We start from the raw sequence: 124631 nt of genomic DNA on the forward strand, positions 1-124631 counted from the left end.
CACAAGGGGTCTGAGGATCTCATCTCGGTACCTAATGGCAGTCAGGCTACCTCTGGCGAGCACATGGAGGGCTGTGCGGCCCCCCAAAGAAATGCCACCCCACACCATGACTGACCCACCGCCAAACCGGTCATGCTAGAAGATGTTGCAGGCAGCAGAACGTTCTCCACGGCGTCTCCAGACTGTCACGTCTGTCACATGTGCTCAGTGTGAACCTGCTTTCATCTGTGAAGAGCACAGGGCGCCAGTGGCGAATTTGCCAATCTTGGTGTTCTCTAGCAAATGCCAAACGTCCTGCACCGTGTTGGGCTGTAAGCACAACCCCCACCTGTGGATGTCGGGCCCTCATACCACCCTCATGGAGTCTGTTTCTGACCGTTTGAGCAGACACATGCACATTTGTGGCCTGCTGGAGGTCATTTTGCAGGGCTCTGGCAGTGCTCCTCCTTGCACAAAGGCGGAGGTAGCGGTCCTGCTGCTGGGTTGTTGCCCTCCTACGGCCTCCTCCACGTCTCCTGATGTACTGGCCTGTCTCCTGGTAGCGCCTCCATGCTCTGGACACTACGCTGACAGACACAGCAAACCTTGCCACAGCTCGCATTGAGGTGCCATCCTGGATGAGCTGCACTACCTGAGCCACGTTTGTGGGTTGTAGACTCCGTCTCATGCTACCACTAGAGTGAAAGCACCGCCAGCATTCAAAAGTGACCAAAACATCAGCCAGGAAGCATAGGATCTGAGAAGTGGTCTGTAGTCACCACCTGCAGAACCACTCCTTTATTCGGGGTGTCTTGCTAATTGCCTATAATTTCCACCCGTTGTCTATTCCATTTGCACAACAGCATGTGAAATTTGTCAATCAGTGTTGCTTCCAAAGTGGACAGTTTGATTTCACAGAAATGTGATTGACTTGGAGTTACATTGTGTTGTTTAAGTGTTCCCTTTATTTTTTTGAGCAGTGTATTTCACCTCAACCCATGCCAGATATTCCTCCGGTTGTGTAATGACTATGGTGGACAAGACCTGTATCCTGGTGGATGGCAACCTGAGAAATATCTTTACAAGCAAGAAAATCTAACGAAAGGTGAGTCAGATCATTTAACACTGTTGAAGTTCCTTTAAAAGTACCATCATGTGCCAGTTATGCCAGCATTTATTGGCCAACAAATATAATCTGTAGATGTCAAATTTCAAACTGGGGAATGAGGTTACGAAGCTAAATCTGTTACATAGAGAAGCAACACATTTCTACTTGATTTCATCACCTTTCTCTGGATGGAAGAATGCAGTAATCAGCTGGGCATCCCAATGAACTGCATCCTTCCCCTAAAGGACTACAATAAGGAAGGAGATGTAAATGAGGATGTAGATGTGCTGCTGCTGAAACCTATGATCCAAATCACACATTATGCAAAGGACTACATATGGGACCTTCAACACCAGGAGAGTTGCACTCTAAATGGAGCTTGATGTGGTGTACTGTTAATAACACCAAGTTGTGTCAAACTGCTTTTGAAAACATTGTGGGCATTTCCAGTTTGCCTTGGATGTATTGCATCTTTTTTGATAAGAGAACCAGTTAAATTAGTTAGAAATGTATTGGTGAATTTTGAATTCTTCACAAAGATAATTGATACATTCTTGAATTCTTTATAAAGATAACTGATGAAATTAAGTATTATATTGTACAACATTGACTACAGTTTTGTTGAGTCGATCCTGTAGTAGATGACTGACTCTCCAATACAATGTAGAGGAGTCAATAAATTTGGATACATGCAGATATACAGTGGTAAACAGGTGTGAAAAGCTAAAGACAATTTAAAAACCCTCTTTTCCAGGACAAAATACCAGTTTAGCTTTGTATTTATTGACACAATTTTTTTTAATAAGGCAACACAATATATACAGACAATGATTTATATATGAATACCATATTTCAATTTAAAGTTATTTCCTGACAAACACATCATTCAGTACCAGCACTAGCCTGAACACAGTCATGGTTCAGCAAATCATGTAAAAGAGTACCAGATGCTAAAGCCTCTTCAAAAGTCTCCTTATTGTTGGTGTCCATTAGAAACCCCACTTGGTTCAATGTGGAATTTTGTAGAATTCTCTAAGCAGCTACAAGCTTTTGAAAGTGATGTCTCTTACATAACATCCCTTTCCAATTGTGTACTATGAACAATGGGACATCAAATATCAAGACCCATAACCCTTTTCTAAAGGAAAGACTCAGAACAGAAACACTTTTGTTGAAATAACTTCCAATACAAGACCACTAAATCCTATTAATTTACGTACAGCGCAACCAAACTCCAATAGCATATACTGAGCACATTTCTTGTTACTTTCATTAGCTGTGTAAGATGCAACAAAAACATATCCGATATTGAACATCTTGATCATTGAGGATTTATGTTAGAGACATCTCCTGACCTACTAATGCCAGAGAATATGACAGATGACTTCAGAGTGCTTGCATGGTGAAAGCTCCATTTGTTTAGTGTAAAACATCTCCACATACAGATCGCTATTTGGCAACTGGGACTATACAAAGTAGAATGATTATAGAAGAAAAACATGTGACAAGCCTACAAATGGCTTACTGCTTGATCTGAGAACTCTGTTGCAGAGAACAGACAGTTTGATACCTAGCTTATTAGTCTTTCTCAATAACCACGTCTCTGAAGTCAAATTAGTAGGTTGCTAGGAAGTTAGTGTTCCTTCTCTTCACTGCTGAGACTGAATTCAAAATCATTTACAAAAATATAATTATATTCTGCATAACAAACATCAATAATATAGATTAGTACCGAATTAGAAGATGAAAGGACATGGAGTGACTTGAAAACAACACCTTGGCCCATGAAGTATCAGTTCAAACCACAGCTGGGTTCAAATGCATGTGTATTTGATATTTATATACTTGTGTTTGAGTATTTTCAAATAATGTGGCCTGAATCAACTACTTCTATTGGAAGTCTACTATTTGAGAGTATTTTCAAGTACTTATTTCAAATACTATTTTCAAATACCTGGGTTAAATGCATGGGAGTGTATTTAAGTCAGTGCATTTGAGATTCGTCAAATACATGCCAATTCGTTCCAAGTGTATTTCCAAATAGATTTGAATATTCAATTACTTGTCTTATCAAATAAAAAATCTGACTATTTACTTCGAAATGTATGTGAAAGTAATTGAGATATTTGGAATAGTATTTGAACCCAGGTCTCGTTCAAACAGATCTGGTTCTGTTATGCATGAAGCAATAGTAGGGCTCAGCTGTAACTGTTCAAAACACACAGGGCTTCTTTTCACACATACAGTTGATAAGGCCATGAAATTATGTGTTACAAAACAAAATGTTAAGGTTTGTATCAAGCTCATATCAATAATCTCGATTTAAATACGATGGTAGATTTATTGGTAGTACCCTGCCTGGATTAGTTGTGGGAGGTTGGATTTCAGATCATTAGACAAGCGACGTTGAGCTCAAGATGTAGTGGTTAGGGGATGTGTGTGGTTTCCTTGTCTTACTATACATAAAGACGCACACTTGCAATTATGCCCACACACACTATAGTCTTTCTCTCACTCATACATATGTAAACACAAACAGGCCTTCCACACACACTTCTCAGCCATAGTTGTAGGTGAAGTTGTAAGTGCTGGGCTCCTTTGGCACGGGAGGAGGGGCTTCAGGTATGGTGATGTTCTCCAGGTCCAGGAGGCGGAGCTTCATCTCCATGGAGATGAGTGTGTCCAGGTCGCTGCGTGTGAGGTCACTGCCCATCTCTCGCCCCAACAACGCACACAGCCCATCAGTCCAGATACAATACTGCTCCATGCACAAGCAGGCAGGCAGGAACACAGGCAAAGCAGACAGCGAGCACAGGTCAGATAACATACAGTACATTTGCAACACACTCACATACAGTTGAAGTCGTAAATTAACTTCATATGGCTGCAGGGGCAGTATTGAGTAGCTTGGATGAAAATGTGCCCATTGTTAAACGGCCAGCTCCTCAGTCGCTAATATATGCATGTTGTTATTAGTATTGGATAGAAACCCTATAAAAAGTTCCTAAACTGTCAAAATATTGTCTGTGAGTATAACAGAACTGATATTGCAGGTGAAGCCCTGAGGAAAATCAAAACATGAAGTGGCTTCTATTTTGAAAACTCCATGTTCCATAGCCTCCCTTTGCTGGATTTAAAGGGATATGAACCAGATTCCTTTTCCTATCGCTTCCTCAAGGTGTCAGTCTTCAGACAGAGTTTCAGGCTTTTACTTTGAAAAATGAGCCAGAAAGATAACATCGCGTTAAGTGGTCACATGAGTTATGCTTGCGCAACCGAATTTGGACAGTCATTGTTTTACCCTCTCCTACAGTAAAAGACATTAGCGGTTGATATATTATCAATTATACATTTTAAAAACAACCTGAGGATTTATCTATTTGGAACTTTCTTCTGCGTTGTCGTGACCGCTCTTTCTTGTGGATTTCTGAACATAACGCGACAAACAAACGGAGGTATTTTGGATATAAAAAAATCATCTTTATGGAACAAGCGGGACATTTGTGTAACTGGGAGTCTCGTGAGTGAAAACATCCTAAGATCAAAGGTAAACGATTAATTTGATTGCTTTTCTGATTTGTGACCGAGCTACCTGATGCTAAGTGTACTTACTGTTTTATCGTGCGATGGATAAACTTAAACGCTTGGATTGCTTTCTCTGTAAAGCATAATTTCTAAATCTGACACGACAGGTGGATTAACAAAAGGCTAAGCTGTGTTTTCCTATACTGCACTTGTGATTTCATGAATATAAATATTTATAGTATGTAGCAATATGCTATTCAGCGGTTGTTGATGACACTTATCCCAATAGGGGGATTGCAGCCATAAGTTAAGTTCCTTGCTCAGAACATGATAACATATGAAAGCTGGTGGTTCCTTTTAACATGAGTCTTCAATATTCCCAGGTAAGAAGTTTTAGATTGTAGTTATTATAGGAATTATAGGACTATTTCTCTCTATACCATTTGTATTTCATTAACCTTTGACTATTGGATGTCCTTATAGGCACTTTAGTATTGCCAGTGTAACAGTATAGCTTCCGTCCCTCTCCTCGCTCCTCCCTGGGCTCGAACCAGGAACACAACGACAACAGCCACCCTCGAAGCAGTGTTACCCATGAAGAGCAAGGGGAACAACCACTCCAAGTCTCAGAGTGAGTGACGTTTGAAACGCTATTAGCGCGCACCATGCTAACTACCTAGCCATTTCACATGGGTTACACGAGCCTAATCTCGGGAGTTGATAGGCTTGAAGTCATAAACAGAGCAATGCTTGACACACAACGAAGAGCTGCTGGCAAAACACACAAGTGCTGTTTGAATTAATGCTTATGAGCCTGCTGCTGCCTACCACCGCTCAGTCAGACTGCTCTATCAAATCATAGACTTAATTATAACATAATAAACACACAGAAATACAAGCCTTCGGTCATTAATATGGTCGAATCCGGAAACTATCATCTCGAAAACAAAACGTTTATTCTTTCAGTGAAATACGGATCAGTTCCGTATTTGATCTAAGTGGTGGCATCCATTAGTCTAAATATTCCTGTTACATTGCACAACCTTCAATGTTATGTCTTAATTACGTAAAAATCTGGCAAATTAGGCAGTCCAAACTGTTGCATATACACTGACTGTGTGCAATGAACGCAATAGAAGTGACAATTTCACCTGGTTAATATTGCCTGCTTACCTGGATTTCTTTTAGCTAAATATGCAGGTTTAAAAATATATACTTCTGTGTATTGATTTTAAGAAAGGCATTGATGTTTATGCTTAGGTACACTTTGGAGCAACGATACGCACAGCATCGATTATATGCAACGCGGGACACACTAGATAAACTAGTAATATCATCAACCATGTGTAATTAACTAGTGATTATGATTGATTGATTGTTTTTTATAAGATAAGTTTCATGCTAGCTAGCAACTTACCTTGGCTTACTGCATTCGCGTAACAGGCAGTCTCCTCTTGGAGTGCAATGAGAGGCAGGTGGTTAGAACGTTGGACTAGTTAACTGTGAGGTTGCAAGATTGAATCCCCCGAGCTGACAAGGTGAAAATCTGTCGTTCTGCCCCTGAACGAGGCAGTTAACCCACCATTCCTAGGCCGTCATTGAAAATAAGAATGTGTTAACTGACTTGCCTAGTTACATAAATATTAAATAAAGGTGTAAAAAAAAAAAAAAATTTACATTCGCGCAAGTCGGTGTCCAAAAATACCGATTTCCGATTGTTATGAAAACCTGAAATCGGCCCTAATTAATCTGCCATTCCGATTAATCTGTCGACCTTTATGTTATTAAATTATTGTACCCACACTGCTCGAAAGCGCCATTGCGCATCTGCGTTGCCAAGGGCTAAAATAGTTATATTTCTGACGCAGATCACTCTGCAAGTTCTGCCTCCCCATCTGCTCATTGGTTTATAGAAGCAGGTACCCACGTGCCATCTCCTCATTGGTTATACCCACGTGGGTGACTGAAAGACGAATGAGGTCAGTTGAGGTAATACACCTAATTTATGAAAGTTGCCAATCGTAACATAAAGTCAAGAGAAGAAAAACCTGGAAGGAAGAGAGATGACTAGATACGATTCGGTAGACCGTTTTATGTGTGGATTAATTGGCGGAGTAGAGGACCTTGTGCATTTCAGGTAAAATAACAATTCAATGTTTATATCCCAGGACAAATTAGCTAGCAAGTGCAAGCTAACTAGCTAAATTGCCATAAATGTTTAATGCTTTTCGACCTGCCCCCAAATATAATTGGTTCAGAGTTTGTTTTGATACTTTAACCTGCGTGTCCTGATTGCATTTGGTGTGGGGGAACCAAATACATTTATGCACGATGGCTCACACGCGCAGCCGGTTTGGGTTCTGCGTAAGTTGACTGTGCCTTTCAACAGCTTGGAAAATTCCAGAAAATGTAAATGGCTTCAGAAGCTTCTGATAGGCTATTTGACATCATTTGAGTCAATTGGAGGTGTACCTGTGGATGTATTTCAAGGCCTATCTTCAAACACAGTGCCTCTTTGCTTGACATCATGGGAAAATCTAAATAAAATCAGCCAAGACCTCAGAAAAAACATTGTAGACCTCCACAAGTCTGGTTCTTCCTTGGGAGCAATTTCCAAACACCTGAAGGTACAACGTTCATCTGTACAAACAATTATACGCAAGTATAAACACCATGGGACAACGTAGCCGTAATACCGCTCAGGAAGGAGACACGTTCTGTCTCCTAGAGATGAACGTACTTTGGTGCAAAAAGTGCAAATCAATCCCAGAACAGCAGCAAAGGATCTTGTGAAGATGCTGGAGGAAACAGGTACAAAACTATCTATATCCACAGTACAACGAGTCCTATATTGACATAACCTGAAAAGCCGCTCGGCAAGGAAGAAGAGCCACTGCTCCAAAACTGGCATTGAAAAAGCCAGACAACGCACATGGGGACAAAGACTTTTTGGAGAAATGTCCTCTGGTCTGATGAAACAAAAATAGATCTGTTTGACCATAATGGCCATCGTTATGTTTGGACAAAACACACATTTATTGTGGAACTGGGATTCCTGGGAGTGCATTCCGATGAAGATCAAAGGCAAGTGACTATTTATAATGCTATTTCTGACTCCACAACATGGCGGGTATCTGTTTGGTAGCTGAGCGCTGTACTCAGATTATCGCATGGTGTGCTTTTTTTCGCAAAGCTTTTTTGAAATCTGACACAGCGGTTGCATTAAGGAGAAGTATATCTTTAATTCTATGCATAACACTTGTATCTTTTATCAACGTTTATGATGAGTATTTCTGTACATTTGTGTGGCTCTCTGCAAAATCACCGGATGTTTTGGAGGCAAAACATTACTGAACATAACGTGCCAATGTAAACTGAGATTTTTGGATATAAATATGAACTTTATCGAACAAAACATACATGTATTGTGTAACATGAAGTCCTAAGAGTGCCATCTGATGAAGATCGTCAAAGGTTAGTGATTAATTTTCTCTCTATTTCTGCTTCTTGTGACTCCTCTCTTCGGCTGGAAAATGGCTGTGTTTTTGTGACTAGGCGCTGACCTAACATAATTGCATGGTTTGCTTTCGTCGTAAAGCCTTTTTGAAATCGGACACTGTGGTGGGATTAACAACAAGTTCTTTATTTTTAAAATGGTGTATAATACTTGTATGTTTGAGGAATTTTAATTATGAGATTTCTGTTGTTTGAATTTGGTGCACTGCACTTTCACTGGCTGTTGTCAAATCGATCTCAGCCATAAGAAGTTTAAAGGCAATGCTACCAAATACCAATTGAGTGTATCTAAACTTCTGACCCACTGGGAATATGATGAAAGAAATAAAAGCTGAAATAAATAATCCTCTACTATTATTCTGACATTTCACATTCTGAAAATAAAAGTGGTGATCCTAACTGACCTAAAACAGGGAATTTTTACTAGGATTAAATGTCAGGAATTGAAAAACTGAGTTTAAATGTATTTGGCTAAGGTGTATGCAAACTTCCGACTTCAACTGTACATGTCTTCAGAGTTGTATTTATTCTGGGGATAAAACGGGTTGCTTACCTCGTATTTGTTGGGAGCCACAAAGTTGAGATTTTCATCAGGATCGTACAGGATGGAGAAAGCCTGCTCCAACACCTCCTACACACAGAACAGAGAGCACATTTCATGTCCACAACTCGAATATGAACCGCATGCACAAGAATGACTAGATATTCCATGGATGGACCCTGATCAAAAATAGTGCACTGTAAAGGGAACAGGTTGCCATTTGGGACGCAACCCATAACCATTGACATGAATAACAGAAAGGGCTAGTAGTTAAATACAGTGGGGCAAAAAAGTATTTAGTTAGCCACCAATTGTGCAAGTTCTCCCACTTAAAAAGATAAAGCCTATAATTTTCATCATAGGTACACTTCAACTATGACAGACAAAATGAGGGGGGAAGAAAGTCCAGGAAATCACATTGTAGGACTTATGAATTTATTTACAAATTATGGTGGAAAATAGGTATTTGGTCACCTACAAACAAGCAAGATTTCTGGCTCACAGACCTGTAACTTCTTCTTTAAGAGGCTCCTCTGTCCTCCACTCGTTACCTGTATTAATGGCACCTGTTTGAAATTGTTATCAGTATAAAAGACACGTGTCCACAACCTCAAACAGTCACACTCCAAACTCCACTATGACCAAAGAGCTGTCAAAGGACACCAGAAACAAAATTGTAGACCTGCACCAGGCTGGGAAGACTGAATCTGCAATAGGTAAGCAACTTGGTTTGAAGAAATCAACTGTGGGAGCAATTATTAGGAAATGGAAGACATACAAGACCACTGATAATCTCCCTCGATCTGGGGCTCCACGCAAGATCTCACCTCGTGGGGTCAAAATGATCACAAGAACAGTGAGCAAAAATCCCAGAACCACACGGGGGGACCTAATGAATGACCTGCAGAGAGCTGGAACCAAAGTAACAAAGCCTACCATCAGTAACACACTACGCCGCCAGGGACTCTAATCCTGCAGTGCCAGACGTGTACCCCTGCTTAAGCCAGTACATGTCCAGGCCCGACTGAAGTTTGCTAGAGAGCATTTGGATGATCCAGAAGAAGATTGGGAGAATGTCATATGGTCAAATGAAACCAAAATATAACTTTTTGGTAAAAACTCAACTCGTCGTGTTTGGAGGACGAAGAATGCTGAGTTGCATCCAAAAGAACACCATACCTACTGTGAAGCATGGGGGTGGAAACATCATGCTTTGGGGCTGTTTTTCTGCAAAGGGACCAGGATGACTGATCCGTGTAAAGGAAAGAATGAATGGGGCCATGTATCGTGAGATTTTGAGTGAAAAACTCCATCAGCAAGGGCATTGAAGATGAAACGTGGCTGGGTCTTTCAGCATGACAATGATCCCAAACACACCGCCCAGGCAACGAAGGAGTGGCTTCATAAGAAGCATTTCAAGGTCCTGGAGTGGCCTAGCCAGTCTCCAGATCTCAACCCCAAAATCTTTGGAGGGAGTTGAAAGTCCGTGTTACCCAGCAACAGCCCCAAAACATCACTGCTCTAGAGGAGATCTGCATGGAGGAATGGGCCAAAATACCAGCAACAGTGTGTGAAAACCTTGTGAAGACTTACAGAAAACATTTGACCTCTGTCATCGCCAACAAAGGGTATATAACAAAGTATTGAGAAACTTTTGTTATTGACCAAATACTTATTTTCCACCATAATTCGCAAATACATTCATTAGAAATCCTACAATGTGATTTTCTGGATTTTTTCTCTCTCATTTTGTCTGTCATAGTTGAAGTGTACCTATGATGAAAATGAGAGGCCTGTAATTTTCATCTACAGGCCTCTCATCTTTTTAAGTGGGAGAACTTGCACAATTGGTGGCTAACTAAATACTTTTTCGCCCCACTGTATCAGTCATACTAACAGGTGCTGCTGGTAGGCTACAGTACCTTATTTTGTTTCAGTGCACTCTTTTCTTTCATGTGGGGACAGTCCTTCCCCGTCACCACTGACTTGATATCAGACACAGGGACTGCAGGGGAAGATTAGAAAGAGCAGGAAATTAAAAAGAGATGAAACAGGCATGTATTTAGGTCAGTTCCACAGTTCCTCGGATCTAGGCGTGATGTGGATCAGTCCGTTTTAAGACTTGGTTATTTGCCATCCATATCTGTGCAACATCAGCTCAGAGATAGACTGAGAACAACATGAGGTGTGGCTTTTGCCTAAAAAAACTAAAGCCTACAACAGACCTCAGAGCTGATGCCTTTCCATGTGATTGAGACTTCACCTGATGAGCTTTAAGATATACAACTTCACTCAAATCTCACTGTAGAGAGTCAGTGGGAGACAGAGGGTTGTAGCCAGAAGACTCACTCTTGTCGGTGAGCAGCTCAAAAGGCACTTCCCCCTGGGGAGACTCGTCCAGATCTCCATAGTGCAGCACCTTGTGGTTCAGAGACAGGCGGCAGAACCAGAACTTCTCTGAGGACAAAACAAAGGACAACGTTAGCAATAAAGACAAAGGCAGTGATCAGTCCTATGAAGTAAATCAACAGTAAGAAAATATTTGTATTAAAACTCCAGGCAAATGCTGACATTTGTTATTGTGCATGTGTGTAAGGTTCTCACCTTGTCTGCGGCGGTTGCCAAGCTTGCGGAAGCAGCTTCCCTCACACAGGCGGTTCAGTCGCTGTTGCTTAATCAGCTCCAGTATCTCTGGCTGGATCCTCTCACGCAGTTCACTGCAACACACACACACACAGTAGGTCTCACAGTATTGAACAGAAACCAAGACTGAGGCATGGCTAAAAAAATAACATGAGGGGTTAAGAAGCCAAACACAGAGGCAGACTAATCTGATTGCCAAAGTCAAAGAGTTAACGTGGATGTGGGACTGACATGATGGGTGGTGACTGAAAGTCGTCCTGGCTCATCCTCTCTGACTGGCGCAGACGCAGGATCTCAGAGTAGCTGAGGCCTCGTAGTTTCCCTTTTAGCTGGTCCAGGGACGAGGGCTTCATAGCCAGAGTCCGGGTGATCTGCTCCCGAACCACCTGCATCACCTGGCCAACCAAGGGTTAGCAACACAATGGATTACCAACCAGTCAACCACGCATCAGAGCCAATGGCTCCATCCACATTTCCACAAATTTTTAGTAGTGTGCACTTTAAAAGCAAAGCATTGGCTGGAGGGAGTTTCCACATTGTAAAATCCATACGAGAAAGTGTGCAAGTGCACACTTCCGGACAAGGGTGGAGAATTGTGACTCAGCATATGAGGTTCAGAGATTCTGTGATGGTCAAAGGCCTCTAGGTGGTTGAACTCTGACCTTGTTGAAGTCCTCAGCCGTGGCCCTCATCTCCTTCCAGGTCTTGTTGAGCAGTTGGATGCAGACGCAGAAGAACTCCTCCCACGCCCGGTCGTGAGTAAAGAACATGGGGTGGTAGTCGTTGCAGCCCTCATTGGCTGGAGAGAGGGAACACACACACAATGAACGCTTATTATAACACGTGGTTATCATGAACAGAATGAATCAGTTATCCCTCTGACGATACATGTACAATAGAACTAATGAGGTTGGCCATTCTGATTAGCTTGGAAAGCTCCAAACAGATTGAGGCTTGCTTGAATGCCATGTCAGCCGTAAAGCCATCTGTGATGTGTTGAGTCCATGTATGAGAAGTGGGAGCATTGTACTCACGCAATTCTCCCACTTGAAGTATCTCACACAGCATTCGGGTGAGCTCGATGGCACAGCGTCCGAAGGGACACTCGTGTTTGTCCTCACGGCTGCTGTTCTCTAGAACAATCTGATGTGAGAAACACACACTATGGTCATACTTGGGAAAACTGAATTTCGACCATTTGATATCTTTAATGACTTTTTCAGTTTTTTCTCTCCAGAAAACCTTGTGGTACAGGCTGCGTCTCAAATGGCAAGCTATTCCCTACATGGTCCTGGTCAAAAGTAGTGCACTATAGGTAAAAAGTAGTGCCCTATATTGGGAATAGGGTGCCAATTGTGAAGCACACAGACTCACCCTGATGTAGGTGTCCTGGTGCAGCTTGGCCAGGTAGAGCATGTTGTCCAGGGCCAGCATGCCTGGAGGGGTCTGAGTGAAGTCCATGGCAGGGTTCACATGGTTCTGGAGCGACAACCGACATGAGTCAATGAAAGACAGACCGTAATCTCTAACAACTCCTCTAGAGAGCAGCAGCTGTACCAACCCAAACAACACCTCTACAGAAGCAAACAATCCCTATATGACCCCCAAACAACCACTTTAATACACCCACACACACTCCAACTCAACACCTCTAGAGAGCTATACAGAAGAAAACAGCCCACTAGCTGGACTCACAGTGAAGCCCAGCATCTTGTAGTCCTTGGTGTACATGGCCTTTCTCTTCTCCGTGCCACTGGGGTCATTTTCCCCATCAAACGCAATCCTGCGCAGCTCAAAAATGATGTCCCTCTGGGCCTGGAGATGGATGAGGGCAGAACATAAAAAATATCAAATTGGTATGAATAAGGCTAAAAGGGTTCAGCTTAAAGATTCAGGGAATCCAAAGAAAGAAAATACAGCTTCTGTTAGTTTCTGGTCATTTTACCTGGTCACTGGGATCCATCTTGGTCATCATCCGTTCTTCCAAAAGGTTAAAGGTAAGCACCTGCAGCACGTACAGCTGGTGTGCCATCTCAGCTTTGATAGGTCGGTTGCCTCGGATAACATGCTGTGAAAGATGACATATATTAGGAGTTCTGGATCTGTACTGTTTAGAAAGCATCACGTTACTATGAAGGGCTGTTTAGAAAGCAACACGTTACTATGAAGGGCTGTTTAGAAAGCAACACGTTATTATGAAGGGCTGTTTAGAAAGCAACCCGTTATTATGAAGGGCTGTTTAGAAAGCAACCCGTTATTATGAAGGGCTGTTTAGAAAGCAACCCGTTATTATGAAGGGCTGTTTAGAAAGCAACCCGTTACTATGAAGGGCTGTTTAGAAAGCAACACGTTATTATGAAGGGCTGTTTAGAAAGCAACACGTTACTATGAAGGGCTGTTTAGAAAGCAACACGTTATTATGAAGGGCTGTTTAGAAAGCATCACGTTACTATGAAGGGCTGTTTAGAAAGCATCACGTTACTATGAAGGGCTGTTTAGGAGGCATCACGTTACTATGAAGGGCTGTTTAGGAGGCATCACGTTACTATGAAGGGCTGTTTAGGAGGCATCACGTTACTATGAAGGGCTGTTTAGGAGGCATCACGTTACTATGAAGGGCTGTTTAGAAAGCATCACGTTATTATGAAGGGCTGTTTAGAAAACATCACGTTATTATGAAGGGCTGTTTAGAAAGCATCACGTTATTATGAAGGGCTGTCTAGAAAGCATCACGTTACTATGAAGGGCTGTTTAGGAGGCATCACGTTACTATGAAGGGCTGTTTAGGAGGCATCACGTTACTATGAAGGGCTGTTTAGAAAGCATCATGTTATTATGAAGGGCTGTTTGGTTGTGGCTCTGGTTTGTGCCATCCAAGACAAGTACACTCAGGCTTTCCCTGAAACTCACATTGAGGATGATGGATCGTAGGTGTTTCTGTGCCAGGGTGCTCGCCATCTCCTAAGAGGAAGATAGATGAACAAATACAGTGAGACTCAAAAGCGAGGCCTGGTATGGAAATAGTTGTCCAATAAGCTTACTACCAGACAGCAATATCAAAAAGATAATTTGAGAAAAGGCTTACAGCCATTTCACACAACCTTGAAAGGGGTCCATAACTGTTACAATTCTGTTTTTTGGGGTGGGGTCACATCATCAAAAACACTTACAGCAGTGAGACATGTCTAAGTGCAGAATGCAGCTGCTACAACTAGGGGGACCCTTTGGATAAGAAAGAGGGGGGGTTGAGGGGATGGAGTGAAGGATTGTGGAATGATGTGTACTCACTGTGAGCCGCTGGTCCAGGGGGTTAGTATGCTCCTCCTTAGGGGGGTGGGTTGGGAGGAGGGGTGCATTCGTGACAGCAATGGAAACAAAGAGTGCACACTTATAGGCACACATCACAAGACACAGCATGGTACAGTACACCTTGGTAGTGAGGAACAGCACATCACAGCACAATATGGCATGGCAATGCACAATAGTATGTGACAACTAGAGGTCAACCGATTAAAACGGAATGGCCAATTAATTAGGGCCGATTTCAAGTTTTTATAACAATCAGTAATCGGCATTTTTGATCACCGATCATGGCCGATTACATTGCACTCCACGAGGAGACTGCGTGGCAGGCTGACTACCTGTTATGTGAGTGCAGCAAGGAGCCAAAGTAAGGTGCTAGTTAGCATTAAACATATCTTATAAAAAACAAACATAAATAACTAGTTAACTAAACATGGTTGATGATATTACTAGTTTATCTAGCTTGTCCTGCGTTGTATATAATCGATGCGGTGCCTGTTAATTTATCATTGAATCATAGCCTACTTCGCCAAACGGGTAATTTAACAAGCACATTTGCGAAAAAAAGCACTGTCGTTGCACAAATGTGTACCTAACCATAAACATCAATGCCTTTCTTAAAATCAATACACAAGTATATATTTTTAAACATGCATATTTAGTTAATATTGCCTGCTAACATTAATTAAGGGAAATTGTGTCACTTCTCTTGAATTCTGGGAAACAGAGTCAGGCTATATGCAGCAGTTTGGGCCGCCTGGCTCGTTGAACTGTATGAAGACTATTTGTTCCTAACAAAGACAGCCAACTTCGCTGAAATGATGATGATTTAACAAAAGCACATTTGCGAAAAAAGCACAAAACAGATGTACCTAACCATAAACATCAATGCCTTTCTTAAAATCAATACACAGAAGTATATATTTTTTTAAACCTGCATATTTAGTTAACTTCTTTGGGGTACCCCCCCCCCCTTTCTTCTCAATTTCCGCCCAAAGACATACCCTAATCTAACTGCCTGTAGCTCAGGCCCAGAGGCAAGATATGCATATTCTTGATATCATTTGAAAGGAAACACTCAATTTTGTGGAAATGTGAATTGAATGTAGGAGAATATAACACAATAGATCTGGTAGAATAAACTACAAGGAAATAAATATATGTTTTTTATTTTTATTTTTGCTGCATCATCTTTCAAATGGCCAAGAACAGCCAAACATACAGATAGGATGCTGGGGATGGTTTGAATGAAGAACATAAGATGGAAACAATAGCTGAGCAAAGTTTTAGACTGATAACTTCAAAAATGAGCGAGCTACATGGCATTGAGCATGAAGTCACCCAGGTGTCCCACACAAATGTACCCAAATGTACCCAAGTGGCCGAATTGGTACAGTGATACATTTTGAAGGAAATAACTATATACAAAATACATAAATGCTATTCTAACACACCCCAAAAATTCATATATATGAAAAAAAAGAAATAAACAAACAAATAACAAGGATAACTATTTACACATTTTCTATTTACAATATTGGGAAAGACCCTCAGTCCTCTACACAATATTGTGCTGCTGGTGCCATGGCCCATACCAGTCTCTTTCGGCTGTAAAGCAGAGGCTTACTGAACAGGTGGTGCAGGTGATGGGGCATTTCCTGTGACAAAGGGCACAACGACGTCTCCCTACTGTGCCCTTTTTGCCCTGTGGCACATCAATGCTTGCAGAGATGAATCTGGGCAGGTGAACACCACTGTTTGGAGCAGAAGGTGCTGCAGTGGACTTGCTGTAGCTTGCAAGCTCCTGGGATGAGCAGCTCCCTGGAGGCTAGCTGTGAGATAGGGGGCTGTCCCGACTTGTATACCTAGACTTTGAATGAGCTTTTACTGATTTATTCGCCATAATTTAAATATATAAACTTGTTGAAAATGCTGTTGAATATGTACTGCTATGCGTAACACTCGTGGCTCCGTCAAGTAGGATTTGCAATGGCGAATGAACCTCGTTTACGCCAGAGTTTACGACAAAGGCTGGTCTTCGAACGTATAACCATTACATATTGCCATTTACCTCAGCTCATTGGCTATCTTCCAAGCTAGATTTCAAGATGATCAGTGGTCATTGGACTAAAATACAGTCAATCAACGATAGCCCGGTCCTACCATTGGTACGCAATAAGGTCATTGATTGGTGTCTTCAAATCGGTTTGTTTCGGTCAATACGTCCCGGGAAAAGAACCATCATGTATGGTTGTGTTAGTAACAACCAGAGGATTGCAATGAAACCAACCATGACTGAATAAACGTTTGTTTATTGTGTGTAATTACCACGAATGCTTCATCCAACGTTGAATGAGACTGAAATCACGACGCAACCGGTTTACAAATGTTTTGTGTTAGGCTATAAAAATGGATTTTATCAAACAAAACGAACATTCACTGTGTCGTTAGGACACTTGGCATTTCCACCAGAAGAAGATCTCCAATGGTAAGTGATTTATTTTATTGTTATTTCTGACTTTCGTGACGCTAATGCTTGGTTGGAAAATGCTAGTAATACTTGTGTGTGTGTGTGTAGGGCGCCGTCCTCAGAAAATCGCATTTGCTTTTGCAGTAAACCTTTTTGAAATCTGAAACAGCGGCTGGATTAATAAGACGTTCATCTTTTAAATGATGTAAGAATACATGTAATTACAAGAATGTTTAATACAACGAATGGAGTATTTAAAATGTTAGCTCTCTGCAGTTTCACTGGATGTTGGCCTGGTGGGACGTTCATTCAAACAGCACTTTCGTGCGTTTGCCAGCAGCTCTTCCCTGTGCTTCAAGCATTGAGCTGTTTATGACTTCAAGCCTATCAACTCCCGAGATTAGACTGGTGTAACCGATGTGAAATGGCTAGCTAGTTAGAGGGGTGCGCGCTAATAGCATTTCAATCGGTGACGTAACTCGCTCTGAGACCTTGAAGAAGTTGTTCCCCTTGCCCTGCGGCTTTTGTGGAGCGATGGGTAATGGATGCTTCGAGGGTGGCTGTTGTCGATGTGTCCTGGTTCAAGCCCAGGTAGGGGGAGGAGAGGGACGGAAGATATACTGCTACACTGGCAATACTAAAGTGCCTATAAGAACATCCAATAGTCAAAGGTATATGAAATACAAATGGTATAGAGAGAAATAGACCTATAATTTCTATATAATAACTACAACCTAAAACCTCTTACCTGGGAATATTGAAGACTCATGTTGACCATGTTAACCAAGCTGGAACCACCAGCTTTCATATGTTCTCATGTTCTGAGCAAGGAACTTAAACAATAGCTTTTTTTACATGGCACATATGGCACTTTTACTTTGTTTTTGCATTATTTAAACCAAATTGAACAGGTTTCATTATTTATTTGAGGCTAAATTTATTTTATTGATGTATTATATTAAGTTCAAATAAAAGTGTTCATTCAGTATTGTTATAATTGTCATTATTACAAATAGATTAAAAAAAATAAAAAAAAAAAAACATTTTAAAAAAAAATACAAAATCTGCCTTTTTTGGTCCTCCAATAATCGGTATCGGCGTTGGAAAATCATAGTCGGTCGACCTCTAGACACAACAGCGTAGTATGGCACAGCACTGAATGAGATGTACAACAATGCAGTGTTGTGTGGCAATGCATGCACAGCAGAGCACAGTACAGCATAGCATGGAGTCGAGAGCCGAAAGACAGCTCAGACTGACCTGCTCCTCTGGTTGTATGAATAGTATGCATGTAGGTGGGATGTCAAATTTAATCTTTGCACTTCAAAATATGATATCTGCACTTCATTTCTTTTGTAAAATAAATATATTACACTGAACAAAAATAAAAACGTAACAATTTCAAAGATTGTACTGACTTACAGTTCATGTAAGGAAATCAGTCAGTTGAAATAAATGTATTAGGCCCTAATCTATGGATTTCATGACTGGGAATACAGATATGCATCGGTTGGTCACAAATACACTACATGGCCAAAAGTATGTGGACATCTGATCGTCAAACATCTCTTCCCAAAATAATGGCTATTGATATGGAGTGAGTTCCTTCCTTGCTGTTATAACAGCCTACACTCTTCTGGGAAGGCTTTCAACTAGATGTTGGAACATTGCTGTGGGGACTTGCTTCCATTCAGCCACAAGAGCATTAGTGAGGTCGGGCTGTGATGTTGGCCGATTAGTTCTGGCTCGCAGTCGGTGTTCCAATTCATCCCAAAGGTCTTTGATAGGGTTGAGGTCAGGGCTCTGTGCAGGCCAGTCAAATTATTCCACACAGATCTCAACAAACCATTTCTGTATGGACCTCGCTTTGTGCATGAGGGCATAGTCATGCTGAAACAGGAAAGTGCCTTCCCCAATCTGTTGCCACAATGTTGGAAGAACAGAATCGTGTGGAATGTGATTGAACGCTGTAGCGTTAAGATTTTCCTTGACTGGAACTAAGGGGCCTAGCCCGAATCATGAAAAAAAGCCCCAGACCATTAATCCTCGACCAAACTTTACAGTTGGCACTATGCATTGGGGCAGGTAGCGTTTTCCTGGCATCCGCCAAACCCAGATGTGTCAGATGGTGAAGCCCGATTCAATACTCCACAAAATGCACCTCCACTGCTCCAGAGTCCAATAGCGGTGAGATTTACACCACCACTGGCGAAGCTTGGCTTTACGCATGGTGATCTTAGGTTTGTGTGTGGCTGCTTGGCCATGAAAACCCATTTCATGAAGTTTCCGACGAACAGTTCTTGTGCTGATGTTGCTTCCAGAGGCAGTTTGGAACTCACGCTTCAGCACTCGTTGATCCCGTTCTGTGAGCTTGTCTGGCCTACCACTTCGTGGCTGAACCATTGTTGCTCCTAGATGTTCAGCATAATCATGCTGAAACATGAGGTGATGGCGGTGGATGAATGGCATGAGAATGGGTCTCAGGATCTCGACACGGTATCTCTGTGCATTCAAATTGCCATTAATAAAAAGTAAGTGTTCGTTGTCCATAGTTTATGCCTGCCTATGCCATAACCCAAAGCCACCATGGGGCATTGACATCAGCAAACCACTCGCCCACACCATATATGTTGTCTGCCATCTGCCCGGTACAGTTGAAACCGGGATTCACATGTGAAGGGCACACTTCTCTAGCGTGCCAGTGGCCATCGAAGGTTAGCATTTGCCCACCTAAGTCGGTGAAGACGCCGAACTGCAGTCAGGTCAAGACCCTGGTGAGGACGACGAGTAAGCAGATGAGCTTTCCTGAGACGGTGTCTGACTGTTTATGAAGAAATTCTTTGGTCGTGCAAACCCACAGTTTCATCAGCTGTCCAAGTGGCTAGTCTCAGACCATTCTGCAGGTGAGGAAGCCAGATGTGGAGGTCCTAGGCTGGCGTAGTTACACATGGTCTACGGTTGTGAGGCTGGTTGGACGTTCTGCCAAATACTCCAAAAAGATGTTGGAAGCAGCTTATGATAGAGAAATTAAAATTACATTCTCTGGCAACTGCTCTGGTGAACATTCCTGCAGTCAGCATGCCAATTGTACGCTCCTCAAAACTTGAGACATCTGTGACATTGTGTTGTGTGACTAAACTGCACATTTTAGAGTAGCCTTTTATTGTCCCCAGCACAAGGTGCATCTGTGTAATGATTATGCTGTTTAATCATCTTCTTGATATGTCATAACTGTCAGGTGGATCGATTATTTTGGCAAAGGAGAAATGCTCACTAACAGGGACCAACATTTTACATATTGTATTTATATTTTTGTTCAGTGTATTTCGATAAAGTTGAGTCTGACAATAATTATTTTTTTTACACTGTGATTTCCAAATTTGACATCAAATTTAAAATAGCTTGCCTCTTAAATTGCATGATGTCAAATTTGGAAATCAAAATGTTTTATCTTTTTCCCATGCATCTACCAGACAGGATGTAGGAGAAGAAAGTATTGCGTGGGTGACTTCCTACATGATGTCATAGTACACAAACTCTTGTATCCACATCTGTCTCACACAAACTGCCTGTCGGTCTGCCAAGGCAGTTTTACTCTGTTTCTCAGAGTAGAGTGGTTGCTTGACAGTTTACTTTATGATGTATAACATTTTGTATAACATTTTACATTTGAGTGATTTAGCAGACACTCTTATCTAGAGCGACTTACAGTTAAGATCTTAAAATAGCTAGGTGGGGGGTGCTGTAGGATTATTTAAGATACTCTTCAAAGAGGTAGGGGTTTCAGATGTTTTTGGAAGATGGCAGGGACTTGGTTGTCCTAGCTTCAGGGGGAAGCTGGTTCCACCATTGGGGTGCCACGACAGAGAAGAGCTTGGACTGGGCTGAGTGGGAGCTGCCCTCCCATAGAAGTGGGAGGGCCAAGAGACCAGAGGTGGCAGATCACCACCTTTCGTATTATGTGTGCACATTTCAAGGTAAAGACTTTCTTCAATAAGGAAAATAGATGGACTGACTAAGGTGAAAATAGGTGAACTAACTAAGCATAAGAGAGTAGAGCACGGTGACAAGGGGGTTGGCCTATAAGACATGGGTTATTTATTACTGACCATGATATGTGTGAGTGACCATGAAGTGTGATGTAACAGTGAGATATGTATTACATTACCCTGATGTGTGTGCTAATGGCTGTACCATATATGAGACCTATGTTATGACTTTCTAACCCTTATAGGTGCTATGCATGTACGAGTGACGATGGTTGAGTGTAAATATGTTGCAGAGGACCAGTTCAGTGGGGGTTATGTACTAGTGACTAAAATATATGAAAACTAGGTTACGACATTGTCTATCCTTTATAGGTGGTATTCATGTATGAGTGATCGTAGTTAAGTATAAATATTTTGCAAGAGGACCCTTCCGGTGTGCTGGTGAGCAGGCACTGTACTGACCTGCCGCCTGTCCTCCGGTGCCTTGAGGAAAAGGGCGTTGATGAGTGCGATGGCGTATGTCTGGATCTCCTGATTGGACCTAAAAGTCACATCAGACACAGCAACACCAGTTAGAAGCATCTGGTTCTAGGAATTCTCACATGGGCACAAAAACATTAAGTTGCCACTGGTTAAGTGTATAAGTACAGCACTCAGATAGTTTTAGTCTGGGGTTCTACACTTCTAAGCTTAGTCATAATTACAAGGAGGCAGAGCAAGGCAAGGCTTGTCATCTACGCTCTATTGCACTGACGTTAGTTAGTTACGCCACTACATTTCTACACACTAACTCAGGCTACATCCCCCACACAGCTGTATGTGGGAGGCCCCAGTGCGTGTGTGTGGGCTCACACTTGCAGGTGCCCGATGAGCTGTCCAACAGTGATCTCCTGCGCCACCCGGTGGTAGAGGCTGTGGCTGTTGAGGACCATGCTTTCCAGGATGGCCAGTGAGCGCTGCAGGATGGATACGTCTACCATCGGCTGGTTCACGTAGCTCGCAATCTGACCAGACAGGAGGGGGAAATACTCCATTAAAATGGACACCTAAATCTAGAGGCTTGTTGATTACAGCTAGGTTTATGAGGTAGTTTTGAAAGCTGATTTACTAAGGTTTGAGATTAAGACTACATACCCCAACCAGAAACCATGGATTACAGACAGCATCCGCACTGAGCTAAAGGCTAGAGCTGACGCGTTCAAGGAATGGGACTAACCCGGAAGCTTATAAGAAATCCCGCTATGCCCTCCGACGAACCATCAAACAGGCAAAGCGTCAATACAGGACTAAGATCGAGTCGTACTACACCGGCTCTGATGCTCGTCGGATGTGGCAGGGCCTGCAAACCATTACAGACTACAAAGGGAAGCACAGGCGAGAGCTGCCCAGTGACACGAGCCTACCGGACAAACTCAACTACTTCTATGCTCGCTTCGAAGCAAATAACACTGAAACATGCATGAGAGCACCAGATGTACCTAAAGTCTGATCAATCTCTCCGCAGCTGATGTGAGTAAGACCTTTAGACAGATCAACATTCACAAGGCTGCAGGGCCAGACGGATTACCAGGACGTGTACTGCGAGCATGCGCTGACCAACTAGCAAGTGTCTTCATGCTGGTCATTTATGAACATTTGAACATCTTGGCCATGTTCTGTTTTAATCTCCACCCGGCACAGCCAGAAGAGGACTGGCCACCCCACATAGCCTGGTTCCTCTCTAGGTTTCTTCCGAGGTTTTGGCCTTTCTAGGGAGTTTTTCCTAGCCACCATGCTTCTACACCTGCATTGCTTGCTGTTTGGGGTTTTAGGCTGGGTTTCTGTACAGCACTTTGAGATATCAGCTGATGTACGAAGGGCTATATAAATAAATTTGATTTGATTTCTTCACTGACACTTTCAACCTCTCCCTGTCTGAGTCTGTAATACCAACATGTTTTAAGATTGATCTCAAGGACACTAAGGTAACCTGCCTAAATGACTACTGACCCGTAGCACTCACGTCTGTAGCCATGAAGTGCTTTGAAAGGATGGTCATGGCTCACATCAACACCATCATCCCAGAAACCCTAGACCCACTCCAATAAGCATACCTCCGCCAACAGATCCACAGATGACGCAGTATCTATTGCACTCCACACTGACCTTTCCCACCTGGACAAAAGGAACACCTATGTGAGAATGCTGTTCATTGACTCCAGCTCAGCGTTTAACCCCATAGTGTCCTCAAAGCTCATCAATAAGCGAAGGACCCTGGGACTAAACACCTACCTCTGCAACTGGATCCTGGAATTCCTGACTGGCCGCCCCCTGGTTGTAAGCGTAGGTAACAACACATCCGCCACGCTGATCCACAACACAGTGCTCCTCAGGGGTGCGTGTTCAGCCCCTTCCTGTACTCCCTGTTCGCTCATGACTGCACTGCCAGGCACGACTCCAACACCATCATTAAAATTGCCGATAATACAACAATGGTAGGCCTGATTACCGACAATGACGAGAAAGCCTATAGGAAGGAGGTCAGAGACCTGGCCGGGTGGCGCCAGGACAGCAACCTCTCCCTCAACGTGATCAAGATAAAGGAGTTCATTGTGGACTACAGGAAAAAGAGGACCGAGCACTCCCCCATTCTCATTGACGGGGCTGCAGTGGAGCAGGTTGAGAGCTTCAAGTTCCTTGGTGTCCACATCACCAACAAACTAACATGGTCCAAGCACACCATGACAGTCGTGAAGCGGGCACGTCAAAACCTATTCCCCCTCAGGAGCCTGAAAAGGTTTGGCATGGGTCCTTAGATCCTCAAAAGGTTCTAAAGCTGCACCATCGAGAGCATCCTGACTAGTTGCATCCCTGCCTGGTATGGCAACTGCTCGGCCTCCGACCGCAAGGCACTACAGAGGGTTGTGCGTATGGCCCAGTACATCACTGGGGCCAAGCTTCCTGCCATCTAAGACCTCTATACCAGGCGGTGTCAAAGGAAGGCCCTACAAAATGTCATAGACTCCAGCCACCCTAGTCATAGACTGTTCTCGCTGCTACCACGCGGCAAGCGGTACCGGAGCACCAAGTCTTGGTCCAAGAGGCTACTAAACAGATTCTACCCCCAAGCCATAGGACTCCTGAACATCTAGTCAAATGGCTACCCAGACTATTCACATTGCCTGCCTGCCTGCCACTTTCTGTTGTAATCTATGCATAGTAACTAATTAACTCTACCTACATGTACATACTACATCAACTAACCGGTGCCCCTGCACATTGACTCTGTACCGGCACCCCCCTGAATATACAGTGGGGCTAAAAAGTATTTAGTCAGCCACCAATTGTGCAAGTTCTCCCACTTAAAAAGATGAGGCCTGTAATTGTCATCATAGGTACACTTCAACTATGACAGACAAAATAAGGGGGAAAAAAATCCAGAAAATCACATTGTAGGATTTTTAATGAATTTATTTGCAAAATATGGTGGAAAATAAGTATTTGGTCAATAACAAAAGTTTCTCAATACTTTGTTATATACCCTTTGTTGGCAATGACAGAGGTCAAACGTTTTCTGTAAGTCTTCACAAGGTTTTCACACACTGTTGCTGGTATTTTGGCCCATTCCTCCATGCAGATCTCCTCTAGAGCAGTGATGTTTTGGGGCTGTTTCAACTCCGTCCAAAGATTTTCTATGGGATTGAGAACTGGAGACTGGCTAGGCCACTCCAGGACCTTGAAATGCTTCTTACGAAGCCACTCCTTCGTTGCCTGGGCGGTGTGTTTGGGATCATTGTCATGCTGAAAGACCCAGCCATGTTTCATCTTCAATGCCCTTGCTGATGGAAGGAGGTTTTCACTCAAAATCTCACGATACATGGCCCCATTCATTCTTTCCTTTACACGGATCAGTCATTCTGGTCCCTTTGCAGAAAAACAGCCCCAAAGCATGATGTTTCCACCCCCATGCTTCACAGTAAGTATGGTGTTCTTTGGATGCAACTCAGCATTCTTTGTCCTCCAAACACGACGAGTTGAGTTTATACCAAAAAGTTATATTTTGGCTTCATCTGACCATATGACATTCTCCCAATCTTCTTCTGGATCATCCAAATGCTCTCTAGCAAACTTCAGACGGGCCTGGACATGTACTGGCTTAAGCAGGGGGACACGTCTGGCACTGCAGTATTAGAGTCCCTGGCGGCGTAGCGTGTTACTGATGGTAGGCTTTGTTACTTTGGTCCCAGCTCTCTGCAGGTCATTCACTAGGTCCCCCCCGTGTGAATCTGGGATTTTTGCTCACCGTTCTTTTGATCATTTTGACCCCACGAGGTGAGATCTTGCGTGGAGCCCCAGATCGAGGGAGATTATCAGTGGTCTTGTATGTCTTCCATTTCCTAATAATTGCTCCCACAGTTGATTTCTTCAAACCAAGCTGCTTACCTATTGCAGATTCAGCCTTCCCAGCCTGGTGCAGGTCTACAATTTTGTTTCTGGTGTCCTTTGACAGCTCTTTGGTCATAGTGGAGTTTGGAGTGTGACTGTTTGATGTTGTGGACAGGTGTCTTTTATACTGATAACAAGTTCAAATAGGTGCCATTAATACAGGTAACGAGTGGACAGAGGAGCCTCTTAAAGAAGAAGTCACAGGTCTGTGAGAGCCAGAAATCTTGCTTGTTTGTAGGTGACCAAATACTTATTTTCCACCATAATTTGCAAATAAATTAATTAAAAATCATTTTTTCCCCCATTTTGTCTGTCGTAGTTGAAGTATACCTATGATGAAAATTATAGGCCTCATCTTTTTAAGTGGGAGAATTTGCACAATTGGTGGCTGACTAAATACTTTTTTGCCCCACTGTGTGTATATATATATTTTTACTGCTCCCCTTTAATTACTTGTTACTTTCATCTCTTATTCTTATCCATATTTTTTGAAACTGCACTGTCGGTTAGGGGCGCGTAAGTAAGCATTTCACTGTAAGGTCTACACCTGTTGTATTCGGCACATGTGACTAATACATTTTGATTTGAAACATGTCTGTCAAATGACATACAGTTGGCAAAAAAACGATCCATACATACTAACCCTAACCCTTGTACAGTGCTTGTTGTTGTGCAACACATCATAGGACTTCATCAGGGAGAAAACCATTCACAGAAGATACAGCTGAAAGAGCTCCAAATAACATGGGGGGGTTGCTAGGTAACAGCAACCAACTCAGTTCTGGCAGCCAATGAGGGGTTGAATGTCAAGTAATTAAAGAAAAGAGAGAAAAAAAAATAAGGGGAGGACTTTGAAATAGGCCTCAAACTGCTGAAACTACCAAAACTAATCTACAGAAGCAAGTTCCACATAAGTTTCATCAAACTAATCAAGAAATACATTGCAGACAGTGTAGGAATCTAACAACTGGGCTTCCTTATATGCCAAGTTTTACGAAGAGTGTTGTGTTTTGTGGAAGTAAGGAGGCGAGTTCTAACCTGTTTGATGAAGGACAGAGAGATAAGGTCCCAGGACACAATGCCATGGTCCATCAGCTCCAGGAAGGCTGTGAGAGTGAAGGCCAGCATCTCCCCAAAGCTGAGGAGAGAGCAGACTAGAGTCAGAGGACAACACTCTATATACACACTGAGTAAAAAATAGTTTTTTACATTTTTAAAAATAGGGCCATATTCAAAGTCCTACGACAACTCTTCCTATGCGCCACCACCAACTACAGCCACAAACAGCATGCTATCAGTTTTGGACAATAAGTGTTAACCCACAGTAACCATCTCCAGAGAGGCTCCGAAGACGTGGATGTCGATTATGGCAGCACACCACACCTCTCTGATTCTCAGGGGTTGGGTTAAATGCGGAAGACACATTTCAGTTGAATGCATTCAGTTGTACAACTGACTAGGTATATTTCTAGTAGCCAGTAGAAGTACCTTTAGACCAGGGGTCTCAATCTAAATCTGCCCTGGAGGCACATTAAAAAAAATGGGCTTGTGGGCTGACTCTGGCCTGAGCGACGCCAGTTTGAAACCCCCGCTTTAGACAACAGACCCATGGATTGTCTGTCTGTATGAGACTCACTGGGTGCCACTCTCCACCAGGCGCGCCAGGGTTCCAATGCCCTCCATGCTGATGAACTCAGTGGCAAAGGTGGGGTCAGCTGACAGCTTGGCCAGCTCCTTCAGGGCCTCCAGGCGGGCGTCTATGCCGTGGGACTGGATCCTGTCCAGGAGCTGCCGCGCTGCACGGGCCTATTGGGGGGGTCAGGTATGCCGTTATATTTAATGTTTTTACCCGGTTTACCTCTGACTACATTAGCTTGATATATGCAGGCAGCAACCGTTGCTGAGAAATCTATAACGTAGCAATAGGGTTTATCTAATGCAGCAACCATTGTGAACTGTAAAGCCGTCATTATCTAGAATTAATCAAATATAATTTATTTGGGGGGGAGGATTAAACAACTGCATGTACAAGAAGAGTGTCTCACAGGAGATATGGCTAATCGAAGGATGGTTCCATTCTTGATTTCACTACGGCTCTGGAAAGAAAGAAAATGGTGAACATTGCTACTACCACAGCACTTCTCTAGAGTCATTGGTAATATCACATAGAAATAGTGACATACTAAGGAACCATGTAGTGTATTGTGAAGAATTGTAAACAGCACTTTATTCTGCCATGGAGCTGAGGCTCACCTGCTCAGTAATGTAGAGCTGAGGACCGTCAGCATAACGCAGGGCAAACTGTTCCGAGCCAGACAGAGACCAGCTGTGGACACACACACGCACAACATCTTTTGAAAAGTAGGTGACCGAATTCACCAATTTTCCACTTAATACCAGAACGCACTGATCTCTAAACTAAACATGAGGCAGACAGAAGCTAAACCCATACATTTCTCAATAAGACCTATTACTATAATGACGTGCGTTTGTTTTTCCACCCTACAGAAAATACATACCATGTGCATAAGGTTAACAAAAGTGATTATCGGAGCCTCCAGCATTTCTATTTGCCAGAAGATCAGATGGAGAACATTGTACAAGGAGATATTCAGTGGGCGTTAAGTGTTAGAAAAAAATCTAATGCATTCAGATGTGAGAGGGAGGAAGCAGAGAAGAGAGAGCGAGAAAGGAGAAGTAGGGAGTTAGCAAAAGTCTCAGTATTCATGATGGACAGACAAGGTAGATTAGGAGACAAAGGAAATGGAAAGACAATGAGAGGAGGCACTCGGGGGAGAACGAGTCAGAAAGAGAAAGCGATAAATGAATATTCAGACAAATAGGGAGAAAGAGGGAAAGAAACACCACACCTCTCTGATTCTCAGGGGTTGGGTTAAATGCGGAAGACACATTTCAGTTGAATGCATTCAGTTGTACAACTGACTAGGTATATTTCTAGTAGAAGTACCTTTAGACCAGGGGTCTCAATCTAAATCTGCCCTGGAGGCACATTAAAAAAATGGGCTTGTGGGCTGACGGGGAGGCACTCGGGGAGAACGAGTCAGAAAGAGAAAGCGATAAATGAATATGCAGACAAATAGGGAGAAAGAGGGAAAGAAATCAAAATGTTTATGAAATGGATGAATATAACCCTAACTCCATTAGCCAGATATCAACATAGCGAAACAAATGTAACCCCTAAGCACACGGTTCCACTTACTTAGACTGGGTCTGGCCTAGAAGCAGATTAAGGTCACCTTGGATGCATCCCAAATGGCACCCAATTCCATAGATATTTAGGGAATAGGGTGCCATTTGGGACATTCTTTTGTGGCATACCTTGGACTTAGTGAGTGAAGCCTGAGTATTGGCTAAAGTTTGTGTCTGTTTATTGGCAGTGGTATATGAGTAAGCTCTGAAAGGGTGGAGTACCAGAGCATGTGTGTGTATCTGGGGATTTCGCTGAACTGTCTGGTATTTATTGAATAATTATCTGCATCTAATGCAAAATCATTCTGAACTTGTACGATAACGTAGCATAGTGAATCAGTATAGCATCACTAGAATCAATTGGTATGATGAAGCAAGACTGTTGAAGGCATTCAAAATGGGATTTGTTATTGTGTGCAGAACCTTCAGCAGTATGCCAATAGGTAGATAGTTACTACAAACTGTTACATTTCTACACAAGATAATATACAGTACCAGTCAAAGTTGACACACCTACTAATTCAAGGGTTTTACTTTAGACTATTTTCTACTTTGTAGAATAATAGTGAAGACATCTAAACTATGTAATAACACATATGGAATCATGTAGTAACTAAAAAAGGGTTCCAAAAATATTCTTCAAAGTAGCCACACGCTGCCTTGATGACAGCTTTTCACACTCTTAGCATTCTCTCAACCAGCTTCATGAGGTAGTCACCTGGAATGCATTTCAATTAACAGGTGTGCCTTCTTAAAAGTTCATTTGTGGAATTTCTTTCCTTCTTAATGCATTTCAGCCAATCAGTTGTGTTGTGACAAGGTAGGGGTGGTTTACAGAAGATAGCCCTATTTGGTAAAAGACCAAGTCCATATTATGGCAAGAACAGTGCAAATAAGCAGAGAGAAACGACAGTCCATCATTACCTTAAGACATGAAGGTCAGTCAATGCAGAACATGTCAAGAACTTTGAAAGTTTCTTCAAGAGCAGTCGCAAAAATCATCAAGCGCCATGATGAAACTGGCTCTCATGAGGACCGCCACAGGAAAGGAAGACCCAGAGTTAACTCTGCTGCAGGAGATAAGTTCATTAGAGTTACTAGTCTCAGAAATTGCAGCCCAGATAAATGCTTCACAGAGTTCAAGTAACAGACACCTCAACATCAACTGTTCAGAGGAGACTGAGTGAATCTGGCCTTCATGATTGAATCGCTGCAATGAAACCACTACTGGAGGACAACCATAAGAAGAAGAGACCTGTGTGGAACAATGTCAGTGATTAATTTAGAATTCAAGGCACACTTAACCAGCATGGCTACCACAGCATTCTGAAGCGATACGCCATCCCGTCTGGTTTGTGCTTAGTGGGACTATCATTTGATTTTCAACAAGACAATGACCCAACACACATACAGGCTGTGTAAGGGCTTTTTGACCAAGGAGGAGAGTGATGGAGTGCTGCATCAGATGACCTGGCCTCCACAATCATCCAACCTTAACTCAATTGAGATGGATTGGGATGAGTTGGACCGCAGAGTGAAGGAAAAGCAGCCAACAAGTGCTCAGCATATGTGGGAACTCCTTCAAGACTGTTGGAAAAGCATTCCAGGTGAAGCTGGTTAAGAGAATGCCAAGAGTGTGCAAAGCTGTTATCAAGGCAAAGAGTGGCTACTTTGAAGAATTTAAAACATAAAAAAATGGTTTTATTTGTTTAACACTTTGTTACGACATGATTCCATAGGCTGTCTTCACTATTAATCTACAATGTAGAAATATTACAAATAAAAGGAAAATCCTGGAATGAGTAGGTGTCCAAACTTTTGACTAGTACTGTATATCCAGTGCCATGTGAAAGTATTCACACCCGTTGACATTTTGTTGTGCTACAGCCTGAATTTAAAATAGAGATTATGTGTTAATGGCTTACACACAATACCCCATAAAGCCAAAGTGGAATTATGTTTTTAGACAATTTTACAAATTAATTAAAAATGAAAAGTATTCAGCCCCTTTGTTGTGGCAAGCCTAAATAAGTCCAGGAGTATACATTTGTTTAAAAAGTCACAATAAGTGCCACGGACTCACTGTGTGCAATAGTGTTTAACAAGATTTCTGAATGACTGCCTCATCTCTGTACCCCACACATACAGATAATTGTAAGGTCCCTCAGTCGAGCAGTGAATTTCAAACCGATTCAACCAAAGACCAGGGAGGTTTTCCAATGCCTCGCAAAGAAGGGCACCTATTGGTAGATAGGTTTTTTAAACAGCAGACATTGACTATCCCTTTGAGCATGGTGAAGTTATTAATTACACTTTGGATGGTGTATCAATATATAGTCACTACAAACATCCTTCCTAACTCAGTTGCCAGAGAGGAAGGAGACCGCTCAGGGAATTCACCATGAGGCCAATGGTGACTTTAAAACATTACAGAGTTGAATGGCTGTGATAGGAGAAAACTGAGGATGGATCAACAACATTGTAGTTATTCCACAATACCAACCTAAATGACAGAGTGAAAAGGAGGAAGCCTGTACAGAATAAAAAATATTCCAAAATTTGCATCATGTTTGCAATAAGGCACTAAAATAAAACTGCCAGAAAATAATAATAATAATAGGCAAAGACATGAAATTTATGTCCTGAATACAATGCATTATGTTCAGGGCAAATCCAACACAACACATCACTGAGTACCACTCTTCATATTTTCAAGCATGGTGGTGGCTGCATCATGTTATGGGTATGCTTGTCATCGGCATGGACTAGGGAGTTTATATGATAAAAAGAAATGCAACAGAGCTAAGCTATGCACAGGCAAAATCCTAGAGGGAAACCTGGTTCAGTCTGCTTTTCAACAGACTCTGGGAGACAAATTCACCTTCAAGCAAGACAATAACCTAAAACAAATGGCCAAATATACACTGGAGTTGTTTACCAAGACAACATTACATGTTCATGAGTAGCCTAGTTACAGTTTTGACTTAAATTAGCTTTAAATTCTATGGCAAGACTTGAAAATGGCTGTCTAGCGATGATCAACAACCAACTTCACAGAGCTTGAATAATTATTTTAAGTGTGCAAATATTGTACAATCCAGATATGCAAAGCTTATAGAGACTTATCCACAAAGACTCAAAGCTGTAATCACTGCCAAAGGTGATTCTAACATGTATTGACTCAGGGGTGTGAATACTTAGACATTTCTGTATTTCTTTTTCAATAACTTTGAAAACATTTTCTTTAAACATGTTTTCACTTTGTCATTATAGGGTATTGTGTGCAGATGGATTCAGGCTGTAACAACTACATGTGGAATAATTCAAGGGGCATGAATACTTTCTGAAGGAATTGTTTTTCGTTGCCTATGGCTAGAAATGCTGCAGATGTCATTTGGTTAGCTAGCAAGACATGTGAATTGCTTTTCTAGCTAGCTGTGGATAGCATACTGTATCTCTTAGTTGTCGATCAAATGGGCGGACAGGCAAGTTCCCATTCAGTTGTCAAAACATGGGTTGGAACAAGCATGCATTGGCAGGCAAACTGCAGAAAGATGAGCAGGATACTATTCCCCATCGTTTATCGGCCAACTAGCTGAAAACGTTTGAGAGGGTTTATCTAATGTTCCCTCGTTAGATTTTAGTTTAGCATTAGTTGCTGATGTGCATAGGCAACTGAGGGAGAGATAGCCTACCTTTTCTTGGTTGTTTGATCAACAGGTTTGTCAAGTTCCCAAATGTAAGAGGACTCCCGTGGTATTTACATATTTGCAGAAATCCATTCAGGTGTATTTTGTGGCTTTTGGCGAATGCTTTCTAATGATCTAAAGTCGCGCTGTTGCTACTGCCTGTAAACACACAATCCAGTTCAATGTGAATGATGGCAGACCATCTGGAAAATGGTTTATTTGCATATAGGCCTACTGTAGCTCTGATTGACTATGTCACACGGTCTGTGTAGACTCTGGTCCTCTGGACAGGACAGATGTTTTTATTAGGTTTTATGACTACAGTGTATTAATTGTCCAAACACACCGCCACTTTCCCACTCTATGTAGCTATAACATTTTCACAAATGCCTTACTATGTCATTCCCAAACATTTTATGAATTTACGACATGAAAATGACCATATCTAAGTGCTCGCTATCTAAGTGTGACAAAAGTGTCATATTCTTCCTGGGGATATGAATGATATGAACAGATTTTAAATAAGATGTAATTTTGCTAAAATGCTGTCAGTTCCACTTTAATGATATAATAAGAAATCTGGCATTGTAATGAAGAACATGTGTGATCCAGTCCATGTGTAATGGCTCATACTAACATTTCTCTGCGTGTTCTTATTATGGACCTGCTATACATGCGGCTCCCGCTGAGTACATCTAGCTACCACTAGTCTTACGCAAGTGAGCGCAGGGTGTGTGTTCATACACACACACACACACAGTAAACATTGTTACGCCATTAGCTCCAGCGAGAGCAGAAACAGCTGGGTGTGGAGCTGGTGCTTACCCATCACACACCTCCCGTATGATAGACGACAGGGGCTTCTTCTGCAAAACAGACGACAGACAAAAAGAAAAACTGTCAACCTCTGCACTGCCACTGGAATCACAGGAAAGTTGCTGATTGGTCAGAAAATACCCTTTTATAAGTTTAACAATGGTTCTCACTCCTTGCTTTGCTTGGCTTTCATCAGAGGAAAATAAACGTTGATGGATTTGTTGGTGGGTAGGCACTGTTGAAATTGTGTTGGACAAAATCAACTCCACTGTATTGTGTTGCCAGCAAAATACAGAGAAATAAGATATGTGCTTGAGCTAGACTCACCAACAAAATCTCAGTGATGTAGTTTATGCTTGTTTGAGCAGAAGAAAAAAAACATACTGTAGCTTTCTTTTCCCTTCAATTATTTAATGTGGAGTCTCTTGTATTTAAAGTATCTGGCACAGGGAAAACAGACTTCTATAAAAATGTTGGTTGAGAAGACAGAGTGGAGGACTGATGCTGTTAAAGACAAAACAGACCAACAGAAACATCAGCACTACACAGTGCCTGGCTACCCTATGGCCTCTGACCACAGAGACTGTCATTTTCTGTTAATTTCTCTAGGATTCTACATGTTGAATCGCCAACGTTCGTCAATACCCAGCAGGCGATCTATTGTGCACGGCTGATGTTCATGTTGGTATGTCTTGTCGTTGAGTGGTGTTTTTAGACTGGACACTGACCTGGTCAATCTCCATGAGCTGGGCGTTGGCACCGGGCCACTCGATGGCCACCTTGACGATGTCAGAGGGGGGTGGCATGGCTGCTGTCTTCTCACACACCACTAGAGGACAGACATCACAGAGAAGAAGAAACAGTACGTTATTACTGTTACATCATGAGATGTGATCCCACTTCCGCCACCATGTTACATCATGAGATGTGATCCCACTTCCGCCACCATGTTACATCATTAGATGTGATCCCACTTCCTCCACCATGTTACATTATTAGATGTGGTCCCACTTCCGCCACCATGTTACATTATTAGATGTGGTCCCACTTCCGCCACCATGTTACATCATTAGATGTGGTCTCACTTCCGCCACCATGTTACATCATTAGATGTGGTCCCACTTCCGCCACCATGTTACATCATTAGATGTGGTCTCATGTTTACATCATTAGATGTGGTCTCACTTCCGCCACCATGTTACATTATTAGATGTGGTCCCACTTCCGCCACCATGTTACATTATTAGTTGTGGTCCCACTTCCGCCACCATGTTACATTATTAGATATTTCAACATGACCACATATTGGCATTAACGTTTCACAGCCATTTTTAAACTTCATAGTTAAATCACTCATTCTGTTGGCGCAAATGTGGCTTAAAACACCAGTTCATGGTATCAAAATGGTTCCTTACTAGTGGCACAAGGTCAGACGAATACCCTTCTCTTCATTGCCAAACAGCATCCATTCAATTTGGTTTCATTACAGTCCAGTTTGTCCTTCCCCACATGACAATACAAAACTTTAATGAGAGTGAGCTAGGGTAGAAAGATGGGACCAGGACCGCTTTTATGGCTGTAGTGGCTTGTCGTAGCATCTATCAGTATAATCAAATCCCAGATGTAATACCTGAAGTAGCTACACACTTTGTTTGCCTTTAACTAAGAGCCATTTTAACAGCCTGATGTATGGTGGTCTGGGCCATCAACGAGGAGACAAGGGCTTTTATGTGGACATCCTCTAAATATCAGTGGCCAGGGGTTTAACATCAAAGCCCTGGACCACCAAGTGGAAAACAGGCTGATATTATGCATATGTAACCTGAACTTAACTTCAGCTGTGTCCCTGACAAAAATAGTCTAGCACTAAAACGAGATGACCATTTGACAAAGAAAAACAATGTCTTGCTGTTTAAATACACAATGTTTTGTCGGTCTGTGTTTACTCCACTATACGGTCAAATTCTCTGTTGCTGACACAAATGTTTTCATTCATCAACATTGTATTCAGACGACTACAGAACCTTTCAAGATTCTTTCTGCACATTTCTGTACAGAAGATTTGCACGCAGGCAAAAACATACACGCACGGTATCTGGGGTAGTTATAAACAGCAGGTTTCACATATCCACATATCTGGCAGGCTCAGTCCTCCCACTCAGGAGTCCTAGCACCTGTAAGTGGGCTGGGTTGGTTTACCACAGCTCCCCGATCTACTGCAGATGCAACAGCACCCTGATCTACTGCAGATACAACAGCCCCGAAATATACTGCAGATGCAACAGCACCACAGCTCTCCAATCTACTGCAGATGCAACAGCACCCTGATCTACTGCAGATACAACAGCCCCGAAATATACTGCAGATGCAACAGCACCACAGCTCTCCAATCTACTGCAGATACAACAGCACCCTGATCTACTGCAGATACATCCCCAAAATATACTGCAGATACAAAAGCACCACAGAGCTCAGGTTTATCCCTGCTAGCCTCCCTATTCTAAATCCACAGGGAATCTTTGCTCTGCGCTTGGCTGTCGTCAGGCAGTGCGATGACAGATGAGTGCGCATCAAAGGAGTAGAAATCAGTTCCATTTTACTGGGGAACCACACAACGCATAATCAAGCAGGGCTTTTCACTGCACGGTACAGATGTCTGCACTCTCCGAACCAACACTTTTTGTTGAGTGTTGGGCGGTGGGAGGAGAGAAGGAGGTTCTAAAAACTGGTTTGTTTGGGGAAATGTCTGTACACTGTCTTTTGCCAAATGCACAATGACTGGAAGGCATCCAAAGACATCAGTGAACAATCCTTCTCCCAGAATTCCCTCTGTCTCCGGGGGCCCCACTGGCTGGGAAGCCTGTTGGTGGGTTGTCATGGCCGTGGTTAAAAGTGTCCCTGTTTGTTTGGCTTGGTTCTCTTGCTGTTTTCTAGACAGTTTTCAAGAGGGACATTTTCAAAGCAGATACAATCTCAAGGTAATTACAGGTTCTGTGAACTAATAAATTCAAGCACCAGTTTTATTATCGATTGATCCTTCTGAAAAAATCCTGAACTGCAAATGCAGTTCAATTCCGAAATCATAATCTGTGATTATTATTCTGCAGTAGATGCCTAATGATCAACTGAAGTGGTCTGTGCAACACTTGTTAACTTTGAGGAAAATGGAATCCCATTCGTAACACCTCTAATAACAAGCTGGGTCCAATTCTATATTGCCTTTGAATAAAGTATTACTTCTGCTCTCATATCTGGCAATAATATCCATACATGAGTCTCTCCAAGTTAAGCAACTCAAGGGGATAGGAGAATTTTGCAAAATGAGAACAAGTCAAACCACAATCAGGAATGAGACATGCCTTTGAGTGAATAATGGGGCATTGTGCAACAAAGCCACTCCTAAACAGGCTGTGAAAATTCTTAGTATTTCTCTGCAGCTTTGAGTCCAAGACTGGCCGGGGCAGGATAGCTCATCAACAGTGTACATTCAGAGACTGACTCTACTACACAAAAAGCATATGCTAGTAGTCTATGCTCCACTGCTGCATAGAATTACACAAACAGTTTTATATGAACACATCAACAGTGTTGGGGATTGTTTGAGGGTTTAATTCCTCAAATTTAATATTTTTTTATTTCAACTAACATCTTTTTCTTTCCATGCCGTCACTGCATTTGAGGCAAACATCAACATGAAAATAGTCACATGGCACACGTAATTAGGGCCAGGATGATACCAGTATCACAATATTTTTTCAATGGCAAAAATGAAAACACCATGTAGACCAAACTCTTTGGTTCTTTAAAAATCAGCTGCAGGCCTATGTCAAATATTGTGTGCTATAGCTTGGATAATACATGTGACTCTGGATGACAACATGATGTTAGTTTCCAACACTAGGGTTGTTTTCCTAGAGAAGTTAAATCCGCCTTGTGTTTTGTTTCCTTGACACGATACTAACGAGTATGGTGATACTGGTATCGTCCCGGCTCTACATGTAATGGATAAATTAAAGGTAGACTCAGCGAAATGACGTTGCCACAAGCAGCAGCGCAGATAGAGATGAGCGAGATGCAAGATTTGTCTGTAACAGTCACATATAGTACCTGCATATGTGCATTTGCACCAAAACAGAGGAAAAGTTGAGCCTCGCACTAGAACGGTTTTAGTTTCTGCGGAAATCAACCCACTATGCTATTTACTTTCTGCATCTATGTAATATCGCAGTCTACCTTTAACCTTGCTACACAGGAACTCCTGCCATGATATATCAACTGGGCCACAATGCTGCCATTGTCTGGGGGTATAAATGAGAGAAGTTCATTCACAGTCTGAAATCACACCCTATTCCCTATGTAGTGCACTACTTTTAACCAGGGCCTATAGGGCTCAGGTCAATAGGGGCGGCAGGGTAGCCTAGTGGTTAGAGCGTTGGACTAGTAACCGGAAGGTTGCAAGTTCAAATCTCCGAGCTGAAATGGTACTGTTGTTCTGACCCTGAACAGGCAGTTAACCCACTGTTCCTAGGCAGTCATTGAAAATAAGAATTTGTTCTTAACTGACTTGCCTAGTTAAATAAAGGTAAAATAAAAATAGTAGTCCACTATATAGGGAATAAGGTGTCATTTGGGACACAGTTGTCAATTCCCAGTCCCAAAGCCACTGACTGCAGCCTCCACAATAACAGTTTGAAGAGCAGTACAAGTGCTACAGTTGCTGTCAGCTCCACTTTGTGAACTGATTTTTGATACCAAACTTGCAAGAACGGTGTTCATTTTGTCAGGTCACGGAATAGCGCTACAAAAATCGTTAAATGAGGGTCTTTCAAATTCTTGAATCAAGTGTAGCAAAAGTCAGACCACTAGATCATAATTGAATTTGAAATGAGGGAAAGAATTAGAAGCCGAGTCAATATTCTACTGGTGAACAATAATGGCATGAAACACAAGTCCAGCATATTAAGGACACTGACAGAATATCAACTGTGAATTCCATTAGTTGACAGAGGGCCAAGTGCTACCGACCACAATTGTGTGAAAACCCACTAAGCGCCACTAAGAAACCAGAGTCCATGAAGGAAAGGGCTAAGATGTTGAAAGAGACAGTGTGTGTCTAGGTTGGGGGGGAGAGAAATCAGACAGTCAGTACAAGTCAGGACCTATATGCCCGGGCAATTACAGAGAGAATTGAAAACAGATGCCCAGTAAGCCTGAGCGAGCCATTCTTAATTGAGCAGGATTTCCCCTCTCCCTATAACAAAGACTATGCAGTCGCAGGCTCAGCAGCCATCTTGTTCAACATGAATTCACAACAACAACAAAATACTGCTGTTCCTGCCTAGAACAACTTTCCCCCACACATTTGAAGAGCAGTCTCAGCCATGGCTCTTTTTTTAATGCAAAAAGGCAAATCTCAACTCTGTGTTGCTAATCACTTAAAACCATTAAATTGGTACATTGTTTCTGTTCCCTGATCCTGGGTCTTAACGAGATATGGCGACCGGACCTCACCTGTTGGAGCGTTGAGTGGGCACCTCACTCGCTCTCGCAGTCTCACAGTTCAGAACATGGCATCAGCTCCCCTGCAAAGTCAGATGGGCAAATAACAGAGGAACTGTAGTACAGTCAAATATTCACCCTCTGAGGTTTATGTTGAGCACTCCTGTAAATTTCTTCTTTGAGAAGTTCCCTTCAGTCTTTTCTTGATGTTAATAACAAATCAAATACTGACAACCTGCTTTCATACAGAGGTTTAATCTAAAGCTGCTTCAGTTACATAGATTGTTTTCAATCTCAGAGAACGCTTTCAACTGATATTGTTTGAGTTTTTTAATGTATTATTTTATAGCCAGGGAGGGATTGTCTTGCATTTCATATTGATGTTGGAATGGAAAAACTGCAAGCTAAAATAAGAATTTCCAACAGCATACTGGCTGAAAATAAGGGACAGTACTACTGCTTCGAAGCTCAGCTACTCTAGCAACCACTAACCTACCTAATCTAGGAAAGATATGTGAGACTCCAAATAACTGATCTTAAAGACCCCATAGCCCACCTACCTACCAGTGCAATGCCCAAGTGACAATAGTACAGTAGTCTTTCATCCTTTGTTTTCAGGACGCAATCACATGCATGATCCTGGCACCTTGACATTATATTATGACAGGTAGGTAGGTACCTGATCTAATAGGCTACTGTGTCACAAAATGTCTCCAGCTCGCAAGGACAGATACTGAACCTTCTGTAGAATGACGGGGACAGAGTCTCCGTCTCTCATAGATGTCACAAGGCAGCTGGATACATTTGAACAATTTTATTGACTGCTCTCCACCACCGTTACTCAAGACAGACTGAGCTGCAACCAGAATGCATAGTGACTGGCTGTAACTTGATTAATTGGATTGAGCTGGCTTTAAAAAGGCATTCCTGCTGTCAACGCTATATTTTTAGAAACCATGACAAGCATGGACAATTGTAAAATATATATTAGTACACATTTTATAAAGCATGATATCACATAGTGACCATTCGTAATTAGCTAGCCACGAAGGCAGTGGGCTGCAAATGAGCCGCATCGCGCAAACCATGTAATTTGTTACCAATTTTGGGGCGAAACACCGAGCCTAAATTAAATTGTTACAAGTAGTCAATTGAAAACGTTGAATTTAAGGACATTCATATTTACAAACTGGAATCCCCAGCAATTGAATTACTTGGAACATGTGTATTACATTTACAGAACGTATTCGTCTCAAGAGGGAATCATTACACTGAAAAAAAGCCTTCACGCGATATTCCTTCAGCGAGAGATTTGTTCCTTCGCAAACATCTTTCAGCAGGCTATTGCCGATGGGCTTATTGGTTTGCAGGCGCGCGAAAGTTACAATTTAACCACCAAATGATAATTTATCCTAATTGTTAATTTACTCATAGTAAATCGTTCGTTGTAACGGTATTTACTTACCCCATGGCTTGGACCTGATCGCCGCCGTTTAATACTTCCACCAATGGAGCATCTGTGGTAAGATGATACATCACCACGCCTCATAGGCGGGACACAAGGTTTGTGTCCACGGCGCTGCACAAGACTCCCGTCTTTTATACACTTACATTTTTAAATCAGTGCATGTGCAGCGAAATACATGTAAACATTTAATATAACTCGTAATGTGATTCAAATGACATCATGACACCATCTTCTAAAAAGATATCCACCATGAGAAAAAAAAAAGTAAAAATACATACATGTAATACGTTTTATTTAGCATACAGACAACAGGTGGTGCACAGAAATACACCCACAACCGGCACTGTTATATATTTATAGAGTATTTATAGAGCACAGTACTATAAGGGTCAAGCCTACCGTAATCTTATGGTTAACATTAGGGTTAAGGGCACTGGAGGAAATGATCTTCAATCAAATCACCATTATAGAACGCGTGTATAGACAGATAAATTAGTGGAACTCAAAGCAAACTCGCCAACGCCCAATGCACTTAGAAATACCAATTGTGTTTTAAAAAATAATCCTCAACTATTTGTTTCTTCAAACCGTAGTTACATTAGGATGCAATAACCATTTAATTTACAATATCGAAAAATAGCAATTTGACTGAACAATGATATCTACAAAATATTGTGGGTTGCAATCTCCAATGTGACAATCAAAACATGAAGACAAAGAGCACATAGTACTTTTGTGATTAGTTCTTTTAGGCCTATATTTCACATATACCACATGATATGTGAGATTTTGTAGATCTATAAATAGGATATAACATTAAACATCATTTAAAGCACTGGAATTCATTGATAAAAAAACAAAAACATTTTGGGACTGTATAAGAAGATGATCACTACGTTCACCTTCAGGCTGGTTCCACGAGACTGATTAGTTTTAACTGAAAATGTTAAGTCGTCATAAAACTTACAGTACAAGGAAGAAAAAAAAAGCATAAGAAATATGGAGGCAAACTAAACAGCAGCACCTCGTTTTACTTTAATATTGTATCATACATGCTGTCCAGCTAATAAGGGAGAAAACACTCTTCAAACCAAACTGACAATGGTTTATCAATAAACTGAGGTCAGCTCTTTAAGGCTGGTAACATTAAAATAGAGGGCAGGGGAGATGGAGCACTATTACAGAAGATGCACTACTACACAAACATTGCACAGTTATCCTAGTTTACATCTCCAGTCATTATGATTTTTTTGTTCAGAAAACATGCAACTCTTAACAGATGGTCTTTGTTGCTCTTTTAGCAGAAGCACTTCTCTTTCACACAAGACAATGCATGCCATGCCGCATCAGCCCATAAACTGTGGTTCCACAAAAAAAAACTGCCAGGGGAAGGAAATGCCAACAATCTGGTGCAACTAAGAAATAGTAGCCTCGTCATCTTTCTCAGGAGTAGAATAATTATTTAAGCAACGCCTTACTCTCACACACATACAGGGGTGAAATTGAGGGTTCCACCTCCTGACAATGGGAGACTGCAAATTTTAATTAATCTGTTAAGTGACCTTAAAGTCACTCAAAACATGCATAACTCGAACAAGGCCATGATTAGGCCTAGCCAAGCCTACATGGCTGATTTTGGAGTGAATCTCTGGAACCACCTTATTCTGCACTTCCATGTAAAACATGTGGCTCATTTTAGAAGTCCAGCAAATAGCTTGCTTTCAAATCAGCAGTATTCAACATCACTCCTTGAGAAGTGAATGTGTGTCAGAAATTCACTGCACAAATCTGAATTTTATAATCAAACTTTCCTTTAAAGATTATTACATGAATGGCTTGAGATGTGTTCTTTGACCGTCGTTTGATTCAACATTTGAGTTCATAAACGTGCATACTTAGAGATCAACAAATTCAGATGCAACACTTACCACTGAGACTGAAAAGCTCAGCACACTAAGAAAGTGTTGACTGTGTTAAGAGGACAGACACAACAGACTAGATCCCACTACGGGTCAATGAAGTTCAGAGGTCACAGAAGGTTGCTGTGGTGGTCCCACAGGTTTGGCAGTATTACATACATGCAATTAAGCATAAGTCACCCCAAAAACAAATGTGCCCAGTTCACCACACAATCATGTTACAGATTAACATACTGTTAATTAAATGAACACATGATCATTCATATTACAGTTAGCAGATGAGATTGTATTAGTCAACAACCACTGATTGGGTGGTGGAATAGTACTTTTAAACTATCAACCTCTTTAGACAGGGTTGTATATATTTTTCTTTATTTAACCTTTACTTAACTAGGCAAGTCAGTTAAACACATTTTTATTTACAATGGCCTATATACCAAAATGTACTTCATCACCTGTTCATCATCAAAATAACCAAGTAGTACTGACTCAGTCTTCTCTTAGGGTTTCAATGAAAAGAGGGCTGAGAATGTATAAGATAAAAATTGTTCAAATAATGCACTTGCATCATATGAATCCAGCAACTACATTTACCAGCAACTACATCCTACCCAGGTTAGTTGCCGTCATAAATTGACAACGTTTTGTCTTAAGTTTTAGTCAACACCGACAGCACTGTTGGGGTGCAATCCAGGGATGCTGGCTTTACATGACAAACACACTAGAGTCAAGTTCCTTGTCAACTTCATTATGCATCATGTGACAAAGCGGAAATCCCTATTTCTCATGGGCCAACCAGTGAGCTCCTCTCACTCTAGACACACTGGTTCAGTAGGTGACTGCCATCTTTAGTTAGAATGACTTGAACGCCTGAATATAGAGCAGGGCTATTCAAACTGGTGGCCCGGTGGCCAGATCCGGCCCATTTATTAAATTACTGGCCCTTTGATCAATTCTGAACATTTATAAAATATCTGCAAAAAAATCCCTGCCAAAATGACAAGCAGCATTGTGGTTGTCTAAAGTGTAGCTCTGGGCATTTTTAGCACCTAGGTGGCATGTTGATAATTTTTTGTTCATATGAATGTCTCTAGTGTTTGAACGGTTTAAGCTACAAAATATTATGACCCCATTCCTAAAAGCTACGAACTCGTACATGACTTCTGTTTCCCCTCGCTGACGCTCACAGGGACTCGTTAGAAAAGATTGACAAAAACATGCACCTAATGACTGAGGGAAATTAATTCAAAGAATACTTGGCATTAACTTAATTTTTTAATGGTTTTTATTGAAATGCTTAGTTTGATGATTTTCTAATGGCCTAATTACTTTTAAGATGTTTTTAAGTGGTTTAAATAAAGTGAGCAAGCATTGTACTTTTCTTTATCAATTATATAAAGAAAAAGTGGTTGCACCTCGACTCACTTTGGTTGGGCACCCTCCACTTCTTTTCTAATTACTTTTGGCCACATTTAAATTGGACAAGTGTCTTTATTGGTGTCTCCTTAGAATAATCGCGTGGAAAATATCCAGCCCCCCTGCAATTAACCTTTATTTCTTTACATCTGGCCCTTGTAAGAATATAGTTGAATAGCCCTGCTATAGAGTCATAAAACCAAGATTGCACCTTGCCTTCTAATATGGAAACAACTTTAAATATTACATATGATTATTCCCCTGCTCTCACTTTGATTTTTGAACTCCTGCAATTAAAGGTCACTTTATTTACACACATCCAAAAATAAAACACTAGACTGCTTTAAAGTTTGTGAATATTCAGGTATACTCCATAAGCATGGAGCTCAATTTACTTTCAATTGATTCTTATTGAGGAATAACACCACAAAACTGGCATTGAGCGCAGCCCAGGTTAGAGACAGGACTGTGCAACTGTAAAAGTGCCAGAAAAAGGAAGGAAAGGCGGCGGTGAAGGGAAAAAGGCAAGGAGGGATAGAGAAAAAGGGAGAAATAGTGCAGGTGAGGAGAGGGAGTGAGAAGCCTCTACCAGTCTGCATTGTCCCAGGTTTCCTCAGCAGGTTTGTCAGGGGCAGCAGCGGGGCTCTTCTTGCCTTTGGTCTCTCTGCCACTGTTGTCCCAGTTGTTGTCCCAGGCCTCCCAGCTGTCTCCAGTGCTGTGTTTGTTGTTGGTTGCTACCTCCGAGCCCCAGTTGTCCCAGCTGTCAGAGCTCTTCTTCTCTGTGGCAGAGTTGTCGACATTGGTCCAACTGTCGCTGCTTGGAGACTTCTTGGGCTTGGAGGAGCTGGTGCTCCCAAAGGTCTCCCAGAAGTCCTGCGCAGGGGCCTGGCCTGGTTCTGGGCCTGAGGAGTTGCCCTGGTAACCCTCAGTGGCATCCATGTTCTGGTAGCTCTCTCCTTCTGACCTGTGGGAGAGGGTTAATCAAAAAGCCACCCACCTAACTAAGAACATATGGTATGTCACATCTCCAAGCCAAAGTCCATTTTAATATTTGACGTTACCCGTCCTCTGGCTTTCCAGCAAAGAAGTCGCTCATGTCTTTCCAGCCTTTTGCACCAGCGCCCTGGACCTGAGAAGAGGGCACATGTCAAACTCCCAAAAACATCACTAGATATGAAATTACTTTAATAAAAAGTTAACTAATGAAATCAAATCATTGACCTCTGTATTCACCACATTGTCCTTTACTTAATATATAATACGGGTACAGTTCAAATCTACATACTCACCACCAGAATAACAATGGCAGCAAGAGAAATGGGAGATCAAATTGAATTATCTTCAAAATATACATCAACACACCCAAACCAGTCTCCTTTTCAGGATACGTAATGGGGGTGACAGCACCTGAATATTTAGTCATTCTAAACTTGGCATTCATTAGAAATTTTCCCTAGCTTCCCATGACCCTTGCTCAGGAGACTGGTTGGCGGTTTGCAGTGTGGTAGAGGTCTGCCTTCTCCTACCTTGGATGCCAGCCCAGCAATGCTGACGGACATTTCATCTAGCAACTTGCCATCTTTTACCTGGACAAGCCAAATCACCGTTAATTGAAATGGAGACAACTCACAGCATCAAGAGGTGGGCGTGTAAATAAAGACGTCACCCACTTAAGCTAGCTCAGGCAATACTTATTATTGAGAGCAGTACATATTATACTGTGAGCAGTGGTTAGGCTTCAATATTTTACTGAGAGAACATTAATAAATGTGGTGATTAGCCTACTTATAAGCAGAGAGCAGGTGATTTCAGTCTCAGTCAACACCCATTTTAAGCAGCTATGTGGAATGTTTCCACATCAAGCAATTAGCTATTACACATGCACCCTATCTAGTCAGTCACCACAGCAGACATTCCGAAGGACACAAAGCACATTCAAATTTAAAGCTGGTTCAATTAAGCATATTAGCCTATTGGGACCCACCACCACATCAACATTAACTTCAAACACAATGTTACCTTTTCGTGGGTAGGTTTGATAACATTTTCATTTAATGTCTGTCCTAACTCTGTGGCCTAGTTGGGAGTGAGGGAGAAAATGTGTGAATCAAACAATCGACATTCACGCCAACACAAGACACTGAGTTTGAGTAGTAGGCAGCTGAGGCAGGCGGGGGAACTGTCATGCCATTGACTAGGATGTTAAACGAGCAGTCAGCACAGCAGACGGACAGCTGACCATCAAAGGGTACTGAGCAATGGAACTGTCATGCATGGATGGATAACCCTATGGTTGGTGAGTACGAAAGTAATGGTCACTTTACCCTGCCTTCATGTACATATCTACAGTGGGGCAAAAACGTATTTCGTCAGCCACCAATTGTGCAAGTTCTTCCACTTAAAAAGATGAGGCCTGTAATTTTCATCATAGGTACACTTCAACTATGACAGACAAAATGAGGGGGGAAAAAAATCCAGAAAATCACATTGCAGGATTTGTAATGAATTTAATGGCAAATTACGGTGGAAAATAAGTATTTGGTCACCTACAAACAAGCAAGATTTCTGGCTCTCACAGACCTGTTACTTCTTTAAGAGGCTCCTCTGTCTTCCACTCGTTACCTGTATTAATGGCACCTGTTTGAACTTGTTATCAGTATAAAAGACACCTGTACACAACATCAAACAGTCACACTCCAAACTCCACTATGACCAAAGAGCTGTCAAAGGACACCAGAAACAAAATTGTAGACCTGCACCAGGCTGGGAAGGCTGAATCTGCAATAGGTAAGCAGCTTGGTTTGAAGAAATCAACTGTGGGAGCAATTATTAGGGAATGGAAGACATACAAGACCACTGATAATCTCCCTCGATCTGGGGCTCCACGCAAAATCCCAGAACCACACGGGGGGGACCTAGTGAATGACCTGCAGAGAGCTGGGACCAAAGTAACAAAGCCTACCATCAGTAACACACTACGCCGCCAGGGACTCAAATCCTGCAGTGCCAGACGTGTCCCCCTGCTTAAGCCAGTACATGTCCAGGCCCGTCTGAAGTTTGCTAGAGAGCATTTGGATGATCCAGAAGAAGATTGGGAGAATGTCATATGGTCAGATGAAACCAAAATATAACTTTTTGGTAAAAACTCAGCTTGTTGTGTTGAGGACAAAATGCTGAGGTGCATCCAAAGAACCCCATACCTACTGTGAAGCATGGGGTGGAAACATCATGCTTTGGGGCTGTTTTTCTGCAAAGGGACCAGGACGACTGAGCCGTGTAAAGGAAAGAATGGGGCCATGTATCGTGAGATTGAGTGAAAACCTCCTTCCATCAGCAAGGGCATTGAAGATGAAACGTGGCTGGGTCTTTCAGCATGACAATGATCCCAAACACACCGTCCGGGCAACGAAGGAGTGGCTTCGTAAGAAGCATTTCAATGTCCTGGAGTGGCCTAGCCAGTCTCCAGATCAACCCCCATAGAAAATCTTTGGAGGGAGTTGAAAGTCCGTGTTGCCCAGCAACAGCCCCAAAACATCACTGCTCTAGAGGAGATCTGCATGGAGGAATGGGCCAAAATACCAGCAGCAGTGTGAAAACCTTGTGAATACTTACAGAAAAAGTTTGACCTCTGTCATTGCCAACAATGGGTATATAACAAAGTATTGAGATAAGTATTTGGTCAATAACAAAAGTTATTTTTCCACCATAATCTGCAAATAAATTCATTAAAAATCATAATGTGATTTCCTGGATTTGTTGTTTTCTTCTCATTTTGTCTGTCATAGTTGAAGTGTACCTATGATGAAAATTACAGGCCTCGTCTTTTTAAGTGGGAGAACTTGCACAATTGGTGGCTGACTAAATACTTTTTTGCCCCACTGCACCTCGTACCCCTGCACATTAATCTGGTACTCCTTGTGTATAGCTTAGTTCTTGTGTACTTTATTCTGCTTATGGAAGCATTTTACGGTAGTCTACACCCCTTGTATTCGGCACGTGACAAATAAAATGCTTTTTGTTTATAACGATATCATGTCTTTCTTTGTAAATGACAGGAATGTTGACACTCCTAAAACAGGTTCTAAACCATTTGGTTTTATGATCCACCAAAGTTAGTGACCAAGAACTTCATATAAATACATTTAACACTACAACCTTTGACAGTAAGATTATCCATCATCTTTAAAAATTAAAAATAAACATTTTAAAAGGGGACCAGACAATGTTAGTCTGCAGCCAAGCAAAAGCTTACAGTAACAGTACAGGTTGGGCTACCTGTATGCATCCACCATTTCACAGGAGTGGGTTTAGAAATGTTTACATAGAATACCAGACAGGACACTGATGACCAGCCAACAAGCTCTGGGTGGTTGGGAATGAATACATTCATAAAAACAGTAAGTAAATGAGATATGCAGGTATCATACGGACAAAGAGCATGCATTTGTTATTGGTTTTACCGGCTCTGGGGGCGGCTTATAGCCCCTTAACTATGTTCCGAGAAAGCGAGGTTAAAAAAAGCGTCAACAGTTCCAACATGGTAAATTCACAGATTAAGGTCAGTTATTTCTGTCCAGTTAATTTATGAGCAAAAATACAAGAGAAACGTGTGGGGGGGTAAAAAAAATCGGTGTTCCATGAGCTCTGAAGGCTAAACATTTACAATGCAGTTTCTGCTGCAGAGGGAATAACATGCATTAAGGGCATCCATAGAAACAATTAAGTTCTAGAATATATTTTTCAGTGGGTACATCACATGGAATTAGGAGACAGCCTCAACCAATATATCGCTTTGGTTGAATTATGATAAATGAAAATGTCTTATCACTAAAATCAATTATCATAGCTTGGTATTTCCTTAGAGGGGGGCTAGAACTGTCTCTTTAGCAGAGCATCATGTTAGTTATTACTTGAGCCATGAGAGAGAAGGAGCATATGAATGGTTTCCTTATCCAACAAAAGGGGATTCATACAATCACGTCTTTATCAACATTGTTAAATGGCATCTTAGACTTGTAAGGTTAAAATAGTTTGAGCTCCCGAGTGGAGTAGTGGTCTCATGGAATGCATCGCAGTGCTAGCTGTGCCACTAGAGATCCTGGTTTTAGTCCAGGCTCTGTGGCAGCCGACCACAACCGGGAGATCCAAGGGGCGGTGCACAATTGGCCCAGTGACATCCGGGTTAGAGGGTTTGGCTGGCAACGATCTTCTTGTCCAATCGCACACTAGCGACTCCTGTGGCAGGCCGGGCGCAGTGAACGCGGTGTTTCCTCCGACACATTGGTGCGGCTGGCTTCCGGTTTAAGTGGGCATTGTGTCAAGAAGCAATAAAGCTTGGCTGGGTTGTTTCGGAGGATGCACGGCTCTCGGCAACAGGATAATTGGATACCAAAAAATTGGGGTGAAAAAAAGTTTGTATCTACACTTCCATGTAAATAGTCTCATCTAAATACACAAGTTTTTAGAGCTCATGTACAAAATTATGCCAGTAAAAACATTATTCATAACGTTATCTTCGCAGTCAGGTTTTTTTTTTCGGGATAAAAATGGCTTAGGTGGTAGGCGTGGCAGGGGAAATGGGCAGAGTTGCCAACTGAAAACTTTAGGTCTTTGTGGCCAGGGAGAACGTTTTGCTGGTTTAAAGATTATTTCCTGCAATTTTCCAATGAGGCTAAATAAAAATTGAGGAAAAAAAATCAAATACGGGGCCCAAAAACAAACACTATGCAGAAAAAACCCTGGTAGTAACTAAAGACAAAACTCATTAGTTACTAATAACAGTTTAACAAAAGAAATTCATACCTTTAGGGTTGCTGAAGTTGCAAGTTTTGCGGTCTGTTTCAGTCAAAAGATAACGCAATTAATAAACAATAAAATGAAGTTCTGTGACAGGATAACTTTCCTTAAAGATACTTACATTATCCTTGGCAACTGCAGCAATTTTGCTAGCTCCGATGGTGAAATTGCTCCAGCCCTATACAACAAAACATGTCATACGAGTCATCATACCTCCCAAATGGTACTATTACAGCTTCAAACCTGGGAACTCTGAAATCTAAGACTTCAGTGCGTTCAAGACAACTGGGGGGAGCTCCAACTGGATAAAAAAAACTTTTGGAACACTCATCCAACTCGGAAACTCAGGGCATCTTACCTAAAGCTCTGACTTTCTGAACTGAAGATCAGACACACCATGATTTGACATTTGGGGGGCCAGAGTTCCCAGTTGTCTTAAAAGCGCCACACACATACACATACAGTTGAAGTCGGAAGTTTACATACACCTTAGCCAAATACATTTAAACTCAGTTTCACAATTCCTGACATTTAATCCTAGTAAAAATTCCCGGTCTTAGGTCAGTTAGGATCACCACTTTATTTTAAGAATCCAAAATGTCAGAATAGAGATTTATTTATTTCAGCTTTTATTTCTTTCATCACATTCTCAGTGGGTCAGAAGTTTACATTGGTATTTAAATTGCCTTTAAATTATTTAACTTGGGTCAAACGTGTCGGGTAGCCTTCCACGAGCTTCCCACAATAAGATGGGTGAATTTGGGCCCATGTCTCCTGACAGAGCTGGTGTAACTGAGTTAGGTTTGTAGGCCTCTTATGCGCACACACGCTTTTTCAGTTCTGCCCACAAATGTTCTATAGGATTGAGGTCAGGGCTTTGTGATGGCCACTCCAATACCTTGACTGTCATCCTTAAGCCATTTTGACACAACTTTGGAAGTATGCTTGGGGTCATTGTCCATTTGGAAGACCCATTTGCAACCAAGCTTTAACTTCCTGACAGATGTCTTGAGAAGTTGATTTAATATATCCACAATATTTTCCTACCTCATGATGTCATCTATTTAGTGAAGTGCACCAGTCACTCCTGCAGTAAAGCACCCCCACAACATGATGCATTACCCGTGCTTCATGGTTAAGATGGTGTTCATCATGCAAGCATCCCCCTTTTTCCTCCAAACATAAAGATGGTCATTATAGCCAAACAGTTCTGTTTTTGTTTCATCAGACCAGAGGACATTTCTCCAAAAAGTACCATCTTTGACCCCATGTGCAGCTGCAAATAGGCTTTTTTATGGCAATTATGGAGCCGTGGCTTCTTCCTTGCTGAGCGAACATTCAGGTTATGTTGATGTAGGACTCGTTTTACTGTGGATATAGATACTTTTATACCCGTTTTCTACAGCATCTTCACAAGGTCCTTTGCTGTTGCTCTGGGATTGATTTGCACTTTTCGCACCAAAGTATGCTCATCTCTAGGAGACAGAAAGCGTCTCCTTCCTGAGCGGTATGACGGCTGCGTGGTCCTGTGGTGTTTATACTTGCGTACTATTGTTTGTACAGATTAACGTGGTGCCTTCAGGCATTTGGAAATTGCTCCCAAGGATGAACCAGACTTGTGGAGGTCTGCATTATTTCTGAGGTCTTGGCTAATTTCTTTTGATTTTCCCATGATGTCAAGCAAGGAGGCACTGAGTTTGAAGGTAGGCCTTGAAATACATCAACAGGTACACCTCCAATTGACTCAAATTAGGCTAATTTACATATCAGAAGCCAGAGGCCATGACATCATTTTCAGGAATTTTCCAAGCTGTTTAAAGGCACAGTCAACTTGGTGTATGCAAACTTCTGACCCACTGGAATTGTGATACAATGATTTATGAGTGAAGTATCTGTCTGTAAACAATTGTTGGAAAAATGACTTGTGTTATGCACAAAGTGGACGTCCTAACCGACGTGCCAAAACTAGTTAGTTAACAAGAAATTTTTTGAAAAACAAGTTAATGACTCCAAACTAAATGTATGTAAACTTTGACTTCAACTGTACACACAGAGATACCCGTCTACTGCAGAGCTATGCAGATTCCTAAATGCTGTGCCGTATTACTGCCGTACCGAATAAATGGAAGAGAGCGCGTTGTTCAGGACATCATCCTCCTTCTCTGGAGTCGGCGTATTCCCAAAGCCAACATAGCGGTTTTCCTGATTCCCACTATAACTGCCACCACTACAGAGGAAATTGTAAATTTGCATAAATGACAAGTCCTCATAGGGTGACCAAAAACATAATATGCCATTTAGCCAATGGTTTTATGGAAAGCAACTTACAATCATGCATACATATATGGGTGGCCCCAGCAGGAAAGAAAACAATATGGATGAAATTGAGCTTTTAGCAAAATGTTAAAAATGTTTTATTCTTTGGCATCTTTTGTTTTAAGACCCTGTGCTACATTTTGGGTGAGCATTCACAGATTAAGTCCTTAAAGTTTTATAATTAGGGTTAAGAATACATTACATAAGAGAAAAGCAGATTAAAGTGATCTTTAAACAAAACTGTTCTGTGGCATCTTTCGAATTTTGACAATGTGCTTTATGTGTACTATAAGTGAAAAGCTGTGCAGCTGCCTCAGAGAGGAGTGTCATTGATACAATGGTCTCACCTCTGATAAGAGTTCACATCGTCACTCAACCAGTCCTCAAAGGCCTTGTCTGAAGTTTTGCCCGAGTTCTGCCCCAGGCCCCCTGAGCTACATTGGAAAACAGATGACAGAATATTATGAGAGGAGATAACATTGGACATCAGAACTTTGGAAATATTCAAGTAGTCGAATACTTGCGCTAAATTACACTATTTTCACAGATTTTTAGGTCATATTGCCCAGCCTTAACTTATGGGCAATTCACAATATATAGTGATCACATTTTTTTTTTTTATCTAAATAAGCTTTGTTGTACAATTAAAAAAGGTCAAATACACTGCATTTCAAACAACCAGCAATAATCTCATGAATTCAGGTCACATGAAATTAGGCTAATTAAGCCCCACTAATAATTGTACAATTTTATAAAAAAAATAGTTTAACCTGCTTCTCTTGCAATAATCAAGGATCTGGCTTTCAAGTCTAAGAAAATGTCAGAAAAAAAATGCACTAATGTAACCAGACCCATACATAATGCACATTCACTAATAATGACCCTTCTTGTAGCACTAACTAGAGAAAATTAACGCAGGTCTCAAACAATCTCTCAAGGGCAAACTGGCATGCTCGTGAGTAGCAGCTATTCTTTACGTTTCAAGTGTAGTCAACTTGGATCTATTTGCTTGCTAACGCAGAACAGTTATGAACACACTTCTGTTCACCTCCAATGGTTTGAACAACATGCTAGCCTGTCCACTTTGTTCAGATGTTGAAATCAAGTGGCCTACTTTAGAGTTTCCGATTCCTTATATAAAACGTATGCTTATTCCACATTTATACCGCGCTTGACAAACTGCGCATACATTTTTCAGAATGAATGTTCATTAATAATCCTGTTTAAGTAGAATCTTATTTGCATGCAATTTGAGTAGTTGAGACCTTTAAAAAAAAAAGGGTATTGTTAGAAAAGATAACTGCTCTATTACATCAAAATAATGTCTCAATGTGTATTGGTGTCCATATGACCCATTCTGTTGGACCAAACCTTTTAGCAACATGAAATCTTATTCAAATCTGTTCATATACATTACCAGGAAGAATCACTTATTTAAACATTGACAAAAACCACTTAGATTTAATTTTCACATATTCATATTCGTAATTTTCACATATTCATAAATTCGGGAATTACGTATATTAAGGCACTTGTGAAATTTAAGTAATATAGTGAGGAAGCAGCTGTGCGTTTGGACAATTAAGACACTGGAGTAAATAAAACCGAATAAAAACATTGTCTTGTCCAGGACCAGAGTCTACACAGACAGGTGTGCTATAGCCAATCAGAGCTACAGTAGAACCTATATACAAACAAGCCATTTGCCACAGGGTCCTGCCATCATTCACTTTGAACTGGACCGTGTGTTTACAGGCAGTTGCAACACTGACTTTAGATCATTACAACACCGTCGCCAAAAGCCACCAGAATGGATTTCTGCAAATAAGTAAACACCATGGGAGTCCTCTTACATTTGGAAACTTTACAGTCCTGTTGATCAAACCACTATGAAAAATGGTAGGCTCTCTAGCCATCAGTTATGTACATCAACAAGATCAACAACTAATGCTAGCCAGAGCAAGATGAGCTAAAATCTAAACGACAGAAAACTAGATACACCCTCAAACATTTTCAGCTAGTTGCCTGTCAATTTGACTGATAAATGGGGAATTGTCACCTTGTCCTTCTGTAGCTAGCCTGGCAATGCCACAGACAAGACATGACACGCAGAGCTCTGACAAAGTGGGAAGCATGAACAAAGGAAAGCATTAGCAGAATCTCTAACTCTTGGACTCAGTTGCTGTGAAAGCTACCATCCCGGGATGTTGCCAGATTCCATGTGTAGAGACACGGAAACCCAGCTAGTTGCTGTGAAAGCTACCATCCCGGGATCTTGCCAGATTCCATGTGTAGAGACACGGAAACCCAGCTAGCTCGGCAGTCTCAAACAGAAGCCCCTATTGAATGTTTAACGCTGCAGGAGCTGTGTTTACTTTGCTTTATTCCGGGACAATGTGGACCACCTGGACTTTCAATGTAGCTTGCAGAGGCCAAAAGGGGTGAAGTGGCTACTCTTAGCAAACCTACACTAGCTACTGGGGAAAATCAACACCCGCCTACTTTTTTTTACCCCAGTGGCCAGATGCCTTTCTGGTGGAAGTGTCGCCACCGTGTCGGCTGTCCACAGCCGACTGGCCGGCACTCTGTAGGGATACCTTCCCGGTCTCCCCCTTCCTTGGAGACATGAGCTAGTGGGATGCTCCGAGATGACTTCGGGGATGTTCCTGTTCTCGACCCCCCCCCCCCCCCCAAAAAAAATCTTGGCTTCCAGACTCTGTCCACGCATTTTAAGGCTGCGTTGAGAAAATGACATAAAAAGACCCAAGACTAGCTCAGTTTATCCCTACCATCGTGACAATGAGTTGTCATAATGTTGCATCAAATGTACAGTATCCCAGGGTCGTTGGAAGATAATGTAATTACCTTTATATCCCCCGAACACCGCTATTGATCCTACAGTTTTTGTATGCAGTAATCATGTGCCTATGAACCAGAGTTACACTGTCAGCACTGAGGCAGTGTGCCCTAGTAGGAAGTCCACTGTGTGCAGCTTACCATCAGCTCCAATATAAATAACATGAGCAAGTCTACTTCTGATAAGCTACTTCCCAGTAAAGCATTAAAAACAATCATGCAACCCAGGAAAGGCCTAAAAATAGCCCATATACACAAGGTTCATGAAGTCATTAACTTTAACAGATGACATTCATATTCTGACTCTTTGAAACGCATGTAAGTCCCTTAATGTGTTTGAACCTCAGGAAGAGTAGCTGCTGCCTTGGGGATCCCCAATAAATACAAATGCATGCTTGTTGAAACCAAGCACCCAAAGCTAAGTTGGCTGGCTAGCTACATCCAGACAAATGAGAACACCTCACTCTGACCAGTGGTGAAAAAAGTACAACTGTCATACTTGAGTAAAAGTAAAAGATACTTTAATAGAAAATGACTCAAGTAAAATACTTGAGAAAAGTATATTTTAAAACAAAATAATTTAAGTATCAAAAGTATAAATCATTTAAACCTCCATATAAGAAAAAAACAGATGGCACAATTATTTTTTTACGGATCGCCAGGGGCACACTCAGACATTTACAAATGAAGCATGTGTGTTTAGTGAGTCCGCCAGAGCAGAGGCAGTAGGATGACTAGGGATGTTCTCTTGACAAGTGTGAATTGGACCATTTTCCTGTCAAAATGTAATGAGTACTTTTGGGTGTCAGGGAAAATGTATGCAGTAGAAAGAACATTATTTTCTTTATGAATGTAGTGACGTAAGAGTAGCCAAAAATATAAATAGTAAAGACATCCCCAAAAGCTACTTAAGTAGTACTTTAAAGTATTTTTACACCACTGACTGACCATTTTATTCACCTTAGCAGAGTTGGTTAGGCTGTTTACATTTTATCTAGAGCAATGTTTCCAAACCTTGGTCCTCGAGTACCCCCAACAGTTCACATTTTTATTGTAACTCCGGGCAAGCACACTTGATTCAACTTGTCAACTAATCATCAAGCCCTTAATGAGTTGAGCGAGGTGTGTATGTCCAGGGCTACAATGAAAATGTGCACTGTTGGGTGTACTGGAGGACCAGGGTTAGGAAACACCGATCTAGAGCATTCTTGACTAACTACTTTTTTGGAATATGTTTACTGACACCGGTCAAATTCAGCAGGTGTTGCTTGTTTAGAAATTCATAAGTTCTGTGATCTGGCACAGTCAGAAGAGTTTTGAAATTGGAGTAGATCGCCAGAGTGAATTTGCAAACGCAAGCTATATACTAACTGGATAAGTAGTTCAAGTTCTTGCTAGCTAACCAAATGATACCTGCATCTCTAGCTGTGTATGACCACCGAATAACAATGAGGGAAAAAAATAATTCAGTCACTCACCCACCCCAATGGCATGACATCCTCCTAGCAGCGAGCTAACATTAGGCTCTGTGTTTTGAGCTTACTTCATAAATAGATATGCTAGCCTAGTAGTCACGTTATGTCTGACTTGTGATCATTTCCCTTGCTAGTTTGATTGTATTGACATTCCCAGCCTTAGTTACATTTGTCCAGAATAGTCATTGAAACAGTGCATCCTGAATAGAGGCAGCAAACAATGTACCAGTCAAATTTGACGGACAACTCCACAATAATACTTACACAACATGACTGTCAGGGCCTGGCTCCTTAATGGGTGGGCTTCCATCTACCCAGACCCATCCATGTCCACGACCCTGATGCAAACACTGCACATCACAAATAACCTACTAAATCAACACTTCGGTCTAAACTTTCAGTACCTGGTTTGCATACCCATTGCCTTAGCATTTACTGGTAGATCAAATTGAAATGTCTTTTCTATCCTACCGACTACCGAAGTCATTCTTCTGTGAACTGCTCCATGCCAAAACCAGTTGAGAGCTGTGCGCTCTTGCTGCCTGCAGATGATATTCTGCTGCAACTAGGCTGTGTGCGGTGCACATCTGAATATATTTCACGTGCTCAACTTCATAGTTGGCACTATACATTGGGGCAGGTAGCGTTCTCCTCCTTAATAGCAGGAGTTAGTCTGTTCATCATATTTTATAGGCCTACCTACTGCTGCACTGGAATGTCTCTCTCCTTGGCCCTTAGCCGAACTCTGCTAGGCGAACCGAATGAGTGCACTCACATACTCCCTTAAAAAAAGACTACCGTTTGTCCATTTGAGACACTGTAGCCAGTATACACTTCAAAAGTCACAATTAATCCAAAACGCAAGAAATGTAATTACATTGATGTTTTTACCAAGGAGATCTTAGCCGCTCAACGTTACAACTAACTAACATGTTTGGTGCAGTATTTCACAATGACATTTTTTCATGAAAACGAGTTCTCAATGAATGACAAATAATCATTACGGTTGACCAATCTACGAAGGGTCGTAGACGTCGGCGACCGACAGACTTGCCTCAAAACATTGTCTGAACAACCGAAAAAACTCTTACCGAAGTCCAAAACGTCATAAAATACTGAGAAAAATATACATGCAACATGTGTTGGTCCCATGTTTCATGAGCTGAAATAAGATCCTAGAAATATTCCATATGCACAAAGTGTATTTCTCTCAAATTGTGCACAAATTTGTTTACATGCCTGTTAGTGAGCATTTCTCCTTTGCCAAGATAATCAATCCACTTGGCATGTGTGGCATATCAAGAAGCTGATTGAACAGCATGATCATTACACAGGTGACCCTTGTGCTGGGGACAATAGCCAACAAAAAAAGGTGCAGTTGTCACAACACAATGCCACAGATGTCTCAAGTTGAGGGAGTACACAATTGGCATGCTGACTGCAGGAAAGTCCACCAGAGCTGTTGCCAGATAATGTAATGTTAATTTCTTTACCATAAGCCGCCTCTGTCATTTTAGAGAATTTGGGAGTAATTCCAACCAGCCTCACAACTGCAGACCACGTACAAACACGCCACCCCATGAACTCCACGTCCGGCTTCTTCCCCTGCGGGATGGTCTAAGACGAGCCACCCGGAAACCTGATGAAACTGGGTTTGCACAACCAAAGAATTTTTGCACAAACTGTAAGAAACGGTCTAAGGGAAGCTCATCTATGTGCTCGTCGTCCTCACTAGGGTCTTGACCCAGATCGGCGTCATACCAGACATCAGTGGGCAAATGCTCACCTTCCATGGCCACTGGCACACTGGAGAAGTGCGCTCTTCACGGTTGAATCACAGTTTCAATTGTACCGGGTAGATAGTGTGTATGGCGTCATGTGGGAGAGCGGTTTGCTGAGGTCATTGTTGTGAACACAGTGCCCCATGTTTGCGGTGGGGTTATGGTATGGGCAGGTATAAGCTACAGACAATGAACACAAATGCATTTTATTGATGACAATTTGAATGCAGAGATAACGTGACGAGATCCTGAGGGCCATTGCCGTGCCCTTCATCCACCGCATGTTTGTTAATTTTTATTAGGATCCACATTAGCTAACGCCATAACCTCAGCTAATCTTCCTGGGGTCCAACAGATATGTTTCAGCATGATAATGCACAGCCCCATGTTGCAAGGATCTATACACAATTCCTGAAAGTTGAAAATGTCCCAGTTCTGCCATGGCCTGCATACTCGTCAGACATGTCACCCATTGAGTATGTTTGGGATCCTCTGGATCGACGTGTACGACTGCGTGTTTCAGTTCCTGCCAAAATCCAGCAACTTCACACAGCTATTGAACAGGAGTGAGACAACATTCCACGATCAACAGCATGATCAACTATGTGAAGGTGTCGTGCTGCACAAGGCAAGTGGGGGTCACACTAGATTAGAAGTTGACCGATTAATCGGAATGGCCGATTAATTAGGGCCCATTTCAAGTTGATAACAATTGGAAATCGGTATTTTTAGACACCGATTTTTGGAGAAAAAAAATGTACACCTTTATTTAATCTTAAGTTAACTAGGCAAGTCAGTGAAGAACACATCCTTATTTTCAATGACGGCCTAGGAACGGTGGGTTAACTGCCTATTTCAGGGGCAGAACGACAGATTTTCACCGTGTCAGCTCGGAAGATCCAATCTTGCAGCCTTACAGTTAACTAGTCCAACGCTATAACGACCTGCCTCTCTCTCGTTGCACTCCACAAGGAGACTGCCTGTTACGCGAATGCAGTAAGCCAAGGTAAGTTGCTAGCTAGCATTAAACTTATCTTATCAAATACAATCATAATCACTAGTTAACTAGTGTTAACATGGTTGATGATATTACTAGATATTATCTTTAATTTAATATAATTTTACTAGGCAAGTCAGTTAAGAACAAATTCTTATTTTCAATGACGGCCTAGGAACAGTGGGTTAACTGCCTGTTCAGGGGCAGAACGACAGATTAGTACCTTGTCAGCTCGGGGATTTGAACTTGCAACCTTTCGGTTACTAGTCCAACACTCTAACCACTAGGCTACCCTGCCGACATCTAGCGTGTCCTACGTTGCATATAACCTGAATGAGCATACAAGTATCTAAGTATCTGACTGAGTAGTGGTAGGCAGAAGCAGGCGGGTAAACATTCATTCAAACAGCACTTTCATGCGTTTTGTCAGCAGCTCTTCGTTGTGCCTCAAGCATTGCGCTGTTTATGACTTCAAGTCTATCAACTCCCGAGATTAGGCTGGTGTAACCGAAGAGAAATGACTAGCGAGTTAGCGCGCGCTAATAGCGTTTCAAACGTCACTCGCTGAGCCTGTGGTTGTTCCCCTTGCTCTGCTGCTTCGAGGGTGGCTGTTGTCGTGTTGCTGGTTTGAGCCCAGGGAGGAGCGATGAGAGGGACGGAAGCTATACTGTTACACTGGCAATACTAAAGTGCCTATAAGAACATTCAATAGTCAAAGGTTAATGAAATACAAATGGTATAGAGAGAAATAGTCCTATAATTCCTATAATAACTACAACCTAAAACTTCTTACCTGGGAATATTGAAGACTCATGTTAAAAGGAACCACCAGCTTTCATATGTTCTCATGTTCTGAGCAAGGAACTGAAACGTTAGCTTTCTTACATGGCACATATTTTACATGGAACATATTGCACTTTTACTTTCTTCAACACTGTTCTTGCATTATTTAAACCAAATTGAACATGTTCCATTATTCATTTGAGGCTAAATTGATCTTATTGATGTATTATATTAAGTTAAAATAAGTGTTCATTCAGTATTGTTGTAATTGTCATTACAAATAAAATATTTTGTTTTTGTTTTCAATCGGCCGATTAATCGGTAGCGTCTTTTTTGGTCCTCCAATAATCGGTATCTGCGTTGAAAAATCATAATCGGTTGACCTCTACACTAGATACTGACTTCTGATCCATGCCACAATTTTTTTTTTTTTTAGGTATCTGTGACCAACAGATGCATATCTGTATTCCCAGTCATGTGAAATTCATAGAATAGGGCCTAATAAATGTATTTCAATTGTCCGATTTCCTTATATGAACTGTAACTCAGTAGAATCTATGAAATTGTAGTGTTTATGTTCATTGTATATGCACAAACCCTTCCAAATTGTTTTGGCTGGGAAGCATGCGGACGCCTTTAAGCAACAGCCCACTCGTCTTGCACACATGCAGGTTATACACACAAACATTCTGATCCTGGAAGTTGTGTTGATTTTTATTTGATTGATCAAATATTTCAAAATAGTGCTTAAATAATTTACATTAACAAAAATTAAATTTCCAGGACTTTTCCAAAACATTACAAATGTGATCATTTTTCTGAACTTTTCCAGGCCTGGAAAACAACATTTTAAAATTCTATTTATCTTTATTTTACTAGGCAAGTCAGTTAAGAACAAATTCTTATTTTCAATGACGGCCTAGGAACAGTGGGTTAACGGCCTGTTCAAGGGCAGAACGACAGATTTTGTACCTTGTCAGCTCGGGGATTTGAACTTGCACCCTTTCGGTTACTAGTCCAATGCTCCACTAGGCTACCCTGCTACCCTGCCGCCCCTATGACTTTACTAGGATTGTCATGACCATATCCTGGAGGTTTCACTCAACAAAAATATGTCCAACACCTGTCTATGGGCTTATTTTGGACTTAGGCTTGTTGCCTACCTTCCCGCCTTTGGGACAACGACTCCCATTGTTAGGGCGGAGACATGAACAGCTTGTTATTATATTCAGATCTCTGGCGTAAATGAGAAAGTGCACACAGCACAGAAGGAGCGAAGTAGACAAAACCAAAAAGACAACATGAAAACAAGCAGACGTAAAAATGAATTACAAAAAAACCTTGATTCTTCCAATACAGGCATCTGGAATATCGCACAAAAACTTGAATTTGAATAAATAAAAAATATCGCCCAGCCCTACTTACCGATGAGACGACGAATGTCCTGACTTGGGCTGAGGTGGAGTCCAGTCCTTAGCAGAGGAAGTTTCAATAGACCACTCCTTCCCTTCTGCAATGGTTGCAACCTGTCAATGGAATACAGAGGAATGGAATTCAGTGAGTGAGACCATTCAATATGTCCTGTCTGATATTAGCATTGGAAATCCATAAATTGACATTTTGAGTGTCCCCAGCAACTGTGCTGAGCATGATCATTAAATTATGACTCATGAGAGTGAGACTTCCTCACCTTGTCTCTGAAAAGTGCAGCAGCTCTGCTGTTATATTTGTCCTGCATGGTCCAAGTGGCATCATAATCATCTTGGAGTTCCAGAAACATACGGAACTTTCCGTTCCCTCCCGCCTTCATCTTCTCCAGCTCAATGTCCTTCCACTTGTCCATGGTAACAGAGCGCACAAAGCTACAGTATAGAGATCACATCAGGGGTTCAATACTTCCAAACACACTGACTAACAGTCAGGAAAGAAGAAATGTGGATGGCTTCTGGCTGTGGTGGGTTAACAAAGCACATAACTCCTAATCATTTTCTTAGAAGAGCATGGCTAAAAGCAATAAACAATTTATCTAGGATAAGAGAGGATTTTGACATTCATGCACATGCCTCTGCTGGCAAGCATAAATCCCAACACAATCATCAAATGTCATTTTGGAACTTTAAAGTTACTCACCTAAGGTGCACTCCCAAGCCTCTGTGTTTGCCAGAACACTCCAGACAAATCCAGATCCCATAGGTAACACTAACCCACTGAGGGTTGAAGCCCCCACACTCAAAGCAAAGCTGAGAAAAGGAGGGGGAAATGTTGTCTAACCATTTGATGTCACTGTTGACATTGAAAACGTGAATATGGACACTGGACAGTTATCACATTGAATATATCAGCAGAGGTTGTTCAGCCCTCGCTACTGTTTTAACTCCAGTGTCCATATAAAACCTTAGGTAGTTTACCCTAGGCCCTGAGCAATCAAGTGGTGGCTAAAGTGTGAGTCGTGAAGCATGCTTCCCAGTCAAAACAGTTGACTGGGGGTTCTTAATGTTTAATATACTCACGGTAAATGCAAAATAATTTCATTTCAAATTATGTCAGTCAATCAGTAATGTCCTACCTTCATCCACAGCGCATCTGCTAAGTATTTAGACCCCTTGACTTTTTCCACATTTTGTTACGTTATAGCCTTATTCTAAGATGGATTACATTTTTGTTTTTTTTTCTCCAATCTACACACAACACCCCATAATAACAAAGCAAAAACTTTTTTTTTATAAATCTTTGCAATTTTATTTTAAAAAGTATCACATTTACATAATTATTCAGACCCTTTTAATCAGTACTTTTTTTAAGCACCTTCCAGCGATTACAGCCTTGATTCTTCTTGGGTATGACGCTACAAGCTTGGCACACCTGTATTTGGAGAGTTTCTCCCATTCCTCTCTGCAGATCCTCTCAAGCTGGATGGGGAGTATCGCTGCAGAGCTATTTTAAGCTATAGTCTCCCAGTCCCTGCCGCTGAAAAACATCCCCACAGCACAATACTGCCACAAACATGCTTCACCGTAGGGATGGTGGCAGGTTTCCTCCGGATGTGATGCTTGGCATTCAGACCAAATAGTTCAATCTTGTTTCCCATGGTTAGAGTCCTTTAGATGCCTTTAGGCAAATTCCAAGCAGGCTGTCATTTGGTTTTTATTGAGGTGAGGCTTCTGTCTGGCCACTACAATAAAGACCTGATTGGTGGCGTGCTGCAGAAATGGTTGTCCTTCTGGAAGGTTCTCCCATCGCTAAAGATGAACTCTGGAGCTTCTTCAAAGTGACCATTGGGTCTTGGTCACCTCCCTGACCAAGGCCCTTCTCCCCCAATTGCTCAGTTTGGCCGGGAAGCCAGCTCTAGGAAGACTCTTGGTGATTTCAAACTTCTTCCATTTAGGAATGATGGAGACCACTGTGTTCTTGGGGATTTTCAATGCTGCTGGTACTATTCCCCAGATCTGCGCCTCGACAACAATCCTGTCTCAACACTCCACGGTCAATTCCTTCGACCTCATGTCTTGGTTTTGCTCTGACAGGCACTGTCAACTGTGAGGACTTATATAGACAGGCGTGTGCATTTCTAATCAATTGAATTTACCACAGGTGGACTCCAATCAAGTTGTAGTAACATCAAGGATGATCAATGGAAACAGGATGCACCTGAGCTCAATTTCCAGTCTCATAGCAAAGGGTCTGGATACTAATGTAAATACATTTTTTTTATTACAAATTAGCAGAACATTCTAAAAACCTCTGCTTTGTCACCATGTGGTATTGTGTAGATTGCTGAGGATTTTTAATTTATTCAATCAATATTAGCATAAGGCTTTTAACATATCAAAATGTGGAAAAAGTCAAGGGGTCTGAATACTTTAAGGCACCATCTTTGGCTATACTGCTCAAACAGCAAGCGAATGTCGTTAGCTATCCAACAGTAGTTACTCACGTTGTTTTCCTCCTGAGTTCTCACTTCCTTCAAAACTCTTCTAGTCCTTGGGCTTGCCATTTTGACTGACACTGAAAGAGAGTAATCATTAACAATCTTACGACGAAATCACGTCCCATTTACCTCTTATCAACGAGCCATCAATGCACCACTAGCTAGCGGCTAATTTAGGCAGCCTTGGACAGACATAACGAGCTATCTAGCTAAATAATCAACACTATTCGAAAACAATGAAAATATGAACTGACAGCAACTACCAAGCTGAATGGCATCCAATAGTCTATGTATGATATTGTGTATCTGGAGCTAGCTAGCCGTCTAGACAACGCCGGTAGCCAACTGCCTGATGTTAGCTACTGCTTGTCTCTTACCAGGCCGGATAATGTAGAAAGCGTCTGGCTTGCTTAGTTCGATATGACTTTTTGCTAAATATGTGGAGTTAAAATGTATGGAAAATATGTGTCAGCTCAAATTAAATCCATTGAGAAGAGCTACGAATGCTAGCTGATGTCAAACACCGGTGGCCATGTTGAAAACTAGCTTGGCAATGGCAGATGTGCCTACGTTGGCATTGAAATGCATTATGGGAAAGCGTAATTCTTCTTCTTCTTCTTCTTCTTCTTCTTCTTCTTCTTCAACCGTATATTGGCGATCGCAGATTTTAATGAGCATCCCGCCACCTAACGTGTGGGATGGAAATAGGATTCCCCAAAATGGAACAAAATACACCAAAAAATAACTACCAAACTATCAAAAAGTAAATAAAACTTTTCTTTAAAAAAAAAAAAATAGATCTGATCCCTACACAGGTTCAAGAGGAACCTGTGAGGTCGGGTCTTCAGGCGCCAGTACCCCAGATATAAAATCCCCAAACCTTTTCTGTCACAGCCACAATAATGTCCAGTTTTTTAGATTTCTTTGAGACTTATGCTGTACAGTTTATAACTGTGGCAATGAATGCAACAAAATCCACCTTTTTAACACACAGGGTATATTTTGATTGGCAGCAAACATTTACAACAGGTGCGGTGCGTCCACTACCATATCTTCACAAGCATCACTTGTTTCCTCAATTCTTTTTTAATCATCTTCACATAGGAGATTCAATTGACCGCTCTGACTTTTGCCACCTCAATCTCCTTCACCCTTGCAGGGCACTCCAGGTACTCGGGGTCATGATCCCCACCACAATTGCAACACCGTTGTCCTACCTACACATGTTTCTTCATTATACTCTGTCCATGTGGACACACTTGAAACATGGTCAAATCCTTTACAATTCTTACAATGCAGTGGTTTGGGGACAAAAGCTCTTACAGTGTATCTTATTTTTTTATTTTACCTTTATTTAACCAGGCAAGTCAGTTAAGAACAAATTCTTATTTTCAATGACGGCCTGGGAACAGTGGGTTAAGTTCAGGGGCAGAAGGACAGATTTGTACCTTGTCAGCTCGGGGGTTTGAACTCGCAACCTTCCGGTTACTAGTCCAACGCTCTAACCACTAGGCTACCCTGCCGCTTCACATGTGTAGGTATTTGCTCTTTATCAAAAAAACAACAGGACCGACAGACTTTCTTCTTTTTCTCCATTCACCTAGTGGGTCAGACACAGGGCACCAACCACACCAGGAATTGTCTTCAGGTATTCAACATGAACATCCATCATCACCCATGAGATGACTCCTTTGACGGGTGCTCTACTCCGAAGTTCAAATCACAAACTTATGTTGTTCTGATTATTTTGAGGCCCACTGCAATCTCCTGCTGCTCTTCAGAAATACAATTAATCAAAATAAGACCACTCCTGGTCACTCTGACAGGCTCCACTTTTCCCAGCACATACTTCCCCATTTTCAACACCTCAAACGGGTTTCCAAAATATGCATCCTGACTCAACAAACACATCCCAACAAGAAGCGATTCGTTATCATTTATACATGTATCCAAATTTAGACATTTTGTTCCAGTTTTCACTACTACTGTTGTCCATTCAGAACATTTGTTTTCACCAACTTTGCTCGATGCGCTGCTTGATTCGAACTCAGCATCCACTTCATCTTTTTCCTGAACCGGAACCGTGGTCCTCAAACATCACAATTTGTTGATGATCAGTGCTATCAAGCATCCTTTGGAAGTATTTCCCTACACCCATAGCCTAACCATTAAAAAAAAAAATTAAACTTTGTTTTATCAGGGAGTCATACTGAGACAAAGGTCTGTTTTCAGATGAGCCCTGAATGACATAAATTACAGAAAATACACACACCAAAATAAAATACAAAATGCAAGCAGAAAGAAGAAAAAGGTAATAAAAAGCAAACACATTCATCAGAAATAAGGTCCTCAATCATCTTTTTGAATTGCCCTAGAGGCACCAAAACACCAAATTAAAGAACATTGAAGATTGTTCCACAAATAAGGTGCAACAAAACTAAAAGTTGATATACATACAGCGAGGGAAAAAAGTATTTGATCCCCTGCAGATTTTGTATATTTGTCCACTGACAAAGAAATTATCTGTCTATAATTTTAATGGTAGGTTTATTTGAACAGTGAGAGACAGAATAACAACAACAAAAATCCAGAAAAACGCATGTTTAAAAATGTTATAAATTGATTTGCATTTTAATGAGGGAAATAAGTATTTGACCCCTCTGCAAAACATGACTTAGTACTTGGTGGCAAAACCCTTGTTGGCAATCAGAGGTCAGACGTTTCTTGTAGTTGGCCATCAGGTTTGCACACATCTCAGGAGGGATTTTGTCCCACTCCAGTCATTAAGGTTTCGAGGCTGACGTTTGGCAACTCAAACCTTCAGCTCCCTCCACAGATTTTCTATGGGATTCAGGTCTGGAGACTGGCTAGGCCACTCCAGTATCTATTAATATTAATTTCATTACAGAAGTCTATATTTAATCCCAGTGTTAAGGTTTTCTTCCGTCGAAGGGGAGGAGGACCAAAATGCAGCGTGGTTATCTCGATACATCTTTAATAAAGATAATAACGAACAATACAAAACATAACGTGACTAACCGAAACAGCCATATATTTTTTTTTGTATAAAAAATTATTTATCATCTTCAATACCATTCATTCTTTACAACTCATAATTTTCATACATACTCAAATAATGGTATTTTAATTAAACTAATTTAACTAAACATAAACCCCAAACAAAACCTCAGGGGAGCATCTTCCCTCCCAGTCACCCTACAAAATACCTTTCCCTATCTCCCCGTCCCTAATCTATCCCCTTACAAATCTAAATGACACCCAGCCCTAAACCCCCTTCCACCTCTCCCGAGCAGCATGCTGCCCCCACTTCCTGTCCTCCCTCTTCATCCTCCCCCTCAAATCTCCTTCCACCCTCCTCACTATCCCTTCCACCCCCCAATCTTTCCCTGTCTTCACCATGTTCTGCCTGGCTTCCCACAGCCCCCGTTTAAAGAGACTCATGAGAAGCCAGAGCAGAAACCTGTCCCTATCCGTCCCTCTCGCTCTCCCTACACCTCTCTCTAACCTAGCCTACGTCTATACAAAATCCCCCTTTACCAAACCTAACAACACCTGTGCCCTAGCCCATATTACTCCGGCAAAGGCACAGTCCCAAAAGACATGGCGCACAGTCTCCTCCCTGCCACAAGAGGATCTTGGACAGGTGGGGGATTGCACCAAACTATACCGGTACATGATGGAACGTACCGGCAAGCACTTATGGAGGCTCAACCAATTCAGGTCCTTGAGCCTGTTGTCCAGACCCCGCGCATGCACTCCCTCCCAGACCACTTCCGAGATGCCTACTACAGGCGCCGGACTCCCTGCCTTTCTGACCTCCTCGTACAGGTGCCTGTGATCTAAACCTACTCTGGCAACTTCAACCTCAGGGTGCACATGCAGCCACTTGGCGCATGACCAAAGTGCCACAGCAGCTGTTCCGCCCGAGGACCCGTGTTAGACCACACCATTACGCTTCTCGCCTGATACGAGAAGAACACCCGCAGGAGGTAACCGGACGGGTGTATCACTGGATGAGCAAGCTCCGTTAACAAGAAAGAAACAAAAATTGTGTCCAGCTTTAGGGGGAAATGTGGTACCCCCCTACCTCCCTCCCCGATGGGACAGATCATGCGTGCCCTGGCGACCCACTCGCACCTGCCACTCCACATGAACTGAAACACAAGCCTCACTAGAGGCCTCCTCAGACAAGCCGGCAATGGGTAGATGTACGCCAAATACAAAAGAGACGGCAACACATCCACCTTTAGGACCAGAACTTTGCCCACAAAAGACAAATACCTAGCCTTCCACATTGCTAGCTTCCTCTGTACCACTGCGATACGCATGTTCCAGTTTAGCGTTGCTGAGCCGGAGGTCTCAAAATGGACCCCGAGAATCCTCAGGGCCCCCTCACAGAGAGACAACCCCCCAGGCACATCCGTTCTACCGCGCCATCTTCCGAAAAACTTGACGGAAGACTTTGCATGGTTCAGAACTGCTCCCGACGCTCGGGTGAAATCCCCAAAGATGGCAAGGGACCTTGTCAGGCACGAGTCCTTGCACAGCAGCAAGGAAGTGTCATCGGCGTACTGCGTCATCTTAACACGCAGCCCACCACTTCCAGGGATCAACAAGCCTTCCACCCCTGTGTCTGCCCTAATGGCAGCCCCCAGAGGCTCCATGTACAGAACGAAGAGGAGAGCCGAGAGTGGGCACCCCTGCCTGACCCCAGACGAGAGGTCAAAAACGTCACCCAAGTGACTATTTACACTAACTCGGCACCCCGCTCCGACATATAATGTACGAATCCATCCTATGAACTTCTCCCCAAATCCTAATCGACCTAACACTCTGAATAAAAAGGATCTATTCACGCAATCAAAGGCTTTCGCCTGATCTAGCGCTGCTACCATTAAAGGCAGTCCTCTATCTTCAACCCAAGCGATGGAGTCCCTGATTAACTGTAACTCTACCCCCACAATCCTCCCCCTCCCCAGTGCTGCAGCTGGATTGGAAAAAAATCGGGGAGGCTGAGTCCCCAAACAAAAAACTCCCCACCTCCTCCTGTACCCAGTCCTGAGTCTCGTTAGGTGTGTCCCCACCCAACAGAAGTTGAGGGCCTGGGGAAACCAGCAGCAACCCAGAAGTTTCTCCCACCCCCATCACTCTCTTGGCCATCCCCTCCCTCTCACTGTCGGCCAATCGCACCCTCCTCTTCATTCTCTTCTTTGGTGATGGCGGCAGTGGAGAGATACCCCCCCCCCTGCCGCCAGCTCCTCCACCATACCCCTCATCTCTTCCACCAGGGCACTTTCCCCCCTGTCCACTTGCTCTTCCACCGTCTCCTTCTCCAACACTCCTCCCTCGCTTTCTTCTCTCTCATGCTCCTCCACTCGGTTGCCTTCTTCCGCCACTTTGCCTGTTTCTCCTACTCCCGTGCCTTCCGTTTCCTTTTCTCTTCCATCCGCCGCTTCTTGCTCCTCCTCCTTCCTTGCGGCCTTCCCCTCTGGACCTGTACTCTGGTCATGAGGCGTGCTTCCTTCCCCTCCTCTTCTTCCCCCATCCCCCGCTCCTGCTCCCCCCCAGCCGCAGACGCATATGACCTCTGACGAGCCGGGCACCCCCGCCACAGGTGTGCTGACGAGCCACACCCGTGGCACGCCTTAGGCTTGTCACAATCCTTCGCCTCGTGTTCCTCAGATCCACAAAAATCGGCATTTTCTTGTGCTGCACGAGGCAAAAATGTGGCTGTAGGCCATACAGCGCCTGCAAAATGGGGGCTGACGTGCATAAAACAACGTCCCCCTGTCAGCCCCTAGGGAGAACATAGCAGGAGGATGGAGGTAGCCACCATGTCCCTTTGGGTCCTCCCTGAGGAGGGCCTGGAAGCCTCTCCTCCCATTCCAAAACCCAAGGGAGTCTTTGAGGTGCCTTGCTAAGGAGACGTTATCCATGTATCTCCCCAGAAAGGCCCTCACCTCTTCGTCCTTAACGTATGGGTTGTAAATGTTGACAGTTACAACCCTAAAGTTGTTCTTCGCCAGGCTTGTTATTTCAATGTGGCTCATCGGCCTCTCACCTCCCACTGCTCTTGCCCTTCTCAGGATATCATCGTGTTTCTCCTCTGTATTTAGTGCCACGTCGTATGCTCCCTCCAACGAGTTGCCTTGGAAACAAAACACGTCCTTCACCGCCAGCTTTAGAATCCCCATCAATATTATCCTTCCAAAAGTTTCCCGTCCTAAAGGCTCCAACTCCTTTTCCTTCCAAGCAAACCGAATCGTGTTGGCCAGCCCAATCCCAGGGACCGACCGTGTTGATGTATTTTGCACCATCTCCGCAAGGAGAATGGCGCTCGTTCTCTTCTCTTCCAAAACAAGGGAAAAAAAGAAAAGGTAGGCCGTAGGCCAAAATTTACAATGACGGCCTACCATGACTCAAGTAAAAGTTAAAGTCACCCAGTAAAATTCTACTTGAGGAAAAGTCTAAAAGTATTTGGTTTAAAATATACTTAAGTATCAAAAGTAAAAGTATAAATCATTTCAAATTCCTAACATTAACCAAACCAGATGGCACCATTTTCTTGTTTTATTAATTTACGGAAAGCCAGGGGCACACTCCAACACTCAGACATCATTTACATACAAAGCATGTGTGTATAGTGAGTCTGCCAGATCAGAGGCAGTTGGGATGACCAGGGATATTCGGTTGATAAGTGCGTGAATTTGACTATTTTCCTGTCCTACTAAGCATTCAAAATGTAACATGTACTTTTGGGTGTCAAGGAAAATGTATGGAGTAAAAAGTACAATATTTACTTAAGGAATGTAATGAAGTAAATGTAGTCAAAAATATGAATAGTAAAGTACAGATACCCCAAAAACTATTAAAGTAGTGCTTGAAAATATTTTTACTTAGGTACTTTAAACCACTGGGTTAGGGGTTAGGATTAAAGTTAAGGTTAAGTTTAGGAGTTAGGTTAAAGGCTTAAGGTTAGGTTAAGGGGAAGGATTAGCTACAAAGGTTAAAGTTAGGGGAAGGGTTAGCTAAAAGGGTTAAAGTTAGGGGAAGGATTAGCTAAAAGGGTTAAGGTTAGGGGAAGGGTTAGCTAAAAGGGTTAAAGTTATGGGAAGGTTTAGCTAAAAGGGTTAAGGTTAGCTAAAAGGGTTAAGGTTAGAGGAAGGGTTAGCTGAAAGGGTTAAGGTTGGGGGAAGGGTTAGCTGAAAGGGTTAAGGTTGGGGAAGGGTTAGCTAAAAGGGTTAAAGTTAGGGGAAGGTTTAGCTAAAAGGGTTAAGGTTAGGGGAAGGGTTAGCTAAAAGGGTTAAGGTTAGGGGAAGGGTTAGCTAAAAGGGTAAAGGTTAGGGGAAGGGTTAGCTAAAAGGGTTAAGGTTAGGGGAAGGGTTAGCTAAAAGGGTTAAGGTTAGGGGAAGGGTTAGTTAAAAGGGTTTAAGTTGGGGGAAGGGTTAGCTAAAAGGGTTAAGGTTAGGGGAAGGGTTAGCTAAAAGGGTTAAAGTTAGGGGAAGGGTTAGCTAAAAGGGTTAAAGTTAGGGGAAGGGTTAGCTAAAATGGTTAAGGTTAGGGTAAGGGTTAGCTAAAAGGGTTAGTTAGGGGAAGGGTTAGCTAAAAGGGTTAAGGTTAGGGGAAGGGTTAGCTAAAAGGGTTAAGGTTAGGGGAAGGGTTAGCTAAAAGGGTTAAGGTTAGGGGAAGGGTTAGCTAAAAGGGTTAATTAGGGGAAGGGTTAGCTAAAAGGGTTAAGGTTAGGGGAAGGGTTAGCTAAAAGGGTTAAGGTTAGGGGAATGGTTAGCTAAAAGAGTTAAGGTTAGGGGAAGGGTTAGCTAACATGATAAGTAGTTCCAAAGTAGCTAAAAAGTAGTAAGTAGTTGAAAAGTTGATAATTAGCTAAAATTGTCCATGATGGGATTCAAACTCACAACCTTTGTGTTGCTAGACGTTCACATTGAATGCTCACCCATCCACACCGACCAGACACCATAATTTGTTTTTTGCTTTATGGAACAATCTGTCTTTAGTAACCATTCCAAACGTAACATATCATACTAATTTGAGTATTACAGATTTACATTCACTATATTACGTCTAGTCTAGTCTAGTCTACCAGTGTGATTCTCCCCCTCTCCTCCCAGCCAGCATAGATAGATTGAGGGAGTGAGGGACACATATACCTATATGCCTGATATATGTGAAACTAAAACGTAGGCTAGGGTAGGCTAGTCTAGAAAGCGGTTGGTGATAAATTGAGATAGGCTAGATAATGGCTACATTTTAAATATCCTATAGAAAGCATTACACATGCAAAAATATGCAGAATCTACAAATCTTATTGTATGACATGCACAATTCAAGAAAACAGTTTTGGGGTTTTCTAAAACCCCACTCAGAGATGTCATATATGAGAATGAGTAGGCCTACTCATAAACTGAGTGGGAAAATGGCACAGAAATATAGTGCATGTCATCCCTGAAAATAAATCATAGCTTACAAATTGTGAGAATACAAAAAATAATTACTATCAGGTGGGGTCGATGTTGGAGGACCACTGTTGTAGAGAGTTCCTGTAATGTCGATGTATTCCCACTAGATGTCAACATATTCCCACAATGAAACACAATTTGAAACAGAGCTTGCCTGCAGTGCGTCAACGTTTACAAAATCACTTACCAACCCAACACCTGTTCACTGATAGAGGCTAAAGCAAAGGTATTTACTCCAATGCAGAGGTGTAGTCAGAAATTCGTTGGTGGGTGGGACTGCAGAAATATGTTGTGGAATATATTGTGCTGTATTCTAATGAAGTAGAATTACTAGTGATTGCAATGAATACATAAAATCCAAGTAAATTGTTTGGGCATTTTTTTGTTTAGTAAAAGTGTTGAATACTATAATACATTGAAGGCACTAGCTCAGTGCTTTTTACAGAATTTAGACTGTATCACAACCGGCTGTGATTGGGAGTCCCATAGGGCGGCACACAATTGGCCCAGCGTCGTCTGGTTTGGTAGGCCGTCATTGTAAATAAGAATTTGTTCTTAACTGACTTGCCTAGTAAAATAAAGGTTAAATAAAAAAATAGAAACTAAAAAATGCATCCCTCTCACAATAGAAATTCTAATTTGAGGCTTACAGTAACAAATAGTTGGGAAGTAAAAAAAACAAAACACCAAGCCAACACCAGAGACTCTGAGTTAGCGCCCAGGCTCTGTCGTAACCGGCCGGGGTTAGGGAGGGCTTGGCTGGTAGGGATGTCCTTGTCTCATCGCGCACCAGCGACTCCTGTGGCGGGTCGGGCACAGTGCACGCTAACCAAGGTTGCCAGGTGCACAGTTTCCTCCAACACATTGGTGCGGCTGGCTTCCCCTGGCACCCAGCCGCCGTCCCATTGTACTCCCTCTGGAGTGCGAGTTGAATCCCACTGTACCCAGGCAATGAAGGAGAGGGTGGAGGTACTGGTTGGGGTGTGGCTGATGGAGGTGTGGGAAGGCCCCCTCTCTCCCATCTTTCCATCTTCGCCATCACCTGATCCATTGTGGTCCCCAGCCGGTGTAACACTGCCATGTGGTGTTGAACGCGCTCCTCCATAGACATGGGAAGCGTGTCCGCTCCTGCTGACTCCATTGATGCTGGTGTGGGATTCTGTGATAAGGTGCGGTTAGGTGGGAGGTGTAGGAGTCAGGCGCAGGAGAGCAGGGATGTCTGAGAAGCGTGTTTTAATAAGACAGTCCACCAACACAGGAATGGCACAGTCGAAAAGAACTACGCCCTCGTAACAGAGAACCAGTGCAAATGCACAGAGGAACAAACAAGGGTAAATACAACCGAGCATATCACATAAAAAGACTAATCCCGCACAAACTTAGGCAGGCAACAGGTTACCCTAATACACACAGAAATTAACGCAAATGAAACCAGGTGTGAAATAGGAACCAAAGACAAAACAAACAGAAAAGGAAAAAGGGATTGGTGGTGGCTAGTAGACCCCCGAGTGCTGCCCGAACAGGGAGAGGAGTTACCTTCCGGTAGAAGATGTGACAATAAGTGGGTGAATTAGACACCTTTCTTGTCCTGCTAAGCAATCGAAATTCATTATTTTGGGTGTCAGGGAAAATGTATGGAGTAAAATATACATTATCTTCTTTAGGAATGTAGTGGATGAAAAGTAAATAGCAAATTAAAGAACAGATATCCCCCCCCCAAAATGACTTAAGTAGTACTTCGAAGTATTTTTACTTAGTTAATTTTCACCTCTGGTTACAGAGTTTAATGGCTGTGATAAGACACAACTGAGGATGGATCAACAACATTGTAGTTACTCCACAATACTAACCTAAATGAGTGAAAAGAAGGAAGGTCATACAAAATATGCATCCTGTTTGTAATAAGGCACTAGGCGGTTTATTAGGATAAAAATAAATGGAATAGAGCTAAGCACAGGCAAAATACTAGAGGAAAACCTTGTTCAGTCTGCATTCCAACAGACACTGGGAGACAAATTCACTTTTCAGCAGAACAATAAACTAAAACACAAGGCCAAATATTTTCTGGAATTGCTAACATAGATGACATTAACTGTTCCTGAGTGGCTTAGTTACAGAAGACCTATCTATCAAGTTCAGGTCATGCCGAATTATTAAAAGTGAAGCTCAAAAGAAACATATATTGTCAGATCCATAAATATTTGGACATTAACCAAGTTATTTTAGCTGTCTACCACAGCATATTGCAGTTTAAATTAAATAATGAATATGAGTTGAAAGTGCTTTAATTTGAGAGTATTTACATCCAAATCGGGTGAACGGTGAAGGAATTACAGCACTTTTTACATGTGGTCCCCCTCTTTTTAAGGGACCAAATGTAATTGGACAATTGGCTGCTCTACTGTTCCATGGCCTGGTGTGTGTTATTCCCCCATTAGTTAATTTACAAGTAAGCAGTGTTGTCAAAATTCTTACACAGGGATACTCGAAGTCAATCTTAATATGAATCATTGTTTATTGTCAGCGCGCTGGAGAGATTCCAACCAACTCAATGCACCATAATACACGTGTCAATCAGGAGCTCTGCTTGGGCAGTCCCAGCAGTTATGGTTATACACAGACAAGTTATATTTGCATGATTTAGCATAATTAATTCATCATTACCGTTTTGTTTCATTCATGTGGCTGACCAATACTGGTTCATAACATGTGATAGCCCAATACCTCACAAGGCTTCTTCTCTCTAAGATGAGACCTTGAAACTGAGATATCTTTCGTTCTCAAAACAAGGTCTGGGCGTACTGCCAAATTGCAGCTACTGATAGTGATGATTCGTTCAGTCAGCCACTTGCATGAACTCAAAAATTGATTTATAGAACAGCATATGAATAGAACACAGAAATTAGTTATAAGAAAAGCACATGTATAACATTTCTATCACAGCAGATAAAAGGTCTAGAGTTGATTTCAAGTGTGGCATTTGCATTTTGAATCTGTTGCTGTTAACCAGCAATATGAAGCCCAAAGAGCGGTCACTGCCAGTGAAGCAAGCCATGATTAAGCTGATCAATCTAAACAAACTCATCAGAGAGATAGCAACAACATTAGGTGTGGCCAAATCAACTATTTGGTACATTCTTAAAAAGAACGAACTCGCTGGTGAGATCAGGAACACCAAAAGGCTTGGAAGATCACGGAATGAGAATAATTTCCCTGGTGAAGAAAGACCCCTTCACAACAGTTGGCCAGATCAAGAACACCCTCCAGGAGGCAGGCATATCTGTGTCAAAGTCAACAATCAAGAGAAGACTTCACCAGAGAAAAAAGCAGGGTTTACCACAAGATGTAAACCATTGGTAAGCCTCAAAAATAGTAAGACCAGATTAGAGTTAGCCAAAAAACATCTAAAAAAAGCCTGTACAGTTTTGGAACAACATCCTATGAACCGATGAGACAAAGATCAACTTGTACCAGAATGACAGGAAGAGAAGAGTATGGAGAAGGGAAGGAACTGCTCGTGATCTGAAGCATATCACCTCATCTGTGAAGCATGGTGGAGGTAGTGTTATGGGTACTGTATGTATGGCTGCCAATGGAACTTGTTCCCTTGTATTTATTGTTGATGTGACTGCTGAGAAAAGCAGCAGGATGAAATCTGAAGTGTTTAGGGCTATATTATCTGTTCATATTCAGCCAAATGCTTCAAAACTCATTGGATGGTGCTTCACGGTGCAGATGGACAATGACCAGAAGCATACTGCGAAAGCAATCCAATAATTTTCAAGGCAAAGAAGTGGAATGTTCTGCAATGGCCAAGTGAATCACCTGACCTGAATCCATTTGAGCATGCGTTTCACTTGCTGAAGACAAAACTGAAGGCAAAACGACCCAAGAACAAGCAGGAACTGTTTACGTCCCCTTCAGGTATTTCGGGGTGTTGCATGCTATCAGATAATAGCTTCTCATGCTTTCGCCGAAAAGCATTTTAAAAATCTGACTTGTTTGCTCGATTCACAACGAGTGTAGCTTCAATTGAGTACCATGCATGTGTGTTTTAATGAACGTTTGAGTTTTAACGAGTGCTATTAGCATTTGGCGTAGCGCATTTGCATTTATTGTTGGCAAGGTGGGACGCTAGCGTGTCGGGTGGCACCAAGAGAAGGATGGGCTTATTGTAATGGTTGGAATGGAACCGTATCAAACACATGGTTTCATGGTACTTGTTGCCTATTCCAATAGAACACTTTGAGCCGGTCAACAATACAGATGTAGGATCTTAATTTGATCACCCTGTTACAGGATAAATGTAAAACTTGTACTGTATTTGAGGTGTAAACAGGCTTTTGAAGTTTGTAATTTCCACTTTTAAATTTCAGACTTGATATTCACTTACGAAAAATGTATCAACCCCTACAAAAATGTCCATAATCCACATAATAACGCAGATAGAACAATGAGACAGATATTTCACCTGATATATAGTTGTGAAGCATCGGCTAGTGTTTCCACTCACTACCAAATATGGTAGTGTGAGGAAGCACAGTGGAAGAAGATGGAACAAGATGGAATTTGGCCAACATTCTGAAAATGTTCTCATCGATGAAACATTTGATCTCAATACAGTTCTGTCCCCAAAACTAGAATCTATTACGTACAGAGTGGACTAGGTTTTGCAGACTTTACCCTTTGCCAAAGTTTTTTTTAAATTGTGTTGTTTAGAAGGAACTCGACAGAAAATTGAACTATTGCACACACACACACTTACACAAGGATCTCACCATTAAGGCAAAGAAATTAAAAACTTGAGAGTGGTATATGTAGTACAGTAATGAATGCTAGATTTCAAATGAATTTCAGACAAACTGCTCAAGTTTTAATATAGTGATTATAACTTGCAAAGCCTCATGCTTGTATCTCAATGTGGCAGCTAGCCTAGTAGTTAGAGTGTTGGACTACTAACTGAAAGGTTGCAAGATCAAATCCTTGAGCTGACAAGGTAAAAATCTGTCATTTTGCCCCTGAACAAGGCAGTTAACCCACTGTTCCTAGGCTGTCATTAAAAATAAGAATTTGTTCTTAACTGATTTGCCTAGTTAAATAAAGGTAAAATTAAGTTTTAAAGGGGCCTAGTCACTCACAATCACTAATGGAGCATTCTATGGGTTTAAACATTAACATATCAAAAGGTCTATGATGCATTATTACCCTTACAGTAGAATCTGACTGTCAAATGAACTGACAAAATAAATATACACCGAACTTAAATAAATTATCATTTTTTTGTTTATTTCGAAAGGAGATATTAGCAATTTAGACATAAACCATATGGGTGAACATCTCAACAATATAGAAATGGATTGCTTTTCACAATTTTCTCTTCATACATTTCATGTTCAGTTCAACCTTACTGTTAGGCAGGATCTGGAGATTATAAAAGGGTAAATAACATTCCCTGGAAGGTAGACACTCTACCCTAACAGGCATCTGAAAATGTGTCATTGAAAACATTTTAGGAAATAATCAACCCCCAAATATTTTGCATCACATAAGGTTGCTGAGGGGAGAACGGCTCATAAAAATGTCCGGAATGGAACAAATGGAATGGCATCAAATACCTGGAAACTATGTGTTTGATGTATTTGATACCATTCCACAAATGCCGTTCCAGTCATTCCCACGGGCCCGTTTTCTCCAATTAAGGTGCCACCATCCTCCTGTGCTTTGCATGTAGCCTCTTACCTGCTCTGGATAAGAGCGTCTGCCAAATGACTTAAATGTAAATGTAAATGTACCTCCTACTGGCTTCTTGTTTGAGCCAAAAGTTCAGACAAAGGTTCAGGGGAATTAGATAAGTAAGAACGGGCCTCAACAAGTTGTAATAAAGTCTGGCTGCATGTACTGATTACTGAAGTTAAACCACACAGTTGTCACACACACACCGCTCTGCAGACTTTGATATTAAGAAGAGCAAGGGGATATATTTTTCAATAACTCACAAATAGCGACACTCAGTGGTTATGAAGTGAAACTGCGGCTAGACAACCAACATCGTCTCCAATTCTTGCCAAATAAAAACAAAAATTCAATAACAGATTGGAAAGCATATCACCAACGTTTTGTCTCTCAGACATGGTTGGCATAGCCATCATTGCCATCCTCTGTGTCCAGAGTTTTGGTGCGGTCCGTTTGCACTGAGGCATAGAGGTCAGAAAGCACAGAGACCGTGTCAGCGTTGTTGTTGGTCACAGTCACCTTCTCCACTTCCTGTGGCCCCTGTAGTGTCACCACGTCAGAGTACTCAATCTGGGGCTGTGGGGAGCTGCGGCCAGACACCATCTTTGGGGCCTTCAGAGTCAGGTTGGCATAACAGTCCTGCCTTTTAGAGGGCACCTGACACAAGGAAGAAACATGATAAATGTATGTTTAATAAAGGTCCAATGCAGCCCTTTTTATCTGAATATCAAATTATTTCTGAGTAACAGCTAAGTACCTTACTGTGATTGTTTAAATTAAAATAGTCAAAAAGAAACAAAAATAGCTTCTTAGCAAAGAGTAATTTCTCAAGAAAGAATTTAGCTAGGACTGTCTGGGCGTGGTCTGAATGGGTAGGAGAAAACGGAAAATAAGCTGTTATTGGCAGAGAGGTTTGGAACTCTTTTTTCTATTGGTCTGCTAACTAATTTACCACTTGGTGATTTCACCAGGCAGGCCAAAACTTCATCCTTCCAATACAGGCTGAAATTTCAGGTAGTCTTTTCAAACAGTTCTTACACAAAAAGGGTATTATCAGAATTTTCTCAATTTCGCAGTATAATTCCAACCACAAAGGGAAATCACATTTTTGACTGCACTGGACCGTTTATATATAATCTTGTCGACCAGCCAGCACTCTCTAGCAATTGAGCCTGGGGACAAGGTTAGGTTTAATATACTGTAGGACCTTTTGGTATGGGCCTATACATGACACAAAGAGAAAGGTAACACAAATAATGAACAATAACAGGAGACATCTGTGCTTCACAATGAGAAGGTGTAGAAAAAGTAGCACCTGAGAACCACTTTTGATCGGACGATCTCTGATGGATGAGGAACTGAGTGGAAGTTCTACTCCTGTCAACAAAGAGAAACCAGTTGTGAAAAATAGAATAATTCAACCCTGTGTCACTCATCACATCGCAGTGCACATATCGTCCGATGCAGTAAGATGGAATTGTATTTTCTTGGTGTTATTACATGTAAGTACATAGTAACTATACTACAAAACAAATTTAAAAACTAAATGACCTGTTTCATTACATTATGATTCACAATGCTTTGCTTTCGGGTGCTTGCATTGTGAATCGTAATGTAATGAAACAGGTAATTTAGTGTTTCAAATTTGTTTTGTAGTATAGTTACTATGTACTTACATGTAATAACACCAAGAAAATACATTTCCATCTTACTGCATCGGACGATATGTGCACTACTCTGACAACAGTGAAACATTGACATTCAAAATGAAATCTTCTGGGAACTTCTTCTCACTTGTCTGGGTGTAGCTGATGTTCCCATAGATAGGGTTGTCCTCCATGTCCCTCAGTCTCAGACTAAGACTGGTTGATTCACATCAAGGATGAGGAGAGAGCAAACAGTGAGGTCGTTAGCAAAACGGATGTTAGCATGTAATAATAGTCCAAAGCCATCATGATCAAACCAGATAAACAAATCTAAAGGTGAATAAAGACAAACATCTGTGATCCAGAGCCATGTAGATACTGTATCTATATCTGTCTATATACTGTATATATGGCTCTGCATCATTCATTGCAGCCCCATCAGACAGACAATTAATCTGTCAATAAACCTTTTTGTCCCTTTGCCCCTCTTGTCTAATCATTACAGTTTTTCTCAATTGCCTACAAGCATTTTCTTGGAACAAAACAGTAAATACATTTTCCAGATGTAGTTGCCTTCTCAAAACATAAATACATTCATCAAAACTATTTTATACAGTCATAATTGCAAATTCATGAATTAAAAGAACACGAATGCCGGCAAAAAGAATAACACAACCATATTTACCTTGAGTCCATGCAGACAAAACAAAGTTAGTCTGTCTTTGAAATATCCCAGTAGGTAAATACATTGTTTTTGCAGTCACTAAATCATGAAGATCAAATTTGGAAGAGCAACTATCCAAAGGTGCAGAACTATGGGCAATTACTCTCCGTTTTTGCATATTTCAGCAAACAATTTCATACACAATTTCATACACCAAATTATTCAAATAAAAATAATGTAAAAAATGCATTGTTTGCAGGATTCAGATTCAGAGTGTTTAATAGTCAGATGTATAGGGTTGCAGGTGTTATTGCAGGGTACAGGGGAAATCAAAATGATAGATAATATAGAGTGGGGGGGGGGAAAGTATGGGGGAAAAAAGTATTTAGTCAGCCACCAATTGTGCAAGTTCTCCCACTTAAGAAGATGAGAGAGGCCTGTAATTTTCATCATATGTACACTTCAACTATGACAGACAAAATAAAAAATAAAATAATCCAGAAAATCACATTGTAGGATTTTTTATTAATTTATTTGCAAATTATGGTGGAAAAATAAGTATTTGGTCAATAACAAAAGTTTATCTCAATACTTTGTTAAATACCCTTTGTTGGCAATGACATAGGTCAAACGTTTTCTGTAAGTCTTCACAAGGTTTTCACACACTGTTGCTGGTATTTTGGCCCATTCCTCCATGCAGATCTCCTCTAGAGCAGTGATGTTTTGGGGCTGTTGCTGGGCAACACGCACTTTCAACTCCCTCCAAAGATTTTCTATGGGGTTGAGATCTGGAGACTGGCTAGGCCACTCCAGGACCTTGAAATGCTTCTTACAAAGCCACTCCTTCGTTGCACGGGCGGTGTGTTTGGGATCATTGTCATGCTGAAAGACCCAGCCACGTTTCATCTTCAATGCCCTTGCTGATGGAAGGAGGTTTTCACTCAAAATCTCACGATACATGGCCCCATTCATTCTTTCCTTTACACGGATCAGTCATCCTGTTCCCTTTGCAGAAAAACAGCCCCAACGCATTATGTTTCCACCCCCATGCTTCACAGTAGGTATGGTGTTCTTTGGATGCAACTCAGCATTCTTTGTCCTCCAAACACGATGAGTTGAGTTTTTACCAAAAATGTATATTTTGGTTTCATCTGACCATATGACATTCTCCCAATCTTCTTCTGGATCATCCAAATGTTCTCTAGCAAACTTCAGACGGGCCTGGACATGTACTGGCTTAAGCAGGGGGACACGTCTTGCACTGCAGGATTTGAGTCCCTGGCGGCGTAGTGTGTTACTGATGGTAGGCTTTGTTACTTTGGTCCCAGCTCTCTGCAGGTCATTCACTAGGTCCCCCCTGTGTGGTTCTGGGATTTTTGCTCACCGTTCTTGTGATCATTTTGACCCAACGGGATGAGATCTTGCGTGGAGCCCCAGATCGAGGGAGATTATCAGTGGTCTTGTATGTCTTCCATTTCCTAATATTTGCTCCCACAGTTGATTTCTTCAAACCAAGCTGCTTACCTATTGCAGATTCAGTCTTCCCAGCCTGGTGCAGGTCTACAATTTTGTTTCTGGTGTCCTTTGACAGCTCTTTGGTCTTGGCCATAGTGGGGTTTGGAGTGTGACTGTTTGAGGTTGAGGACAGGTGTCTTTTATATTGATAACCAGTTAATACAGGTAACGAGTGGAGGACAGAGGAGCCTCTTAAATAAGAAGTTACAGGTCTGTGAGAGCCAGAAATCTTGCTTGTTTGTAGGTGACCGAATACTTATTTTGCACCATAATTTGCAAATAAATTCATTAAAAATCCTACAATGTGATTTTCTGGATTTTTTTTCTCATTTTGTCTGTCATAGTTGAAGTGTACCTAAGTAGGATTGGTGGCTGACTAAATACTTTTTTGCCCCACTGTATATATTAATAACTGCAAAAGTGATGAATGTCGTCGGTGTGGGGGCAAGGTAAAAGTCCCTTGCGGGGTGTCCATAGTGGGAGTAGCAGGGGAGAGGGGTGAGCAGGTAGCTGACTAGTGGTGGCTATTCAGCAGCCTGATGGTCTGAAGGTAGAAACAATTGGCCAGTCTTCCAGTTTTTACCATGATGCTCCTGTACTCTCCACGTCTGAGTGATAGAAGCGGGGAGAACAGGCCATGGCTTGGGTGGCTGGCGTCCCTGAGAATCGGCCATCCTGCAACACCTAGCGTTGTAGGTGTCCTGTAGGGCAGGCAGTGTGTACCCAATGGTGCGTTCGGCTGCACGTATCACCATCTGAAGAGTCTTGCGGTCCGCAGAGGTGGAGTTACTGTACCAGGCTATGATGTAGCCCGACATTATGCTCTCAATGTTTCTCCTGTAGAACACTGTGAGGGTTCTCGAGGACAGGCAAAATTTCTTCAGCATCCTGAGGGTGAAGAGTCGCTGTCATGCCTTCTTCACCATGTGTCCATGTGGTTAGACCATTTAAGCTTCTCTGAGATGTGTACGCCGAGGAAATAGAAGTTATTGATCATCTCCATGGCGGCCCTGTTGATGAGGATGGAGTGTGCCCCAGCCTGGTTCCTCCTGAAGTCCACAACTAGTTTATTTTTTTCGCTAACGCTGAGGGAGAGGTTGCTTACCTGGCACCACATCGTCAGAGTGCCTACCTCCTCCCTGTAGGCTGTCTCGGTGTTGTTGGTAATCAGGCCTACTACTGTTGTCGTCATGGAACTTGATGATAGAGTTGGAACTGTGTGATGCCACACACTCGTGGGTATACAGGGGAATACAGGAGGGAACTGAGAACGCACCCTTGTGGGGCACCCGTGTTGAGAATCACTGTTGAGGAGGTAATGTTGCTTACCTTCACCTTCACTGGGGGCGCCCGGTCAGGAAGTCAAGGACCAGTTCAATAGGGAGGAGTTCAAACTGATTGCTGTGAGCTTTCTAATGAGCTTATAGGGCACTATGGTATTGAAGGCTGAGATGTAGTCGATGAACAGCATCTTACGCATTTATTTTGTCCAGGTAGGTGAGGGCAGTGTGCAGTGCATTGACGATTGCATCTTCCATGAAGCTGTCAGGGAGGTAGGCGAATTGGAGAGGGTCAAGTGTGTTGGGGAGGGAGGAGGTGAGTGCTACTGGGCGGTAGTCGTTCAGTTACTTTCCCTTTTTTTCTTTTTTTGTAGCAGAGTTTCGACTGTTAGATGCACATCAGCTGTAGTGATGCATAAAACAGTGGAAAGAGGCATGCTGATAGCCAACATTGTACCAGAGAACAAGCGCCCACACGTGGATTATTTGGCCTCCCCATCTTTCCAGACCAGATTTATACCCCCCCAGAAAGGCTGGATGTTTTGCCTCTGCCTGCTATGAGAGTGAGCTAGTGAGTGAGTAAGTGAGCCAGCCAGCCAACACTTTAGCCAGATTCATTCATCGGTATCATCAAAATCTAATTCCATGTAGTCAATACATAGGCTGATTTGTTCATAGTTTTGGAGACTTTCCTTTGGCGCACAGAAACAAAATACACAGTAGAAATAAGGAAAGGTGAATACAATGGAGGAACACAATTTATATGAATGTATAGCCCTCAATTTATACCAAAGTAATTATCTACATTGGAATGTAAAATTGTTGAAGATTATGATTTAAGATTAACCAAAAGTTACTGAAAGTAACCCTCTACATCTCTGCATGTCTGCAATTTTGTAAAAAGTAGAAAAATGATATTGTCCCTATTGCCTAGATCTTTCCCTTTATTGTACATGGCTATGACACTGATGGGGTGATTAATAGTTTACTGATTGCCGGAAACAGAACACAATTGCACACATTTCTCTTCTGACAAAAACATTGTGTTAATATTCGGTGAACAAAGCACATTACAGTGAATTTCGTATTCACTGATGACATATGTATTTAAAGTTTTGCAAAATGTGGTCTAAGATATGCAAGTCAGGTACAAAACCAAGAATATGATCAGAAGATCTGTAAATGGATTTGAGCACAGATCAAAAAATTGCTTGTAGGCAATTGAGAAAAACTGCAATTAGATACACACCTCCTTCTGAAGCGGGGCAGAATTCCTTTATCTTTATCTGTAACAACAAAAGAGTGTTCTCTGTCAGTATTGTCTTTTCAATCAGAGGTTGTGTTAACCACTGACTTCAGTCTTACCTGTACAATGTGTTTCGATACAGCAAAGAATATTCCAGCACACTGAAAAGACCAACATTGTGCTGACAACTGACAGTAGGATCCACAGCTCAAAAGACCCGCAGAAAATACCAGAAACTATGGGGAGAACAACAACAAGAAACAGAACCGTTAGTATACGTTGTTTTCTTTGCATTCGACTGACAAGACTTTATGGCATGTCTAGATTTTGCACAGTAAAACGGCAGGTGCATAGAATAGTGTGTGGGTATTCATTTTTCTTTCAAGATTTGATGGCTTGTTATGTGTAATATGTCTATAGCTCCAGAAGACACTGAATTGAATAAATAGTTCAAAGTAAACTAAATTAACCAACACACTGTTGTATATCCTCCCACATGTCTTTTGGGAGCCTACAACAGTGTGTGGGTTCATTTGGATTACACTGTGTAATACTTGTTTTTTTTTATTACACTGACACCAATCTTTGAACCTGAAGAGTTTTGAGCTGCATTTTTTTTATGGCATGTAAATTTGACCTTTTTGACCTCTTGATGAGAATAAAATATTGTCTAACTTCAAACAAGCTTTTAAAAAGGACACCACAATATCCACTGTTTCTAGACCGTCATTGAAAATAAGAATTTGTTCTTAACTGTCTTGCCTAGTTAAATAAAAGTTTAAAAAATCTAAATAATATTGTGAGTTAAAATAGATCAGACTTACCTGTTGTTTGAGTGCTGCTGTTACAGCTATCTGCCATGATTGCGAGTTTATAAACCTGATAAATTCAGACTCGCTTGAGAAAAATTAAAAAATAAATATTTTAATCCCTCCCTGTGACTCTCTAAAAGATTGATCCTAGATGTAATTATATTGAAGCGTAATTCTGTACTAAACTATTAAATTTGTATTTTAAGGTGTTGGTTTTAGTGATGCAGATTCATCTAGGGTTCTTTCTGGGAGTTTGCTGCAGGATGTTAGCTTGTCATTTCTTTTGTGCATCAGCAGGGCAATCTGCAGAAAACCACAATCCTTCCTATGAAAACAACTCATGCTGAGCCACATTTTGGTAATGCGCAAAAGAGAGAGAATATTTTGTGTGAGTTTTATACCAAGGGATGCAGCACCGCTTTATTTTTGACTGAAAGATTAGGACTCATTTTTGGTTTGTACGTTTTGGGAAATGTACTAATGTGTTTGCTACTGTGCTAAAAAAAGAGAAAATTATAGTGTCTGCAAAGATACAAAAAAAACATTATAAAAATGTAGACAGCGTAGACCTAAAATGATCTACAATGGTTAACTATACTGAGACCCCCCCCCCCCTCCAACATAAATTAATTTAATTATCGATGATGGATGGAAGAATGACATGTGTTTTTGTTGTTGTTGAGTCAATCAATTTCTCCTAAACAGTTTGACAATACCTATGCGTGCATAGTATGGGCGTGTCTTAAAACTCTTATCCCACGTCTTCTCTAACTTTTCTTCCTTTTCCTGAGTGCTGGTGTGTATGTAGCAAGCTACGAACTTGACCGCAGCAAAATGTTCAATTTCGGATCAAAAATACTTGTACTTTTTCTCATGGCTTTCCCATGTGGCCTGATATCCTTCGGTAAGTCATTTTATCCTTTTGAATTTGTATTCGTCACTCCAACGGTCCAGAGTTCATTGCAATAATGAAACGTTAACAAAGTTAACATTGACGTGGCATAACGCAGTTTTTCATTCAGTGATATTTAACGTTTGAAGACTGCATTGTCTTAAAGCTTCGTGCTCAATATCCATATTTGATTAATTAAACAAATGCATTTAACATAAAATTATAGCAGGAACATAACACTTTGGGAAGCTTTCTCAATATAGGCTTGTTGAGACATCGCATGCTTATGCAAATGCAACATTTCCATAGATGTAGTTTTGTGGTGAAAGACAATAAGAACCTTAAATGGAGAAACAAAAAGGACACCTTTTTCAAGACAAAATGTGTCTGGTAGGCAATATTTGTTTCTATACACAACTAGTATTCTGCACTAGAGCGCTAAAAAAAATGATATTCACAAAGTTTAGCATATCTTTGCAGGGGGGCTCTTATTTTGAAAAATACAAGTAAAAGATATGCGGTCATGCTGCCAGCATAATATACTGCTGCTTGGAGAACGGTAATCTCTACACTGAGTTCCCCTTTTCTCTATGGTGACGTGTCCCAGGATCATCGTTGCGTTAGTACTGTGTTGATGCATTGTAACACCCGTGTGAGGCGCTTACTTTTACGTTGTATCTTGCCTGTTACATAGTGTTGAAATTGATACAATAGGGCAGGCCTACTACTAAATGATTGACTTTGCAATTTGTTATACAAAGTTTATACAGCATTTTCGATTAATTAGGCCTACCAATCATGAAGCATAACAGGACCTAGTTTGTGAACGAGCACAATTAACTAATTAATCTCTTTTCATTATCACTTGTATCTATTTAGTAGTGTCACTAGTTTACATTTATTTGATCCACTGTATCCTATGTGTATTTTTTGTGAAGATGGACAAACTAGGGGTAACGTTAGGTTAAAAGACCTGGCCTTTTTAACAGGTGGCGAGTTGAAATCACATTTGTCAGTTATTATAGCAATTTCTGCAATGTGTATGTGTTAAAATGCACACATTGCTAATGGCTTCTTCTCTGTTTGGACAGGCCGAGTATCTGCAGACTCTGAGTCTGCGGAGGATATTTTCCCGGATTCAACAGTCGATGAGGAGGAGGAGGAGGAAGAGGATGAGGTGCTGGTGGAAGAAGATCAGGTCCCAGGCTCAGTATGTGTCGTTGGTCGAACTGGGATGAAAGCGGCTTCTATTGTCCCTGCCAAATGAACCAGACAGTCATTTGACATATTGCTATTTGATTTGATATTTTTAAATCTCTCAGGAAACAGAAGATGACATAGATGAAGATGCTGCAGTTGGAGATGTAACCTCTCACCCTGATGCTGACACCACCATTGTCTTTGTGACTGGGGAAGGTTGGCCTTCTCTTCCTTGATGAAGACTTTCATATCATTTTACACTCAGTCATTCATTGTAAATTTAAAGGCTAATATGCAAGACAGCGTTGAATTTAATTATTCATTCACATCAATGGTTTAATTTGTATATCTTTGTGCCCTCTATCCAGAGTTCCCAGCCAATGAGATTGTGAAGTTCCTGGTGGGCTTCACCAACAAGGGAAGCCAGGATTTCACTGTCCATTCCCTGGAGGCCTCCTTCCGTTACCCTCAGGACTTCCAGTTCTACATCCAGAACGTGAGTCTGGTGTCTCAGATGCATGACGCCTGCATGCCTCATCTGAGGAATAGAAAGTCCCCATGAAAACACACATGATTCTGTAACACTTCATACATTATAATGGGGTTTGTAATCTGTTTACTTCCAATTTATTAACTAACAATTACTATAATATTAACTTATTATAAAGCCTTTACAAACCTGATAACATATGTATTACCTATGATAGATGACAGTTAGTTCAAAAACAGTGTGTTGTATTTACCAAATATACATGGAATGCCCTGTAAAATGTAGTATTGTCTACTTTTCTGATCAACAATGGCAGAAAGTTCCCAAGATTTTTTTGGTATCTAGTTCACAGCCTTGCCCCTGAGCGCTGTGGTCCAGCCCCAGAAGCAGGCCTCCTTTGAGTACTCCTTCATCCCTGCTCAGCCTATGGCTGGTCGTCCCTTCGGCCTGGTTATCCTACTCAACTACCAGGACAGTGAGGTGAGACTAGATTTATTGATTGTTTTTATTATTGTAATGTTTTGCATCTTCAGTATGCCCAGCTCATATGGGTGGTTGACCAGGTGTTCAGACATCACCCCGGCCAGGTTCAGAAGTTCATTGGAATGTATGTCCTGAGGCGCTGATCTTGTGTTTTGACTGTCCTGCAGGGCAACGGTTTCCAGACGGCCATTTACAACCAGACCGTCACTATCGTTGAGCTGGAGGAGGGATTGGATGGAGAGACGTAAGCATTTTTTGCATACATCAATTCTATTTTTATGCCAGTATTTGGTTATTTTAATATATGTTTTAGGTACATTTGTTTAAATATTTTAACTCATTTTTATAGTATGACATGTTTTCCTTTGTTTCTCCTCCAGAATATTCATGTATATCTTCCTGACTGGATTGGTTGTCTTGGCGGTCTTTGGCATGTACCAGGTGCTGGAGTCTAGGACGGTATGAGTTTCACGAATCTAAATTGTCATATTTTAAAATATCTCCACATCTTTACATAAGGTGTTGAATGTTATATTAAAAATGAGCACCAGGGTGAATGAAGTGATGACCTTTCATCTCTGTTGTGCAGAGGAAGAGGTTCCCTGTGAAGGTGGAGACGGGCACTGGTGGGATGAACGGTGTGGACATAAGCTGGATTCCCCAAGAGACCCTCAACATCATGAGTAAGTTGAGCTTTGTCATGATCTTTAATACTCTGTCATAGCGTTTCTTCCTGAGTGCAGGAAGACAAAATTCAAACTCTGCTTATAACAACCACTTTTTTGGAAGTGTACTTGAAAAGGCCTCCTCTGTTTTTATCTTGTCTGTACAAAGATGAATATCAACTCAAATGGCTGTATTGATCATCCCTCTTTCTCTCTTACACTCGCTCTCTCTTACAGGCAAGGCATCGGCATCCCCTAAAGCCTCCCCAAGAAAACGTACCAAGAGAGCGGTGGGAGTAGATCAGTAAACCATTCCATGATGTGGCCGTCTTCATATCAATATCCACCAGGCCCATGTTCAAGGCCCATGACATCACAACCGTCAACACCATCAACCTCTGCTAAACCTCTGGGTGGACCTAGTTAGTTATCCAAGAGCTTTTCGCCGCTGATACATAGGCATACACCAAATGTCTCAATGTCAAGGGTTCTTGGACTGAAGACACTGGTGTCACGAGTGTGTCCCATTTAGACACCACTCTAGTTGGACATGGTCATAATTGTGCATATTTGGCCCACATTTAGTTTAATAAAGGAACTTGTTTTTTATCACTGTGTGGTTGAAACACTAACGGACTGATATGAGACTAAAGACTGAGTAATTGAATCACCATGCCAGCTCCATGAAAGACATGGGGAAGACTTGGCATTTTAGACCTGCCAAAGAAAGCTATAATGCTACACCAAGTATTTCAATCAATCTTTTTCCCTTTTTTTTACTTTTACAAATGTATTTAAATACTTAAATTCCTGAAGTATTATGATATTGGGCTTTTAGTTCAATTTTATTCTATGCCTTAGTGGCTGACTCCCTGTCTGCACGGTCAGGAATTGAGATAGTGACCAAAAGGGTCTCCCAAGTTCCTCCAAGGGAAGGTTTTCCTTAATGTGGACCAGGTTTTTCAGTGTCATACTTTGGAATATCATAAAGATGCTTTGTAAGGCTCAGCGAAGAGAATTTCAAAAGAAAAGGCCATCAGCTACCAGGTTACATTGTTAAATGTGAATGATACAAATGCATTTGAAAAGGTACTTGCTTTCAGAGTCCGGTTTAATTTTGTCCCAAACCATACTACAATAAATGTAACTGGTTGAATTATGAATTATATATTTTTTCACACATACTGCGCTGACACTCCAACACACACAAACTACATATGCACACACACACACATATTCATGCCACACACTCTTTCACACACTGCAGCTACTCTGTTTATTATCTATCCTGATTGCCTAGCACATTGACTCAGTACCGGTGCTCCTTGTACTGTATATATCCTTGTTATTTTATTGTGTTTCTATTTCCTTTTTATTTTGTATAATTGTCATTTTCAATCTGCATTGTTGGGAAAGGGCTCTTAAGTAAGCATTTCATGGTAAAGTCTACACCTGTTGTATTTGGAGCATGTGACAGACATTTGTTTTGATTCCATGCCTCAATTTATGACGCTCTGAAATAAGCACTTTATTTGGTCTTTTGATTTTGCTCAATATTATTCTCAGAAGAAATCAAAGATGACTGATGTCAGATTGACAAGGGATCCGACTGAGAGCAAACTGTCCATATGTACCAATGGGCTATTTGTTTGTCAGCAAATGAGAGACATGGGATGGCACCAAACGTATCTCTGGCGAAGAGCGTTGATGAGGTGAGAGAAGCGCTCTGAGACGAAGCACGCACGCGAGGGGCAGGTTAAGTAACGTCACCGTTGTTATCATGTTTTGGATCGAGAATAAACTGCAACTGATACTGCAAATGTCAATCGCCTCCTGGTAACCAGATATGACGTCATAAGTAATTTATCTTGATCGATTCATCTTACTTCGCTTTGATTTTTTTCTCAATTTATGAGCGACTTTGTTGGATCCCACAGATGGCGAGAGGCACCCTCCGCTGGGTTTGATATGGGAATGGGATTTACGTCAGCGAAGATTCTAATATTTTGTGCATGTATTACATTAGGTAAGACGGGTTCAATAATCGTTCTAGATACATATTTATTTGTAGAATAATAATTTGTCATATTCAATTTATTTATTTTTCGACACCACTGTATTGGCTCTGTTTTTATAATATATTGGATGAAACGTAATATTTATTAATTAAGGGTGTAGACTAAATGTAGATGTTGCATGCAGAGTGAGAATAGAGTTGTAGCCTACTATTTGATAGTGCCAAGCCTTTTTCATATTTAAAGTGCTTATCAATAATACATTGTCACTCAGGTGTGTGCAGTTAGATTTTGGAGTGCTTGAATGATATTTGACAAGAAATAGACTTGCAATGTTGTGCTGGTTTGGGGTCACAAAGTACTGAGTATGGCTGGAGGGGGACTAGGCCCCATCCTGAAGTTGGAGAATTATGCATTTTTCAAATACCTGAAACATGTTTTAATCATTATGCTTAATTCTATGTACAAAGAATATATATGTAAATGTCTCTGCATATTTAAGTTTACCTCTTGAGCTGTATCCTCCTGACTGGTGGTTATTTTTTTAAAGAAACTAAATATGCTTATCTGGTAAAAACTGGGTAAATGATTGAAAGGAATGTGAGTTGTATTCAGTAATTGCTTGCTTTTCTGAAGTCTACCAACCTTGCCAGCAGGTATGGCAGCTATTTAATTTTGTCCTTATTTTACCAGGTAAGTTTTATCATCTACAGGAACAACCCTCAGAATAGTTACAGGGAAGCAGAATGATCCAATTGGAAGCTGGGGATGATTAGTTGGCCATGATGGTATGAGGGCCGGATATTTTAGTTACCACAGAGAGTCAGGACACCTGTTTAATGTCCCATCCAGAAGACAGCACCCTACACAGGGCAATGTCCCCAATCACTGCCCTGGGGCAATGTCCCCAATCACTGCCCTGGGGCATTGGGATCTTTTATATATATCAGAGGAAATAGTGCCCTCTACTGGCCCTCTAACACCACTTCCAGCAGCATCTGGTCTCCCATCCAAGACCAACCCTGCTTAGCTTCAGTGTCAAGCCAGCAGTGGGTTGCAGGGTGGTGGTATGCTGTTTATGAGATTGGGAGATTGGGACCCTATCTAGGCTAGCTAAAGCCAACGTCATAAAATTGCTAGGTGGCCAGTAGTATTACAGCTAATATATATTTTTAAATATCATTATTATTATATAGTGCCTTGCAAAAGTATTCATCCCCCTTGGCATTATTCCTATTTTGTTGGATTACAACCTGTAATTTAAATAGATTTTTATATTGATTTCATTTAATGGACATACATAAAATTACAAGTGAAATGTAAAAATTACTTCTTAAAATAAAAAATAGAAAAACGAAAAAGTGGTGGTGCATATGTATTCACCCCCTTTGCTATGAAGCCCCTAAATAAGGTCTGGTGCAACCAATTACATTCAGAAGTCACATAATTAGTTAAATAAAGTTCACCTGTATGCAATCTAAATGTTACATGATCTGTCACATGATCTCATTATATATACACCTGTTCTGATAGGCTCCAGAGTCTGCAACACCACTAAGCAAGTTGCACCACCAAGCAAGCATCACCATGAAGACCAAGGAGCTCTCCAAAGTTGTGGAGAAGTACAGATCAAGGTTGGATTATAAAAAACATCTGAAACTTTGAACATCCCACAGAGCACTGTTAAATCCATTATTAAAAAAATGGAAAGAAAATGGCACCACAAAAAACCTGCCAAGAAAGGACAGCCCACCAAAACTCACGGACCAAGCAATGAGGGCATTAATAGAGAGAGGCAGAGAGGACAACAAAGAGACCAAAGATAAAGCAACACTTGAGTGGTTTAAGGGTAAACGTTTAAATGTCTTGGAATGGCCTAGTCAAAGCCCAGACCTCAATCCAATTGAGAATCTGTGGTATGACTTAAAGATTGATGTACACCAGCGGAACCCATCCAACTTGGAGCTGGAGCAGTTTTGCCTTGAAGAATGGGCAAAAATCTCAGTGGCTAGACGTGCCATGCGTATAAAGACATACCCCAAGAGACTTGCAGCTGTAATTGCTGCAAAAGGTGGCTCTACAAAGTATTGACTTTTTTGGGGGGGGGGGGGGTGAATAATTATGCATGCTCAAGTTCAGTTATTTGTCTTATTTCTTGTTTGATTCACAATAAAAAAAATATTTTGCATGTTGTGTAAATCACATGATTACAAACCCCCCAAAAATCTATTTTATTTCCAGTTTGTAAAGCAATAAAATAGGAAAAATGCCAAGGAGGGTGAATACTTTTGCAAGCCACTGTATTTGGGGAGGGGGCATTGGATTGAATGTGCAGTGGGACACTGCAAATAATCCAGGTAAGCAACCAAATCTGGGGGCAGTTGCTCTATTCTCAGAATCACAATATAACCCATGCCCTGATATACTTCAATGTTTTCTATGCTTTAAAATCAATCATTCAAGCTTATATAACAGACAGTGGCTATTACAGTGGCCTTGGACAACTTATCCCTGATACCTGACCCCTGAGCCTAAATGATCAATAAGGGGAAGGGAGGGAGGAGGTAGATGGGAGAGAATTGTGACATGAACCATTCTCACAGGTAGCCTATGCTGATTATATCTATTGGCAACGGACATATCTGCTGATGGCATCATCCACCCTTTGAAGCATCTCTAAATCACAGGAGGACAAATATCTCTAATGCAATCTCGTCATTAAAACTACATTGAAAGGCCATTTTGAAAGACTGGAAGAAAAACATTAGCCAGACTTCCTGGGAGGGATGCTGAAAGCTGTTATGTCTCTGTTTCCTCCATTTTAACTCCAAGAACAACAAAGAAGGAGGGTGACCTACTTCTGGCATCCTCCCATTTGTTTCAGAAGACACTCTTCCCTTCAAACAGGGAGGTGGATAAAGGTCTGGATCAGTGGAGGCTGGTGGGAGGAGCTATAAGAGAACGGGCTCAATGTAATGGCTGGAATGGAATTAATGGAACGGTATCAAACACATCAAACATATGGAAACCACGTTTGACTCCATTCCATTCACTGCATTCCTGCCATTACAATGAGCTCGTCATCCTACAGCTCCTCTCACCAGCGTCCACTGATCTAGATAAAGATGAGAGCCTATTGCTATTCTATCATGACATAAAACAATTATATTTGGACCCTGTAGGAGCAATGCCTGAATTGTACAATAAAACATATGGTAAAAATGAATAAGCAGGATATGTACCATATGGATACAGATTTTTTTTTTCACAACAGGCAATATAATGGCCTTTCCTTCCTTAATGCATTTGGATGTATTTTTCTCTCTGTGTGTGTTTTGCAGTGTCCTTGGCTGTGACAAGAGTCTCAGCGGCAGATGTGAAGTGTAAGAATATTTACAGGGACTTCTCTGACTGTGTTCTGGAGCTGGGGGAGAGCATGGATAACTACCAGGAGAATGTGACCAACGAGATGGGAGTGGAAGCTGTGTGTAGGTGAGAGGGGTGTCTGTGTCCGTGTGTGTGTGTGTGTGTGTGTGTGTGTGTGTGTGTGTGTGTGTGTGTGTGTGTGTGTGTGTGTGTGTGTGTGTGTGTGTGTGTGTGTGTGTGTGTGTGTGTGTGTGTGTGTGTGTGTGTGTGTGTGTGTGTGTGTGTGTGTGTGTGTGTGTGCAACGTACAGCATCCTCTACGTAGCTGCATCTGTGTTTGCAGTGCACCGGGATCTCATGGGACCTGATTACTCTTACAACTGTAGTCAGAACGTATAAAACAGTGTCTGTGTTTTTTTAAGCAGTCTCCTTCTGCTTGTGCAAATAAGACCTAATATCGAAATCCAGTAAGGTGTGTAGAGAGAGATGCTGTAAGGTAAGGTGTGAAGAGAGAGATGCTGCAACCTCTGAGGAAGATAGCATAAGTGAATGGTGCTGAAACACTGAGCCACTGTACTGAATAATGTACAACTCTGCTGCAGCAGTAATGAAACTCAGAGGCCATCTTCTATATATTTTTTTATTGTTACTGAGTGCATTCCTATACATAGTAAAAAATAATATTGTCTAAAGCTTACGCAGGCCTTGCCTTCCCCGGGTGAAAGAAGTTCCCTGTGCAGCATCAGCTCTTTTTTCAATCTAATTTCTGTGACTACAAAATAAAGGTGGGTTGATCTTGCAAAACACTAGAATAAAAACTGTTACAGTTTCACTGGACAGTAGTATAAAAAACAATAATAAACCAAAAATACTCCTGTAAAACACACCTTTGGCCATATGTGTTACAGGTGAGCTTTGAAGCCTGGCATGTGAGGCGATTAAAGTGCCAGATAAATCAAATCAATGACATTCTTCAATCCAATAGATTGAAAACCAATGGCATGTTTTCATGTCAAATATGAAACAGGTAGTGGATTTGTGGAAGACCCTCTTGTAAAGCACTGAAACAACTGCTGATGTAAAAAGGGCTTTATAAAATATATTTGACTGATTCATTGATTGATCTTTCATCCCTAGCCACTGGGAGGCGTTCCACACGTGTGCCCTGACGGCACTGTCCGGATGTCAGGAGGAGGTGGGCTCCATCTGGGAGACGCTAAGAGAAGAGTCCAGGAAGATCCGCTTCCAGGGCAGCCTCTTCGACCTGTGCAGCCCGAGCTCGGCCCCAAGCCTGCGCTCGCCTCTACCCCTGCTGTTCCTGGGCTTGCTGATCCTGGGAGGGCCCATCTGGCCCCCCACATAGGTGAGGGATGCCTCTCTCCTCCTCCTCGCTTCCACCACCATGCGCTCTCACATTCCCCGAGGTGGGGTGAGTAGCGAGACGATCAGTGAGTAGAGAGGGGATATGGATTGAAGATTAGGTTAGCACACAGAGCCATGTCTCTATGGAGACACCATTGATATCTATAGTACTGGGTAATCAGAAGGCTATGATGTCACAGAGCCATTTATGTCTATGGAGAGATTAATGGATACTTATGGCTCTGGGTTACCATAGATGTCACCATAGATATCTTTGGCACTAAGTAATTATAGGGTTATGTTATCAGGGCCTAAGATGTTAATGTCATCAATATCTAGGAGTCTGGATAAACATACATACCCAAGACCCAAGCAATTGTAATGAAATTACCTACTACAGTATACGCCTATGAAAAAAAGCCATTTTAAAGCAATTGGTCGGTTTTGTTGACAATCAGGTGAATTCTTTATAAACAATGACCTTTTGACCCCTACACACCAGCCCCAAATGGTTGGAGTTGCATGGCTGCTATAATGACACCAAAAGGGTATTTTCTATATTTTTGCTCTGTTAAACCGTTTCTTTGGTCATCCTGTTAGACAGTAGGTGCTGTTAAATTCAGGTAATGCTCTTAACTGAAAATATTGTAAAAAATTATTGTTAGTAATTGTGGATGAAGGACAACAGTCTAGTTAGTTTCTCTCTTGCCAACTAGTTATTGTACCTGAAAATTATCCCTGGTTATGTGAGAATGTTCAGCGTTGTTTTATGAACCTGTGTCTTGTATGGAAGTCCAAGTTTTTGGCTGTTAATTCAATTTATATCATTGACTCCACAACTATATACAATTGTACACAGTTTCTCTTCCAAGCACATTCACCCTTACAGAAAACGCACAGCATACTGAGTAGAAATAAAGATGAGGTAATGCCACAAATATGAACTTTATTATGGAAGCTAAAATATATAGGACTTAAGTCATAGAATTATCCTATGGCACCACCCTGCATTGTTAGGGCTAATGTCTCAATGCATTACAATATTTGATTTTGTCAACAGTTGTAATATTATATCAAACTGAAAACTGAGTAAATATAAATATAAAATCTAAGTAATTTGTAGTTTTATAGCAACATGTGGTGTTATTGTATAGCTTCTCCGTTGCTACTCTGACTGAATAGGCAATGAGGGGTGAATCCTGATTTAGGAATTTATTCCTATCCTACACACTTCTCAGTATATCCAGACTTACCTTATTGAGTCGCGTAATGCGCTCTGCAGGTGTGGCTACCTTGCGCACTCTGAATAAATGTAAAACCCTCCCACTTGCTGGCCACCATATTTTCTAGAGTTTTCATTCGATGGTATTTTCAGTTCATTTATCTTAAGCCATCCCATTAAATACAGTGTAACTTAATTTTTTAAATGTCACCTTTATTTTAACCATAGGCCAGTTGAGAACAAGTTCTCATTTACAACTGCAACCTGGCCAAGATAAAGCAAAGCAGTGTGACAAAAACAACACATGGAATAAACAAACGTACATTCAATAACACAATAGAAATATCAGTATACAGTGTGTGCAAATTAAGTAAGGAGGCAAGGAAATAAATAGGCCAATAGTGGCGAAGTACTAACAATTTAGCATTTTACACTGGAGTGATATGTGCAGATGAGGATGTGCAAGTAGAAATACTGGTGTGCAAAAGAGCAGAAAAACAAAAACAAATATGGGGATGAGGTAGGTAGTTGGTTGGATGGGCTATTTAAGATGGGCTATGTACAGCTGCAGCAATTGGTAAGCTGCTCTGACAACTGAAGCTTAAAGTTAGTGAGGGTGATATAAGTCTCCAATTTCAGTGATTTTTTTCAATTCGTTCCAGTCATTGGCAGCAGAGAACTGTAAGGAAAGGCAGCCATTTGAGGTGTTGGCTTTGGGGATGACCAGTGGAATATACGTGCTGGAGCGTGTGCTACAGGTGGGTGTTGCTATGGTGACCAGTGAGCTGAGATAAGGCAGAGCTTTACCTAGCAAAGACTTGTAGATGACCTAGAGCCAGTGGGTTTGGCGACAAATATGTAGCGAGGACCAGCCAACGAGAGCATACAGGCCGCTGTGGTGGGTAGTATATGGGGCTTTGGTGACAAAAAGGATGGCACTGTGATAGACTGCATCCAATTTGCTGAGTAGAGTGTTGGAGGCTATTTTGTAAATGACATCGCCGAAGTCAAGGATTGGTAGGATAGTCAGTTTTACAAGGGTATGTTTGGCAGCTTGAGTGAAGGAGGCAGTCTTGCCAGACACCTAGGTATGTATAGTTGTCCACATATTCTAAGTCAGAACCGTACAGAGTAGTGATGCTAGTCGGGCAGGCCGGTACGGGCAGCGATCGGTTGAAGAGCATGCATTTCGTTTTACTAGTATTTAAGAGCAGTTGGAGGCCACGGAAGGAGTGTTGTAAGGCATTGAAGCTCGTTTGGAGGTTTTTAACACAGTGTCCAAAGACAAATATAGTTAGAAGATAGTCGACAGACTTAATAGAATACATAGAGAGAACGGGGTCAGAATATAGGGATTAATGAAAGAAAGCCATCTATGCATATTCGTCTTTGTTTCAGCAACAAATGTTAGATTTAAAAATACTCTGATCTTGTAGATTATTTAGGCACATTTCTGGGGTAGGAAAGTATATATGAATTAAAACGAATTACGGTTTGGAGAAGCTTTACGCACAAAATATACTGATGAATAAAAAATACAATGGTTCGAGTCAAACTGAAAGCTGTCATATTCAAGTTCAATCCATAAAATATTGGAAGGTGGAAAAAAAAAAGAGTACAAGAGGTTGAACAATAATCCTATAAATCTACTCTAATTCCCACTAATCATGGAACTGTATGACAACAGTCCAGTCGTGTGTTCTTAGTTCCATAATGATTCAAATAGGCTACATGTCCCAACTTATTGCACAACGTTAGCCGAATATGATCCACTAATGCTAGCAACCCTCAGGAACAATTTACAAGGACATGACAGAGGAAAGAAAGGTAAACGGAATAGAATGAAATGATGCAAAAATGAATGTATGTGGGTATTACTGACGGTGGCTCGAGATAGTAGCTAATATTCAATGTTTAATTGTAAAATAAGACAGAGAAAAGCCTGTGCATATAATCAAAACATTCTAAAGAGCATACATCAACTTGGCAGGTTCAGCCCTACAGAAGCCTACAAATTTCATCAATGCAAATTATGAGGGCACACAATTACAATTCTGAATAATGACACAGCAATTTTTGTTTTCTATTTCACTGTGTTAAAGGGGCAAAAAAATACATGTCATGTTGATATGATTTTCAGTTTGCTTCTATATGCCTGGTGTCACATTTGTCTCCAGGGATCATAAGAAAATATTATCTAAAACAACTGCCATGTTTATTTACAATTCTCCAAACGGAATACTCATTTACCTAGCTCTTATTAATAGCTCTTATCAATATATAAATTACAGTGCATGGAGAATGCTGTTATTTAAATTAGAAAAAAAAAAGCACATGCTTTTTCCACTTGGAACTGTCAGGCTAGCTTGACCTTATTCATGGTTTCCCTGCAAGTTAAAATGGCGGAATTATGAGGGGAATTAAATCAAGGTCAAAATACGATGTGTCCGTAGACACAACTCCACCACACCTTCATTTATTCCACCTCAAACGAATAGCAGGTGAATATCATGCTATTCTCAAGCTTAAATTCAAGGTCATAATATGTATAGAGAGAAAAGCGCATAAAAAGGTAATTACCTTCCATTTACACACGCTTAACTTGGGTTGGAATCGGGGCCTTAGTACTAAGATTTTTGTGCAAATCTCTCATTGATAAGAATGCATGATTTACACCTAAACTAAAGCTACATCCACATCCATGTATCTCAAATTAGGATTTGACCCAGAGAGAGCATGTCAAATATTCACACTGCTTCAGCCAACATAGGACAGTCTTCTTGTTTTCTTTTGTACCCTCCCAACAGTACCTATAGTATGAATGGATCTCTCTCTGCATGGTTGTGTCTAGATATTAGGTTATATATTCAGTTGAAAATACATTCCCAAGAGACATCCTATATCCTCTATCAGCATGTTTGTACTGGTTGTCCTCCACACCTAGTCTGTGCTTCTGATTGTGGTAGCATTCTGTCACCCAATCTGTGTGCCTGGTGGCAAGAGTCCACATTTGTTTATTTTTTTAACAGAATTGTGCTATTCACAAAGCATGAGCAATATGTATGGGAAACACTTGAGGTACCAACTACTTTCCTTTTCTGTGAGATTGGCAGTTCACGAAAGCATGAACAATATCACATTTTTAAAGGGAGATATCATAAACACTAAGCATATTATGTATGACTGATTATTGAAATAATTACTGCATGGAAAAATAGGCCTACATCAGGAAACACTAAGAATTCAAAATGTATGTGGTTTTTCAGTGATACAAACTACAGAGTACATTAAGTATTTTATTAAGTATTGTGTTGCAAAGTAATGTGTTTGAAATAATAAAGTATCAAGTTTGAAAATATGACATATTATTCTGTTTATACCTGCATGACCACAGAGTGATCTGCTAGATCAAGATGATACTTGCTCCTACTCAGTATATGCTCTATCACAGTTAAAGAGGATAGATTCTAGGCACGAGACACTTATTGTTGATATGACATCCCCCCCTGCACCATGGTTTCTTTTTTAGTCGTCCTCGTGGCAAGGTGCTAATAATCAGGACTGGATCCAGTATGGAACAGCCCAGCTGGCAGTCAGCCGCTTGTTAGTGGGCTACCATCTGTTCTCCCCAACCTGGCCACAGAGAATGCAGAGAGGGAGTGGGGGGAGTGGCAGAGGGTGCAGCAGGGCTCAGGGCCCCCAGGACTCCCCATGGAAGGCTAACATCTATGTGTGGTGGTGGTGTAAGCCTCTCATTATGTTGCCTCCTCCGTCGCTGACATTTCTACAGTCCAGTTTATCACCCACAATATCCCACATTACAATGCACACGATCACTTTGTCTGTGCCAATGGTAATGCACTTAATAAGAAAGTAGGTCTGTATTGCATGTTGCAGTAAGTAACTTCTTCCTGCACTGTCTAGTAATGCTCTGGTGGATAGAAATCTGATGACAAGTAATGAATGACTGAATATTCAGATCTATCTTATTGATGGAAGACAAATAATCTTAACATGGATCCAGTGATGCAATAAGTGGAAACAACAGCATTGCACTTCCTTACAGAGAAACCTTACAAAGTCCAAGAAAATTAGCTGATCCATGACTTTCCTGAGTGCTTATCATCTAGTCTAGTCGAATAGATTATTCCCACACCGAGAGCTAATTTTCAACAAATGAATCTTCTATACTGCAGGCAATTATGATTTAATTCAACCGCAAGTCCTGAAAAAACAGGACTTGTGGTTTAAAATCAGAGAAAAACCATCCCAGATAATTTCAGAGTATATGTTAAGGTCACATACAGTGGGGCAAAAAAGTATTTAGTCAGACACCAATTGTGCAAGTTCTCCCACTTAAAAAGATGAGGCCTTTAATTTTCATCATAGGTACACTTCAACTATGACAGACAAAATGAGAAAATCATCCAGAAAATCACATTGTAGGATTTTTAATGAATTCATTTGCAAATTATGGTGGAAAATAAGTATTTGGTCAATAACAAAAGTTTATCTCAATACTTTGTTATATACCCTTTGTTGGCAATGACAGAGGTCAAATGTTTTGTGTAAGTCTTCACACACCGTTGCTGGTATTTTGGCCCATTAATCCATGCAGATCTCCTCTAGAGCAGTGATGTTTTGGGGCTGTTGCTGGGCAACACGGACTTTCAACTCCCTCCAAAGATTTTCTATGGGGTTGAGATCTGGAGACTGGCTAGGCCACTCCAGGACCTTGAAATGCTTCTTACGAAGCCACTCCTTTGTTGCCCGGGCGGTGTGTTTGGGATAATTGTCATGCTGAAAGACCCAGCCATGTTTCATCTTCAATGCCCTTGCTGATGGAAGGAGGTTTTCACTCAAAATCTCACGATACATGGCCCCATTCATTATTTCCTTTACACAAATTAATCGTCCTGGTCCCTTTGCAGAAAAACAGCCCCAAAGCATATGATGTTTCCACCCCCATGCTTCACAGTAGGTATGGTGTTCTTTGGATGCAACTCAGCATTCTTTGTCCTCCAAACACGACAAGTTGAGTTTTTACCGAAAAGTTATATTTTGGTTTCATCTGACCTTATGACATTCTCCCAATCTTCTTCTGGATCATCCAAATGCTCTTGAGCAAACTTCAGACGGGCCTGGACATGTACTGGTTTAAGCAGGGGGACACGTCTGGCACTGCAGGATTTGAGTCCCTGGCGGTGTAGTGTGTTACTGATGGTAGGCTTTGTTACTTTGGTCCCAGCTCTCTGCAGGTCATTCACTAGGTCCCCCCGTGTGGTTCTGGGATTTTTGCTCACCGTTCTTGTGATCATTTTGACCCCACGCGGTGAGATCTTGCGTGGAGCCCCAGATCGAGGGAGAGTATCAGTGGTCTTGTATGTCTTCCATTTCCTAATAATTACTCCCACAGTTGATTTCTTCAAACCAAGTTGCTTACCTATTGCAGATTCAGTCTTCCCAGCCTGGTGCAATTGGTGGCTGACTAAATACTTTTTTTGCCCCATTGTATGAGTCAAATATGTGATGTGAAGAAAAGCACTCTTTGTGGTGACTATAAACCAAAATAAAAAGATTTGGTCTTAAGACACCAAATGGTTCCACTTATTATCAAGAGTTCAATACCTTAGTTATATAAAAACCACAGCAGTAATGCCAGCGGAAAAAACATTAACAGGTGAGGTGTAAAAGATCTCACTGCATAGTCCAGATTTCTACTGCAATTCAAGTAAAACCTCTAATGTCACACAAAGTTCAGAATGATATAAAAATGTGTAAATTTCAGACATAGTCTGAAAATCATTTTGACAAATAATACGATATGAGAAGGAAAGAGAAAGTGCATTAAAAATCAGCAGAGAACCAGGAGTACTAAGCATGCTTACTAAAATAGGTTTACGTATAATTTGACAATAGATGGCAGTCACTGCACCATCGAGCACACAGTCAGGCACACACACAGTGACAGCATCTTGTCAGAACACAGCTGGTGGCTGACAGACCATCCCCAGAAGAGCCATCTGCTCTCCACAGCATCGCATCTTGTACACACACAACACTATGATCATGCTAAGGGATGATTATCAGATACTTGCTGCTCCTATAGCGTCGTCATGTTAACTTCATAATGTTGACGTATGGATGAGCATTGCTGATTCCTTTCACCCCTCAAGCTCACAAACTACAATGAGAAATAAAATATAATTCCATACGTGGTGATCTGTTGTTTACATGTATGACTAGTTTTTTATCATTTTTATTTTTCTCAACTGGAAAGGACATAACCGAAAACATGCACATGACAATAATTTTGCCACAATCATGTGATGTCATCATTATTTAATCAAATCATGAAACCATTAAGCTCTTTGTAGGACAAACTAAACTCTGCTTCGAACTGTCTCAAAGCAAGTGATATCTTAGTGGGTCGAGGAAAAAGTTAGCATTCACTGTGAGACAGGTAGTACATGTTTACAAATAAATACAGCAACCAGCACCATTTCAGTTAATTTCCAAGTCCTTGAATCTATTGAGAGGTGTGCAATGTTCCAACTTGGAGCATCTCTGTCTCTAGATCCAACTACTGCGTTATAGCAGCTGACATCCCAGTCCAACCAAGTCTTTGGGCACAAATGTCATACCCTACATCATACTGGGCAGAATACTGTCAGTGAACAATTCACAGGGAATGAGCCAGAGTCACAGAGTGGGGTCAGGTCAGGTGGTCAGCAGTCAAAGGTTAGACTTAGGTCCACTGTTGACTGGGATGGCCCTGAGCTCAGTCCGCATGCATAGGTACTCTCCAATCACGGCCATCAGAGCCATGCAGGCCACGTTGACCAGCCACCAGGACAGGGCCGCCGGGAGGTGGGCATTGTAGAGCCAACAGCCTATCATGTGGAAGAAGTGCACGGTGATAGTGAAGTCCAGACACTGCTTCCCTCGGCGGATAAAGAACAACAGGCCCAGGGCACTGACGAAACAGCGAGACAGATGTACGATGAAAGACAACATGCCACAAAACAGGTTGGTGTGTAAATGTTATGATAGTTTTTGATTCACAGCTCGTAGTTAGGCTAAGTTTACAAAATGTTAAGATTGTCATCTACTATAAAGCATCAAAGATTATTGACCTCATAACAAACCAGCCTTTCATCAATGGTATATGACTAGACTTCTTCATACCAAAATGTTGAGGGAACATGCAGCACTCGAAGTCAGCCCATTAACTTACCAGGTAAGTGAGTTCAAGATGAACGCCATCATTGAGAGTCTGCCCTGCATTGTTGCAAATCCAAGAACCTGCATGCATAGAGCCATGTTGTGAATCAGTCTACTGTCAACTCAACAGACAAAAATTAGGAAAATGTAGAAAACATTTCAAAGACTCACCTCATAACTGAAGATCTGGTCCAGTGATCTGTTGGTTTGTACAAGACTGTCCACAACAGCCAGCCACAAACCCAGGAAGCTGTAGTAGATGCATTGCATCAACACAATCTGAGACAAAATGAGGACCGGGTCCCAGATGTAACTGCGGAAATGACTGCCCATTCCAAAGCTTTAGGAGGGAACACAGGGACCGCCGAACAGCTGAAAAGTAGGGAGTGTCAGTGAATCAAAACCTGAAATGAAATTGTAGACATTTCAATGTCCATTATAGTTGAGTTAGTACATTATAACCTAACGTTAGCTATAAGCTGTTCTGTTACACGCATTATTCAAGATAGTTAGCTGGCTAGATATCTAACAACTTTGCTAGGCCTACTTGTTACAGTAGTTGTCTAGCTATGTGACATAGCTAATTTAATTTAGCCAATTAGCTAACGTTACAACCAAACTCGTGTTTTACATGTCCTCTTTTGAAAAAAATCTAGCTACCTTAAATGTTTGATAGCTGGCCGACATTAGCTGTTTGGCTAATTGGATTAGCTTGGTAGCTAGCGAGCTATGTCAACAACTGCTTGGTGACATAGCTACCTAGCTGGTAACTTTAGCTAGCTATTAACTTGTTAGCAGCAGTGATTGTTATTGAGTTTACAAACTGTAGCCTACTTTTGCTGATAATCAATATCGAATCGGAGTGTTTGGTAGTGAGATATCCAAAAGTACAACACATGAAATGCCACGATAAATCTACCAGATAACGTGGAGCTGATGACGAATAACAGAAATGTGAAAACAACGCCACTAAATTTGACCCGGAAGTGATTAACCTCTTACACGTTCAATTCAAAATAAAATAATGTATCTGGAATGGGAAGGAATATCCGGTTTTTTGAAAATGAATGAACATCTATAATAAAAATGTTATTTCACTGATTTTGGGTGCCGAAATTAATACGTCTGGTGTTACGATTTTGTTTTAAGGCCTTTACAAGTTGCAGTATTGTAGTTCATTCTTCTGAAACTTTTTTTTTTTGCAGGGCCCATTCTTCATTGAATGGGCCCTGCAAGTTTGCCTGGCCAGGTGGACAACCAAGAAAAATTTGCAAGCAGTCAAGACTTTGCCAACAGCCGTGCAAAAATAGGAGGTAGGTATAAAATACAATGCCATATAAATGTTCTTAAATAATTACCAGTCCCTTAATGCTTTGCTCACTTCTCTCTCAGGCAAGTGGGCAATCCCATGGTAAAGACTTTACGCCGAGATTCAGATGTTTAATTTTAAAATGTATACCATACAAAAACCATTGATGTCAAAGTTTAACAAACCATACAACTCTGTGCATAAGGACCACTTTTAACAATTTCCACTGAAAATTGTACAAAAACACATTTCCAGGAGGAACTGTGCAGATAAAATGTTTATCAAACTTTGCATCTGCAGTTTTTCCAGTAAATGTTTTTGTTTATTTACTGTGTAAATTGTTCAAAGTAGTCACTGTGCATAGAGTTGTATGGTTTGTTAAACTTTGAAATCAATGTTTTTTGTACATACATTTTAAAGTGACAATCAGTCTCAGCATAATCCCATTACAAGATTAGGTGGTAAGAATTACAGCTGTTACTAATCCTATTCATCACTGCACATATGCATTACAGGCTATTCCAGGGGTCTACAACCTTTTCTACATGAAAATGAAAGTAGCTCACTCGCTACTCATTTTTTTCTACCTTTCAAATAGGCACGTTCTTCTCTTCCCTGTAACCCTTCTCTGGATCCTTAGTGTACAAGAAACTAGAGCACTATGTCAATATACCTGGTAAAATAATGGTTAATAAACTCTAAAGGGGGGCCTATAAAGTGTTTGTTTTTTCTCCCAAATTCTTCTGTTTGATATTATCCCAAACTATGTTTTCTCAGTAAAATAAATCCTGGTTTTAGATTTAGTTTGTTTTTCACTGTCAATATTACATTTGTTCATAGATAAACAATGACATTGGATGTTCTGGGTCATTGTCAATGCTTAAATCACATCAGGAGACCATTTTTTAGGCCTGGAAGAAAACTAACACATTCTGGGGGGGGAATCTTGTCAGGAATAGACTGTGACCTCACATTATTTTAATACTAGGCTGCTACGGTAAGGTGACAAGATCCATTTGGATATTAAAATAGGGGGTTTATTTTTCAGGGTGGGTGGTGTAGCTTCGCAATCAGTAGCGTGCCGTGGTTCTGGGGCCTGGGCCTTCAGTGAAGTCCTACACAGTCCCACCCGAATTAATCCACCTCTTATTACCATCATTATGATGCCATGGCTCTATACACTATACATTTAGACAGAAACGCAGTATAACCAGGCGTTGCGTCACCTTGAAATTGACATTTTTATTCAGAGAATTGCAGGGGAAGAGTACAATACCTTTTCATTGTGCAGCTTCGTTGCCCTGCGTGCTTGTTCGTTGAGCTGTAGATCCACTCGGGTGTCCCCAAAAGTTTTCAAAAACACCATTGTTTGTAAGTGCCCAGCTGTACTTTGGTGTCTCGTTGCTGCCTTGGTTAGACAACTCAGGTTTGCAAAGCCAGTGTGGCTCCAAACACCAAATCAATCACTTGCAAATAATAGGCATTCCCAGCAGTACAGTTTGCAGTGCTTCTCGGAGCCTGTCTTTGTAGCGTCGGCTTTGTAGCGTCGGCGTCTACCTCTCCTGACAATGTCTAACTTTTCTTGAAAAGTTTGTCTTGAGAATGGCGTTATATTTATATCCTCTCCTTCCGCCATTGTGGGTTGAAAAAACAGCTTAGTAGTACGCAAATTAATTTGTTTATCAATTTCAGTTTCCTAGTTCTGAGACCTGCCCATATAGGACCTGCCTCTCAATATTGGTAATCCAATCAAAAGACGTGCAGGCACTACGCCTGCTTGCTGGCTCCTGTGTTACACTGGAGCCAGCCAGCAGGCGTACAATAGCCAACTCTAAAGCTGATTGGTTGACACTAAATTTTACTTAACATTCACTTTAAGCTACAAGCGCCCGCACTGTTGATTCTGAAGTCCTGAGGGCAGATTTTAGACCCCTGGCAACACATGATAGCTGAATATGATTGGATAAAATATCTAACATAAAGACCAGCCCTCCAAATCTCAACCTGGGGCTGGAAGCAGTGCAACCAAGAGGAACGCTATGAAATAAAGAGTGTAACTCTTACTCTGGGGAATAATTTAATACATATTTGTGGGAAAATATATTTAAAAAAAAAATTATATTCTGATGATGTTTAGGCCAGCAGAGAAGGCCTTGCTGACCCTGATGGCCCACCACTGTTCGCAATTAAGAAAAATACATCGACTATATTTAACTTATCAATTTTCGCTTTTCAAACAGGGTACTCTTATGGGTGTAAGATGGCACATCTGTTGGTAAATGTTAATTACTGCAATTCCAGTGTTTTACCGGTGTGCTTGTGAGATACCCAGATTGATTGCAATGTACTGAACAAGACTGGTTACTATGCCTCTGTTTCATCATTTAACATTCAAACATGGTGTCAGAGTCTGATAACTAACCATACTTTCCGCAAGTTAGAGCCACTGTTAGAGTTGCGTAAATTCGAATCTGGTATCAGGATAAATATAACATTGAGTCACTGATTTTATACAATGTATTTTTTATTAGCTAAGTCGTAAATTGCAAATGCACACTTTCTTATATACGGGCTCACTGTAATACCACGCAGGGCAGAACAGAGAACTGACAAGATGTATGTAAAACAGTATTCTTCATACTGTGATAGGCCAACAGACGGGTTGGAAATTTCTATCACAGAGACTGGGTGTGGTTTAAACTTGCTCAGCCTATTGCAGGCGCTCAGGCGGGTCCCCGCCTCTTGGCGCTTCTGTTGATAGATGTAACTGTTGCTTGTGAAGAACATCCAGGTTCTCATGCTCCATTTTTTTATTTTTTTACAGAAAAGAAAAATCAACCAAGAAAAAATAAAAATAAAGTGATATATGCTTTTGTCTCCCCCTTTTGACAAAACCAGGATAAGACTTTGCTGTTTATTGACATGTGAGATGTAGGATAAAACTGTGGTCATGGAAAACAGAGTAAAGCAGAGCAAAGCATTATTATAAACCATCTGGTCCTCTCAGCTACTCCTATCCTGCACCAGGTGGGCACCATGCCACCCAGGGACTCCAAACCTTCACAACAGGGAGAACAAACATACTGGAAAGAAAACTTATCATAAAACAAAAATGTAAAACAAGGAACTGTGGTGGTGTAATATTTATTCTACTACCTCACCCACAGCATACCATGGGTCATCCTCAGTCAGTCTCATCCTCCCCTGAAAGCATGCTTCAGTATCAGCATCTCCAACTGGAGCATCAAGCAAAGGCATCATGCCTGAAGCCTTCACCACATCTGTAACAGACTTCTTAAAACACGGTATGATGCAAGCAGCACAACACATCAATAACAAAAATACAAGAATTAGGGTCAGAAATCCAGTAACCACCATACCAGTGTACTTATCAAACCAGGCTCCCAACCAAGAGAACAGTCCAGACTCCTCCACCCCCGCCATGGTCCTCATCTCAGCAGATAGTGCATCAAGCCCACTAAGGGCCTTAGATACACTACCATCTGGACTGGTGTTATTAGGAATATACGTGCAACATTGTTCACCGAACATCTTGCAGACACCCCCCTGACTGGCAAGAAGCATATCCAAAGCAAGTCTACTCAGTCTGGCAACCCTAGATGTGGCCTCAAGCTGTTCAGACAGACCAGTGAGTGCATCACGGGAGTAATTCACAAAATGCTGTTGATTATAGTAGATATAATTAATCCATGCAGTCTGTCTTGCATCCACTATGGCTGGACCTATAATAGGTAGCAAGTGCCAGAGTCCATCATTCCTACCCAAGGCCTGAAACTCATGAGGAACCCCCACTGGCACTCCCAACAGGTTAGTGTGTATGTCAACTACATCCTCTGTCCATGGAGCACTACGTCTGTCTCCCATGGGATGGAATGTTTTCAGGTCCCCTGGATACAGAACCCAACAGCTACTCAGCAGTAACATCAACAATGGTCAGTGGAATTATCAAACTGGTCAGAGCACACGTACCTTGCCAGTATCCTCTAAGAATGGGTCTCAGCGCTCTTTTGGGTCCACAGATCCACCACACATCAGCCAGACCACTAGTTTGGTTTAGGCCTGTAACTGGCCAAGTGGCATTAATGGTTATGTTATTACTGCAATCAGCTTCAGACAATCTCCCATAATCAATGCCATTACCTGTACCCGTGATGCAACTGTAATTGCCCCCATATGCCTTAACACCCCAAGGGGCCCGATGAGGAGGTACTATAGGAAACACAAGGCTCAAAGAGGAACAGAGAGTTGAATTGGGCTGAATCTGGTAAAAACCTCTCAGAATACACAACCACCCCTCTCCTTCTCCTATAGCAAATGGGTGTGTAGCCAGAACAGGTCTAGCACAACCAATGTTTCATGTAACTCATGCAGTCCTTTCTTTTCAGGGTCTTAGCTGTATACCTCATTTAAGACAGCCACAAATTGTCACTACCATCAAAACCAGTCTCAGTGCCTAATTGATCAATAGCTGAATAGTCTCTAACATTAATTACCTGAATGGGATTTAACACAGTGGTGGCAGGTTCGGTCCAGGGGTGGTAGAGGAGTGTGTCTGGCGCTGGTTCGTCTGGGACCTCTGGTTTTGGCAGCACCTTAATAGAAAACACACCCATCGTGTCTGTCCCGGTCCTTTGTAGTCCGAGGGTGTAAGTGCCTGCATCAGAGAGCTTAATAGTTTTGATGGTTAGTAGGATTTCATCACCTTTACAAAGTTCAACAGTGCTCCCAGATTTTCCCCATATCATGGAAAACCTATCCACCTTTGTGGGATCCCCTATGCTATAAGGATACCCTCTTCTCCAATCCCAGAACTGTCCCAAGTTGATTATCATGTAATCCCCATACGGACACCCTCCCAATTTAATATAATTTAATTTATAATTTTCATCCACTTGTTCTGTAGACATGCATTCAGCACTCCATGGGTCAGAACCTGGAATCCGCTGGTACCTCACCATCGATTTCTCCAGAGTCCTGGAAATAAAGCCTCATACACAGGGAATTAGACAACAGCCCCATAAAACTAAACAGTCACACAGGTGAATGTAGCCCATAATACAGTGATCATAATATTTTTTCCCATTTTCTGAACATACCATCAAACCCAATTAGTCAGAGAAGTATCCACCCCAGAGTTTTCTGCCAAACCGTGAGCCAGGGTGGTCAAACCAGCTGAGGCTTCGGGCACTGATTCGTCCGGAGCTGTGTTATTTGGGATGTAAGCACAAACATGGTCCCGATAATCACGCATACTTCTCCCTTTTCAGCCAATGCAGTTCTATTCTGCCAAGCCATCAGGCTGGTTGCTTCAGTCTGTTCTGCAAAACCTTTAATAGCATCTCTGGTATAATTGTTAAAGCGCTGTTGATTATAATAAATATAATTAATCCAGTCCACGTCCGTGGAACCCCAATGTTATCAATGTATACTTTGTCCTTCCATACTGGGTGAGTGGATTCATATAGCCCTCTCTCTCCAAATGAGCTATGACCTGTGTCCACGATCAATATGGGAACCTGCACCGATATATCCCATAATGGCTCAGTGTCCTAGACTGCCATGTAGTTAGAGACTCCATTTTGGTCTACATAAAACTCCATTGAGAGATCCTTCCTAACCTCTACTCTAACTTCCTGTCTACCCAGATCTAGGGATCTCTTATGCTTATTTTGGAACAAAATCCTCATCGTCTAAACCATGGGTCAAATTACCACTCTCCGCATACTCAAGTAGGACGTGCTGTATCAGGAATATGTCACCCACGATAAGACAGCTCAGACGAACAGCTTCCATGTGAAGCCCCACCCTTTCCCCGAGAACACATCACTTAGCAAGAGCCAGACACATCTTCACTTCTATGAACAAAACAGGGGTGACAGGACAGGGAGGGTTACTTCATTCGAGAGATGGCCCCCGGAATTCTGTTAATTCCAGTTCTCCTCTCGAACACTGTTTATTGTTCGACAGTGTCAGTGTGTCTTACCCTCCCGCTGTGCGATATGAATCCGGGTAGCTCTTTCAGCGAGCTGTCACCAGGAGTCCTTGGTATGGGCCCCCCAACAAGTCTCTGGGACTGGATTGAGTGACTTCACCTGTAGTTCACCTGTAATGCATAAAATCCTGGACATACAGGCTTGGTTAACAAACAGTTTATCATATGTTTTATCTGATTATATCTTTAGTTTCTTATCCAATAGGCCCCATCCTATCCTAGATCACAATTTACCCATCCCCCTTTTGATACCTGGCTCTGCCCAGGTAACAACCTTACCTACTCTAAATAATGACTTAGGTAAGATTAGTATATTATCCTTCTGGTCTGACATTATCCTGTAGGAGCGCCCCTTCTAAATCTTCTCCTCTCTGCTCTCCAACCTTCAAGGTCTCTGCAGTGCGGGGGAGGGCTCTTCTGTCTGCCTTTTCCCCCTATCTGTCTGTAGCTCTTTTTCTCATGTTTCCAAATTTGATCTAAATGTCTCACTGTTTGGCTTTATCTAAACTCATGGATTTTTTTCAAAAAACATGTCTATGGTGGCACTTTCTAAAGTCCTTATATGGGTTAGTTAAACTCCACTATAATTAATTTACCTTAAAAAAAAACTAATTATATATTAATTTACCTTAAAAAAAAAAAATTTTTTTAAAACAGTATTACCCATGACCACAAATTAATTATTCAAATGGCACCCCCTTGTGGCTGATCAGACCACCCGGGAGAGTCATGAAAGCAGGTCAAAGGTTACACCATCCCCTTACATTCGTGTTCCATACCACATTAGACATATTAAAGAACCCTTTATCCTTAAAATAAAATAAAAATCACTTGTGTAATAATTAAAACTCATAAAATAAAAAACTCATAAAGTTCCATATGTGAGCGTGCCTCTTTAAAATACCTTTGCACTAAAACAAATAGTTCTAACAATTGTTTTATGTGTATATATTTGCAAACCTTAATGGATAATCAAAACTTCCAGACCTTTTTCAATTTGGTCGTTTATGGCCGCTCTCTTCCCCCATTCTCCCCAAGATTATAATCCCAGGAAACTTCTGAAAGTGAGACACAACACGCCTACCTAACATTCACTATGCTACTTCGATTCAGAAACTCAAAAGTGAACCATAACTAAACCTAATGATAATTCCCCTTTGACTCAAATCATTAATCATAAGTTTTAAACATCATCTACGTATGTTTCCTTAAATGAACATTCTACCATTAGATACAATTAACCCAATAACATTATTATCCAATGTATTACTTTTTCCCTCTGCCACAAATGTCGTACATTTCTCAGTGTAAGAAATCGGTAATTTAATCCCAGATATTTAATAAAAATGCAGTCGCATTCTCCCATGGCTCCTTTAATTTACTTATTTTAGATAACTTCCATCCATCCCGGAATGAAGAATCCTACTTAAACACGCCAGAATACAATGTTTACCTAAATTAAATCAGACCCCAAAATTGACCATCACGTTTACATCTGCTAGTTCCTCAAGAAAAAAAAAGAAAAAAAATTGCCCTTGTTACAGATGTCTACGTATCAGGGGAAAAGCTCATAGAACATTTCGATGGGCATAAATCGTAATTGTCTCTTCGTTATTTTTTAGAATTAATTTTGATCTAGTAACTGTCTCGTCTTTGACTTAGTATTTTAATTACGACTCTATTCCCAGTATGTTATTCACTTGTTTAATTAAAACTCCTAAATAATCCATATATGAGTGTACCCCTTTAAGATATCTTGTCTCTGGGAACATGGAAATCCCCTTAACCCAAACGTTTACTACAAAAACAAAACCTAATAATTATGATAATCCCCTCAAACTCAAATAATTTGTCTCGATGTTTCATGTTTTATCCGTGTTTCTCCAAATTGTCTCCCCAAAATACTTCTTAAATACCCAGCCATTAGACACACACACAACTGTGATAAACGTATACTGTCTCTGCGGGCCTTTCATTGTTCCCCATAATGAAAACAGATTCTAATGTTAGTATACCTTAACCTCCTGTTTAATTTCAATGGTGTTATCTGAACAATCAAACCCAAATCAATAACCGGGAAGTACTTGTGTAAATTAATTAAAAGAACAAAATAAATCTACCTTATTTCTCAGCACTTGGTTAGAACACCACTCCCGTCTTACATCGACCACACCCGTCGCCCCGTATCTAGTGTATATCTTATCTATTACTCAGTGGCTCAATTAATGTTTAACGTAAGTATGTTCAGATGTTGATTATGTAATTCTACCATATTAGTATAGTTCAAACCTCATAATATAAATCTACACACAGAATTTTACGTTCTGTTTAACACTTTTTCCAACAGTCATGCACACCCCCTCAATATTCTATGATATAACTCTGTGCAAACATCTCGTCAGCAAGCCTGCGACTTTTTCAACATTCTCACCGATACCAGCTCCAACTGAAATACCTAATGTACCACACTCGCTTGGTCCCCGACCTCATTCACACCGATATTAGTCCCTGACTGAATATCAAGCGTATTTCATGCACACGATTTGAGTCTCACAAATCTTAATTTACGCCAGTAAGCTTCAACTTACACCATACACACACAAATCTTCATTCACGCCAGTAAGCTTCAACTTACACCACACACACACAAATCTTCATTCACGCCAGTAAGCTTCAACTTACACCACACACACACAAATCTTCATTCACGCCAGTAAGCTTCAATTTACACCATACACACACAAATCTTCATTCACGCCAGTAAGCTTCAATTTACACCATACACACACAAATCTTCATTCACGCCAGTAAGCTTCAATTTACACCATACACACACAAATCTTCATTCACGCCAGTAAGCTTCAATTTACACCATACACACACAAATCTTCATTCACCCCAGCAAGCAGACCAGTGGGAGACGCAATGGCCCTGCCTTCTGTCCATTCTCTGTACAGCTTTTCCCCCCGTCTCTTCCACTCCTTACCCTCTCTGCCTTCAATTCTAGAGTGGACTTCAGGGTTTTCAACACCTTTTCTATTTCCAATGACATTTTATGTACACTACAATACTGTCAACAACCTATGCCTTTACTAAAACCCAAGTGGTACCCTTTCCATACGGCTAAAATCGGCCCCCAATTAGGTCTAAAGTAAGAACTCAATTATGCACTGTGGATCCCCTAGGGTATTAAGTAGTCTAGTGTCCCCCGGATTATCACCTTTACTTCAATACCAAATGTACAAAATAAAAAATACAATCACTTCATATGACTAACGTGTCAACCGGATCACGTTTCTAGTACAACTTAATGCCTCACTCAAACTTTGTAGTCAGTGCGCCGACTTTACTCCCCGATGTACTTCACACACACCTATGCTTTGTTAGGACCTTAGAGAGACCCTCTCCATAGGGCTAACTCGGTCTCAAGTCCAATTAGTCAATTTAATTATCCGTCATTCACACTTGGCCCTGCCTAGTACATCACATTCACATCATATGGCTTTCCATTCGCACTTTGGTGGTCACTCGTTACCCACCACTCATACATGTAGTCCCAGACTATCCAGTCACACTTTTATAATCAGCTAGAATGAATCATACATGTAGTCAAAGACTATCCATTCAAGCTTTGGTGGTCACCCGTTACCCACCATTCATACATGTTGTAAGTGTTCTCTGTTACCACCTACCAGCCAGGCATACTAGTACATCCCATACAGAATGCACCATTAAGTATTGTTGATCAATAATAAAATTGCAGTTGCCAATGGAGATATTACTTTCTCAACTATTTTCCAATCTCACACATCATAATAGTTTAAATTTAGTAACTTACATCAAACAGGTGTCTCACAAAACTACATTTGGATAACTCCAATGTGCAGAACATTAGTTTTTCACAACAAGTGTCTGCTTACCTCTTTTAGTTGACTGGTCAGGATTTGTGAGACACACCGTCTGAAGACAGTACTGGCCAAGCCGGACAATTTCCAGTGTTGTCTTTCTACCAGATCACGTCGGTGGTCACCATGTTAGAGTTGCGTAAATTCGAATCTGGTATCAGGATAAATATAACATTGAGTCACCGATTTTATACAATGTATTTTTTATTAGCTCAGTAATAAATGGCAAATGCAACTTTCGTATATACGGGCTCACTGTAATACCACGCAGGGCAGAACAGAGAACTGACAAGACGTATGTAAAACAATATTCTTTATACTGTGATAGACAGTTCCAACCTGTCTGATGGCCTATCACAGTAGAGACTGGGCATGGTTTAAACTTGCTCAGCCTATTGCAGGCGCTCAGGCGGGTCCCCGCCTCTTGGCGCTTCTGTTGATAGATGTAACTGTTTCTTGTGAAGAACATCCAGGTTCTCATGCTCCATACCATTATCTCGCACCTGGCTCCTGTTATCTAACAAAAGACTGCTTGTTCTCGCAACACCCTGCTCTGAATGTGCCCCCCCCCAACTCATTGCATCTTCTGTATTTTTCCATCTCAGTTAAACCTCGGGATGACCACCCCTCCCTATCACAACTTAGTAAGATACAGCAAGTCACACCATGTGCTCAATATTGTTACATACAAACACAAGGACAAAGCATCTGCTGGGCTGTTATCTACAGTTTTGCAACATGCAGGTCACACCATGTTACTCAGTTCTTGTCACACACGAACAGGCAAGTAGCAAGCAGTTGTTTAATCTCATAATGATGCTCCAGTGCACAAATGCAGACACCTCGCACAACCAACATCAGATGATATTTAATCATATATATCTAATGGCTATAATGTAAAATAGAGGATCCAACACCACCTGTTCTGGTTTACAAAAACAAAAACAGAAAATGCTTATTTGAGTAAAACTTCGCCGGAATTGGCCTTAGCTAGAGTGAGTTTGGTAGTTAGCTTCAGTGTTGTTAGCACCGGTTAGACGTGGCAGCGAACATTCCCCCTCCCGCAGTTATGAAGCTCAGCGGTGATTGAAGCACGAACTGGGATACATTTATAGGTGAATGGGAGGACTATGCGCTAGCAACGGGACGTCTGGAAAAGGACGATGAGGTAGTGGCTGCACTTTGAGCACTATAATGGGAACTGAATGCCGACACGTATACAAACACAACCTGAACCTAGCAGCAGCACAGCAAGGTAACGCTGCAGCTATTCTTGATGCTCTTGGACATTACTTTAAGCCTGCAAATAACGTCATCTACGAGCGTTATGTTTTCGGTCGTTGCAAACAGGAGGACGGGAGTCCATTGACAGCTTTGTCACTAGGCTAAGGGAAAAGGCAGCTACATGTGACTATGATGCTTTAAAGAGATGAACTTATCAGAGATAAGATTGTGCTTGGCATAACTGATGAGGGCACCCGCAAACGTTTGCTGAGAGAACATGACCTGACGCTGGCCTTGGCAGTGGAGACATGCCGTGCAGCAGATCTTACTGATATACTGATAAGGTCCATGGAGCTAGAAAGGCAACATATGGACAATGTCAATGCTATATTCAGGCAGCCAGTAAAGAAATTCCCCTTTGCCACAGCTAATGCTAATACTACAGCCAACTCTGCTGTAGACAACCCCAATACATGCCGATATTGTGGCATTTCTCATGGACGAGGAAAAGAACACTGCCCAGCCTATGGAAAAATATGCAAATCCTGTGGTACAGCTAATCACTTTGCAAGGGTCTGCATGAAAAGCAAGAGAAAGGAGGGTAAAGTGCACTCCATGGAAACAAACACAGATGAAGGGAACGACAGCACAGAGGATGTATATGCTAGCGAGGGCAAAAGGACAAAAGTGGTTTGTCACTCTGCTACTTAATAATAAACCACAGCAATGCCAGCTAGATTCAGGGGCCACATGTAACGTTATGAGCCTCAAAGATATAAGGAGGCTCGCGCCCAGAGACAAACTCACACAGAGTAGCACCAAGCTGAAACTATATTCAGGCCAGTTCATGACCTCTTTAGGCCTGTTTGTGACAGTGTGTTTTACGTGGCCAGAAACACACCCTTTAGTTAGAAATAGTTGAGGCTAGTCAACAGCCATTACTGTCAGGTTCTACATGCAAGCGCCTTGGGCTTATTAACTTCACCATTCCAGCTGATATTAACATTATAGACAAAGTCCAGGCTGGCCCCCTGAGCAAGGAGACACTCCTAAGCAATTACCATGATGTCTTCAATGCACCGGTCGAGTCAGTTCCCAACGAAGTCCACTTTGAGTTGGACGCAGCAATCCAGCCTGTCCAGTGTGCACCCCGCAATGTACCAGTGGCCATGAAAGCAGCTACAAAGGCTCAGCTTGACAAACACGAAGCAGATGGCCACATATCCGTCACCGAGCCTACAGACTGGATAAGTAATATGGTTATTGTCAAGAAACAAGACAAGCTACGGATATGCATTGACCCTAAACACCTCAACCGGGCTCTCCGACGTTCACATTACATTATGCCCACGTTGGAGGATGTTCTTTACAAGCTCCCAAAGGCCAGAGTCTTCGCGCTCGTGGACGCCAGAGATGCCTTCCTACAGTGCTCAACGAGCCCAGCAGCTACATGACAACCCTTTGGACACCCTGGGGCAGGAAGAGGTGGTTGAAGCTTCCGTTTGGTGTCTCCGTGGCTCCAGAGGTGTATCAGCGGAAACAGCATGAGCTGTTGATGGGACTCAGCGGAGTGGAACCCATAGCAGATGACATCCTCGTAGTGGGCTGTGGGGACAGTGATGAAGAGGCAGAATGTGACCATGACGCCAAGCTGCTGGCCCTGATGGTCAGATGCAGACAGGTCAAACTAAGGCTAAGCATAAAAAAGCTTCAGTTTAAATTGCCAGAGGTCCGCTTTCATGGGCACATCTTTTTCTCCACCGGATTGAAGGTGGATCCGGAAAAAGTGAATGCTGTCTTGGAAATGTCCCACCCATCTGACGTGAAGGGAGTGCAGCGCTTTGTCAGATTCGTCACCTACCTGGCCAAGTTCCTACCGCAGGTCTCTGAAGTGTGTGAGCCACTAAGGAGGCTCATGGACAAGGACACCATCTGGCATTGGCTCCCAAATCATGACGCAGCGGTGAGGGAAATAAAACAACTGGTCACCCAGACACCAATACTGCGATACTACGATGTGTCAAAACCTGTCACGATTCAGAGGGACTCAAGCCAGTATGGACTTGGCTGTTGCCTCATGCAGGAGGGCCAGCCTGTGGCATTCGCCTCTAGGGCACTCACCCCAACAGAGCAGAACTATACCCAGATAGAGAAGGAGTGTTGGCGCGCGTGCATTCATGTCACATAGGAGGTGAGGCCTGTTAAGCGCGTGACGCACTGTATTGGCCAGTAATGCAGAGTGAAATCAAAGACTATGTCGGTAAAAGCACAATCAGCAATGAATATGCCATTGAGCAACAGAGAGAGACGATGATGTCCCACGAGCTACCAATGCGCCCCTGGCAGATAGTAAGTCTAGATCTCTTCCAGCACAGTGGCAAAGACTTTCTGCTGGTAGTCGATAATTTCTCAGACTTCTGGGAGATTGACCTCCTCCCCGACCTCTCAGCAGAGACAACGATCAAACGCTGCAAGGCTCAGTTTGCCCGCTATGGCCAGCCAGATAGGGTCATTTCAGACAATGGACCCCAATTCTCCGGAGTTGAGTTCCGAAAATGTGCTGCAGAATGGAATTTGAGCACGTCACTTCATCACCACGACACCCAAAAGCTAATGGGAAGGCGGAGTCCGCAGTCAAAATCGCAAAGAACCTCTGCAAAAAAGCTCTGAGAGAGGGCAAAGATGCCTGGAAAGCAATCCTGCAGTGGCGCAATACCCCGACAGAAGGCATGGATAGCAGCCCGGCCAGTAACCAGCACTCTTCTGGAGCCATGTGTAGTGACAGACGTGCTGGTGAAGCTACGTCACAGAAGACAGGTCTCCAAGTTCATCTACGACAAATCAGCAAAAGACTTACCTGAGCTCAGGGTGGGTGAAACGGTGTGAATGAAGCCACCTTCAGTGGACAGAACGGGCCTCTGGAGACTCTGATCCTGTGTACAGAAAGTGAAACCACGCTCCTACTTGGTTGACGTGAATGGATCACTGTACCGTTGTAACAGGGTTAACCTTCGTATTGCTGAGCCAGCACCTACTCAGAACCCTGATGGTCAATGGGGTCGCATGACAAACGATGGAACCCCAGCAAGTCACATGGGGCCTGAGGCACTGGGCGAAGAGCCAGGGGATCACAGGTCGGCCGCTCCCTCACCCATAAATACTCCCCTTAGACAGTCAGATGACACGCCTGTGCGGGAACCTGCAGTCCTCGCAAACAAGCCCCCTGTATTTTCACGCTGCGGGCGTCTGTCCCAGCCACCAAAAATACTTAATCTGTAGGTTTCCCATTAGGGATTGTTGACAGACAGAGATAAAAGTGAAGAGAGTATCAAAATGTGTTACAGTTTCCTGGAAAATAAATAAATAATAATAAATAAATAAAATAACTAAACTGTTAATGTTGGAAATTATTACTAGGTTTGTTTTGTTAGTGAATTGACAGCTCCTGTCCTATTTTATATTAGTAGTAGAATATATATTAGTAGCAATAATATTTATATGATGACAGATTGTTTTGTCTGAACAGCTATTATTATTTAGTCTAAGACTATCTCACTCTCTCCCATCTCTCTATTTATGCTCTCTCTCTCCCTCCCCTAACCCTCTTCTCACAGTGACCACAGATGTGTCTGAATGGAGTTCCTATGTGGGCTGTGAGCCCATGGGATTGTTTTGGAGCCTGCACCTGGAGAGAGAGGGTCTGAAGTTGGAACAGGAAATAAAACTAACAAAGCATGTGAAGCTATGGTCACATTGAAAAATTATTCAGAGACAAACGCTATTGTTCAACGAAGTCAATATAAAGATTTTTAAAAGGGATTGTATAACAACATGATAAAACTATGTATATATTGGGTGATTCCTCACAAAGCTAGAATTTAAAAAAATACCATGATTTGGGGAATTTCATTGAAATATAATCCATAAAATGGTCATTTTGAAGATGGAATGTTGACATATACAGTTGAAGTCGGAAGTTTACATTACACTTAAGTTGGAGTCATTAAAACTCGTTTTTCAACCACTCCACAAATTTCTTGTTAACAAACTATAGTTTTGCCAAGTCAATTAGGACATCTACTTTGTGCATGACAAAAGTAATTTTTCCAACAATTGTTTACAGACAGATTATTTCCCTTACAATTCACTGTATCACAATTCCAGTGGGTCAGAAGTTTACATAAACTAATTTGACTGTGCCTTTCAACAGTTTAAACATTTCCTGAATATTATGTCATGGGTTTAGAAACTTCTGATAGGCTAATTGACATTTGAGTCAATTGGAGGTGTATCTGTGGATATATTTCAAGGTCTACCTTCAAACCCAGTGCCTCTTTGCTTGACATCATGGGGAAATCCAAGGAATTTCCAAATGCCTGAATGTACCACGTTTGTCTGTACAAACAATAGTACGTAAGTATAAACACCATGGGACCAAGCAGCCGTCATACTGCTCAGGAAGGAGACGCGTTCTGTCTCCTAGAGATGAACGTACTTTGGTGCAAAAAGTGTAACTCAATCCCAGAACAACAGCAAAGGACCTTGTGAAGATGCTGGAGTAAACAGGTATAAAAGTATCTGTATCCACAGAAAAACGAGTCCTATATAGACATAACCTGAAAGGCAGCTCAGCAAGGAAGAGGCCACTGCTCCAAAACCTACAATTTGCAACTGCACATGGGGACAAAGATCGTACTTTTTGGAGAAATGGCCTCTGGTCTAATGAAACAAAAATAGAGAACTATTTAGCTGTAGAATAGAAGTGTTTGGCCATAATGATCATCGTTATGTTTGGAGGAAAAAGGTTGATGCTTGCAAGCCGAAGAACACCATCCCAACCGTGAAGCATGGGGATGGCAGCATCATGTTGTGGGGGTGCTTTGCTGCAGGAGGGACTGGTGCACTTCACAAAATAGATGGCATCATGAGGAAATGAAAATTACGTGGCTATATTGACGCAACATCTCAAGACAGTCAGGAAATTAAAGCTTGGTCGCAAATGGGTCTTCCAATGGACAATGACCCCAAGCATACATCCAAAGTTGTGGCAAAATGGCTTAAGGATGACAAAGTCAAGGTATTGGAGTGGCCATCACAAAGCCCTGACCTCAATCCTATAGAAAATGTGTGGGCATAACTGAAAAAGTGTGTGTGAGCAAGGAGGCCCACAAACATGACTCAGTTACACCTGCTCTGTCAGGAGGAATGGGCCAAAATTCACCCAACTTATTGTGGGAAGCATCTGGAAGGTGACCCAAAACGTTTGACCCAAGTTAAACAATTTAAAGGCAGTGCTACCAACTACTAATTGAGTGTATGTAAACTTCTGACCCACTGGGAATGTGATGAAAGAAAATAAAGCTGAAAAAAAGAATTCTCTCTACTATTATTCTGACATTTCACATTCTTAAAATACAGTGGTGATCCTAACTGACCTAAAACAGGGAATTTTTACTAGGATTAAATGTCAGGAATTGTGAAAACTGTCTTTAAATATATTTAGGTAGGGTGCATGTAAACTTCTGACTTCAACTGTAATTAACATTTGTATCTTAGAGGATAATTGAGAAATAATTAGTTGAAGTCAGAATATTTGTTTATTTTTTTTGGCCTTTCTGTAGGCGCTACAAAGCAAAAGTTGGTGTCACATGAAGTTTTACCGCTTGCTCTGTAATATGAGTAGTATTTTAATATCAATAAGACATATTATATATTATTTATGAATATAGAAAAAGATAAACATGAATATTGAAAATATAACATTTTAGATTTGGCAAATTATTCTTTGCTAGTTTTAAAGTTATGGCCCATTTTTACATTCACTCTGTTGGTAATGTTTACAAATTGGATCATACAGTAACTCTAATAGTAGCAGAGATCCCAATCTGAAACTTTGATATGCCCGCAGAGTATATTATGTTCAACAATATATTGAAAAAATTGCCAAAAAATATATATTTCTATATTAATTAACGTATATCAATGAGAGGATGACAATGTAATTCATTTTTCCAGGTTATTTCCCATGTTGTCATGTTATGTATTTTTTTTCTCCTAGCGATCACTCTCTGGGGAGGGCACCTGGCACCCCACGCTGCCGCCCAAGAAGATACCTGGATGATGTACCATTCTAACACAAAGTGGTCATTTCATGTCTCTCCACAATGCAAGACCAAAACTCAAAATCGTTAATGTACTGTAATTTCACAACACATATTGTTAGGTAGGCATCTATGTATTGTCATTGATTTGTAAAATGTTTATATATACAACTATTATACCATAAGAAATTCAATGGCATGTAAACAAAGTAGCTTCATCATTTCATCTTGTGAGAGGGTTACACTGTATGTGTGTTTTGCTGAAACACAGTCACGCCTTTACATTGTGCCACTAATGGTTGTGATCTGGGCTTAAGAGTTCGTGGCATGCTGATGTCACCATGGCGATCAACGTGATGAACTCTTGGAAGTCAATCTCCAGGTCTCTGTTCTGGTCCAGGTCTGCAAATATCTCATTCAGTCTGATTTTCCTGTATTTTCATAAATGAGACAATAAGAGTCAACAGTAAAACTTAATCTGTCAGATTATTTTAGTTAAAAATGTCCTGTATAGGCCTGTACAAGTTTATAACAAGTAATAACACATAGACCTGCAGGCTTTTAGTAAAGTGTAATAATCTAATAATCATAGAATAGTCATCTAAATCATTACAGCTGTTCAATGTAATTCTTTATTGTATTTTTTTATTTATTATTCATACAGAAGGCTAAAAAACGATTCCTCTTTATCGAATTGGATGAGCCCGTAGGGCCCGGATCAAAAGTAGTGCACTGTATAGGTAATAGGGTGCCATTTGGGATACAGTTGAGAGTGACTCACGATGATGAAGTGACTCATCTCATTATTGATAAGATCTTTGAGCTCTGCCTTCTTCAGCTTGCACTTGTGGCCAGAGTATTTATGGAACACATGGATGATGGCGATCATGGAACTCTAGTTCTGACATGCTCCGCTCAGTTCTCTTTCAGGAACACAGTACCATATAATTACATATAGTACACACTCTATGCACAAAACACAGATACAGCAAGCACACATCACCTATCAAAACTATATTTAAATATTTTTCAAGTAAATTGTCATTAAATACAAAAGTTTTATTAGGCATATTTAGAATTGTATAGCATCTTACCTGGTTAAATAAAATAAAAACATTTGCCTATGATTTCATTGTATGTTGGTCTCATATTGCTCCTTAGCTAAACTCAATGTTCAAATAAATGTACAGTGTGTCCGCCTTATCGTCTTATAAATGGACACAAATGAAAGCTCATTCACATCATCTGACCATAGAGTGAAATACGAAAGGACATGAATGACTACATAATGACACTAGGCGTGGGACAATACAACACCAAAATGACATGGACAACTATAGCATGACACTGGGCGTGGGACAATACACCAGAATTATTTTCCTCAATTATTTAAAACAATTCCATGCAAATGCAATCATTACTGCTAACTATTTGCTTTATTATATTACCTTCATTTGAAGACAGAAACCCACCCTTCCTTTGCTGTATTGTGAGACTTGGCAAACTGATGCTCAAAGACTGAGACACTCCTTGTCAGTGTCCCAAAAGGCACCCTATACCCTTTATAGAGCACTTCGTTTGACCAGGACCCGCTGTATAGGGCTCTGATCAAAGGTAGTGCACTTCATAGGGAACAGGGTGTCATTTGGGACAGACCCTTGTCCAGTGGTTGTGTGTTTTGCTGCCTCTTGCCTCAGTGCTGTGAATAGCTAAACTGTAATGATCAACCACATGAAAGCTCCTGGCAGTCAGCGGCTCTGTCACAAACAGCACCCTATTCTCTTTATAGTGCACTACTTTTTATGGGCTCTGGTCGTATGGGTCCTGGTCAAAAGTAGTGCACTATAAAGGGAATAGGGTGCCATTTGGGACTTAAATCTCCATGCAGGCCTACTACAGTAATGCTTGATGTATGCAGCATGATAATGGATGCTTCTGGTGGTAAGAGGGGCAATTTAGGGCGCACTAAAAACCATTTCCTCTTAAATTTGCTTATTTATTAGGATTATTTTACTGTTGTGTTCATATCAAATGACAATGCATATACAGTTGAAGTCGGAAGTTTACATACACTTAGGTTGGAGTCATTAAAACTCATTTTCAACCACTCCACATTTCTTGTTAACAAACTATAGTTTTGGCAAGTCGGTTAGGACATCTACTTTGTGCATGACAAGTAATTTTGCCAACAATTGTTTATCACAATTCCAGTGGGTCAGAAGTTTACATACACTAAGTTGACTATGCCTTTAAATAGCATGGAAAATACCAGAAAATTATGTCATGGCTTTAGAAGCTTCCGATAGGCTAATTGACATCATT

General features: G+C 41.5%; 6 protein-coding genes and 1 long non-coding RNA gene across 17 annotated transcripts; 3 read left to right on the forward strand and 4 right to left on the reverse strand.

The window, feature by feature from the left end:
• Positions 1–1855: 1855 nt before the first annotated feature.
• Positions 1856–40258, reverse strand: LOC135541791 (engulfment and cell motility protein 2). Of its 2 annotated transcripts, none has more exons than XM_064968171.1 (23): positions 40179–40258; positions 38726–38796; positions 33943–34043; positions 33224–33264; positions 27753–27825; positions 27545–27595; positions 27136–27305; positions 26538–26637; positions 21933–22078; positions 21537–21615; positions 14601–14636; positions 14223–14273; positions 13258–13380; positions 13008–13127; positions 12687–12791; positions 12347–12455; positions 11975–12111; positions 11544–11707; positions 11274–11386; positions 11019–11126; positions 10592–10674; positions 8682–8759; positions 1856–3845 (listed from the first exon to the last, which is right to left on the reverse strand). In XM_064968171.1, exons 3-23 carry the CDS (start codon positions 34018–34020, stop codon positions 3645–3647), a joined length of 2166 nt encoding a protein of 721 aa, XP_064824243.1. In that variant the 5' UTR covers positions 34021–34043; positions 38726–38796; positions 40179–40258; the 3' UTR covers positions 1856–3644. The 2 variants fall into 2 exon arrangements, with proteins under 2 accessions (XP_064824243.1, XP_064824242.1); XM_064968170.1 differs by having other exon boundaries at positions 21927–22078.
• Positions 40259–40456: 198 nt separating this feature from the next.
• LOC135541792 (ADP-ribosylation factor GTPase-activating protein 1-like) lies at positions 40457–64034 on the reverse strand. Of its 8 annotated transcripts, XM_064968172.1 has the most exons (14): positions 63826–64034; positions 63455–63525; positions 61651–61760; positions 61211–61382; positions 60946–61046; positions 51976–52062; positions 51428–51539; positions 49434–49490; positions 49319–49351; positions 47977–48006; positions 45536–45592; positions 45043–45102; positions 44578–44645; positions 40457–44480 (listed from the first exon to the last, which is right to left on the reverse strand). In XM_064968172.1, the coding sequence occupies exons 2-14, from the start codon at positions 63512–63514 to the stop codon at positions 44102–44104; spliced, it is 1326 nt and encodes a 441-aa protein (XP_064824244.1). In that variant the 5' UTR covers positions 63515–63525; positions 63826–64034; the 3' UTR covers positions 40457–44101. The 8 variants fall into 8 exon arrangements, with proteins under 8 accessions (XP_064824244.1, XP_064824247.1, XP_064824245.1 ...); XM_064968175.1 differs by lacking the exon at positions 45043–45102 and having other exon boundaries at positions 44578–44639; XM_064968173.1 differs by lacking the exon at positions 47977–48006 and having other exon boundaries at positions 63826–64033.
• Positions 64035–85594: 21560 nt separating this feature from the next.
• On the forward strand, positions 85595–89725 carry LOC135541793 (translocon-associated protein subunit alpha). The gene is made up of 9 exons (XM_064968181.1): positions 85595–85743; positions 86823–86941; positions 87054–87147; positions 87300–87427; positions 87767–87901; positions 88072–88148; positions 88285–88363; positions 88494–88587; positions 88807–89725. Exons 1-9 carry the CDS (start codon positions 85674–85676, stop codon positions 88875–88877), a joined length of 867 nt encoding a protein of 288 aa, XP_064824253.1. The 5' UTR covers positions 85595–85673; the 3' UTR covers positions 88878–89725.
• Positions 89726–89824: 99 nt separating this feature from the next.
• On the forward strand, positions 89825–99889 carry LOC135541794 (neuritin-like). Of its 3 annotated transcripts, XM_064968183.1 has the most exons (4): positions 89825–90405; positions 90507–90595; positions 93926–94076; positions 95087–99889. In XM_064968183.1, the coding sequence occupies exons 2-4, from the start codon at positions 90538–90540 to the stop codon at positions 95310–95312; spliced, it is 435 nt and encodes a 144-aa protein (XP_064824255.1). In that variant the 5' UTR covers positions 89825–90405; positions 90507–90537; the 3' UTR covers positions 95313–99889. The 3 variants fall into 3 exon arrangements, with proteins under 3 accessions (XP_064824255.1, XP_064824254.1, XP_064824256.1); XM_064968182.1 differs by having other exon boundaries at positions 89825–90595; XM_064968184.1 differs by lacking the exons at positions 89825–90405; positions 90507–90595 and adding an exon at positions 93722–93799.
• Positions 99890–102860: 2971 nt separating this feature from the next.
• On the reverse strand, positions 102861–104090 carry LOC135541795 (protein SYS1 homolog). The gene is made up of 3 exons (XM_064968186.1): positions 103929–104090; positions 103771–103838; positions 102861–103509 (listed from the first exon to the last, which is right to left on the reverse strand). The coding sequence occupies exons 1-3, from the start codon at positions 104088–104090 to the stop codon at positions 103269–103271; spliced, it is 471 nt and encodes a 156-aa protein (XP_064824258.1). The 3' UTR covers positions 102861–103268.
• On the forward strand, positions 104048–122555 carry LOC135541797 (uncharacterized). Its single transcript, XR_010455997.1, has 4 exons — positions 104048–104136; positions 104963–105070; positions 108234–108371; positions 119823–122555. It is a non-coding gene; the product is annotated as an uncharacterized LOC135541797 (long non-coding RNA).
• Positions 122554–123290, reverse strand: LOC135541796 (protein S100-B-like). The gene is made up of 2 exons (XM_064968187.1): positions 123074–123290; positions 122554–122731 (listed from the first exon to the last, which is right to left on the reverse strand). Exons 1-2 carry the CDS (start codon positions 123196–123198, stop codon positions 122602–122604), a joined length of 255 nt encoding a protein of 84 aa, XP_064824259.1. The 5' UTR covers positions 123199–123290; the 3' UTR covers positions 122554–122601.
• Between the last annotated feature and the right edge of the window lie 1341 nt (positions 123291–124631).

The sequence above is a fragment of the Oncorhynchus masou genome, chromosome 6 (assembly GCF_036934945.1).
Source record: "Oncorhynchus masou masou isolate Uvic2021 chromosome 6, UVic_Omas_1.1, whole genome shotgun sequence".
NCBI lineage: Eukaryota > Metazoa > Chordata > Actinopteri > Salmoniformes > Salmonidae > Oncorhynchus > Oncorhynchus masou.

Coding starts and splice junctions, on each gene's coding strand:
- LOC135541791 (XM_064968170.1), bottom strand. CDS start 34,020: ATGCCACCCCCCTCTGACATCGTCAAGGTGGCCATCGAGTGGCCCGGT. Junction 27,826..33,223: donor ATACGGGAGGTGTGTGATGG/GTAAGCACCAGC, acceptor GTGTGTCCACAG/CTGGTCTCTGTCTGGCTCGG. Junction 12,456..12,686: donor ACCAGGACACCTACATCAGG/GTGAGTCTGTGT, acceptor TTCTCACATCAG/ATTGTTCTAGAGAACAGCAG.
- LOC135541792 (XM_064968172.1), bottom strand. CDS start 63,514: ATGGCAAGCCCAAGGACTAGAAGAGTTTTGAAGGAAGTGAGAACTCAG. Junction 61,047..61,210: donor CTGCACTTTTCAGAGACAAG/GTGAGGAAGTCT, acceptor TTCCATTGACAG/GTTGCAACCATTGCAGAAGG. Junction 51,540..51,975: donor GATGTGAACTCTTATCAGAG/GTGAGACCATTG, acceptor TTTCCTCTGTAG/TGGTGGCAGTTATAGTGGGA.
- LOC135541793 (XM_064968181.1), top strand. CDS start 85,674: ATGTTCAATTTCGGATCAAAAATACTTGTACTTTTTCTCATGGCTTTC. Junction 86,942..87,053: donor AAGATCAGGTCCCAGGCTCA/GTATGTGTCGTT, acceptor TAAATCTCTCAG/GAAACAGAAGATGACATAGA. Junction 87,428..87,766: donor TCCAGTTCTACATCCAGAAC/GTGAGTCTGGTG, acceptor TTTGGTATCTAG/TTCACAGCCTTGCCCCTGAG.
- LOC135541794 (XM_064968182.1), top strand. CDS start 90,481: ATGAGCGACTTTGTTGGATCCCACAGATGGCGAGAGGCACCCTCCGCT. Junction 90,596..93,925: donor TTGTGCATGTATTACATTAG/GTAAGACGGGTT, acceptor TGTGTTTTGCAG/TGTCCTTGGCTGTGACAAGA. Junction 94,077..95,086: donor GGAGTGGAAGCTGTGTGTAG/GTGAGAGGGGTG, acceptor TTTCATCCCTAG/CCACTGGGAGGCGTTCCACA.
- LOC135541795 (XM_064968186.1), bottom strand. CDS start 104,090: ATGGGCAGTCATTTCCGCAGTTACATCTGGGACCCGGTCCTCATTTTG. Junction 103,839..103,928: donor ACCAGATCTTCAGTTATGAG/GTGAGTCTTTGA, acceptor CTATGCATGCAG/GTTCTTGGATTTGCAACAAT. Junction 103,510..103,770: donor ATCTTGAACTCACTTACCTG/GTAAGTTAATGG, acceptor CTGTTTCGTCAG/TGCCCTGGGCCTGTTGTTCT.
- LOC135541796 (XM_064968187.1), bottom strand. CDS start 123,198: ATGATCGCCATCATCCATGTGTTCCATAAATACTCTGGCCACAAGTGC. Junction 122,732..123,073: donor ATCGTGAGTCACTCTCAACT/GTATCCCAAATG, acceptor CAGGAAAATCAG/ACTGAATGAGATATTTGCAG.